Genomic DNA, 144179 nt, shown 5'->3' on the forward strand with positions numbered 1-144179 from the left:
CTCGGTTCCACCTGTGGCAGGAATCATCATGGGCAGGATGGAAAATTTGATGGACCAGCCAAAGATGTGTTGACTTCAGGCGGGAATTTCCGATCCCATGGCAGACGGGACTGGAAAATCCCAGCCTAGGTGTTACTCCGTCTAAGCCATGAGCATTCTCCCTATCCAACTCTTGGTCATGTGTCTGTTACATCATCATGTGGGCAGTACTGTTTCTCCAGTTCCAAATATTAACCCTTTCAACCCTGAACACCCTAATATTACATACTTAGTCACAATAATGGGATTAACAAATAAGACCTTAGTTATTGTGGAGTGAATTTCTCGGCCAAATTCAACCAAACTAGCATAAAAGATTGAGGAATTGCAGGCGTAAATCACATCCAGCACAAATTGAGCAATAGCAATCTTTCATGCTGATTTAATAAAATCACCCAGGAGCAAGATGGTCCTACCCACAAAAAACTAACTATGCCCCTAAATCAAATTAATAAGCCTGACAAGTTTGCACTGTGCCCATTTGTGGCCTTTCAAGGAGGCTCTTCAAAATTAAGTAGATTTGTTTCAGTGCAAAGGCATTAGTAGGCACCTTTTTAAAGTTTTTAAATATAAAACAAACTCAGAAACTGACTAAGGAAACTAGTAAATGGTTCTATATATTTTTTAAAGATCATTTTCAGTTATTTAAAATCAGGTTACTCGCAGGTGGTGGCTAGGCACTTAGTAAACCCATCAGCTGTATTAATAAAACTGCACCAAGTTACCACTTCTGAGTTTATCCGGGAATATCTTTCATTGCAAGGGAAAAAATAAACAATTTGGTTCTAAAATGCTGCCCGTTGGTTCTGGTTTATTGAAGATTTTATGTTTGTGTTTGTACAAATAAGTTTAAGCTGAAACGCCTGCACTTCAGAAAATCAACTGCTTTGCTGATTGCGGAAACTCTACCTTTGTGTATTTAAATTTCTGTAGTTTTACTGGATAGTGCAGCATTCAGTCATTACCATATTGTCATGCTCTCAATGCTCTGGCTAATGCAGATTAACATTTGTAAAACAAATAGGTTGTTTTGTATGAATAGGACCGATCTAGGCAGAAACGATGGTTGGCCAACATACATCAATCATGCAAAAATGGATCCTCAGTGTTTTGGTTGCGGCGTTATATCAATATAGTTTAGTTTACTTCCTCAAATGCTGATTAACAAAGCCAATGGTACTTCTGCCCTATCTGTGGAGAATTGGCAGAGAGACTACATCAGTACCAATTCACGCCAGCCTGAGGCACTGAAATGGCATATCAGGATGCATCATGGGATCACCCATGCTTGGCCAAGTTGCAGATATAAATTTTAAAAGTGTTTGCAGTAAAAAAAAATCCTGAATGAATATGACCTTCTGGCTAGGCCAGGAAGTTGATAACCAGCTCATGTTCATGATAAGCTAAGGAATGTGACTTTTGGGTCAGGATAAAAGAAGTTGATGAATGTTCTGTGAATTATACTATAATAAACTGAATTGTTTAACCTCAGGGTCAAGCTAAGATATGTTGATGACTAGGCACTGCAGTGAAACATCAGGATAGTTAACCAAAGTTCATGTTTTGGAGTGAACTGTGGACATAATTTGTGCTAAAGATCAGGTCATTCTGTGATTGTTGTACAAATTCCTCAGTAACTGCGGAAGTGATAAACTGGTCATTCGTGCTTATGTTGTGAACTCATTTGTAATTACGGATGTAACAAATTAGAGGTACAAGATAAGAAATTTGTGAGTTAACGAGTTGTCCCAATGATTGTATATATAACCAACAGAAAGCATGTAACTTTGAATTGTCTTTTAGGGCATTCTGAAAGAACCATTCCCCCATGTGCACACTTGTCGTAAATAAAACTGCTTCTCGTCTTCAGCTGCAACTGACTCAGTGTCAAGTGTCTTTTAGATACTCCACAAAAATTGGCGCTGCAACAGGGTCTCCACCAGCAACTGTGGAACTGATCGTTTGGACGCACCAAGCGGGTGGGTGCTTTTACTTTACCACCCATAGGGTGTAAGTCCAGCAATCGTGTCACATTGTTCGCGGGGACCCAAACCTGACAGCTGGTTGGTGGTGAGGAAGCAGGAGCTGCACAGTCAGCCGTGAGCCACCAGGAAGCAAGTCAGAACCGTCTCTAGGCGACAGGCCAGGAAGAGCCACACCAGGAGACAGGCAGGTCAGAACTGCCGAAGCACAAGCCAGAAGCAAGGTACCGTATAACATGTCCGGGGCAAATGAAAATGAGTGGGGACCAGAAGGGTCGATAACTAAATTTTTAACAGATACAAATAAGAATCTAATCGAGAAAATGAGAAAGAAAGGATGGGATCCAGATAAACCCCCACCCCTCCCCCCTGGCAAAACAGAATTGGTGGGTGGAATGCCCAGGATAAGGATAAGAAAAATAAAGGCATGATTATTGTTAATAGTAGCTTTTCAGGACTCAGTAAATGTGTAAAAGAATCAAATTCAGAAAAAAATAAAATAAAATAAAATATATAGGCACCAGCACCGAGACTTACATTTTCAGAGAGTATTGAAGAAATTGGCTGGGGAGGACTAGGAAAACAGGCTGTCGAATGTGACAGCCAGGACGATGACTGGGGCAAGGAACAGCCACTGGAATATAATGCCGCAGTTCCCTCAGCTACATCTGAGACAGAGACGAAAGGGCCAGTGGCCATGGCCCCCATTGTATACGAACAACGGCAGGACGATCAGAGGAACACCTAAACAATAGTAAAGAATGTTCCTTTTATCCTGGCCAAGAGACAAATGATGACTAGGGACCAAAAAACCCCCAGACAAAACCATGCAAATGCAAATTTCTGGAACAAGTTGGAAGAAATAATCGATATTCACTCACTCCAACCGGAAGATATACAAATCCTAGTAAGATCAAAAGTGCCCAGCCAGATTTGACTACAAGTGAATAATTTAGTTACCAGTGGGAGATGGATGAACACCCAGGGTTTATCACGACTAGGTAGATATAATTGATTCAAGGAAGGGTTGAGAAACGCCCGATCCAATTGGTCAGCGGTCGTAGACGTGACGTAAAACAAAGACGAAGGTGCCTATGAATACTCTGAAAGGAAATACACTGCCTATTGTGATTTCTCCGGCCTAAATAAACCAAACAGGGGCGATCCAATGTTTCTGAAAATGTTAAAAGAGCTGAACACCAGAAAGTCCTGGAGTTGGGAATACCGGTAGGGAGGGATTACAAGATGATAGTGGAGTGGACTACTGAGGTAGACACAAAGCATAAACAGGGAATGCCCACAGACAAGAAGGTGGTTGCAGTAACCTGCACAACAAATTGCTTGGTTTGAGGAGGAGCTCCAAAAATATGAGTTAAGAAGAACTGCTAAAATTAAAATTACATTTATGTCAAGTCTTGTTGAAGCAGGGTGTTGTTCACAAACGTCAAAGATTTTTTAAAAATTCTCCGCAAAACAATCCCCTGTTTACACTGGAATGCCCCGCTGTGTAGCCACACTTGATTGTGCTACCTGGTCTATAAAGGTTAGCGAGCCCATAGTGATGACCAGCGAGATCATTTTACATACCAGGGGTACATTGGTGGAACTGTTAAACACTGGTAAATTAAAGACAATCTCAGACAGCCAGAGAGTTACATGCAAAGCAGTATTGTTGCCAAGGGATAAGTCAGTAGACTTTACCATGCCATTACCCTCGAGCCGAGGCAAGATGTACTGCATAATTGTAATAGACCAGTTCACCCGATGGGTAGAAGCAGTCATGATAAGAGATTGTTCCGCTAATACTGTAGTGAGAATTTTCACTGAAGGAATTATACCCTGATGGGGAATACACCTGCAGAAAGACTCAGGTCAAGGAACACATTTTACAGGTAAAATAATGAAACAGGCTTGTACCCTGTTAGGAGTTAAGCAAAAGTTCCATATACCATACTACCCACAGAGCTCGGGTTTGGTAGAAAGAATGAATAGGTCCCTCAAAAGATCACTGTCCAAGGCATTGCCAGAACCGGCAAGGGCTGGGCCGATCTGCTACTCGGTATTCTGATGAGACTGCGGGCGACTCCTAATAGAGTGACTGGACTAATCCCATTTGAACTGATGACTGGATGAGCCATGAGGCTTCCTGAGGGCATACGGGTAGGGACGGATTACATCAAGATAGTGGAGTGGACTACTGAGGTAGACACAAAGCATAAACAGGGAATGCCCACAGACAAGAAGGTGGTTGCAGTAACCATCACAACAAATTGCTTGGTTTGAGGAGGAGCTCAAAACATATGAGTTAAGAAGAACTGCTAAAATTCAAATTACATTTGTAATTTGTACAGGCAGTGAGGACATAATGCCTAGCTCAGGAAAGGGTTAAACGAGTTGTATAAGCAATTGCATAACCTGAGACAGGAAGTTAGGGACCAGCAGATTATCAGGGATATGGAAATCGATGAGGCAGGAGAACAGGAAAGATTACCAGAAGTAGGGGATCAAGTGATGGTCAGGGCCCTGCTCACAAAAGCAGGCTTAGCACCCCTTTGGCAAGGACCTTACGAGGTCCTGATGACCGGGGATACATGGGCATGCGTGGACATGAAAGAGACAGGACAGTGGAAACACTGGACACAGGTTAAGAAGTGTGAAAGTGCAAAGAATAATAAGGACTAACCAGTGATGACCGATGTCCATTATGTTCCTTTCCTACAGGGATATGAAGACCATGATGATATTGCTAATATGTTTGACGACCATGATTAACTTCATCATAGAAGGAACCAAGACAGTCGACCAAGGGACCCAGCCAGGCGTGTTCTACAAGAGCTCGAGCAATGCCAACTGTGATCAGGTGCGCTTAAATATCACTGTTAACAAACCGATATGCCTAAGATGTAGGACACTTGGGAGTGGAACAATAGTGCACCGAGAAGTACTTTTGGAATCTCCTGGGTAAATGGGACGAAAACGTTGCATCAAGTGTCATGGATAAATGTTTTGATATTGTACGTGTACCAAGTGTAACAACTGATAGCACCATCTCAGATTCCCCGAGCATCAACCTAAAGGGCTGGGGAATGTGTCGCGGGAACGGTACAAAGGAGATATAGTGGGAGCATGGCAGATGGAAGGTGTGTCCGACGGACTTTCCTACAATCACAACCACCTACACAACCCCAGTAACGTCAACCCCTGGGACCAAGACTACAACCACCAGGGAGCCTTTAAAAAGTACCTCCAAGTCTGCCCTGGACCCCAGAGTGGAACTTGTTTGAGAACATACATCACGAGATAGTCTCAGTTGTATTTAATATTAGTCAGATGGAACTGCCGGAGTGGAGTAAGACACAGACCGAGGTCCTTCTATCACTGACTCCTCGATACGGTAGTCTCTAATGCCATCCAAGCATCCGAGGCGCTTGTGCAGTTGAATGCGCTCCGCCATAAATGGTGCAGGGACATCCATCACTAGCTCCCTGGACATAGCAGGGATAGATGACAAAGTTAATCACCTGCCGTCCACATTGCGGAAACTTATGTTAAAAGCCAATGAATTAGAAAGGCAGCAGGGACAGTGGGGAGAAAAGCCTGGTTGGAACCTTATTAGGATATGTACAGGTTCTAGAAGGCCATGCCCACACTATCAATCAGGTCTCAGCATCCCTGCAGCAGGCCACATGCAGGCAGGGACTGTGTGTGCATACCCTGTGGTACATGGTTGGCAGGAGAGATCTGGCATAATCTGGCCCAACTCCACAGTGGAGATGTGCCAGACTGGATCACGGATGACACATTACAGACCTGGATGCCCAAAGGTGGAAATTGCTCCTTATGTACCCTGAGAGGACTGATACAAGTGTACCCAACAGCCAAACACTGTCACCACACACTTGCGATTAGTAGGAATGGTCCTCCTCTATGAGGTAGAAAATATCAGGATCATAAAGGATGGCAATTGGCTAAAGAACTACCCTGTATACAAATATGCAACCCAGAGGAGAGCCCTCTTTACGGGAATCTCACTGGTTGGGTGTAAAGAGATAGGGAATAATGTTGCCTGCCCACATCCTGTTGGGATGGGGACTAGAGCTACATGAGGTTTTAATACCATCCTCAGCTGTCCCCTTAAAATTTCTAGCACCAATCACGAACCAAAGCAGGTGGCATACCGTGGAGAAGAGGAATACTGCGTGACCACCAAGGAGCCTCAATAACAGTACAGTAACATCCACTGTCCAGTGATCAACTCAAGTTTCTGCTTCCATCCCCGGGCGCCTACAACAATCGGACATTTAGCAATAACTCACATCCGGCTCCTTGCAAGGAACAGACGAAAATGACCGATGATTTAAAGGTGGACTTACTGAGATACCTGCTTCCCGAGGGGAAGCGAATCCCGAAGTTGCAAGAACATCTACTGGAGTTGCGGAAAGAGGCCCAGGCAGCAATGAAGCAGCATCACAAGATCCAACAGGAAGTCAAGCGACTGGGAGAGGATGTGAAAAATGAACTGGACGACGTAGCGTGTTGGCGGGCGATTTGGGACTGGGTATTAGGGTGGACATTCACCCTTGGATCAGAATTTTCTCTCATATACTTATGGTAATATAACTGCTAATTGCTATAGGACTTATGATTGAATGTGCTACCCAGTGCTGGCAACGCTGGCACCGAACCATTGCTAAAGTAGTAAGCAAAGCACTGCTCCATCCTGGGGAGAAACAGAATATACTAGATGTAATTTAGAAAAATACAACCATGCGCATCTAACTGCCTCCCTGACCAGCAATGATGGGGCGAGGAGCATGGGATAGTTTAGCATTAGTTGGCCATCTTGCCAAGGGCCAAAATGGGGCACTGAAGTGGCATATCAGGATGCATCATGGGATCACCCAGGCTTGGCCAAGTTGTGGATATAAGTTTTTAGAAGTGTTTGCAGTAAAAAAAATAGAATTAATATGATCTTTTGTCCAGGCCAGGAAGTTGATAACTCACCTATGGGCCAGTTCATGATAAGCTAACGAATGTGATCTTTGGGCCAGGATAAAATAAGTTGATGAATGGTCTATGAATTATACTGTAGTAAACTTAATTGCTTAATGTCAGGGTCAAGCTAAGAAATGTTGATGACTAGGCACTGCAGTGAAACATCAGGATAGATAAGCAAAGTTCATGTTTTGGAATGAACTGTGGACGTCATTTGTGTTAAAGGTCAGGTCATTCTGTGATTGTTTTACAAATTCCTCAGTAACTGCGGATGTGATGAACAGGTCATTTCCTGTTTATGTTGTAAACTCATTTGTAATTATGGATGTAACAAATTAGACGGACAAGATAAAAAACATTGTAAGTTAATGATGAGTTGTCCCAAAGATAGTACCTATAACCGACAGAAACTGTGTAACTTTCAATTGCCATTTAGAGCATTCTGAAAGACCACTTCCCCCGTGTGCACACTTGTACTGAATAGAACTGCTGCTTGTCTCTACCTACAACTGACTCGGTGTCGAGTATCTGTTAGATACTCCACAACAGTTGGCGCTGCGAGCAGGATCTCCACAAGCAGTTGAGAAACCAATCAGTTGGACGCATCAGGTGGGTGAGTACTTTTACTTTACCACCCAAAGTTAGGGTGAAAGTCCGTCAATCGTGTGACACAGTTCGCAGAGACCCGAGCCTGAGGTGGGGAAGCAGGAGCTGCGCAGACAGCCATGAGCTGCCAGTATGCAACACAGAACCACCCGTAGACGACAGGCCAGGTAGAGTTGCACTAAGAGACAGGCAGGTCAGAACTGCCAGAGCACAGGCCATACGCGAGATACCATTAGCCGCAAGCTGCCAGTAGATAGGCCAGATGCGTCCTGGTGACGGGCTAGGTAGAGCTGCACCAAGAGGCACGTAGGTCAGGACCATTCCTAGGTGTCAGGCCAGGTAGAACCACATCAGGAGACAGGCAGGTCAGAGCCGCTGAAGTGCAGGCCAGAGGCGAGGCACCGTGTGATTAGATAACAATGAGTGGGTCACTGCAGCTTATTGGTCAAGGAGGATAGGAAATCAGCCAGCTATCAAATGGAACTAGTCCAGATCTCAGTCTATTGGGGGCTAGTGATTCCAGAATCCTGTAACATAACAGCAATGAGTCAGAGTCAGAGTTTTTGTGGACCCGGTTTTTCCGAACCCACAAAAACAAAAACTGAGTATTTCTTGGGTCTTTTTGTTTCATGCAACCTCTGACCTTTTTCAGGTCTGTTGGCTAGGCCCTCAAGTTCTGTTACAACTAGAAAAAGCATGTGTCCAAGCTTTCCCCATTTGTAGCTGAATTTTATAATTGTGTCCCACAACCAGCATAGGCATCGATTTTCTTATTTAAGTGACCAAATGCCTCTTCCCCTTCCTGTCTCCTTCCAGGGCCTTACTGTTTTTGAGTTCATACCAGTCTGGAGGACCATGTTATGGAGAATAAAGCAGACCACCAGAATGACTGAAACCCTTGCAGTAAGATATTGGAGGGAGCTACCCAACTGGTCTGGGCACCAGAATCACATCTTGAGAAGCCTGATGACATGCTCAATGGTTGTCCTACAGAGCAGGTGGCATTGGTTGTATTGCCTCTGCCTCTGGGCCCCCATAGAAGGGTGAGTAGCCATGTCTTCAAGGGATATCCCTTGTCCCTAGGATCCATCCATGGACATTGGGGGTTGGAGTGAAGATCTGAGGCAGCCCGAATTGCTGGAGGATGAAGGAGCCATGGCAACTGCCAAGAAAACAATCACACTAATGCAGGGAGCTCTTATTGTGGTCACAGAACTACGTGGACATTGAAGGAGTAGAAGTCCTTCCTGTTGATATATATTACTGGGCAGTCATAGGATGCCTTGATGGCCACATGGGTGCAATTGATGACACCCTGCACCTGAGGGATTCAGCAATGGCGGTGAAACCCAATGCACTCTGTCCTTGTGAGGCTATCTGTCGTGAAATTAATGTACTGTCCAGCTCTGGCAAAGGGGGCATCAGTGACTTGCAAGATGCAGTCATCTGCAAAATGCAATAAGGTCCACAGCTGATCTATCTAAGGACCCAGAAGCAAAGTACTTCAAGGTCAAAGTGACTTTGATGGCTACTGGCAAAGCATGACAACCAGTGCTGCAAGGTACAAGGACTTCAGTGACAAGGGCGTCAATGTCTGTGACCATTTGCCTGGAGAGTCGCTGTCTCCTCTGGCACTGGGTCTCAGTCATCTCCAGGTTTGGCACTAGATCCTGAAAGTTCAGCCCAGAGTCTTGGGACATATTTATGTTAAAGATCCTGAATAAGTGTAAGTTGTTTTCATATTAAAGTTTTCTGACTTACAGATTTATGTTTTTACCACTGTCAGTCAAAAGTAGCAATTATGTATGCAAATTAAAAACAGTAAATCATAAGAGTCAAACACCAGTGAGAACCCAATTTGCTGGGGCAGGATTTTCCTGTCCCGCCCACGACCATGCCCGCCACTGGCAGGACCCCAGGAAATCCCGGGCCGTGTAACACTTGCTGAAAATTGCATGCCTTTGAGATGGACTTAACTGAAGGTTAAATAGCTTTCTACCATTGATGTGAGAAATGAACATTTGGGTGAGGTTACCGCGGCCTGTAGGTACTAGTGAAATCTAATCCCAACATAGATCAATGCCTTCAAAGGAGGAAGACAATGTCAGAAAAGTGGTGCTAGGGAGTAGTAGCACAAAATGGTCAGCAGCAACAGCATAGAATGTTACAAAATTTAATTAAGGATGGCTTTTCATTGCCAACCCCAAGGTAAAACTATTACTGTTGTTGAGAATGTATCAGTTTGTTACAACTGTTCTCCATGGTGATAAGCTTGGGTGTGAGACCATGATCACATGTAGCCCCCCCACCCCCAGTGAAGTAATTCATGTATTTGTTACCTTAATATCAACTACTCTAAATGCTCCTCTGGCAAGCCTTCAGGATGTCCTTTGCCCTCCACAAACTTCAACTCATCCAAAATTTTGCTACCTACATTTTACTTGCGCTAAGTCACCATTGCTCTGACTAATACCTGGTTCAAAACAAATATACAGTCATTTGAGACAAAAAAAACCCAACAGGAAAAATGTTCCAACCATGACTAGCAAGAGAAGTTCAAGATTGTATTAGATCAAAGTTGGCAAAAAAGGTAATAATCCTAAGGATTGGGAGCATTTTAGAATTCAGCAAAGGAGGGTCAAGAAATTGATAAAGGGAAAACAGAATATGAAAGTAAACTAGTGTGAACCATAAACACAAGTTGTAAAACCTTCTATAGGTATGTAAAAAGGAAAAGATTAGCAAAGACAATTGTGGGTCCATTACAGGCAGAGACAGGGAAATTTATAATGGGCAATAAGGAAACAGCAGAGAAGCTAAATAATTACTTTGATTCTGTCTTCATGGAGGAAGGTACAAAAAGCCTCCCAGAAATACTAAAGAACTAAGGGACTAGCAAGAATGAGGTACTGAAGGAAATGAGTATTAGTAAAAAAGTAGTACTGGAGAAATTAATGGGACTGAAAATTGATAAATCCTCTGGATCTGATGTTCTACAGAGTGTTGAAAGAGGTGGTTGTAGAGATAGTGGATGTATTGGTGGTCATCTTCCAAAATTCTATAGATTCTGGAAGGGTTCCTGCAGATTGGAAGGTAGAAAATGTAATCCCACTTGACAAAAATGGGTCTGGGATAGCGACTGTAGGTGCTTGAACCTTGTACAAAAGTTGATGCTTTCAGGAGAGGAGAGAGTGTAATAGCCAAAGCCTCCAAAAAAAGCAAAACTCTAATGTTGGAATAACTTTTTCCAAGAGAAATGACAGCGGTAGATTAATCATTTTCTGTTTCATATAAATAATTCATTATAACACAACCGTATTTAAGTAAATTTGAGTAACTTCCTTTCATTTTAGGAGAAGCTGTTAGGTAAGTTTGCATGAAAAAAATGATATGCTGTTTTTCTTCATCCAGTATATGCTGGCAAATTTGTTGTAATTCTATATAATTTATTTACCTTACAATTTTTCGCTTATCTTATATTCATGAAGAAACTCTATTTTGTGAAAAAATTACTGTAACCAATGTCATATAACCATAAGTTCTTCTTCAGCGTAACAAGGTACCTTAAGCCCAATGTTATTTGCTGCGATGGAAATGAAAATTGAACAATTTTTGTAACCAGCAAATGATTCACAACTCCAGGTTTATGTCCAAATAACAAAGTCTACTTCATTATTTTATAAGAAACACTCCAAATAGTTGTTAAATGGAATTGAAGGCAGGCATCAGATTTATCAGCTAGGGTCATAAAGCAGCCATATTTGGTAATGGAAAATTTATTTGATCAGTGTCGCTTAACAACATTATTTTACTCCCAGAAAAATGAGTGTCTGGTGGAACATGCCTTTCAACACTGATATCTTTTGTCTGTTTGAGGTGTGGTTAGGTGGACCAGCACCTTTCCTCTTATATTTTAATTCCAGAATCCAGCCTGAACCTATCCAGGTTAGGTTAAATGACCAAGGCTCACTACTCAGTATAACTCAGTATTCTTTTAACAGTCTATTGTACCATGGATAACATACAAAAGTCAGTAAATTGCCCCTTTCAATTCCAATCAATACCCACATACTCTGTTCTCCTTAATTTAACTCTCCTTAATTTCAAACAGTACTTACCCTAACAAGCACTCAGGAGTCTGTCCCATATGTGCAGGTGATCAGTCTTGCCCTTAGTTATCCTTTCAAATTGCTCCTCCTGTTCCTAAACACACTTCTTTTAGAACAAAGAACAATGATTGACACAACTCTCTATTTTGATTGTAACATTTTAAATGTTGTATCAATTGCACATTCTGGGTTTGTGAACAGCGCATATAAAAATGTTTTGATGGGGAACTTTCTGGATTTGAGGGTGATGACAGAAGGCTGCTTTAGTGTCTGGAAGCCAGTGTCCAGTGGCGTACCACAGGGATCTGTGCTGGGTCCCCTATTATTTATCATTTATATAAACGACATAGATGACTATGTCGGGGGTAGGATTAGTAAGTTTGCGGATGACACAAAGATTGGCCGGGTGGTTAACAGTGAGATTGAGTGTCTTGGGCTACAGGAAGATATAGACGGGATGGTCAAATGGGCAGATAAGTGGCAGATGGAATTTAACCCTGAAAAGTGTGAGGTGATACACTTTGGAAGGAGTAATTTGACAAGGAAGTATTCAATGAACGGCATGACACTAGGAAGTTCTGAGGAACAAAGGGACCTTGGTGTGTGTGTCCATAGATCTCTGAAGGCGAAGGGGCATGTTAGTGGGGTGGTGAAAAAGGCATATGGGACACTTGCCTTTATCATTCGAGGCATAGATAACAAAAGTAGGGAGGTCATGTTGGAGTTGTATAGAACCTTGGTGAGGCAACAGCTGGAGTACTGTGTGCAGTTCTGGTTGCCACATTATAGGAAGGATGTGATTGCATTGGAGGGGGTGCAGAGGAGATTCACCAGGATGTTGCCTGAGATGAAACATTTAAGTTATGAAGAGAGATTGGATAGACTTGGGTTGTTTTCCTTGGAGCAGAGAAGACTGAGGGGCGACCTGATTGAGGTGTACAAGATTATGAGGAGCATTGACAGGGTGGATAGGGAGCAGCTGTTCCCCGTAGTTGAAGGGTCAGTCATGAGGGGACACAATTTCAAGGTGAGGGGCAGGAGGTTTAGGGGGGGATGTGAGGAAAAACGTTTTCACCCAGAGGGTGGTGATGGTCTGGAATGCCCTGCCTGGGAGGGTGGTGGAGGCGGGTTGCCTCACATCCTTTAAAAAGTACCTGGATGAGCACTTGGCACATCATAACATTCAAGGCTATGGGTTAAGTTCTGGTAAATGGGATTAGGTAGGTAGGTCAGGTGTTTCTCATGTGTCGGTGCAGACTCAATGGGCCGAAGGGCCTCTTCTGCACTCTGTGATTCTGTTTATCAGATTGGTGATTGCGTTTTACCCTCTGAAACAGTTTTGAGATTAGCATTTCCAAGGATGTGGGAGGATGATCCAACCTCATTGGAACCATGGTCATTGCCATTTTGTAAATCCTGCTAACAGCAGGGGTTCATTGGTCAAGATAATCACTTAAATCTGGACAAACACATATCATTGTGTAATCTGATCACACCAGATATTTCCTGGTTAATATATTGATGAAGGGAATCCATTGTGTCTGTGTCTCTGAATAATTATGTAACAGTTCCCAGCTTGTTTTAAAGATTCAGTTAAAAGTCTCATTGGTTCTTGGGATATGAAACCTGGCCAATTTTGACAATTGTCAATTTACAAACTACCTTTGCAGCACAGTCAATTGACTCTATAATATCAGCTCCCTTTAAGTTAAATGTGTTCTTGATGAATGACTGGATACAAAGGTTATTACATGAAATAGATTTTTAACAATCTTAATCCCTTTTCTTAACACAGAAAACTGCCCATAATCTATTCCAAATTGGGAGTCTCATTCAGTGACAGGTTTTAAAGAGGTATTTGAATGGCTGTTTGTTAATTTTGATAGATTTGTAAGCACTTAAAAGGAGTGAGCTTTTCTCAGGGCCTTTTGAATGCCTGAGTATTCAATTGACAGTGTTATGAGCAGATAATAGTCTTATAGTTTTTGAAGTTTTGAATGGCTTTTTGTATATTATTGACTGTTTCATGAGCATTTCAAAGACTTCCCAGTGTCAATATAGGGCTCATGAGTTTAGTACATAGTGGACAAATAGAGAAGGGCTCAGTTTAAACACAAATATAGTTTCAGCTAATTTAATTTGAGCAACAATTTTTAATGGGAATCCTTATAGTTCTTTGTACATAAATCATCTGACGGCAAGGGACTTAATAATACTTCAAGACACTTGACCAAAGTAGGTATGGTAGTGTAGTGTTTATGCAACTGAACTTGTAATCCAGAAGCATCCATGAAATAATTATCCAGGAAATGCAAATTGACATCCACTATGAGAATTTGAATTTGGTTTTTAAAAAATCTGGAAATAAAAAACTAAGAGTGCACATGGAACTGTTGGACTTCTGCAAAAAAAAACACCTAACTTATTCATTCATGTCCTTCAGAGAAGGAAACCTGGCTATCTCTACTCAGTCTGGCCTATATGTGACTGCAGTTCCACAGCAATGTAGTTGGACTGAGGAAAAAGAGTAGGCCATTCAGCTGCTATTGAATCAGGTCAAGGTTGATCTGTATCTTACTAGGTCATTATGGAAGGTAGTTAAGAGTCAATCACATTGCTGTCGATCTGGAGTCACATGTAGGTCAGATCAGGTAAGGATGGCAGGTTTCCTTCCTTCCCTAAAGGACATTTGGGGAAGAGAATTCCAGATTTCCCTAAAGGCTGAGCTGCTCAAGCGTATTTTACAAGGCCATTTGCCTCCTCAACTGAAAATCAGCAGCCTTTCACTGCCATGATGCAGTTGCTGGGGTAGTATTGCTTAGGCGCATTAGGCCAAGCCAGGGCACCTTCAAGGCAGGCACCAAGGAAATGCATAAAAGTAGACAGTTCAGTTTATTATGTATTGTTGAAAATGTTGTTGGATAAAGTGATTATGGAATTTCTTTGGCCAAGAGGATGCTGTGATGGTCTGTAGCAGCCAGCATCTGGTGCATTGTGGTGACTAAAAGATGGCAGATGTGGCTGGCTGCACAGGGTGAAAGCATCATAGCTGGTGCCAGAATCGCCAACATGATCTTTTGTGCATGGTTGCACATTGACAACGGGCAGAATTTTCCACGTCAGACACTAAGCGTGGTGGCGGGTGGGAAAAGCAGCGCATCTCCCGCTGGCCAGAGTGGCGGGTTTCAGCACCAGATCTTCTGCTTTTCAGCTCATCATACATGCATAAACGTGATCTACGTCAGACCTCCTGGCAAGGTGGACTGTGATTCGTCCGCCCTGCCATGACCTCTTCAGATTGTCTTTCTGGGTGCCATATTTAAACTACACCTGAACACATCATTCGCTCTCTGCAAGCCAGAACTGGTCATGGCAAGTGATGGCTCCCAAGTGCTGGGGTACTCCTGGATGGGGAGGAGGCACACCAGGAAGTCCTTTACCCCCATGATGTGAGACGGAAGTCAACCAATCTCATCACTCCGGCTTGGGAAAAGGTTGCCAGTGCTGTCAGTGCCAATGCAGCCCATGGGAGAACCACCATCCAGCACAGGAGAAGGATGAATGATCTCATCTGTTCCACTGGGGTGTGAAGCTTCTCCTGACTCTCAACCCTCACAAGCCCATCAGGCATTCGCAGGGTTACAGTCCACAGGGATCTCAGGCACTTCCACACAAGGGGCATTGACAGTGGCACACCATTGACTCTTTCACATGTTTGACATCTTCATCTTGTCTCACATCCTGTGCGGCTTGCACCCTCAGACCTTACACAGGTCCACTCAGGACCCACAGAGGGCAGGCATCCTTATCATCTGCCTTGGCATCCGTCAAGCTCACAGTCTGTCCATTAGTCTTCATGCAGGAGATCATCCACAACAGGGAGAGATCCCAGACCGGAGGGGGGATGCTCGAGCTCAGGCTCCTCACAGAGTTTAAGGAGTAAGTGGCAGAGCTGGCTGGCGACGACCGGGACCATGCCTGCACCAAGGGTGAGACAGTCAGGACCCATCACCATTCAGCCGACAAAACTGGGTGTATTATTATGTTGGTCACTATGTAGACAATCATTAATAATCTCTTCTCTCTTTGACAGGCAGCCAGCCCATCAGCCCCAGCCCCCAAACCAACTCAGATGAGTATCCTGAGGGCACACTGGATGAAGATCAGTCACTGCGTTCACCTGCACCCTCCACCAGCGCAGAGACACACACCTCGGTGGGCCTTAGTTCTAGAGCAGGCTCGGGGTCACAATCTGGTGAGCACAGCAGATATTCAGGTCCACAGCAGGCAGAGGCACGGACTTCCAAGGTCACCGGCACTCAGAAGTCAGGATTCTGTTAAGTCCAAGTCAGATGATGAGCCTCTGGACATCCCTAACACAGATGTTGGAGCTGCAAAGGCAGAGAAGGGAACATGAGGCAGGGTTGTCAGATGCCATCACCATACTGCAATGCACGATGGAGGAGTCCGTCCATGTTCTGACTGATGCCGTTACTCCGACACGCCAGTGCACCGAGGTCAACACTGATAGGATGCGACCGCCATGGAGACTTTTGTCCAGGACATATGGCCTAATATACGACAGAACCTGCACTTCGCTGCTCTAGGCATAGGTGGGATTCATCAGTGGCTGAGCAAGAGGGGGCGGGGAACCTCAACCTCACTTCAGGTGCCCCTTCTCATCGGGGAGTCAGACAGAGGCCCTCAGCCATCAAAAGGGAAGAGGACCACCAGCTGGACACCCTAGGGTCTTCCACACAGGTAACTCTGAGAGTGTCCAGCCAATCCCAATCCCTTCTGCCTGTGTTGTCATCAGCTGCAGTTCTACAGGCTGAGGAGGGTGCTCCTGCCCCACATCAGGAGACCCAAAGCAGGCCAGTGCCATCCAGGCCTCAACTCTCCAAAAGGCACAAGCCAAGGGCATCCCAGACAACAGGGCACAGCAGTCAGCAGGCTGCCTCCAGTTTGGCTGTGATTGTTGGGGAAGTACCAAGGTGTAGTGGTAGGCTTAGAAAAATTAAGAAATACTAGGAGCACAAAGGTACTACGGTGTCACTATTTGTATGTTTGTTGCACATGTGTAAATATATTTCTACTCATCCCACTTCTCATGTTGTGTATGCCTCTTTCTGATGATGTGCTTTGACATCACTCAAGTGCCACTGATGCCCCTCCCCACCCCCTCCAGATGTTCCATTGTCTGCCTCAACTCAATGGTCTCTACAACCATCTCATTACAGTATCTGTCCGTTCTCTGCTCAATAGTGACCTGAGTGAAGCGTGAGCCTCTAAGAACTTTGTGGTTGGCCAGGGCAATAATGAGCCCTGTCTCAGAGGCTCATGTCATGGTGCCTCATGAGTTCAGAACCTGCAGGCTGCTTTAGTCCCCCAATGCTTCTGCACTGTAGAGTGATAAATGTGTATCCCAGAGGATTTAACGGCGGCGTGCATGTTCTTGGTGCTTCTTTCATTGGCCTCCATGTACCTTCCAACAGGCTTGAGTGTGCTTGACTTCAGAACAAAAACCAGCAGCTCTTATGCGCTCCTGCCTGCCTGCAGCGTTATCTCCGGTCCGCGTGTGTATCTGAACATCAGCCCAATATTAGCACCCACCTTCCCACCTCCATGATGCAGAGTAATGGACCTCGCAGCAACATGCTGAGCTTTGTGATTCCCGCTGAAAGGTTATAAGTGTGCGGCCTAGGATGTGTATGCAAAGGTCCCAGAAGGCTCACTTGGACATGGGAGGATGTAGCGCAGGGACAGAAGGTGTATCTATTGTTTCATGACATTAACCCTCTGCCAGCTCTCACATGGTCAATCAACATGGCAATGTGCTACTTACAATGCCATCAGGGTGCCTGGTTTCGGTGTATATATGTAAGAATATTGGAATGGGAATGTGGAGTCCTCAGATGGGATCAGGGCGAGGCTGCAATAGATGTGATGTGTGCTCTTTATTATCAGTGATTTGTGTCCTTAAGGCCCAGGTGGACTGTTTAGCATCTTCAGACCAAAAAAACGCCACGGCTCAGCAGCACGGTATATTGAGAGATTGAAAACGGAGACCTGGTCATGAGTGCCTCACATATATCAGACTATGCATCTCCTGAGCCTATCACAGCCCACTGAGAGATGAGTTAAACTGCTGCATTGCATCCATCACTGAGAGTTACAGATGACTGTGTCATGAGGGTGTATCTAACACTGGGGAGTGTGTAGAATAAGAGGCCTGAACACTTGCCTTACAGGAACGATTGCCTGTGCGGAGAAACCGCAGGGCGGTTGCATAATGTCCCTGAGACAAGAAGTAGATAACCAATGAGTGATGATTGTTGTCCTGAGGTGCCTTACATGAATGCAGGATTACTGCCACGACAGCAATGAGGAGCAGTGCTGCTCCTGCCTCTTGAAGGCTGCCACAGGCAGTGGAATGTCACCGGGATGTTTGCAGAGGCTGCACTGTCCAAACTCTGCTCACCAAACACCCTGTTGCAGTTATTATCCCATTATAGTAAGGCCACATGTTCCCGAGGCTGCATTACCTTCAAGGATGAGGCCGTTGTGATGCTAGTGTAACTACTCATTCAGAGATTGATATGATGCCTTCACATGATGAGGGTCGCAACAAAGGCGGTTACATGGACCCAGCATGGAGGGCACAGATCGAGAGGCTACTATTGGATATTCATCATCCTCCTCCTGGAACTTGGTAGCTATAAGCACCTCACGTGTACGCCTGTATGTCTGGTCTGTGTTATAGCCTCTTCCTCTGGAGCCTCCGCTTCCTCGCCCTCATCCAGATCAGCCCCCTTGGTGTCCTCCTCATCAGAGGAGATGTGCAGCTCGTCCGTCTCACTTTCTAACAAGACATCCCCCTTTTGTAGTGCCAAGTTGTGTAGAATGCAGCAAGCCACTATGATGCGTGAGACCCTCTTGGGTGAATACTGGAGTCCACCCCCTGACCGGTCCCGATATCTGCAATGCATCTTCAGGATCTCAATAGTCAGCTTAATCAATGAGCATGTTGCAGCATGAGCAGCATTGTACCTCTCCTCAGAGGCAATTGTGTCTGCAGAACTAGCATCATCACCATGTCCTTTGCGGGTAGGCTTTGTCGTTGTGGAGCCAACCTTGGCTATGCTCTGGGCCCTGGAATATGTGTGGTAGCCAGAAATGATGCAAGATGTACGAGTCGTGGGAGCTTCCAGGATATCTCACATATACCTGCACATGTGTTTCTGGTGATTGCAGAACAGCTGCACATTTAGTGAATGTAATGCCTTCCTGTTAATGAATTGTAGTGGCTTCTGCCAGGGAGCACTTAAAGCTACATAAGTGCAGCCAATAGCACCCTGCACCTGTGGGAATCTGGAGATAGCTGAAAATCCTGCCACTCTTGCAGCATGGCTGGCTTCATCTAGGGAAAACTGGACGTAATTGTGCACCTTGCTAAAAAAGTGTCCGTCACCTTTTGAATGCACTTGTGAGAAGATGCTTGAGAAATCCTGCAGAGGTCGTCAGTGCAACCCTGGAATGAGCCACTCGCAGAGAAGTTCAGAGCAGCAGTGACTTTGCCACTGGCAGGGGATGGCCTCCTAGTCCCTGCAGCAACTCCTCCTGGAGATTATGGCAGATGTGAGCCACCACATCCCTAGATGTGTGAAGGCATCTTCATGGCACAGTCAGTCTCTTGCTCATCTGGAGGAATGAGAGGTATCATCTGTACACCCTAGGTCTTGCCAGGCATCTACACACAATGCCTCCAGCAGCCTCCACTTCTGGATGTTGAGTGGGCCCCGCTGGCCCTTGATCATCAGAGTGAGGATCTTGCCTTTTCCCAGCCTGGTGGCGACGGGCCTTTCTTTCCCCTCTTCTTTGTTGCCTGTTTGCCAGAAGGAACGTAATGTTTCCTGTTCCATCCATTGTGTCCTCGTGCTCATCTCTGCGGAAGCTATGAATAAAAACATGAATGAACGTAAGGCTGCAATGGTCACCTTACATTTGCTAACTAGACAATCTATGTGGAGCCCATGGGTGCCTATCATCCCAGCCATTACATCCCTACAAAGGTGCTTTGCAGCACTACAACAGGCTTCCAGATCACCGCTAGCATATCTAGCATCCACCGCCCCTCAAAATGACACACATTTAACGGTGCATTGACACAGGGGCTTGGATGTCAGTGAGTTCTGGCAGAAGCCTCACTCAGGGCGCTGTCAGACTGCAAGCTTTGGATTACACAGGAGACCAATCTAGCAATCATGATATGAGAGTTTTGGGGTTCGTGGAGGGTAGGGGTTTTTTACAAAGTGAACATGCTCTTGCAAAATTACGAGGTCTTAGGGCCATTAGGCAGATGCATTTTGGCCCATGGCCCTTTTTCAATTGGTTCCTCCTGACCCTCGGGATTTTCCACAAGAAGGACAAAGGGTCTTTGCAAGCCAATCCTACAGTGGCTCCAATCGGGATTATACTCTCACATGAATGCACCACAAGAGTTAAGGCGCCACATTCCCTAAATTGGCTTTTGACTGTTCTTAACAAGTCTCAGCTGTGCCTTCCTCTCCACTTGGAAAAGCGGAAATTATTTGGGTACGCCTTCAATCAGCCCACAGTAGACGACTCCTCTCACAAGCCCTGAGAGACCTCCCCTGGCGATTTTAAAAATTGTTTGTTTTTCAAATGTATCATTGGATCAGCTTGAAAAATGCTGGTGCTGAGGTTTTACTACCAAATCGGCTTCGACCCTCACCTCCCCCACCCCTGTCGAGATCCCTCCCATTGTGCTGGAGGAGCATCATGTACAGGTTTCCCTCCCTCCAATCACTCTCCTTCCTTGACCCCATTGTGATTGTGTTTCTATCCCTGTCCTCCCCACTGAACTGTTTGATGTTGATGTCCTGATGCTCCATCCTGAGGCCTTTTGCACTGTGATATACAGAGACCGCCCCCATGTGCCATCGCGTGCCTACCCGTACATTACCTCTTCCCCATCTACAGGCTGCAAATGCCTCCCCTGACTGACTGTGCCCTCTGCAGCCCAGTATGAAGCCACTAACCCCCAGGTACGTGAGGGAATGACCCACGACCTTCACACCATGCTGGGCACGACCGATACAGGACATATTGACCCTCCCCATCGTTGAACTGGGATCAGGACAGGTGTGTCAAGCACAGCCCCTTAAATTGTGGCGCAGATCCATAGGAATGACCATGCTTTCTGGCCCCGACTGCCTCTTGTGCTACTGCCTAGAATTGACTCAGCTTTCTGGGCCCAACTGCATTCAAGATCCACACCTCCCCCACCCCAGTCATGTGTCAGTGTGCACCCTTCCCCAGTCTTCCCCCCCACCACCCCATCACGTATCTGTGTGCACCCTTCCTGTCTTTTGCACCTCTGCCCCTGCAGTCAAACCTTTGCCCTCCAGCCCCTTCCCACTGGTCTGGAATGGTAAGCCTTAGCCTGATGCCTCCCTGTTGGTCATGCCTGCACAGCCTGGCACAGAGTCAGAACAGCCATGAGCACAGCACTATGAAAAGTAGGCGAACAAATCGAGGTCACAAGTAAAGTGATGCTCACCAGATGCACTTCTCTTATATCTGTTCGTGAATCACGCTGGTCTAATGAGCCACTGGGGTGACCCTATGATCTGGAGTGGGAGCATGATTCTGGCCAGCTGCCTTTATAATGAACATTCATGATATTTAAGTGAATGCAAATGTGGTTTCCAACATGGCACGGTGCGCTGCCCAACATTTGGCCCTCCTCCAAATTTTCCTGTCCTGCCCACCATGACACCTGCTGCTGACGGGACCGGAATGTCCCACCCTATATGTTCATGGAATGGTAGCCCTTGCGATTGTGGCACACCTTCTCATTAATATGTGGGACCCACAGAGCATGTGTCTGCAAACAATTGCACCCTGCACCATGGGGAGTCACACCAGCCTGGCAAAGCCACATGCCCACTCCTCCTGTCTGGTAAGAGTGAAATCTATGAAATTCCCTTTCCTGGCATACAGAGATTCTGTCACGTCCCTAATGCACAGCAAACTGTGAAAAATTAACAATGTCACCTGTTACCACCTCGAAGGATTTGCTAGCATAGAAATTGAGGGTGACAGTGATGTTCATGGCCACTGGCAGCACTGTCCTTGTCCTGCTTTGTGATTTTAGGGCCGGTTGTAGGAGGGGTACAGTTCAGTGACACCTCACTGGTGAAACATAGCCACCTCAGACCCTGTTCCAGGTTGAGGTGGAGGTAGAAGTGCTCTCTGAAGGCACTTCCATTCAGAGCCTTTCTCCTCCTCCCTTTGCACATAGCTTCCCCCTTCTGCTACGTGTACTCCATGCCCTGTCATAATGCAGCCTGAGAGGCATTATTGCCCCTATTAGTGAAAACAGGCTTTCTCCTGAAGAGCTTTCCAATACCTCTGAATAAATTGTCTCACCATCTCACCACTCCTGTGTGGATTCAAAAGCTTTTCCAAACTCTTCCAACAACGTTCAACCCAGGACATCCATTCATTCTGCAGCAGCAAAAGAAAGTCTGAAGCATCTCACCTGTGAATCCCATGTTGATCCAATTAAATAAGCTGGTGGGGGTCTGTCATGAAACTGAATGCAGGTTCAACTGGAAGTGTTTAAGAGAGTGTGTTAACAGGACGTGAGTGGTCAAAAATGACAGGTTGTGCACCAGATCAGTGGTGGACACTGTTTGATATCAGAATTTGCCCACTCTGGATGTTTCTGTTTTTTTACCACAGCATACCAGTGGTATAGTCCTTACATCCATGTTGCGGCTTTCTGGAAGTGGGCAAAAGTGGTCCAGTCAACATCTTTGAAGTTCCTGGCTTCCAAATAGTGCTGATATCAGTGGTGCTATGGAGCCAAATTTCAAGACTAATAAATTGTGTACTCACATTTTTTAAGTTTCCATCTGCCACTTTGATTAATTCAATTTAATTAATTCTATTACTCATGATGGACATACTTTTGGCCAATGAGCAGCAGTTTTTTGCCAATTGTACAGCTGACCTAAATCCTTCCACAAATCTTTATTGTGCTTCCTCAGTCTATAGCTATCCTTCTGTTAGTGTCATTAACAAATTTGAAAAAGGTGCTGCTTCATGCTCTCGTCAGGACCTGGAAAAATTTATTAATTTTGCTTCCAATCTCCACCCCTCCATCATTTTCACATGGTCCATCTCTGACACTTCTCTTCCCTTCCTTGACCTCTCTGTCTCAATTTCTGATGATAGACTGTCCACCAATATCCATTACAAGCCTACCGACTCCCACAACTACCTCGACTACAGCTCCTCACACCCCGCTTCTCAGTTCCTTCGCCTCCGTCGCATCTGTTCTGATGACGCTACCTTCAAAAACAGCTCCTCTGACATGTCCTCCTTCTTCCTTAACCGAGGTTTTCCATCCACGGTCGTTGACAGGGCCCTCAACCGTGTCCGGCCCATATCCCGCGCATCCTCCCTCACGCCTTTTCCTCCTTCCCAGAAACATGATAGGGTCCCCCTTGTCCTCACTTATCACCCCACCAGCCTCCGCATTCAAAGGATCATCCTCCGCCATTTCCGCCAACTCCAGCATGATGCCACCACCAAACACATCTTCCCTTCACCCCCCCCGACGGCATTCCGTGGGGATCGTTCCCTCCGGGACACCCTGGTCCACTCCTCCATCACCCCCTACTCCTCAACCCCCACCTATGGCACCTCCCCATGCCCACGCAGAAGATGCAACACCTGCCCCTTCACTTCCTCTCTCCTCACCGTCCAAGGGCCCAAACACTCCTTTCAAGTGAAGCAGCATTTCACTTGCATTTCCCCTAACTTAGTCTACTGCATTCGTTGCTCCCAATGCGGTCTCCTCTACATTGGAGAGACCAAACGCAAACTGGGCGACCGTTTTGCGGAACACCTGCAGTCTGTCCGCAAGAAAGACCCAAACCTCCCTGTCGCTTGCCATTTTAACACTCCACCCTGTTCTCTTGCCCACATGTCTGTCCTTGGCTTGCTGCATTGTTCCAGTGAAGCCCAACACAAACTGGAGGAACAGCACCTCATCTTCCAACTAGGCACTTTACAGCCTTCCAGGCTGAATATTGAATTCAACAACTTTAGATCTTAAACTCCCCCTCCCCCCATCCCCACCCCGTTTCTCCCCCCTCCCCTTTTTTTTCAATAATTTATATAGATTCTTCTTTCCCCACCTATTTCCATTATTTTTAAATCTAAAACTAAACCTTGTTAGTCTTTCCACCCCACCCCCACTAGAGCTGTACTTTGAGTGTCCTGTCTTCCATTCTTAATTAGCACTTTTCTTAGACAAATATCACCACCTTCAACACCTCTTTGATCCTTTTGTCTGTGACATCTTTTGATTATCTGCTCCTATCACTGCTTGCTTATCTCCACAATCACCACACCCTCAACTTCTCTCTCCCCCCGCCCCCCCACCTTAAACCAGCTTATATTTCACCTCTCCTAACTATGCTTCAGTTCTGCCGAAGGGCCGTGAAGGCTCGAAACGTTAACTGATGTCTTCTCCACCGATGCTGCCAGACCTGCTGAGTTTTTCCAGGTAATTCTGTTTTTGTTTTGAAAAAGGTGCTTTTGGTTTCAATACCCAGGTAATTAATGATGAAAATACCTAACTCAGGCTGAATCTGTTAAGTGTGGGAAACAGAGTGGATTATTTGGGATAAAAACAGGCTACGAGGTGATAAGTGAACAAGACTGACAGTTGCAGGAGATTGTGAGTCATAATTTTTTGCAGACGCTGAATTTGAAAATGACCAGGAGCATATTTTATTAAGAACCTGCTTCAGATTTCACAAACTGATGCCCAGTTTAATTAGTCAATTTGGAACACTAATCACAGACTTCCAGCTATAGTTATCACCCTAAACTTGAATCAAATCAGCTTCCTTAATTTATAAATTATCCTAAACCTAAAAGACTACTCCTCCTTCTTTGTCTTCTCTATTCTTCCTGAATATCCTACATCTCAGCAGATTGAATTTGCTACCATTAGAGGATATTGATGGATCGAATGGCCAGTTCCTGTCCTCCCAATCACATCAATTTCCTACTGCAGTGCATACCATCTTACCCCATTGCCTCCATATGCAGGTATAAACACTTTATTTTAGGCTTTCAATTCTTCATTGTTTGCTTAGGCTGTTAGGTTTAGTTGGATTTATATTCTACTTACTTAGCACCCTCGCCTTTGAATCAGAGGGTTGTGGGTTCATGTCCCACTCCCGGAAAAACCAAGAACTGTGATTGTACTCGAAAGAGTTGCAATCTGTGACTGTTGATAACTCGAAAGAGTTTCACCATTCCCACCTTCTGCAGATCACTAATCACACTCTCCCTCTCTTCCCCTCCATATCTGGTTCAAACGAGCATCAATTTCTTGCTTTTGTTTTGATACTATCCTGTTAAAATGCAGCCTGCTTCTACACACAAACATGGATTGCCTCTAAAACAACAACAACCTGGGTTTATATAGCACTTTTAACATAATAAAACATCCCAAGGTGCTTCACATGGGTATTCTAAAACAAGATATGACACAAAGTCAGATAAGGAGATATTAGGACAAGTGACCAAAAGCTTGGTTAAAGAGATGGGTTTTGAGGAGCACCATAAAGAAGGAAAGAGAGTTACGCTGAATTTTTAGGTCTCACCGAGGGCAGGAATGGAGGCTGGTTGGTGATCAAAATATCTGTATGGCCAGTGTGCCAGTTTCCCGTCGCCATTTCCAGGGTCAAGTTGAGATTTTGGTAGGGCGCTTGGGCTGGGTCAGGAACAGACCAGATGCATGGAGGCAGCAAGACAAGGGGGAGACAGTCACAGCCATCCCATCAAATTAGGTGGCCACATAAAAGGGAGAATGGCTCAGAGGGTGACTCAGTCATTGGCACACATGTGCCATCAGCTCAGCGCAGGTTGCGGAGACAGTGATCAATAAACACTCAGGCAGTGCAGAGGGTTGTCACCTTGCTGGCAATGCAGCAACATTCTTCACCAAGGAGACCATTCGGCAAGAGTTCCATTACCCTTTCATTCTTTTCTGTTTGCCTATGCTCAATATTTCTGACGTGATTGATTCCAAGTTCCATCTTTCTGTAACATTGGCGTCAAATCCCCATTGTTTTCCTTCAAACATTGTTTTTTTGGGGAGGGGGCTACTGGTTTAGATTTATTTAATATTTAATTGCATCATCTAAAATCAATTCTGTTGCTCGATTGTATGGTCAGTTAAAAGTGCTACAACATATGATAATATGGAAAATGGTAAACATACTCATAAATAAAATAATTTGCCATTTGTTTTGAATTATACAAGCGCCAGAGAATTCTGAACTCTTGGCAAAAGGTTTTATTTATAGATTCCAGGGTGACACTGACCCCATTACTTACCACAGTGGATTCTAAGAATACATATTTTTGGCCAAGCTATATAACTTCCCACAGAATTTTAGCTGCTGAAAGACAAGATATTTCCTACAAGCCAAAAATCTACGAGAATATCTACAAAATAGAGACAGAGAAAAAAATCACCCCAAACAGAAATTGCTAGATGAGAAAAGTGTTGCCCATAGAATCACAATGGAATAAAATGTTATGTGACAGAGCTGTTTCTGCAGGTTCTTTGAATAAATCACTGAAACGTACCACTTAAAAATAAGATACCATCTCTTATTTGATTACTCTTACGTGCACCATGGGAAAGGTCTATCCCTGAATGTTGGTCATAGTGGTGCCAGTTTGATTAGTACATGAAGGAATGCTGTCGTGGTTGGCATTCACCCCACATTTCCCACTGTAACATTGCTAGAGACAGTTGGTGAGTACAGTACCATGCCCTAAGGGTGGAATCTTATCTCCTTTAAGAAAAATCGTGGGGTGGCACCATTTCTGGGAACCAAACCCGCACTTATTGCCAACACTCCCACCAGCACAATCTTCTTGAAAGCGATCTAGTAATTGGCTGCCTCCATGTCCACTATCCAATTAAGGATGGCAGCCAATTCATGAGTCTGCAGGCACAATTCAAAGGCCCCTGCAGCCTTGGGGCGATAGCAGTCCCATCGCCAGAAGTGAGCGTAGACCCTGCAGGATGAGGATTGCAAAGGACTCCATCCAGACGCACCTTCTAAAGAGGTTTGTTTACTTTTAAAAATTAATACTTAAGATATACCAAATATAGTTCCTGTCAGATAAAGTACTAATGCAATCACTGCAATTATTGCCCACTTCTTTTTTGCAGGGGACAATAAATTAACAGATTTCAATAAGCACTCATATCCAGATCCAATGTCCTTTTGAACAAACATGCATTTAGTTGCACAAAACAGCAAAAAAGCTGTAAACATTCAAAATTTGAAGAGTGCAAATACACTTAGGCCAGAATCTTCTGTTCGGCGTGCAGGGACAGGCCCCACATGCCGACGTGTAAAATGACACGCGGTGACATCAGGTGTGCATCCCAACGTCACCGTGCATCATTCCGACCTTCCGTTCGGCGGGCGCACAGCCAACTTCGCTGCGCGCCCGCCAAACTGTCAAAGGCCTTTTAAGGCCATTAACGAAGCAATTAAGCCTATTGAGAAAGCTGCCCAGCGGCCTTCACATTTTTCATGAAACCTCATCCACGGGCGGGATGGGGTTTCATGAAGGTTTCATTAATTAAATATAAATTTTTATGAAAATTCATAAACATGTCCCAGTCATGTGACACTGTCACATGAGGGGACATGTCTGAATTTTTTTTCTGTTTTTCACTGTTTCATAATTAAATTAATCTCCCTGAGGCAGTTCCGCGCCTCAGGGAGATTTCCGCGCTCTTTCGCGCGCATGCACTGACTTCCCCTCCAACCCCCGCCCGCACAGGTAGTGCTGAGCACTTCTGGGTGCACATCACGCTGGGTGGGCCTTAATCGGCCCACCCACATAAAATGGCAGCACACAGCCGATTGCGGGCGGTGATCAGCTCCGCGCCTGCCCACGCCCACTCCCGACCGGCCCACCCGATGGAGAGAAAATTCTCTCCTTAAGAATTTTGTGTTTGTTTATTTTTTGTACAATAAAGCTGTCAGGCCACCCGTGTGAAGGGGAAGCCTATCCATGGGAGGCCTACGTCCACAGCTGTAATGCACTGATCTTTATCCCTCAACTGAGGGGGAATTGAAAGAGGCCTGGGGAGCCCCTAGTCAGCCGAGGTAAGCCACCTCCAGGCAGATGCAAGGTCCCAGCCTTAGTGGGGAGGGGCCTATCTCCCACCAGGAAGATACCAGTGAAATTGCAAGCAATTATTTTTTAAACATTCCAGAACTTTCTTTCCAAAATTTAAAGGGCAGGACTTATAAATGGCAGCTCCCCTTGACAGGTGTTTCTGACAATTTTGAGAGTTGATTTTGATAAGTCTGTTGGCAGTTCCAATGAGTTTGACAGTAATGAGTTTATGTGTCTTTTATGCACATCTATGCCTGTTTTTAACAAATCTAAAAAGCACCTGACCTCCACAAAGGGCACCCAACCTCCCCCAAAGGTGTCCCAGGACCAGATCTAAAGGGGTAACTTACCTCTCCAAAGGCATAACCTGGTTATCCAAACAAATTCACCAAGTTCAGACCTGCTCTTATCTGGGCTAATCTGCACACTTTGGGTTTCAAACTCTTGGCCAACCAAAATCCCCCTTCAGGGGAGGCAGTTGATGATTTAAGTGGTCAGCTTCCTTTGTAAACTTCCCCACCCCCCCAATCCCACTCCCGCGAAAATGGGAATTGCCATGTTCAGGGGCAGGACTTTGGATTTATGGGCCACTAATTTCACTATAGAGAGTCTCCCCATCATGGTGAAAATCTGGGCCAGTGTCTACAAATAGGCAAAAATTTGGCAGATGGAATGTGATGTGAGAAAATGTGAGGTTGTCCACTGTCATGAAAGTATAATAATTTTCATAATATTTTTCTGGTTTATTTAAAGTAGGTTTATGAGGGCAAGTAGTTGGGTCTGTCTGTGTGTGATTTTAATTACATTTGGAATCAAGTAGACTGCAAGGTTTAACTAATCAAAATAAGCTAGGGAGTAAACATGGATGCTAGCTTAGCATGTAAGGTGCGAAGGGAATTGCATTTTTAGATAGATGAAGGAGATTTGAATTTCAAAGGGGTTTCAAATTGTGTTTGCAATTAACCAGATAAGCAAGGCTAAGGAAATGTGTTTATTATTCCCAAGGGTTACTGACAATATATAGTGACAACATGAAAGTTTTTGTTTTGTGGGAGCTAGAGTTTCAAAGACTTAGGAAACAATAGAATTTACATATTAAGAAGAGAGAAATATATATAAAGGAGAATGAGGCTATGTGTCAGGAGAAGGCATTGTGAGATCTAACAGAAGTGTGTGAAATAGCTTTAACAAAGCCTCCAGTATTTGTGCATAATTGTGCTGTCTATCGAAACTAAAGCTGAAGAAAGCCATTTGGAATTCCATTGTCCAGGGTATAGTGTTAATTTGCTGGATCTGTTTAAAATCTAAAATTTTTGGGCTGTTGCCTTAAAGGGGGTGTAACTGGGATTCAAGTTAATTAGGGATTTTAGGAGTTATTATAGTAGTTATTTGTAGACCAATGTATGGTCCTTGAAGTCTTTTCTTTTGTTAATAAATATTTTAATTTAATTTTTTTTAAAAATCTCAAAGTCTTGGTGGACTTATTACTTCTGATTCAGTGCACACATCTTGAAATAAATACAAATTACAAAACTGTTGTGATAGCGTGATCAAGCTTCCCTTATGGATTTGGTCCGCCTGGCACACATCATCTGCCATGTCATAACATCCACTTTGATAGGAAGAATGGAAAAGCAGAATATTATTTAAATGGAGAGAGACTGCAGAACGCTACCGACAGAGGGATCCGGTGTCCTCGTACATAAATCACAAAAAGTTAGCATGCAGTTACAGCAAGTAATTAGGAAAGCAAAAGGAATGTTAGCTATTATTACAATGGGATTTGAGTATAAAAGTAGGGAAGTCTTGTTAAAACTGTATGGGGTATTGGTAAGACCAGACCTGGAGTACTTCATACAGTCTTGGTCTCCTTATTTAAGGAGGGCACTTCTTGCCTTGGAAGCAGTTCAGAGAAGGTACACCATGCTGATTCCGGGAATGAAGGAGTTGTCTTATGAGGAAAAGTTGAGCAGGTTGGGTCTATACGTATTAGAATTTATAAGAATGAGAGGTGATTTTACTGAAACATGTAAGATTCTGAGGGGGTTAAACAGGGTAGATGCTAAGAAGATGTTTCTCCTCATGCGAGAATCTAGAACCAGGGAGCAGTTTCAGAATATAATAATCCCATTTAGGGTGGAGATGAGGGGGAATATTTCTCTCAAAGAGTCGCTAATCTTTGGAATTCTCTACCCCAGAAAGCAGCGGAGGCTGGGTAATCGAATATATTCAAGGCTGAGTTGGACAGATTTTTGATCTACTGAGGTCAAGGGTCTGGGGGGCAGGCAGGAAAGTGGAGTTGAGGCTACATTCAGATTAGCCATGATGTTATTGAATGGCAGAGCAGGCTTGATGGACCAAAATGGCTTACTCTTGCTCATATTTCTTGTGTCCTTATGCTTCACAGGTGCATTTAAAAAATATGAGATCAAGCTACATAAAGCGATATTAGGTCAGCTGACCATTGGCTTGGCCAACGAGACAGGTTTTTTAGGAGTGTTTTAAAGGAGAAAAGCAAGGTAGAGAGGCAGAGGTATGCAGGGAGAGAATTCCTTAGGTCCTAGGCTACTGCAGGTGTAGCCACTAATGGTGGAGCGATAAAAATTGGGGTTGGTCAAGAGGTCAGAATTAGATGAGCGCAGGTATATTGAAAGGTTAAATAAGTAAATAATCATAGTTTATTCAAGAACACGTTCACAGCCCAAAGGCTGAATTGCAGTCTGACTTACGACAAAAAATTCATATTTTTCATACTAAGTAATCAAGTTAAAAACATGGAAACATGTGACAATCAGGTAGTAACAAAAATAGACAAACAAATTCAACAGGTAACAGGGAGGTGGTGAAGGGGGTATTAGAAGAAGGAATATTGAATTAAAATCATATTAAAATTTCAAACCAATACACCATTCCTTCATTATAGGCACTGAAGTGCATTTTGATTTCATCATTTGGAAAGGTTGTGCTGCTGGAGGAGGTTACAGAGTTGAGGAGGGGCGAGGACATGGAGGGATCTGAAAACAAGGGCGAGAATTTTAAAATCAAGATATTGCTTGACCAGGAACCACTGTAGGTCAGTGAGCTGTTAGATGAACAGGACTTGACGTGAGTGAAGGCGTGAGCTGCAGAGTTTTGGATGACTCAAGTTTACAGAGGGCAGAATGTGGACCAACAGCCAGGTTTGTGTTGAAATAGTCAAGTCTAGAGGTAACGATGGCAGGAATGAGGGTTTCAGCAGCAGATAATCTGAGACAAGACCAAAGTTAGACAATGTTTTTGAGGTGGAAATAGGCAGTCTTAATGATGGTGAGAGTGTGTGTCAGAAGCTCATCTCAGTGTCAAATGTGACATCAAGGTTGAAAACAGTTTGGTTCAGTCTCAGACTGTTGCCAGGGAGAGAGATTAGAGGGAGAGAGATTAGCTAGGGAACAGAGTTTGGAGCAGGGACCAAAAACAATGGTTTCAGTCTTCCCAATATTTAATTGGGGGAAATTTCTGTTCATCCATTCTGATAATTTAACAACAGTGGAGTCGTCGAGTGAGGTGATAGTAAGGTATCGATGGATGTCTTCAGCGTAGATGTGAAAACTAATGTGCTCTCAGATGATGTCGTCAAGGGGCAGCATGTAGATAAGAAATAGGAAGGGGCCAAGGATAGATCTTTAGGGGACACCAGAGGCAACTATGTGGGAACAAGAAGAGAAGCCATTGCAAATTATTCTCTGGCTATGATTAGATAGATAAGAATGGAACCAGGTGTGACCAGTCCTGTCTAGCTGGATGACAGTGGAGAGGCGTTGGAGGAGGATGACATTGTCAACCGTGCCAAAGGCTGCAGAGAAGTTGAGAAGGATGATTACCTTTGTCAGAGTCACAGAGGATGTCTTTTATGATTTTGATAGGAGCTGTTTTGTTACTATAACCCGGGTAGAAACCTGACTAGAGGGGTTCAAACGTAGAGTTCCAGGAATGATGGAAACAGAATTGGGAGGTGACAACACATTCATGGACTTTAGCGAGAGAAAGGAGGTTGGAGGTGCAGCAGTTAATCTTTTGAAGATAATGACAGATTTAAAGCATAGAGGAACAACACCTGAAGAGAGAGAATCATTAACAATATTGGCTAACATGGGAACCAGGAAAAGGCAAGCAAGATGAAGCATATAGATTTGGTCAAAGAAAAATAATAATCTGAGTAAAAAGGACAAAGGCAAGAAATTATAAAAGATAACACTTCCTAAATTAAAGGAATAAAATGGCAGTGTTCAGTGATGACGGTTTGGGTGTTTTTAAACATTCTGCTGTGCATTAGTTTGCATTTCATAGAGGAACCTTCTTTTGTGCACTGTTTGTAGCACAGTCATAACCATATTAGTATTGCTCTCATTCATTATCTTGTGACAGATATTGAATTGAGGAAGATTCCTCTCCCTTCATGTGTTTCTTTTAAATTACTTATTAGATTTCACACTCTCAGACAGCAGAGATGAATAGCCTATTAAAAACTATTAACATGACTGTTAGGTTAATTGTTTTGTAGCTGTCTCACAGATTTCTTATTCCCTTGAAAAAGTCAAGAGTAACCACTTCATCCAAATTAGTAATGAGGATTTAAAATGGGACAGGAGCCAGTAGTTTTCCTCTGAGGGGTTATATTGGAGACAGGCAGTGGGGAGTAGAAAGCATCTGATATTAGACCATAAGACATAGGAGCAGAAATTAGGCCATTCAGCCCATCGAGTCTGCTCTGCCATTCAATCATGGCTGATAAGTTTCTCAACCCCATTCTCCCACCTTCTCCCCATAACCTTTGATCCCCTTACCAATCAAGAACCTATCTATCTCGGTCTTAAATACACTCAATGACCTGGCCTCCACAGCCTTCTGTGGCAATGAATTCCATAGATTCACCACTCTCTGGCTAAAGAAGTTTCTCCTCATCTCTGTTCTAAAAGGTCTTCCCTTTACTCTGAGGCTGTGCCCTCGGGTCCTAGTCTCTCCTACTAATGGAAACATCTTCCCCACGTCCATTCTATTCAGGCCTTTCAGTATTCTGTAAGTTTCAATCAGATCCCCCATCATCCTTCTAAACTCCGTCGAGTATAGACCCAGAGTCCTCAAACGTTCCTCATATGTTAAGCCTTTCATTCCTGGGATCGTTCTCGTGAACCTCCTCTGGACCCTCTCCAGGGCCAGAACATCCTTCCTGAGATACGGGGCCCAAAATTGCTCACAATATTCTAAATGTGGTCTGACCAGAGCCTTATAAAGCCTCAGCAGCACATCCCTGCTTTTATATTCTAGTCCTCTCGAAATAAATGCCAACATTGCATTTGCCTTCCTAACTACCGACTCAACCTGCAAGTTAACCTTAAGAGAATCCTGGACTAGGACTCCCAAGTCCCTTTGCACTCCAGATTTCTGAATTCTCTCCCCATTTAGAAAATAGTCTATGCCTCTATTCTTCCTACTAAAGTGCATGACCTCACACTTCCCCACGCTGTATTCCATCTGCCACTTCTTTGCCCATTCTCTTAACCTATCCAAATCCTTCTGCAGCCTCCCCACCTCCTCAATACTACCTGTCCCTCCACCTATCTTTGTATCATCTGCAAACTTAGCCAGGATGCCCTCAGTTCCTTCATCTAGATCATTAATGCATAAAGTGAAAAGTTGTGGTCCCAACACTGACCCCTGCGGTACTCCACTAGTTACCGGCCGCCACCCTGAGAAGGACCCCCTTATCCCTACTCTCTGCCTCCTGCCAGACAGCCAATCTTCTATCCATGCTAGTACCTTGCCTCTAACACCATGGGCTCTTATCTTACTGAGCAGCCTCCTGTGCGGCACCTTGTCAAAGGCCTTCTGGAAGTCCAAGTAGATAACATCCATTGGCTCTCCTTTGTCTAACCTACTCGTTACCTCCTCAAAGAATTCTAACAGATTTGTCAGGCATGACCTCTCCTTGATGAAACCATGCTGACTTTGCCCGATTTTACCTTGCACTTCCAAGTATTCTGAAAACTCATCCTTAATAATGGACTCTGAAATCTTACCAACGACCGAGGTCAGGCTAATTGGCCTGTAATTTCCCATCTTGTGCCTCACTTCCTTCTTAAACAGGGGGGTTACATTAGCGATTTTCCAGTCCTCTGGGACCCTCCCTGACTCCACTGATTCCTGAAAGATCACCACTAACGCCTCTACTATCTCTTCAGCCATCTCCTTCAGAACTCTAGGGTGTAATCCATCTGGTCCAGGTGATTTATCCACCTTCGGACCTTTCAGTTTTCCTAGCATCTTCTCCTTGGTAATGGCCACCATACTCACCTCTGCCCCCCGACTCTTGAACTTTGGGGATGTCACTCGTGTCTTCCACTGTGAAGACTGACGCAAAGTACCTATTCAGTTCCTCCGCCATTTCTTTGTTCCCCACTACTACTTCTCCAGCGTCATTTTCCAGTGGCCCAATGTCCACTTTTGCCTCTCTCTTACCCTTTATATATCTAAAAAAAACTCTTGCAATTTTTTTTATATTACTGGCTAGTTTACCTTCATATTTAATCTTCTCCCTCCTTATTTCTTTTTTAGTTGTCCTCTGTTGGTCTTTGTAGGCTTCCCAATCCCCTGGTTTCTCACTGCTCTTCGCTGCATTGTATGCTTTCTCTTTAGCTTTTATGCTGTCCCTGACTTCCCTGGTCAGCCATGGTTGCCTCGCCCTCCCTTTAGTATGCTTCTTCTTCCTAGGGATGAATTTTTGCTGTGTCTCCCAAATTATATTAGTGACATCATTGAGGCCATTTTAACTTGTCAATATTTTGAATGCCTGTGGATACCCATAAGAAATTGTGTGGACCATTTCTATCTCCGAGGGGAAGAGCAGAGCTATCCATGTTCTTTATCACATTGAAGTTTGTCAGCGTAAGAAGTAAAATGTAGTTACTGTGACTCAATGCATTATCCAATGCATTGTATTAAGACATACGAAGAAATCTGTCTTACCAAACAAGGAGTTAAGATCATAGATTCTTATTATGGTCACAGTACAGAAGGAGGTCATTTGGCCTGTTGTGTCCATGCTGGTTTTCTGCCAGAGCAACTTACCTTTTCCTCATAGCCATGCAATGTTTTTTTTACTTCTCAGATAATTATCCAATTCTCTTTTGAAAGCCATGATTGAATCTGCCTCCACCACACACTGAGACAGTGCATTCCAGATCCTAACCATATAGATTCTTTCCCTGACCCTTCTAGGATATCCTCTCTCTTCATCATTATAATGTTCTCTTTTCGCTATACTGCTACCACCCTCCTTTCTTTCCTTCCCTGTATTTCCTGAACACCTTATATTCAGGATTATTTAGGATCTAATCTTGCCCCTTTCTGAGTCAGGTCTCCGCTATCGCCACAACATCATATTTCCAGGTGGCTATCTGTGCCTGCAGCTCAACAACCTTATTTACCACAGTCCACACATTCACATATATGCACAGTGAACCTTATTTAGTCCTTATTACATTCCCTCTTACTCTGACCCCCCCACCACTCCCCACCCCCCCTACTACCTTACTGTTTCCTACTTTAGTGCCATCTGTCTTGTTTTTCCTCTCTAATAGTACCTCCTGGTTCCCATCCCCCTGTCAAGTTAGTTTAAACCTTCCCCAAAAGTATTAGTAAATTGCTCCGCAAAGACAATGATCCCGGCTTCATTCACTGCAACCCATCCGGCCCATACTTCTTTTTTTATTCATTCATGGGATGTGGCATCACTGGCCAGCATTTATTGCCCATCCCTAATTGCACTTGAGAAGGTGGTGGTGAGCTGCCTTCTTGAACCACTGCAGTCCATGTGGTGTAGGTACATCCACAGTGTTGTTAGGGAAAGAGTTCCAGGATTTTGACCCAGCAACAGCGAAGGAACGGCGATATATTTCCAAGTCAGGATGGTGAGTAGCTTGGAGGGGAACTTCCAGGTGGTGATGTTCCCATCTATCTGCTGCCCTTGTCCTTCTAGATAGTAGGGGTTGTGGGTTAGGATGGTGCTTCTAAGTAGCCTTGGTGAGTACCGGCAGTGCATCTTGTAGATGGTACACACTGCTGCCACTGTGCGTCAGTGGTGGAGGGAGTGAATGTTTGTGGATGGGGTGCCAATCAAGTAGGCTGCTTTGTCCTCGACAAAGGGAAGTTAACTAAAATCTCTTATACTAAACTTTTATTATCTAAAAGCCTTACAGAGTTTAATTTGCTAAAAAATTCAGACTTCTTTAATTTTACTATCCCCTATTATTTACTCTTAATTTTTATACCCTCAATCTGATTGCTGATTAGGAAATGAAGTTGAGATACAGATGGGCCATGATTTAATCAAATGGCAGGCTCGAGGGGCTGAAAGGCCTACTCCTGTTTTGATCATGAAAGTTCTGCATCTTTAATTGAACATCCTGTAATTTGATGGCTTCATCTTCAGTAGTTTGAGCAACAAGTCTACTCCCTCATCCCTTCTCTGGATACCTAGGGATGGGAAATAAATGTGGATTTACCATCATCATTCACATCCCAAAAATAAATTTTAAAATTCGTCGATCCACTATTGCTCATTTTTCACTGCCACTGTAAGTTAAAATAACTACCAATATCCTTTAAGCCCCTAAAAAACTCAGCACTATCCAAGACTTAGGGCAGAATTTTCCAGTCCTGCCAGCAGTGGGTTTCATGGCGGGTGGGAGCAGAAAATTTGGAGAGGCCAAAAATCGGAATCCCGCCTGTGGGGAATCAGTTCGGAATTTTCCCCTCACCACTTTCACGGTGAGCTGATGGCGGGTTGGGTTTCCCACTGGTCCATGTCGGGAATGTCATTTTCATGCATTATCAAGTCATGAATACTCATTAAAAACGCTACTCACCGGAATCACGCTCCCCCTCCCAAATACGTGCCATGCCAGTAGGAAATTAGACCATGACCAGATATGAGTGGCATGCAGCTGTCTGCCTCACTTCGTTCGTGACTTTGAGGTGAGCACAACATTCAAAGCCTCCCTGCAACAGCACTGCTCCAGTTTCTCAGCAATGCAGTGACAGGCCATACTGGTGGGGTGTGGGGTTGGTCTGCTCACAGTGAGTGCCTCCGTATGCCGGGAGCACAGCTCTCAGCGTGTGCTGTGGGTCTCAGGCAGGGCTGCGCTATGAAACAGAGCCCAACATTGCAGCCGGTGTTAGAGGGTCAGTGGTAATGGATGACAGAGATATGACAGTCAATGGAGTTTGGTGGGTTTGGAAGAGTTGGGGGGGGAAGGAAGCCAGGTACATGAGGGATATTGGGGTATGGTGGGTTGGGAAAATGATGGCGGGCAGATGGGAGACTGGGGAAGGGGGAGAGCTAAGGGCCGACATGGGGGACTGGAACACAGACACAGAAGGGGATGGATGGGAATCGAACTGTATGAATTGGCGGGGAGGGTGTTGGATGCGCACATACTCCGAAATAGCAGGGGAGGTTATGTTAGTGTGGCACAAGAGGGGTGGGGTGGGAAAGGGAGACTGTGTTATGGTCAGTCATAAAGGAATGGGAGAGCTCACTGAAAAGCAGCTATAGTCCCTGGTCTGGAGCCAAGAGGTCAGAGAGAGAAATTAAAAGGAATCCTTGGGCTTTGTGCACCTCATCGTCAGGGTGAGAGATTAAGGCAGTCCTGGGGCGTTATGTACATCGCAGTCAGGGTGAAAGATTAAAAGGTAGTCCTGGGGCTTTGTGGGCTATGCACGGCATGCACATCGTAGTCCCAGTCCAGAGAGGGGCAAGGCCTGTGTGCCTTGGAATAAGGCACAGCTTGATGTGCAGGGCATGTTCATTGTTTTACAGTCGATGGTGATGGGGTTGTCTGGCTCGGTACTGGGCTGCAAATTGGATGGTCGTGGTTAGGGGAGGCATCTGCAACCTGTAAGTGGGGAAAATGTAACAAAGGGGTGGGTACAATAAGCTCTCCTGGGGGGTTCTCCTCTATATATCACTGTGCACGCAACCTCAAGATGGGGATGGATGGGGTCCACATGGGGCATTGTGGTGTAAACAGTGATGGGTTCACGGGGAGGGCTGGAATATCCACCACAATGACAATGGGACCCAAAGTCACTGGGGGAGGCTGGAGAATTCCCAGAGGGAGGTCTACCTGCACATTGTGAGGTTCCAGGAAGATTGGAGGGACCCAAACACTGACAGTGGGAGGGTCAAAGCTGGTCTCAAAGTAGAAATGCAGCACCACCATCTTGAAACTCTGAAGTTATTGCATTTTAAAATCGAAACAGGAAAAGAATCTGCACAGGAAGGGCCTGAGGCAGTATGGGAGGAGCCCACGGCTAGACTAAGGGGCCCTTTCAGGGGGCACCCTCAAACTGCTTAGAGTCACAACATTGAAATGGAGTCAGAGCTGAGAGAAAAGAGGAAGATTTCCTTGAGCAGATGCAATTGGAGCCACTGCCTTTTGGTGCGCTTTAACAAGAGACTGCAGGAGTCATTGGCTTCACAATACACTTGCTCCATTTGAGCATTAACAGAGGGGTATGTGAGAATGGAAAATGTAGACACCCTTGAAGGAAGCACAGCTGCTGCATATCTACCAGATCATCAGTGAAAGCCTGTAATGTGCTTTCTCCAGTTGCCGTGGATAACAGGCCAAAGGGTATTCAGTCATTGCTGAAGTGCAAGTTGAGCTTAATCAGTATAATAGATCAGAGATTGCAGGCGTGAGATTGGTAAGGTGGCACATTTCATGAATGCATCCAAACCTCTTCCAACCTCTGTGGGATTGTGATGTCAAGTATCAGGGTTGGCATCTTGGTCACCTAGATCTGTGAGTTTGTGCCTTAGCTACAAGACTGTATCAGCGACAAGCTAGTAGTGCCGACGCAGCTCTAGGGCATGACGGTGGCTTTGGTTTGCGAGTGGGAGCTTTACTATATTGGCCCACTATTCATTAATCTGTTGCATCTATCAGTCCACAGGGAGAAGGGGGATTGAATAATGGAGCCTGCACTCAATGCTGCCTTCCTGATTCCGATTGAGGAACATAGAAACATAGAAACTAGGAGCAGGAGTAGGTCATTTGGTCCTTCGAGCCTGCTCTGCCATTCAATATGATCATGGATGATACTCTATCCCAACGCCATATTCCCGCTCTCTCTCCATTACCCCTTGATGCCTTTAGAGTCCAGAAATCTAACTATTTCCTTCTGAAGTATATTCAGTAACTTGGCCTCCACAGCCTTTTGTGGTAGAGAATTCCACAGATTCACCACCCAGAGTGAAAAAGTTTCTCCTAAACTCAATCCTAAATGGTCTACCCCATATCCTGAGACTGTGACCCCTTGTTCTAGACCCCCCAGCCAGAGGAAACATCATCCCTGCATCCAGTCTGTCTATCCCTGTCAGAATTTTATATCTTTCAATGAGGTCTCCTCTCATTCTTCTAAAGTCCAATGAGTACAGGCCTATTGGCCCAATCTCTTCTCATACGACAATCCTGCCATCCTAGGAATCAGTCTGGTGAACCTTCGCTGCACTCATGCTAAGGCAAGTATATTCTTTCTTAGGTAAGGAGACCAAAACTGCACACAATACTCCAGGGCCAGGATTTTCCCTTCGTTGGGCGGGCACAGTGGGTGAGCCCGGAGTGGCCACGAAATGGACCGCCACCCGCGATTGGGCTCCAACCGCGAATTCACACTGGCTGGCCAATTAACAGCCAGCCAGCGCGAAAGGTACGCTGAAATGCTCAGCTCTGCTGGAGTGGGAGCAGGAGGAGGGATAGTGCGGGGAAGTGCGTGCTGACTGCTCCCTGAGGGCACAGAGCTGCCTGAGGGAGCTGAAGACTGGGATAAAGGAAAGTAAAGCTATAATAAATTATATAAACATGTCCCCACATGTGACTCATTCACATGAAGAGGGGCACGTTTAAAATGAAGTGGAAATTTTTTTTTGTGTTTTTTACTTAACCACTGGAAACCTCATCCCGCCCGTGAATGGGGTTTTGTAAAAAATGCAAAGGCCGTCTGGCCTGCTCACCCACCAACCGAACGGTTGAACGGGCAGCAAAAAATACAAATTAATTAATACCTTAAGGGCCTTGATAGGCTTTTAATTGTCGGCAGGCGCACTACTGACTCTTGTGCGTGCCCGGCAACCGAAAGATCGCGAGAGTACGTGATGACGTCAGGATGCTCATCCAACGTTATCGTGCGAGATTTTACGCCCAATCGTGTCATGTGCTCGCCCGCTCAATGGACGTAAAATCCTGCCCCAGGTCTGGACTCACCAAGTCCTTGTTCAGCTGCAGTAAGACATCCTTGCTCAAGTCCACGCGCAATGAAGGTCTTAACTGCTTGCTGCACCTGCATGCTTACTTTCAGTGATTGGTGTACAAGGACACCCAGGTCCCTTTGTATATCAACATTTCCCAATCTATCACTATTTAAACTATACTCTGCCATTGTTTTTCCTACCAAAGTGGATAATTTCACACTTATCCATGTGATACTGCATCTGCCATTTTTTTTTTCACTCACTCAACCTGTCTAAATCGCCTTGAAGCCTCTTAACACCCTCCTCACTACTCACATTCCTACCAGGTTTCATGTCATCAGCAAACTTGGAAATATTACATTTGATTCCCTCATCCAAATCATTGATAGGTATTGTGAATAGCTGGGGTCCAAGCACTGATCCCTGCGATACCCCAATAGCCACCACCTGCCACTCCGATAAGACCCATTTATTCCTACTTTCTGTTCCCTGTCTACTAAGCAATTCTCAATCCATGCCAACATATTACTCCCAATCCTATGTGTTTTAATTTTACACACTGACCTCTTATGTGGGACTTTATCAAAAGCTTTCTGAAAAGCCAAATACACTACATCCACTGGTTCTCCCTTATCTATTCTACTAGTTATGTCCTCAAAAAACTCCAGTAGGTTTGTCAAACATGATTTCCCTTTCATAAATCCATGTTGACTAATCCCGTTGATATTTTCTAAGTGTCCTGTTATCACATCCTTTATAATAGACTCTAGCATTTTTCCCTCCTACTGATGTTAGACTAACCAGTCTGTAATTCGCTGTTTTCTCCCTCCCTCCTTTCAATTGCACACATGTGGCTTTGAGAGCTCCATGGCAGCAGCCCCTGATGTTCATTAACAGGAAAGGGTTCCACTCCCTGAACGTTCGACTGGTATGCGATCATCAGAAGCACATCATGCACGTTTGTGCCAGGTACCCTGGGAGTTGCCATGACTTATACATCCTGAGGCACTCCCAGGTGTCTCACATATTCGAAGGGCCTCAGCCATTATAGGGCTGGCTGCTTGGGGATAAGGGGTACCTGCTGAAATGATGGCTCCTGATGCACATGTGTCATCCTCAGAGTGCCTCAGAGGAGAGAAACAATGTGGTGAATAGCTCCACATGATCCATCATCGAGCAGACCATTGACATCCTGAAGATGCGCTTCCAATGTTTGGATTGCTCAGGTAGGGCTCTGCAGTACTCTCACAGTTTACTCTCCATAGAGGGTGTCCCGCATAATCGTGGTCTGTTGCACCCTTCACAACCTGGCACTCCAAGGGATTCAGGTGGCATTTAAATATGGTGCCCAGACCTCCGACCCCTTTATGTGACGGCAGGACAGAAGAATCAGTGCCCACCCCGTCGTGTGATTCAGAGCGCTACTCATCGATGCATAATTAATGAGCTTCCGAGCCGGAAATCGGGCACAATTTCCCACCCGGCCGCCCAGCAGGAAACACAGTGAAATTTGCCCACCATCTCCAGAACACAAAATTCTGCCCTTGAATTCTGCTTGCATTTCTGGACAGCTTCAGTACTGTTTCCTTTGCACTCCTGGTTTGACGGGTGAACTCTCTTTAACCTCTAGCTTTTAATATCTCCTTTCAATTGCATTCTTTCCCTACCTTAATCACTACTATTATAGTCAGTTCTCTTTGTAAATTTCCTTTCCTATATATTCTAAGCTGCATGTTCTCATCCATACACCCTCCCCTATGTTGAAATCAAGGTTAGTTATAATGTTCTAGTATAAGTTATTCTTTCCTGTTACCAAGAACTCCATATGACATTATACAATCCTCCCTAAAGCCAAGCTTACTTATATCTAATCGCTGAGTTATCCTATCCTGCCATTATTTCAGTCTCAGTGATGTTCTACACAATGGGCCTTCACCTTGGTTTCTCAGAAAAAAAGGTCAGATTGTCATTTGCTTCTTTGCCAACTACTTTGCTGTTTAAAAATGAATTAACTTTCCTTTTAAATTTAATCACTTCTAATTAAAGATTAGGTAAATTAATTTGTTCAAAGTTTTGAAAAAAGGAATAGCAATTTTGAATGTAACAAGAATTTAGACCACAGTGACTTATGCCACTCTAAGCCAGCTCAGGTAAAAAAAAAAGGGATGTTTGCTGATGATTGCATATTGTTCAATTCCATTCGTAATTCTTCAGATAGTGAAGCAGTCCATGGTCACACGCAGCAAGACTGGACAACAGCGAGTGGCTCACTTCATGACTCCCCAAGGCCTCTCCACCACCTACAAGGTATAAGCCAGGGGTGTGATGAAGTATTCTCTACTTGCTTGGATAAGGACAAATCCAACAGCTCTTTAAAAGTTCGGGACCATACTGGACAGAGCAGCCTGCTTGATTGGCACCTCATCTATCATCTTAAGCATTTGTTCTTCCCACCACCAGTGCAGCATGGCAGCAGCATGTATCATCCACAAGATGCTCTGCTATAACTCGCCTAGGCTCCTTTGATAGCACTTGCCAAACCCATAACCTCTAGCACCTAAAAGGTAAAGGACAGCAGAGCAAGAAAACACCACCAATTTCCCCTCAAATTCATACATCATCCTTACTTGGATAATACCACATTTCATTCATTGTTGTTAGGCCAAAAATCCTTGAATTTCCTATTTAATAACATCATGGCAGTGAACTCCCAACCGATCAGCATTATGGGAATGATTTCACTATAAAGACTGCAGCGGTTTATGAAAGGCAATTCGGGATAGGCAATAAACATTGGTCTTTCCAGCAACTCCCACATCTCAATGATTTCTAAAAGGGTGCAGGAGCAGACGCACCTGGGGGCATATGCGCACACTGTTGAAGGTGGCAGGGCAGGTTGAGAAAGCAGCTAATAAGGTATCCTAGATCAAATAAATAGAGGAATAGAGTACAGAAGCAAAAAGGCTATGGCGAAGCTTTATAAAACATTGGTTCAGCTCAACTGGAGTACTGTAAGCCAATTCTGGGCACCACACTTTAAGAAGGATGTGAAAACCTTAGAGAGGGTGCAGAACTGATCTACTTGAATGTTGGTGATGAGGGACTTCCATTACATGGATAGATTGGAGAAGCTGGGCTCCTTGGAGAAGGTTAAGGAGAATTTATCAAGGCTTTCAAAACCATGAGGGTTCTCCACAGAGTGGAGAGGGAGAAACTGTTTTCATTGGTGAAATGGTCAAGAACCAGAGGGCACCAATTTATGGTGAATGACAAAAGAACCAAAGGTGATATGAAGATAAACAGTTTTTACGCAGCGAGTGGTTAGGATCTGGAATGCACGACCTGAGAGGTAGACGGGTGGAGGTTGATTCAATTGTGCCTTTCAAAAAGGAATTTGATAATTACCTGAAGAAAACAAGTGCAGGTCTATGGGGAAATGGTGGAAGAGTGGGTCCAGCTGATTTGCTCTTGCAGAGAGCCAGCATGGACACTAGGGGCCAAATGACCTTCCTCTGTGCTGTAACCATTCTATGTTGCTCTAGAACTGCAGAACCGTTAATGGAGATTATTACTGCAAGTAAAATGTTATTAAAAATGTTTGAGGAAAACTTGTCATTGGATCCAAGTTGTTTGCCACAGAGAATCTTGAGGGAAGCTTGGGAAGAAATAATTGAGGCCATTATTACAATTTAAATATTTAGCGAAAATATTATTGCCAGACCTGATCAAATGCAGAGTCAAAGGACCTATCCAGATCGTTAAAAGGATGAGCAAAGTTCAGAAAAAGGCTGAACTAACTTTTAAAACTATTTTTGAAAATGTTGAAAGAGTACCTAAACTGCAACAGCAGGTGGAAGTGCGAAGTGAGCAGACGTCTGTGAATGAGGAAAAGTTACCTGACGTAACCCAAAAGCAACAAAACCTGCAAGAAAAAAATGAAGCTATTCCACATGAAAATGTTTGTATCAAAGCTAAGTTAAAAGAGTTCAATCAGAAGTATAGCCAGGCACAATGGCAAGCAGAAAAGATACTCAAAGAATTTATTGTCCTGAAAGCCTCTTGAACAATCAATACGTGCCCCTGGAAAAAACATGAGCAGTTAAAAAAGATGTTGAATACTACTTTAGAAAAAGCTGTGTTAGAACTATCAGTAGTGACAAAGCAATGCACTGAACCACATAGTGAGATGACAAGAGTTGAACAAGAAAACAAACAGCTGCAAGAAAAGCTAATTGTCCTTTGAGATCAAATGCAAAAGGAGTACATAACCTTTCAGCAGCGTTAAGAAATGGAGACTGCCTTGAACAACAGAATGGAACAACATCAGAACAAAGTCAAGGAGACTCTGTTGAATTACAAGAAAGCTCAAGAAGAAACAATTGAGTTTCGCAAAAAGAGAATCCTGTTGAATGAGCTTCAACACTCCAAGGATCACTCAGGTTGTACTTTGTTCCTCTGGAAAATTATGAAGAGACGCTAAGTGAATTGAATATCACTCTGAAAGAACTAAAAAACCAGTTAGCAGTGAAGACTCCGCAATGTTCAATATTCCATGAGGAAACCAAAAGGTACAAGAAAGAAACTGTACAGCTGAAGAAAACATTACATTTCCAAAGATATATATGAAGAAATGGAAAGCAAGTTTGTTAATGCTATGTGTGAAAAGGATGAGGGTGTAGGGAAAAAGCGATGAGGAAGTATGTGGAGGTCAAACTGCAAAATGAAAGACTGCAGGAGAAAAAGGAAACAATGAAGAAATGTTATGTACAGGAGCAACATGAAGTAGAAAACTTATACCTCCAATTCAACAGTCAGAAAAAGAGTTCTCTACCACTTTTGCAGCATACCCAATTGAAAGAGAAGATGAAAACAAAAACAAAAACAAAAATACCTGGAAAAACTCAACAGGTCTGGCAGCATTTACGGAGAGGAGCACAGTTAACGTTTTGAGTCCGAATGACCCTTCAACAGAACTAAGTAAAAATAGAAGAGAGGTGAAATGTAAGCTAGTTTAAGGGGGGTGGGGGGGGGACAAGTAGAGCTGGATAGAGGGCCAGTGATAGGTGGAGATAACCAAAAGATGTCACATACAAAAGGACAAAAAGGTGTTGTAGGTGGTGATATTATCTGAGGAATGTGCTAATTAAGGGTAGAAAGCAAGACAAGCAAGGTACAGATAGCCCTAGTGGGGGTGGGGTGAAGGAATCAAAAAAGGCTAATAGGTAGAGATAAAACAATGGATGGAAATACATTTAAAAATAATGGAAGTAGGTGGGAAAAGAAAAATCTATATAAATTATTGGAAAAAAAGGTGGGGGGGAAATCGGAAAGGGGGTGGGGATGGAGGAGAGAGTTCATGATCTAAAATTGTTGAACTCAATATTCAGTCCGGAAGGCTGTAAAGTGCCTAGTTGGAAGATGAGGTGCTGTTCCTCCAGTTTGCGTTGAGCTTCACTGGAACAATGCAGCAAGCCAAGGACGGACATGTGGGCATGACAGCAGGGTGGAGTGTTGAAATGGCAAGCGACAGGGAAGTCTGGGTAATGCTTGCGGACAGACCGAAGGTGTTCTGCAAAGCAGTCACCCAGTCTGCGTTTGGTCTCTCCAATGTAGAGGAAACCACATTGGGAGCAACGAATGCAGTAGACTAACTTGAGGGAAGTGCAAGTGAAATGCTGCTTCACTTGAAAGGAGTATTTGGGCCCTTGGACGGTGAGGAGAGGGGAAGTAAAGGGGCAGGTGCTGCACCTTCTGCGGTTGCAATGGAAGGTGCCGTGGGAGGGGGTTGAGGTGTAGGGGGTGATGGAGGAGTGGATGAAAGAGAAGATGAACATGGATATTGTTAGTTAGGCTGAAGAACCAGCTGAATGGAAAAGGAGGCATTGAATGGAAAAGCCATAGAGCTTTCCAAGCTGTGAGCAGATACTAAAGCCATGAGTAGCATGATTACAGAACTGAAACAAGTTAAGACTTTGTCGGAGGCAGACCTTGGCAACAGTGAAACCAAAATGAAGAACAAGGACAAAGCTCTGCTGCAGATGGAGAACGAAAAGACAGAAATAAGATTGGGAAATGTAAACCTGATGCTGAAGATCAAGGAACTAGAAGGAAAAGCACTGCATGCCAGAAACTTACTGAGAACCATTGAGTTGTTGAAAAATGACATGGCTGAAATGAAAATCAAGAACCTAGAATGTCAAGAAAAAGTTGGACAGTTCTAAGAGAAAGTAGAAGTTCTCACAAAGGAGCGTGAAGAGTCTCAGAAACAACTAGTAGAAGTAGAATTTTTTTTAAATGTGAGCTTGAAGGTTAGGACAGAAGAGTTAGGCTCTGCTAAAGAGAAACTGTTCAGTGCAGAGAACCACCTTCCACATGTGGAAGATGAGTTTGCTAATGAAAAATTAAAACTTGATTAACTTCAAATATCAGAAGTCTCTATCATGAAAAATGCCAGGAACAGGAAAAGGAATTGCTGATGAATCAAAACAGTTGGTTGAATGCAGAATTACCAACCAAAACTGATGAAATGTTGGAGCATCATCGTGAAAAAAGCAATGAAATTTTTGGACTTCAATCTAATCTGAAGAACATGAAAGATGAGATGTACAGCATGGAAGAGAAAATCTAGACTTTAAAAACAAATAAAGAAAATTCTAAGAAACAGATTGGGGATTTAACGAGTGAATTGAAAGAGCAGTCAGTGACCATAGAAGAAAGACTCCGAAAGGAACTGAATGTCATGTGAAGTTGTTAAGCTTGTATAAGAATTTCACAGATAACTCTGAAACAAAGATAACTGAACTCACCAGAATAGTTGCTGAGCTTGAATGAAAAGATTATTAGGCTTGAGAAAGAACTGGAAAATAAGAGAGTACACAAATAGTTGGCTAAAATTGTGAAGCAAGTGGAAATAAAGGTTCCATTTTTGAAACATCAACTTCTAGGAAGAACATGGCGGACCCCATGGAAAAAGAAAACCTGAGTCCACTCTATGAATGGCAGGAGTGAACATTCCCTCCAGAAGGAACGGGATAAGCCTATGGTATCTGATGAAGAAGATAGATAGTTAACAAAGAAAAACAACACTAAAGAGTGCAAGAAGCAAACCAGATGTTGAAACCCGAGTATTTGAACTACCAAGTACTACAATTTCATCTTCAAACCAATAAGGTCAGCTCGAAGCAACTGAGGCTACCACTCCTCCAAAAGGAGGAGAGATCTGGAAGAGTCGTAAAGCCTCCAGTCTGAGTTTGTAAAGTCTGAGACTTGGTGGGGGGCGGGGAGAAGGGGTAGCAGGGAAATATTATATTGTAAATATATTTGGGTAAGGACTTAGGGGAGGTGCGGTACAAGGGTGTTCAGATCAGTAAAGGTTAATGTGGGACTGGGGAAGCAGTACTACCTATATTATGATGTAGAGAGTCACATGATAGTAGACTGTGTGTACAGAGTCTGAGAGAAGTCAGTATGAAGATAGTGCCTAGGTGGGGCTATACCTTGGAGCTATGTATATAGTTGTGTGTTAGCAATAAAGGGCAGAATTTTACGACAGTGGGATTTTACGTTCCCGCTGTCGTCTATGGGAGTTATAACGGCCCACCGTATTTTAAAGCCCCGTCCCCACCGAAACAGGGCCGTAAAATTCTGCCCAAAGAGTTAATGTTCAACCATACAAACCTCCAGACCTCTTAGTGAGACACCAAACAACAATTAAACACACTTAGGATGTCTTGATTAATTAGGGGTCACAAAACAGTACAACCCTTCCTGCTCACCTTTATCCCCACAACCAATCCTCAAGAATAACCAACTGCTCAAGGTGCATATTTGGCTCCACAAAGATGTTTCACTGTGAAAGAAGGGCAGCTTATGAAAACTTGGAGAGGAAGGTGAAACTGGTATTGAGGAATTATTTGCCTAAATACCAGTGTAGCAACAAAGTTTAGCAAACGAGGCACTAATCTAAATGTTTGAGTTGCCTTGATTCTTAAATGTGAAGTACTTTGCTCCAATTTCCTCTACAGCTGCTTAAATTTGCTTCTCTTCTAACAGTTTACTTCTCATTCTCTGCTCCTCTTGCTTCTCCATCTTCTATGCTGCTTCTTTCCTTTGGAACTCCTGTTTTCAAGAACATCTTAAAGACTCTTTTCTTCAACCATTCTTTCATTGTCCAACACTTTTATTTTGTTCAGCGATTACTATCATCCACTGTCCTGTGAAATGCTTTGTGACATCTTTATGGGGTGGGTGGTGGGTTTGCTGCAGAAATATGAATTATTCATATAATCATAGTATGGTATAGCACGGAAGGGGGCTGTTCAGTCCCTCTTGTCTGTGTCCACCATTTGAAAGGGATATTCAATTAATTCCATTCTCCTGCTCTTTCCCCATAGCCCTGCAATTTTTTCATTTTCAATTAATAATACAATTCCTTTTAAAAAGCTGTCATTGAATCTTCTCCACTATCATTTTAGACAGTGCATTCCACATAACAACTCAGTACATAAAAAAATGTTTCCTCATGTTGCCTTTGGTTCTTTTGCCAATAGCTTAAATCTAGGTTCTCTGGTTACCAACTCTACTGCCAGTGGAAACAGTTTCTCTTTATTTACTCTATCAAAACCATCCATGATTTTTGAACACCAATATCAAATTTCCCCTGCTGTAAGGAGAACATTCTCCATTCTCACAATGTAACTGAAGTCTTGCATCTGTGGTACCATTCTAATAAATCTCCTCTGCACCTTTTCTAAAACCTTGACATTTTTCTAGGCCCAGAACTGGCCAAAATATTGCAGCTGGAACCTAACCCAGTGTTTTAGAAAAGTTCAGCATACTTTCCTTACTTTTGTATTCTATGGTACTATTTACACAACCAAGAAACCTCTATGCATTTTTAACAGTCTTCTCACCTTGTCCTGTGACCTTTAATAATTTATGTACACATACCCCGCCCAGGTCTCTGTTCCTGCACCCCAAATTAAAATTATACCATTCAGTTTATATTAGCTCTCTTCATTCTTCCAAACAAAATGAATCACTTCATGCTTCTTTCTGTTCAATTTAATCTGCCATTATCCACCTATTTCACCAGTTTGTGGCCCTGACTACCCATTTCTTCATTGCCCAGGACTGTCAATGCTTTCTGGCCCTAACTAATTTCCCCACGGCACCCCACCCCAAATGTGCTCTCTTCCCCAGTCATCCCCCCCAGTCACATGTCTGTGTTCTCTCTGCAACCACCGCCCTGCCATGTGGCTGTGCTCTCTTCTCCAGACATCCCTCCCCAGTCATTCCCCGCAGCCCCAGTCAAGCTTCTTGTCCTCCAACGCCTTCCCTTGCCTCTGTCTTGTCTCAGCAACCCCCACCCACAATCAAGCTTTTGCCCTCCAGCCCCTTCCACCACCGCCCCCCCCCCCCACCCCCCACCTTCCTGCTGGTCTCGCATGGTAAGCCTTGGCTTTGACAACCCCTTGAGTTCCCGCTGGTCTTGCCTGTGCATCCTGGTACAGAGTTGGGGCAGCCACGACACAGTGCAATGAAAGATATGCGTGAATATTCCTCAAGGTCATGAGTGAAGTGGTGGTCGACAGGTACACGTCACTTATGTCCAGTCGTGAATCACACCGGTCTACTTAGCCGCCAGCATGGTCATTTGACCTGGAGTGGAGGCATAATTCTGGTGAGCTGCCTTTTTAATGAGTATTCCTAACATTCAAATAAATGTCTATGGGCAGGATTTTCCAGTCTCGTCAGCGGCAGGCATCATGGCAGGCGGGACAAATGCTGAGAATGGCTAAAAGTCTGTTTCCCACCGGCGTAAAAATAGCTTGCGATTTTCCACTCCCAACTTTCATGACTGTTCTGGTAACCTGCCACACCCCTATGTCCTTTTGTCTATGACATCTTTGGCAGCCTCTTCTTGGCCTCCACCTATCACTGGCCCCCTATTGAGCTATCCTGTCCCACCCCCTTCTACCAGCTTATATTTCATCTCATTTCTATATGTCTTAGTTCTGATGAAGGGTCATACGGACTCAAAACGTCAACTGTGTCCCTCTCCGCAGATGCTGTCAGACCTGCTGAGTTTTTCCAGATATTTTTGTTTTTGTTCTAGATTTCCAGCATCTGCAGCGTTTTGCTTTTATCACATCCTTCCTATAATGTGGCAACCAGAACTGCACACAGTACTCCAGCTGTGGCCTCGCCAAGGTTCTATACAACTCCAACATGACCTCCCTACTTTTGAAACCTATGCCTCGATTGATAAAGGCAAGTGTCCCATATGTCTTTTTCACCACCCCACTAACATGCCCCTCCGCCTTCAGAGATCTATGGACACACACACCAAGGTCCCTTTGTTCCTCAGAACTTCCTAGTGTCATGCCGTTCATTGAATACTTCCTTGTCAAATTACTCCTTCCAAAGTGTATCACCTCACTAGATGAAGCCAGCCAGGCTGCCAGGGCTGTGGGATTTGCAGAAATTTCCGGATTCCCACAGGTGCAGGGTGCCATCAACTGCACTCATTTGGCTTTAAGAGCTCCCTGGCAGCAGCCACTACAATTCATCAACAGGAAAGGGTTTCACTCTATCAATGTTCAACTGGTCTGCAACCACCAGAAGCAGATTCTGCAAGTATGTGCGAGTCAATACGCTGGAAGCTCCCATGACTCGTACATCTTGAGTCACTCGCAGGTCCACAGATCTTCAAGGGCCCTCAGCACATCAGGGCCCTCAGGGTTGGCTCCTCGGTGACAAAGGACATGGCTGATGACGCCTGTTCACCAGACACAAAGTGCCCCTGACAAGAGGCATAACACTGCTCATTCTGTAACACCCTCATTGTTTGAGCACACCATTGGCATCATGTTTTGACAGGTCAGATGCTGCTCTCCAGTACTTTCTCCAGAGGGTATCCCACATCATCAAGGTTTGCAGCGCTCTGCACAACTTGGCGTTCCAAAGGAGGGATGTTTCGCCAGAATGAGAGACGGAGGAGCTGCACATCTCCTCCGATGATGAGGACGCCTAGAGGGCTGAGCTTGATGAGGGCAAGGGAGTGGAGGCTCCAGAGGAAGAGGCCATAGCAAGGCCTAGGAGAGGCAGGCGTGCACTTGACATGATTATAGCCACCAGGTTCCAGGAGGATGGTGATAATTAGCTGATATATTCCTTTGTGACCAGTGCCCTCCATGCTGGGTCCACCTTAGCACCTTCGTTGCCATTCTAATAGGGTCAATGCAGCACATGCATCTCCGAATAAGGATTTACACTCTTGCATCATGATGTCCTCATCTTGGAAGGTATAGCAGCCTCCAGAGCATGTGGCCTTTCTGTTATGGGATAACAACTGCAACATGGTGTTTTGTGAGCAGATTTGAGATGGTGCAGCTTCTTTACGCATCTCGACAACATTTCACTGCCTACAGCAGCCTTCAAGAGGCAGGAGCTACACTCTAATCCTCAGTGCTCTCATGGCAGTATGCCTGCAGTTTGGCAAGGTGCCTCAAGGAGGACAATTATCACACAGTGGTTATCACCTTCATGTGTGAGGTCAATTCTGAATCCACACTGCAGTTTGTCAACACAGGTAATCATTCATGCAAGGCAAGTGTTCAGACCTCATCAGCAGTCCCCAGCATTAGATATATCTTCAGGACACAGACATCTGTAACTTTCAGGAGTGGAGGCGAGGCTGCACCTCAGCTCACCTTTCAGTGAGCCACAAAAGCTTCAGGAACAGCACTGTCTGTTCTCTGTCAAGCACTCATGGCCATGGTATCTGTTTGGAGTCTCCCAGTTTCCCTTGCTGCCGAGCCGTGGCATTTGAAAATGCTGACGCTTCATCTAGGCCTTAAGGACCCAAATCATTAATAGTAAAGAACACACATCACATGTACTGGAGCTTTTCTCTGATCCCACTGGAGGCCTCCAACAGTCTGACATATGCACATGGAAACCAGGCACACCGATGCCTGGTAAGTAGCACATTGCCATGTCAATTGTCCATCTGAGAGCTGGCTCAGGGTTAATGTCACGAGAAGCTGGATACCCTTCTGGCCCAGCACTACATCTTCCCATGTCCAAGTCCTTCTTAATTTTCCATACCCTACTACTATGTCTTGGTGCACCCCCGACATCCACAGCAAAGGTGGAGGTAGCCTGCTGACTGCTACACTCTGTTGTTTGTGATTACCTTGGTGGTTGCCCTCTGGAGGATTGAGGACTGGACAGCTCCGGCCTGCTTTGGGTCTCCTGCTGTGGGGCAGGTGCACTCTTCTGGGCCTGTGGAGCTGCAGCTGATGGGGTCACAGGCAGATGGGATTGGGATCAGCTGGATACTCTGGGAGTCAACTGGTGGATGGTCCCAGGATTGGTCCAGCTGATGGTCCTCCTCCCTATGGGTGCCAGAGGGCACCTCCCCGACTCCTTGAGGAGAAGGGGCACCTAGAGTGAGGTCAAGGTGTCCTGTCCCCCTCTAGCCTAGCCACTGAAGGATCCCATCTATGCCTGCAGCAATGGAGTGCAGATCCTGGCACATATCAGGTACAATGTCCTGGACAAAGGTCTCCATTGCACTTGCCAATCCTACTAGTATTGACCTCGGTGCGCTGACATGTCAGTGCAACGACATCGGACAGAATGCGGATGGACTCCTCCATCATCCGTTTCAATGTGGTGATGGCATCTGACAACCCTGCCTGATGTTACTGTGTATGTCTTTGCAGCTGCAACATCTGTGTTAGGGCTGAGTACAGAGGCTCGTCATCTAACTGGGACTCAGCAGAATCCTGGCCTCTAGCAGACCTCAGGGTGCCGGTGACTTTGGATGTCCCTGTCACCGCCTGCTGTGGACCCAAATTTGTGCTGTGCTAACCAGATTGTGACCCCAAGTCTGCTCCACTGATGTGTGCGCCTCTGCGCTAGTGGAGGGGGCGGGTGAACGCTGTGACGGGTCTTCATCCAGTGTGTCCTCAGGATCCTCATCCGAGGTGGTGTGGGAGCTGGGGCTGATGGGCTGCCTGCCAGTGGGCCTCTTCCTTTTGCTGCTGGTGCCTGTCAAAGAGTGAAGAGATAATTAATGATTGGCTGCATAATTAACAGCTTCGACGGGTGAGTGATGAGCTGGTGATAGCTCCCCATTGGCTTGGGAGACGCCGGTCTCACCCTCGGTGCAGGCACAGTTCTGGTCCTCGCCGACTAGCTCTGCTGCATGCTCTTCACACAGTGTAAAGGCTCTGAGCTCAGGCATCGCCCCCCTGGTCTGGGATCTCACCCTTTTGTTGCAGGCGATCTTCTGCATTGACAAGTGGACAGACTGTGAGTAGGAAGGATGGCAATGCAGATGATAAGCATTCCAGCCTTCTTTAAGTGCTGAATGGACCTGTGTAAGGGTTGAGGACACGAGCTGCACGGGATGTGAGAAGAGATGAAGATGTCAAAGTGTGTGTGAGAGAGTCAGTGATCATGTTCCTTGTGATAGCAGTGTGAGAGATCCCTGTAGACCATAACTCTGCAAATGTCTGATCGGCTTATAGGAGTGAGAGTTAAGAGTGAGAAGGTCGATTTATCCTGGGGTGGAGCAGATGAGATCATTCATCCTGCACTGGATGGCTGTCCTCCTTTGAGGTGCATTGGCACTTACCACCCTGGCGATCTGCTTCCAAGCCAGTGTGGTAAGGTTGGTGAACCTCCTTCTGCCATCATGGGGGCAAAGAATGTCCCGTCATTCCTCAGCTGCATTGAGAAGTGCCCCCAGTGCATTGTCGCTGACCTTGGAGGCAGTAGCTTCTTCCTCCTCGGGCCATCGCTTACCATGACCAGTCCTGGGCTTCAGTGAATGATGTGCACGGGTGTGGTTTAGATATGGCGCCCGGAAAGATGGTCCAATGAGGTCACGGCAGAGCTGACGAATCCCATTCCGCCCTGCAACGATGTGCTCCACATGCATGCACATATGAGCTAAAAAGCGGATGATCTGGTGCGGAAACCCGCTACGCCAGCCAGTGGGAAACATGCCACATTTCCCATTCGCCACCGCACTTGGTATCCGGAGCAGAAAATTCCGCCCTATTTCTTTCTGAAGTCTGTTATTATGCTCCTCACTGTACACTACATTTCTGAGTTTTGTGTCACCTTGAGGCTGAGAAATTATGCCCTGTTTTTCCAAATCTTGGTCATTAATATAAATCAAAAAGAGCAATGGTCTTCCACTTTCCTCCAGTCTGAAAAACAATCTTTTATCACTATTCTGTGCTTTCTGTCCATCAGCCAATTTCATATCTACACAGCCATTTCCCTTTTAATTCCAGAGTCTTCGATTTTGCTAACAAGTATGTGGTATTTGATCAAATACTTTTTGAAGGTCCTTATACACAACATCAACTGTTGGCCTTACTTCATGAAAGAACTCAATCAAGTTGGGCAAATACGATTTGCCTTCATAAAACCTGTGCTGGCTTTCATTAACTCGTCTGTATTTTGCCATGTGCCAATAAATTTTGACTCTGATTAATGGACCTGATTTTAACTTTGTGCGAGTAGCTGGGTTTTGAACGAGCTATCTTATCCACTGTCTAAACGTTTCCCGACTGCTGAAGTTAGGCTAACAGGCTCTTCCCTTTTTGAACAGCGGTATAACTTTTGCAATCCTCCAGTCCTCTGGCATCAGACCCATATATAGAAAAGGTTGAAGAATTGTGGTCAGAGCCTCTGCAATTCCAGCCTCACTTCCCTCAGGAACTTGGGATGCATCTCAACCAGATTGGTGGCTTTTCTATGTTAACTTTGTTTCTCTCTCCACAGATGCTGTCAGACCTGCTGAGTTTTTCTTGCATTTTCTGTTTTTATTTCAAATTTCCAGCATCCGCAGTACTTTGCTTTTACCTCATTTATTGTTGTTGTGGACAAATTTCTTGTGTATGCTATCTCTGCGTCTGATATTCTGCCAGGCCGTTAGTTTGGAGGACATCATTGAACCTCTGAGTTTCCCTTACACAGCTGTTGCACCAGACACTTCTGGATGAGAAGAGTATTGCCCCAAATATTGTATACTCCCTTTGTTCCTTTATCTGGCTCCTTCTAGCATGGCGCCATGTACTTGGTCAATTAAATACCTTCTGTGCTCCATGTTACAGAAAATTAACTGATTAATTAGTTGAATTGTGCTCCTTTGGGTTAAAATGTATGCTTGTTGCTGGTCACGTTTATTGCTGTTTGTGTTCCATTGGATGCTCCATTGTATTACTGTTATAGTACACACTATGGGCAGAATTTTGCTGTCGGCGAGCAGGGGGCGGGGCCTGCTCGCCGACACGTAAAATGACGCGAGATGACGTTTGGGCGGTTCCCCCCGATGTCATCCCGCCCCATTTAAATTTTCAGGATGGCGGAGGCACAGCCAAATCAGCCATGCGCCCGCCGACCTGTCAATGGTCAATTGAGGCCATTGACAGGATCATTTAAACAATTAAAGGACCTGCCCATCCAACCTTAAGGTTTTTTTCTTCAAATCCATACACCATTGTCAAGAAGCCACACAGGAAATTTTCTACCAAACATTGGTCAATACTGTTACACTCCCAAACATTCAAGTAGTTGGATTGCGTCAGGTGCAAACCTGATTTTGCTTCCATCCAATGCTGAGATACCTTTCCTCTTTCCTCCTGTGACAGTGGGCTGGACATTAACAATAGAGCATAGAACAGTGCATTTTATTTGTATATCCCACTTTTTGGTGAGTTTCAGGCAGCGTTAATCCATTCTCTAACTATTTACTACTATAATTTAGTACTGATGGCACAATCTCACACAAGTCAAAATCCTGGCACTCCCTCCCTAACAGCACTGTGGGTGTACATACACCACAGGGACTGCAGTGGTTGAAGAAGGCAGCTCACCATCACCTTCTCAAGGGCAACTAGAGATGGGCAATAAATGCAGTCCTAGCCAGCAAAGCCCACATCCCGTGAATGAATGGAAAAAAAACAGGTTGCAAAAAATGTTTTGGATTGGGGGAGAGTGGATTTTAGTAAAATAAGACAGGATCTGGCCAAGATAGACTGGGAACAGTTACTTGTGGGGAAATCTACAGAGGAACAGTGGGGGGTGTTCAAAAAGGAAATGGAGAGGGTACAGGCTCAACATGTTCCCTCTAGGGTGATAGGAAGGAGTAACAAGCCCAGGGTTTGTGAACAGCGCATATAAAAATGTTTTGATGGGGAACTTTCTGGATTTGAGGGTGATGACAGAAGGCTGCTTTAGTGACTGGAAGCCAGTGTCCAGTGGCGTACCACAGGGACCTGTGCTGGGTCCCCTATTATTTGTCATTTATATAAACGACATAGATGGCTATGTCGGGGGTAGGATTAGTAAGTTTGCGGATGACACAAAGATTGGCCGGGTGGTTAACAGTGGGGTTGAGTGTCTTGGGCTACAGGAAGATATAGACGGGATGGTCAAATGGGCAGATAAGTGGCGGATGGAATTTAACCCTGAGAAGTGTGAGGTGATACACTTTGGAAGGAGTAATTTGACAAGGAAGTATTCAATGAACGGCATGGCATTAGGAAGTTCTGAGGAACAAAGGGACCTTGGCGTGTGTGTCCATAGATCTCTGAAGGCAGAGGGGCATGTTAGTCGGGTGGTGAAAAAGGCATATGGGACACTTGCCTTTATCAATTGAGGCATAGATTACGAAAGTAGGGAGGTCATGTTGGAGTTGTATAGAATCTTGGTGAGGCCACAGCAGGAGTACTGTGTGCAGTTCTGGTCGCCACATTATAGGAAGGATGTGATTGCACTGCAGGGGGTGCAGAGGAGATTCACCAGGATGTTGCCTGGGATGAAACAGTTAAGTTATCAAGAGAGGTTGGATAGACTTGGGTTGTTTTTGTTGGAGCAGAGAAGGCTGAGGGTTGACCTGATCGAGGTGTACAAGATTATGAGGGGCATGGACAGGGTGGATAGGGAGCAGCTGTTTCCCTTAGTTGAAGGGTCAGTCACAAGGGGGCATAAGTTCAAGGTGAAGGGCAGGAGGTTTAGGGGGGATGTGAGAAAAAAAGAGGGTGGTGATGGTCTGGAATGCCCTGCCTGGGAGGGTTGTGGAGGCTGGTCACCTCACATCCTTTAAAAAGTACCTGGATGAGCACTTGGCACATCATAACATTCAAGGCTATGGGCCAAGTGCTGGTAAATGGGATTAGGTAGGTAGATCAGGTGTTTCTCACGTGTCGGTGCAGACCCGATGGGCCGAAGGGCCTGTTCTGCACTGTGATTCTGTGATTTAAAAAAAGCAAACTTTCAAACTGAAGGAAGTATTAGGTAAATGAACATCAAAATTCAAACCTAAATCCACTGGGAACAATGAAAAATGACAGAAAAATATACACATCATAAGGTATCTGAGATTTGCAGAGTCTGAAGACATTAAAATGCCATTGTCGGACTGAAGAACAGAGCTCTGTGTTAGCATTTAGACACACTAAGACCAATTTAAGGTGAACTCTAAACTGTGCCTAAACCTATATTACTTCACGAGAAGCACAAAATATACCATGGCCTCAAAGGTAATTGGTTTATGATATAAAACTGCAGGCAAACAAGCGGAATTTTCAACATTATTGGCATGCTATCTATGTAAGTACATCTTTGGAGAGGAGAGCATTATAAAATTACTTTATTGTCAGTAGATGGCTGAAAGCGAGCATTAGCACATTGAGGTAATGTCAGTACATCTTAATATGGGAGAGTTATCAAACTGCTGTACTGTCAGAATATCATTGAAGAATATTAACACGTTACTGCACTGTCAGTGCAGTAGAACAATGATGTGTATGAACAGAGAATATACACAAGATGTATATACCATTTATGCAATTACTGTACTGATGTTAAATGGTTGAATTAGTGGCCAACCTTCCAGCATAAATTGCCAAAGTTACTATTTAACACAAACACATTCATCACCAGCACAGTATGTCCTGCCATTAGACATTTTCTGTCTTTATGCCTGGGAAGGATAACATATGTTACTTCTATCAAGAGACCACACTCAATTGATGCTATGATACTTTTTTAATATAGATTGCATCACCTTATTTGAATGTTTGCCAGACAGAAGAAAAAGTGTTCACTAAACACATTTGGATGAAGATTGTACCTGCTTAATTACCTGAAAAAGCTAGCCATAGTTGCAAATTTGGGGTGGGCTGAAAGGGGGCACCTAGCTGCCCCACTGATGACCAAGACTTGCCTGATGCAATTGTTGTGGGGAGGTGGGGGTGCTGTATATGCTGGGGCAGTACACCTTCCTGTTCCTCTGGGCAGTACTTTAATATGCATAGTGAGGTCCTACACCAATTGTAAGACTCTGATTGCAATTTTCAGGTATAAATGAGTGGTGGATCCTCATAATCTATTTGGGAAAATTTCTGTGAGGCCAGGAGGAACAGAACAGTTATATCCCTTGGCCTCGTCTTTACAAAAATACTTCAGGCTGTTGTCAGCCCATGCCTAACCATACCCCCAGTTCAACCTCTAATTTATCCCCAACTACAGTGCTAGACTGAAAGTGATTTAGGCCTCATGAAGCCAACTTTAGTGGAGCAACATGGCAGCTCCTCTAACTACTTGCCATTTTGACAGGAAATCTAAAGGCCTCCAGATCCTCTATGGGCATTCAATTTAGCCAGCTCACATGATGCATGCCATGTTCAACAGGAAATGACACTGAGACACTAGGTCATTATTTTCACAGATCTATCTGAACTGTGCTAATTCATAATGAATTTATGAATTTATAATGGTTTTCACTTGATTTTACCTAAAAGAGACTAAACTCGTTGCAGTCATATCCATACTATTCAGTAGGAGCAGTTTCAGCACGATTCAGTAGTAGCATTATTTTACTTTTAACACTCAATTCCAATAAATAGGAATATTAACTCAATGTAATATTGACAATACTACTGAAAAGGAGAGTTAGCAAACTTTAGTGCAAGCCAATAGGGGTATTAATAATTGTAGCATTTAGTGGTATGTCATGGGAAAATTCTCTCACTCTACCATAATTAATATTATTATACAATAAAATTAATACACTACAACAGAAGAAAACTCTGAATTGTGTAATTTGAAGGCAATTCAAGACAGTTTATTAAATATAAATGGTGATTGTATTATATATAAATGGTAGCTACTAAATATAAAAGCAAAATACTGCGGATGCTGGAAATCTAGAACAAAGACAAAAATACCTGGAAAAACTCAGCAGGTCTCTGACAGCATCTGCGGAGAGGGATACAGTTGACGTTTCGAGTCCATATGACCCTGCATCAGAACTAAGACCTATAGAAATGAGATGAAATATATGCTGGTAGAAGGGGGTAGGACAGGAGAGCTCGATAGAGGGCCACTAAAAAAGCTACTAAATATATTTTGGCCATATACTCTTCCTTACCTTAGTAAAGCTTCATATTTCAAATTACACAGATGCCATTAAAAATTTTATCATAAAATAAGCCCATATTTTGTCCTTTTGGAAATGAAGATGTAAATAGAGTGATCATATCTCTGCTCTTTACAGATTCATTCAATCAAACATGCCAAAGGTCCAAAACCATAGGTGATAAATTGTACTCCAGACATTACAAAGGGTGATTCACATTATCTTTTGTCTATGGACGAATTGTGAAGCTCCAAATTCTTCTCTTTTATTTGGTCTATATTTTCTGAATCGTCATGAGTCTGTTGTGGGTATTACGGTATTTCAGCTGGCTTGGCATATGTGTTTTAGAAAATTCGAGCAATAGTGCTGAAAAAGCGCTTGAATCCAGTTTGATTTTGGACTGCTGCCAACTTGTAATTCTAATCCTTTATCTAGTACAGTGTTGCACATTTTTTTTTGTGAAAATTATATGGTAATATAGTTTTGAGCTGATTAATCTTCCATTTCAAACATGTCCTGTAGAAGAAAAGCTCAATCATTAAAGGGGTCATTAGTGGGCAGCTAAATTTGCAAGTTACTCAAGTTACTGCCTAGGCTGCATGGAAACCTGACAGAGCTTTGCTCTTCTTTGCATAACACAAAGGGTTCTTTCCAAACTAATCAGGCAGTTGGGGCCTCATTTTAACATTTCATCCAAAGAGCAGCAACATTGACAACTGGTTTTGGGCAGTAGCCATCTAACACATCACATGGAACATGGGGTGGAATCATCTGGTCCTGTTGGCGTCGGGCGTCATTGGCGGGCATGGGGGACAACAATATGGCAAGAAAGCCAAAAATTGGTTTTACGCCATCATAAAGCCAGTTTGCGATTGTCCACTCCGCCGGTCAATGGCGGGCCGTATTTGCCGGCACCGCATATCAGGAACCTAATTTCAATACTTTAGCATCTCATTGTAAACCCTGCTGGCCGGAATCATCCCTTCACATCAAAGTTACGTCACATCAGCGTGACTTCAGAATGGCTTGCTTCATGATTGCCTTTGAAAGGCGTGCACCTGGTGACCTGAACTTCGAGGGGAATTCGGAGGTGGGTTCACACAACCTTGTACAGCGCTCGGTAAGCATTGCCCGTAGGACATCAAGGAAGAGGCGCTGCACATTTGGGGGTGAGCACAGGCAAGTCACTTTTTCCTGAATGGCTTTTGGTGCGGAGCTGGGCAAGGGCTCCAGTGCAGGTAAGGCCGGGGGTTGGGGTGCAAGGCAGCACAGACTGAAGGAAGTACTCAAGCACATGCCAGGAGGGAGAGGGGGTTGGCGGAGGGGAAGGTGAGGGAAGCTGCCATGCACTTGGAAAAGCTTGTCAAAAGTGAGCATTCTTCCACAGCTGAGACCATTCAGCTGCAGCTCCAGTGATGTGCTTGGAGTCGGGCCTCTGAAGCTTTTCTGCCCACTCAAGCAACGCAAAAGCATGAAAATGCCACCAAATGCTCCAGAGCTTTTCACCCCTCAAGCGCAGGCTGTAAATTGTGTGTTGCTAACAGTGCAGCCTTGCAGTGTGGGTTAGGAGAATGCCTGCGCCTGAGCCAAGAGCACAGCATGCTGTCCAGTGGCCGAAGTGGCTGCCAATCAGTCAAGTGAAGTGGAGTGGAATTGGGTGGGATTTCCGACAGCCAATGTGCGCACTACACACTGGCCATCTAAGTGTTGGCCAGCACTCTCCTGCTTGAAGGGGGCCTTCAGACTTAACTAAGAGAGGTTCTTAGGACACACATGCTAACTCACGTGTCGCTCTCTTTGATCCTGCAGGAGGACAACATCAGGATCATGGAGCCTGGTGATTTAGCAGCATGCCTCAAGGGAGCAGAGAAGAAGAAGAGAGCGGCATAGGCACCTGGCTCAGCAAACAGAGGAGCAGCTCCCTCAAGATGAAGGGAAGCAGGGCCTGCTGCACACACAGCTGAAAATCCACAGAGAGTCGTCGCTTGTAGGCATTTCATTTGACTCAGTGATGCCGAAGACTGCGCATGTCTAGGGAACTGGTTGGTCATATATGCCACCTGCTGCAGGATTTGGACCATGGGGACATGGAGGGCATCCACTGCCAGTGGCCGTGAAAGTGACCATAGCACTCAATTTCTACACCAGTGGCTCCTTCCAGGGATCCACAGGTGACCTGTGCAGGATCTTGCAAGCCTCCAGACACAAGTGTATCCAGGAGGTCACGGACACCATCTTCGCGAAGGCACAGAACTTTGTGCGTTTCTCCGAGATCAGGAAAGCCAGGAAGCAAGAACGCTGAGATTTGTGCAGATCCCTGGTTTTCCACAGGTGCAGGGTGCCCATCGGCTGCAGTCACGTTGTGCTCATACCTCCTTGGCAACAAGCAGTCAACTACATCAACCACACAAGGCCTTCCGCTTGCTGAATGTTCAGCTGGTGTGCGACTACCAAACAGGTCTGTGCTTGTTTCCCAAGGAGTGTCCACAACTCCTACATCCTTAGCAGGTTTCAGATCCCTGACATCTTCCAGGGTCCACAGAGGGTGCCAGGTTGGCTCCTTGGGAATGAGGGCTACCCACAGAGGACATGGCTGATGGCACCGGGGTGGTAGCCTCAGACTTCAACAGAGCAACGGTGTAATGAGGCTCATGCTGTGACCGGGACTTTGGTGGAGCAAGCGATAGCCATTTTGAAAATGAGGTTCCGATGCCTCGACAGGTCCAGTGGAGCACTGCATTACAGTTCACCAAGGGGGTCGTGCATCACCGTCACTTGCTGTGCGCCATACAACTTGGAGCTGCCACAAGGTGAGGACCTATATGAGGAGGAGATGGAAGAGCTGCACGTCTCCTCTGATGAGAAGGACGTTGAAGGGGATGACGGTGATGAGGTCCTCGAAGGCAAGGATGCCAGCAATGGGGCCTTTCACTGGTCAGATGAGGTAGGCGAGCTCAGGAAGCCCTCACAGCTGCAAGATTCGTGGAGGATGATGACGAGATGCAGTGAGGACAGTCCTGACGTCTTCACCTTGCATCTGTGAACATTTGACACCTGTGTGGCTGATGACAGCACACATACCAGTGCTCAGGCTCATGTCATGGAAATGCAGTGTAGGCCTAATAGTCGCTAGATTCCAGGAGGATAATAACGACATGCAGTGAGGACACTCCATAGATCTTCACATTGCCTCTATGTATGTCTGACTCCTGTCTGGCTGAGGGCAGCTCATTTGCACTCTGTGATCAGGGTCATATTATGGAGACACAGTAGTGAAACTTTAAATGCACCTGATCCTATGTCAGCCTTCAGCACTTGACACCTTCAGGAGCACAGCATCACCGGTCTTAGATGCTGAAGAGAAGGGAGCCAGACCCACCTTAAAGGTGTTGCGAGCATACGGAGAGAATGACAGAACTCTGTGACGTCTGCCCATGACATTCTGGCAGCAATGACAAGCACCATCGATGTGCAGGCATTACTAATGTGTTCAGTGAGTGCAAAGTAGGACCATCACTTTGGTCTGAAGGTTACACACTGCACAGGGAAGAGGCCCTGGACTGAGACAGCTGCCTTTATCTTACCAAGGTTTCACATCTGAGTGACACGAACACTGCTCATCATAACAAGGAGCAATAGACAAGGAGACATTCTTGGGAGTTTATTTACAATAGTGAATATTACGTACACGTGATTAACACCCATGCTCACCAGATTGTGACCCGGAGGCTAATCTAAAATGAAGTCCCACCGAGGTGTGTATCTGTTCTCTGGTGGAGGGTGTGGGTGAGCGCTGTGACAGGTCTCCAATTAGAGTGTCATCAAATTCCTCTTCCCAGGTGTCTTTGGGGCTCGAATCAAGGATCTGGTTTGTGTACCCCCTCGGCTGCTTCCCAGACGTGCCTGCGAAAGCAAGGAGGTAATTAATCCATGGCAGGGGACTGCGAAAAGGGGAATTTGCTCACAGCATGTTTGTAGGATGGATGTTGCTCTGCTGGATCCTCACTTGGTTGAGCACTGCCGACCTCACCGTCTGCACAGGAATGGTCCAGATTGTTGCTGGCCAGCTGGATGATTCTATTTTCAAGGTCTTTGAGGGCCTTGATGTCAGGCATTCCTCCACCAGTCTGTGACCTCTCCCTTTAGTTATGTGCCAGCTTATCCTGCATGAATACAGATGGAGACTGTAAGCAGGACGCCTGTCAGATGATAAGGATGCCTGGCATGTGTGGGTGGTGAATGGTGCCACGGACAGGATGAGGACACGATCCACAAGGCAGATGAATGTGTGCGTGTGAGAGTGAATGATGATGTCCTTTGAACTGGCAGTGAGCGAGATCCCTGTGGTGTGTGATGGGTTTGTGTATGTGAGAGCTGAGAGTGATAAGAAGAGTGATTTACCCTGGCAGAACAGAGCAGATCATTCATCCTTTTTCGGCACTGGGTGGCTGAGCTTTTCTGCAGGGCGTTGGCTCTGGTCACTGCTGCTACCACCTCCCATGCTGGATTGGTGTGCGTGCTTGTTGTTCTTTGCCCAGACTGGGGTAGAGGACTTCGCTGTGAGCCTCCACTGCATTCAGTAGGCACCCGAGGGAGACGTTGCTAAATTTGGGGATAGCATGTTTCCTCCCTTTGGCAGCCATGACTTTCTAGCAGCTTCCGATCCCTTAGAGAGTGCTAGCTCTATGTAGGGGCACCCTTTAAATATGGTACCCAGGTTATTGAAAGCCTGAAGTGATGGCGGGGCGGGCGAATCAGAGGCCTCTCCGCCAGCAATCTGGCATGTTTCCCGTGACTCCATCATTAATGAGGCAGGACGCACCGGGAATGGGATGATATGGTGCAAAAACCCACCATTACAGCCAGCAAGTAAACTGACTTTTGTCACGCCTGCTACTGCACTTGGTGAAAATCTGGGATGATTCCACCTATGGTGTCAGAAGTGCAGAGTTGGGATTTTGATAGCTGTTAAGAGAGCCAGCAACTGTGAAAAACAACAGAGAATAATTAAAACTTCAGACTGCAATCTTGTACAGGATATCATCTGCTGGATGAGTTATTATGGCTTTGAATATTACAGTACCTGCTCCAATCGAGACAAAGGAAGATTTGCGACTGAATTAGAAATTTTTCCAGTCTCAACAGCAAAATTATGAGATTGCCACAGAATAGAACAAGAAACCTTAACAAATCAAGAGTTGCAACTCTGTTATCAGTGCTGGGGGGAGGAGTGCTACATGCTGCATTGCACCCTAGATCTCATTGAAGAGCAGAAAAGCAACTCTTGTGAAATTTTGGAGGCCTTGAAGACCCACTTTGGACCCTCTACTAACATTATTAATGAACGTTATGTGTTTAACACTAGAGCTAAGCAAGAGAGAGAGAATATTAATCAGTATGTGACTGCACAGGGATGTCTAGGTGAATCTTGTGCATTTTGGCAACTAAACGATGATCTCATCAGACAGAAGGTTATTTTAGGAACAAAAGATCCTGCCATGAGAGCACATTTGCTGAGAGAAGAGAAACGTACCCCAAAAAATTATTTACGTGTGCATTATCTCTGAGGTGGCTAATCATCAACCAAGGTGTATTGCTGGGAGACCTGATGCAGTTTTGCACTATGCTGAGAGGCAGTGCAAGACTTCCAAGCACAAGACAATGATTGAAAGGAACAACAATTTACAGAAGGGCCAGCAGAAAGATCAAGTCCAGGGTACTGGGCATAAATACGTTGGAGGACACCACTAGAAAGAAAAGGAAGCCTGTCCAACATGGGGAAAGCAGTGCTCCAAATGCAAAAATCTGAAGCACTTTTGTATAAAGGGTTTAGCTGGAAAGCAAGCCCATAAAGATAGCTGCTGCAGTGATGTCGGACAATGACCTCATGAATCATTCTACACTCTAGAACAGATTGGGGTCATCAAGAATCGAGGTAAAAAATGGCCTTTTACTGTTGGAATGATGACTGCAGAAGCCAAGCATCAAGTGAATGTGAAGTGTCAGATAGACACTGATGCTACGTGCGACATCATGAGCTTTGCTGACTTGTGTGAAATTGCTCGAGACAGTGACCCAAAATTGAAGCCGTCAAATTTAAAGTTGAGGCTCTATGATGGCAGGATGTTCACCCCAACGGGACAAAACATGCTGAGAGTCTAATTCAATGGGAAAAGAGAATATCTACAGTTTCAGATAGTGAACACTAAGCAGAATCCCCTCATCCCAGGTAAAACAAGTCAAATGTTTGGACTGGTAACCCTCCGTGCGCTAGAAGAGATTTGCAGTGTTTCACATGACACCAAGCCAATGACTACTAAACAGATCCCGACAGACAAGTGTCTTGCTCAGATCAAGCAAACTATACGACGAGACTCAACTCTTCATGTGCTACAGTAAGCTATGATGAGAGAATGACCTTAAACCATCAAGGACACACCAGTTGCTATAACAGAGTATTGGGCATACAGAATTGAAGTGATCACCCAAGATGGTATCTTATACAAAGTGACTAGATTAATTATCTGTAAAGAGATGAGAAAAAAGATGCTGAAGCACATCCATACAAGCCACTAAGGAATTGAGTCCAGTCTGAGGTAGGCAGAAGTGCTCTATTGGCCAAGTGAGCAATGAGATGAAGGACCATATCAGCTAGTGTAGCACTTGTAATGAACATCAAGCTAAACAAGATGAAGAGATATTAATGGCTCATGACATCCCAGACATGGGATGGAGCTTGAAGTAGACCTCTTCACTCTCAGGAACTGATTGTCTCGTTACAGTCGATTAATACAGACTACTGGGAGTTAGACTAACTGATGTCAATGACTACCAGTGCATCGTAAAATGCCTGAAAGCACACTTCGGTCGTCATGGCATTGCTGACATTGAGAAGAGGGACAATGATCCTCAATCCACAAGTAAGGAATTCAGATACTTCATGAATTATTTGGAAATTCAGCACTACACATCATCTCCACACTATCCCCAGTCAAATGGAAAGGCTGAGGCAGCAGTGAAAATTGCCAAAGGGATCATCAAGAAATCGATTAGATCCAGCACAGATGTTTACAAGGCAATCTCAGAGTGGAGAAACACACCTACTGAAGGCAGTGAAAATAGTCTAGTCCAGCAACTAATGCCATGTTGCACCCAGACTACTTTTCCAACAGCTAAAAAACTACTGAAGCCAGAAGTAGGAACAGGCATGAGTGACAAAACCAAACAACAGAATGCCAAATTCAATTTTGTTAAAGCTACCAAATCGTTGCCAGAGCTGAGAGGTGGAGAGCTGGTCAGAATGCAAACATTCAACGCACCCAACAAAAATCAGCTCACTTGACAACTTGGGATCTGTGCAGAGAAGTTGTCTCTCCATTGTACACAGTAAAAGTGAACAACCAAATCTATCATCGCAACTGCAGACATTTATGTGCAACCAGAGAAGCTGCTCCTTCAAAACAGACAGCTGATGAGGAAGATTTGATTTCACCAGCTGAGCAAAGAACTGAATGACCATCAGCCCCAGAGATCAACTGTTCCCCAACAAATGCAATGGTTGCTAGGAAGGACACCCTTGTCCCCAGGGATGGGAGGAGGAGGCCACCGCACCTCACCAAGAGGGCATGGGAGGAGGTGGCAGCAATGGTGAGCAGCCAGGCATGGTGCGGTGCACCTGGGTGCAGTGCCGGAAATGCTTCAATGACTTGCTGGGCTCAGGAAGGTTGAGTGCCATGTTGGCATGGGTCAGTGTGCAGATGTGTTAAGGGCTGGCAGTCCCCCCATGGACCTCAGGGATGCTAGAGTCTGAGTGCCAACTGTCAATCTCACCCTAGCTGCCAAGGGGGTGAGCCCTGACTGCTTGGACTGAGTGCCTTGCGGTTCGAGGGCCACGACTTGGATGTGCCCTGCCTGGTGCTCCTCAGCTGCGGTTGGCCAGGATGCAATGGTGCTCCAGGTACAGAGTGGACTAATCAAGGCTCCTCTGTAGTTTCAGGAGAAGGCGGCCCACAACTATATTGAAAGGTCGCGGACCAGCAAAGGTCCTGCTAGCCTCCTAATCCTTTCCAGATATGAGCAAGACACCCTGGAGCTGGCAGGCACCCCGTGCAGCTGGGCATGGAGAGGCGGGGGTGCCAGACGAAGGTGAGAGTGCAGTGCACAGAGGTGAGACTTTCGGTTTGTGCAATCATTCTAATGTAGTCTCTTCAATGATGTCAGCCTTGAACCTGGAGTTCCCGTTAATCATTGAAAGGTGATGGCACCATGATGCAGATCTCCATGGTCTCACCAGGGTGCCTGGCATGCACAGTGACAGCGTGATGACTTCAACTAATGACATGTCCTTCTTCTCGCTTTTAGGTTTGCCAGCAGGCGCGCGTTCTGCTGACCCCGAAGGGCCACCCCCGACACCGGAGGACCACTGAGCTTCTGTTGCACCCGGTCTCTAAAGCAGACATCACCAGAGAAAGCAGCACCCCGGTGTGCATTATATCGGCGGCTGGTATATCAGTGCACATTGATGAGGGCACTTCACACTCGCTTGAGATGCACGTGGAGACAGAAAGTGCCCAGAAAGCCAGAGTCAGAGGACTGCTGGGGATCAGGATGATGCTCATTCGAAGGCTGATGATGAGCCTCTGGAGTTGTCCATTAGGCGGCAGATGCTGGATGTCCAACAGGATGTGTGGGAGGATTTGGCGAAGATCCATGAGGGTATGCATGTCATGTTCTCCATGATGGAGGACTCCGTCATGGCTAAGTGCACTGCCTCCTCCATTGAGAGAGTGGTGACTCTCATGGAGAGGCAGCTCCAGAAACAGAATCAGGAGCTCCTGGGGTTGTGCTCAGACCTGCGAGCCCTCATACAGGCAATGACCTCAGGTGGTCAGTGTCCGTGTGGGAGGTGGATGAGGCACCCAGTATCCCAGCTAGGTGCCCGTCCATCAATGGTGAGCAGGGAGATCCAGAGCACCTTCACGTGGTGCACAAGCTGCTTGTCATCTTTGCAGACTCCTCTCAGGACGCTCTGGATGATGGCAGCAGCTCCTCCACCCTTCGTGGCATCTGATGAGGCTGTGGCGACTGAGGAGATGCCAGCCGTGGCACTGGCCACTGCCTCCCAGGCGGGGCCAGCACAGGCTCCAAGAGGACGACCATCAAGTTCATCAAGGCCAAGACAGCAGAGGCAGCAGGCTGTCTCCGATGCTGGTGCCAGCAAGGGGGGAGCAGCAAGATGCAGTACTCGTAAACATAAGTTAAAGGCACCATGAGCACAAGAGGGAAAGGTCACGGGTGATTTTACGTTTATTTATGTTTACTTTGTGTACATTGGTCTAGAGTTGAAGACCAGAAACAGTTATGCAAATATTATTGAACTTTCAGAATGAGATAAATTGTGTTTTTGTCGTCATAGCCTGAGTATGCTTCACCTTTTTATTTCATTGATGCGTGGCATGCCAGTATTGTAATGCTGGATGTAGGTGGCTCTGAACATCATTGCACTGGCACTGAGTGTTCTTTATGTTCAAATGAAAGGCTCCTTCCAGACATCCGGGATGGAGGCGGCAGGCTAGCTGAAGGACCGTTGGATTAAGGCAGTGGCCCTGCCTCCCTGCAGGTTACCAAGGTCTGGCTCCATGCTCTCAGTGTTCTCCTCACTGTGCTCATCTTCGGATTCACTACTGGACTCATCATCTGTGGCCTGTGGAACTGCATCAAGGTCCTCTTTCTCCAATGGGTCCCCCCCTTGCCAGTACCAGGTTGTGGAGAGCACAGCATGCTACCACGATCAGTGACACCCGCTCTGGGGGTTATTGTAGTGCTCACCTGAACGGTCCAGGCATCGGAAGCGCATCTTCAGAAGACCCATGGTCTTCTCTAGCGTCACCCTTGTGGAGGCATGACTCATAATGTAACAATTCTCTGCCTCTGTTCTTGGGTGGCAGAGAAGCATCATGAGCCACCTCTTCAACAGGTAGCCCTGGTCACCCAGCAGCCATCCATCCAGTCGGGCTGGAACACTGAAGAGCCTTGGCACCTGGGAGTCTCTCAGGATGTACGAGTCATGGGAGCTGCCAGGGTACTTTGCACAGGCTTTCAGAATACGCATCCAGTGGTTACACACTATCTGTGCATTCGTGGAGTGGAATCCCTTCCTGTTGACGAAGGCGCCCGGCTGACCCACTGGCGCCTTGATGGCCACGTGTGCAGTCGACGGCACCCTGGACACAGGGGGAACCGAGCGATCGCTGCAAAGCCACTGGCTCGCTCAACCTGGCTGACCTCATCCATATGGTAAAGAATAAAGGTCAGGACCCGCCTGAGCAAAGCTTCTGTCACTAGCTTGGCACAACTGTGGGCAGCTGATTAGGATACTCCACACAGATTCCCCTGGAAAGAGTGGGAGGCATAGAAGTTGAGGGCCACTGTAACCTTCAGAGCCACTGGCATGGGGTATCCACCCAAGGAGTCAGAGCTGACCTCAGGCCCAATCATCGCGCCAATTGAGGTCACGCTCTCCCTTGAGTGGCGAAGCCTCCTTCGGCCCTGCACCTCGGATGTATTGAGGTAGCTGCATCACTGCCTATAAACCCTGGCAGCAGGATAGTGGCGTCTTCTGCGGCCCGTCTGCCTTGGACTTCCTGCTGGCCCTGCGCCTCTTGTGCCTGCACCTCTCCTCCCACAGGCCCCTCCCCTGGAAGCTGCATTGGGACATATGGCCTCCTCTCCCTTCTGCCCCCTCTTCCTCCTCAGAGGAGGTGCCTCCAGCAGAGATCACAATCTCCAATAGCAGGGTAATGGAAGGCTGTCTGATACCTGTAAGGGTCCACACAGTCTGAATCCTCTGGAGGCCTTGCAGACACCAAGCAAGGAGTCCTGAAGTGAAGCCTGGAAATACTAAGAATGAAGCCCTGAGCAGAGATGGGGCTCCTAAGTACCAATAAGCAGCCAGCAGCAAACTACTTCCTAAACTCCTCACCACCTCAACACTGGCAATGCTGTTGACCCTTTTTATCCCTTCCGTTGATGAGGTTTCAGAAAACGTCGGCTGGCTGACTGCCCGTTTTGCCTGTGCGACAAGCGCAAAATCGCGCAGGCAAGGAAAGGCCAATATTAATTGGACTGTTAAGGGCCTTAAGTGGCATTTTTATTATGGCGGGCGCGGCTCCACCTGCCGATCGAAATATGGTGCTAGTGCGCAATGACGTTAGGATACTCGCCCGATGTCATCACGCACTATTTTACGCCTGATCAAGCTGGACATAAAAATCCTGCTCACCGTGCATGCAATTTTTTCTTTTTATGAGAAGGATATAAGAAAGGTGAGTGTTTGGATAAATAACTTTGTACACTGTGGCTTATCATACTTATGTGGCTTCTGATGTCATGATATGTAAATAAAGGTTTTGGGCAGAAGCCATTTTACACACCACATGGAACACAGGGCTCCTGTACTGCAAAATTGTGTCAGTTCAGGTTCTGCAATTAACTTGCGGGGTGGGCTTAAACATACAGCCTTTAACTTATAGACAATAAGTCTACAAACTGATCCAAATGGCATTTGATATGAGGGTTAGTGCATCTTTTCAGTTTGCACTTCCTTCTCAGTTCTCCCATTCACCTTCACTAACAGCGTCCTAGAGATCAGAAAGTCTGGAAATCACAGGAGAGAACTCTCAGGTCCTGGGACTCTGTACTGTGACGTACCCATACACTGACATGTGTCCCAATCATATTCTATTCCCACCTAATAGCAACCATGCAGTATTATGTTGCTGAGTTCTAGAAAGCTTGGTACTGACAGTGTGATCACCTTGAGGACGTACTTTTACACTGATAATCCTGTACATCTGGCACCACATCTGTAATTAAGGAGGATTAGAATATTATGGCTGCTCTGCAATTTCCTCCATTACTTCCCTCAGTGTCCGCTGAAACATCTCATTCGGTCCTGGTGACTTATCAACTTTTAGTTCAGCCAAGTCTTTCTAATGCCTCGTATTTATGAATTTTTAGCCCAGTGACTAAACTACCTCATTTTTCATTTTAACTTTGACAGCATCTTCTTCCTTGGTAAAGATAAATGCTGACTAGTAATTTAGTACCTTAGTCATACACTCCACCACAATGCATACATCCCTTTTTTTGGTCTCAAATTGACACTACTGCTCCTTTTACCATCCTTTTACTATTTATATGCCTATAGAAGGCTTCTGTGTTCTCTTTAATGTTATCTGCCAGTCTTTTCTCATTCTCTCTTTTTTCTGCCCTTATTCTTTTTTCAGTTCACCTCTAATCTTTCTATATTCAGCCCAGTTCTCAGGCTGAGAAAGAGATAAAGCAACAGCACAGCACTAATGAAGACACCCTGTCACTTTATGTGACATTCACAGTCACCAGCTCAGATACTAGGGCTGTAACTATTTTGGAGGCTAACATAGAATTGGGATCAGCATGTAGTGAATCGCCAGGCATGAATGGGCTGCAACCAGACCAGGGGAAAGGATGGTCCATTTGCCAGCTCACAGGAGGCTGAGGTCACAGACGAGTTGTGCTGCAGAGACTCAGCTGAAAATCTTGATGGGGGTGCAGACAAGAGAGCAATGATGGGCATGTACACTGAGATGCTGTGTGCATTAACTGGTGTGCCAGACAGCCTCCTGCCACTGTCAAAGAGCATGAAAGAGTGCATCTCCAGACTGGCAGAGGGCATCCTGCAGACCTTGTTCTGACTGTGGCCTCTGTTCCATCTCAGTATTGTGCTGCAGACCCAAAGGCTCTGTAACTGCTGCTTCCATACTTGTTACAGTCCTTGGGTGGACAGATCACCTAATCCGCTCTCCCTGCTGTGTGGATGCAACAACACCCTCTGGCAAATCATCAGGAACTCACCACAACACTTCCAGAAACACTGCAGAGTACTTTCTGACACTTTGCAATAACAGAGATTCTTTAAAATGACCTTACCTGCAAAGTACAGGACCCAACTTGCTTGTTATTTGCAGTGTGATGAACAAATATATGGCATGGACTGATGTGATACAAATTTAGTATGCTGGCATTACAACCACTGGTTGGGCTGAGAGAGATAGCACAATGTTCCTTCACAGGCTTCCAGAGCACTCTGGGGATGTCGGAGTGGGAACCTTCTAAAAGGGGCTGCTATGTGGGCTATAATGGGAGCAGCTGGTGACACGGCATGCCCCAGAAATACAGCACTAGGCTTCTATAGCACCAGTGGAGCTGGAAATAGAGAAATGAAATTTGCATCCTTTAAATTTAAGCTGCCTATGGACTTCAGTGCAAAACTGAGGAGTGAGATGTTAAACAGGTTGAATAGCTCTCCTGCTTAGATGAATATTAAAAAAACCCATGGAGCTATTTGAAGAAGGGCAAGGAGTTCTCCTGACATCCTGGCCACAGTTACTCCCTCAGTCAATCAAATGATGCAGGTGCAAAAGAGATTGTCAATCTGTAAACCTCCGACACGAATGTCACCACCATTATTATGGTTATTTGCTGTTTGTGGACTTTGCTGCGTTTACATTGGCTGCTGCTTGCTTATATAAGCCACTTGAGTAATTTGGTTTTTGGTTTGTGTATATGATATTTGCATACATAATATTATACTTATAGCATAATGATACAGTAAATTAATCATGTTATTATATTTAACTAATAGTACATCAGGTAGCATGACTACATAATTAGTCAATATCACACCTTTTGGTAATTTTATATTTAGTTGACAATGATCAGCAGAGAGGATTGGTGACTCCCCATTTTGTCTCAGGGCAGTTTTACAGTCCCCTGCAGGCGTATTTATAAGTCAGGGACTGTGGTGAGGGAGGGCCCATAAAATTCTGTAGTTGCCTTTCCCACCACTTACCTGCCTAGCCCTGATCTGGCCACAATTTAATGGGCAGCAGGCAAAGCTTTGGACTGTTTGCGCAAATTGAGGCTGTAAGTGGCCAATTAATGTCCACTTAAGGGATACTTCCCACCTGGCCACAATTTATCAGCCAGCAATAGGTGGGAAGCACAGCAGGTGAGCCTACTTGGGCACTTGGGCTGGAAAGTGGGAGTGTCTCCTTCAAAGGCCTCCTTTTCCCATCGGAGCACCCCACCCCCCAGAGATCTACACCCCCTGCATCACCTGCCCCCTCACCCCCACCAGCCACAACAGGGGCAGGATATTGAGTTCGGCGAGCAGGGTCCGCTCGCCAACACGTAAAATGACGCGGGATGATGTCGGGCAGGACTCCCGACGTCACCCCGCGTCATTTCAATTTTCAGGTCAGCGGGTGTGCAGCCGAATCAGCTGTGCGTCCGCCGACCTGTCAACAGCCAATTGAAGCCATTTAAAAACTAATTGAAGTACTTAATGGACCTGCCCGTCCAACCTTAGTTGGCGGGCAGGCCAGGAGCCCTGGAGGGCTTCAGAAAAAGCATGAAACTTCATCCACGGGCGGGTTGAGGTTTCACGTAGGTTCTTAAAAATTTAATAAAAGTTTAATTATAAGTGATGGACATGTCCCAACTCATGTGACAGTGTCACATGAGAAGGCACGTCAGGGAAATTTTGTTTTTCTATATTTCAGATTTTTGAATTTGGCGCTGATGTCCCTGAGGCAGCATTTAGCTGCAGGGAGATAAATGCGCTCTTTCGTGCGCATGCGCGGAAGAACACACTCTCTGCTTAAGGAATACCCCCACGCCCGCACAGGGAGCACATAGCTCTTCCTGGCGGACATCACAATGTAAAATGGCGGCACGCCCCCAATTGGGGGCGCCAATCGGAGGCGTGCCTGCACGCGCCCGCTCCTGAACTTCCCCCCTGATGGGAGGAAAATTCTTCCCCAGGAGTCCTATGTCCCAACCTATGCACCCCTGCCTCACCAGACCTCTCCCCTCTGGTGCCTCCTGTCCTGTCCTTGCCAAGAAAACCCCCAACTTACTATGTCACCTGGCTCTTCTTCTTCAGGACTGGATGCAGTCCCAGCAGTGGTCATCACTCCCAGTGGCACTCTGGGACCAGAGAACTGCCAGCCAATCAGATGGGAGGTGGAAGGCCAGGCTCAAATCATTTAATGCTCCTCAGAACATTAAATGGCTGCGGGCAGCCCATGAGAGCAGGGGTGAGTGAAGTTTATGGCGAATTTTTCAATGGTAGGGCAGGAAACCCTGCCACCCATAAAATTCTGCCCTCAGCATGTTGTCACATCTCAGGTGGCATTCTGTGCCCCTTGTTTTGACCCCTTTCATTGTGGATACTATAGATACAATGTAGAGGAAAAGAACAGAACGTTTTGGAATTGCGATATTTAAGGTCAGGATCTTAAAAAGATCTCCAAGCAATGTGATCAAATTGTCTGGTTCTTTATCATTTTTGAATGAAGCTATCGTTACTTACCCTGACTGGCATATACCTGAAGTATTCACTCCATACTTTGTTGTGGGAGAGTAAGAAGCAGGGTCTACTTTCTTACTACTGGAGCAAGATTTGAGACAACTGTCAGAAATCCTTGATATGATAAGGGCAATCAGAGAGAGCATGGAATTGAGTTTGTTACAATTGCAAAACCACTTATACCCTTTGTAATTTCCACATCATTATCCAGAATAGCCAAATTCAGGAATATGAGAAAGCATGTAGGAGCATCCTCAGTCCATGACTGGTGGGTGATGGAAAGGGGTGACCTTTACGTGGGCCATTGTATATTTGTTGTAGGACCGAGTTCTCCCTCCCACATTATTCCCTACATGGACAATCGACATTCCAATTCCATATTTCCTACTTTCTCCCAATTGTTATCCATGCCCCATCATGCTGTCAAGTCTCCTTTTATATCTTCTGTTGAAGGTAATTGTGAATTCTCAACTCCTCCAGATTAGGAAGAGCCCTATAAAGGTGTCCGCCATTGAGAGTTAGGCCTTTCTTCAGGCTGAAGTTAATACCATTTGATGATCAATAAATTGGAACATACTCAGTACTCCCTTGCCAACAATGGATATTGCTAACTACGTAAAAGAATAAATTGCTATTTCAATTGATTAAAATATGTTACTGATATAAGAGGAAGTAATTGCTAATTCAGTAATATGGTTTAGGTTGGCCATGGAGAAGGACAAGGAGCAATCCAGAGCAGGGATAATTAACTGGGTGAAAGCCAACTTTGATGGGATGAGAATACATCTGAGTCAAGTGCGTTGTAATCAAATGTTGGCAAAAAAGACAGTGGCTGAACAATGGGCTACCTTCAAAGAGATAGTACTGCAAGCGATGTCAAGGTATATTCCCTTGAAGAGGAAAGGTAGGACAAATAAACCTAGAACATCCTGGATGACGAGGGGAATAGAGGTGAATATGAAAAGGAAGAATTACGCTTATGACAGATGTCAGGTAGAAAATACAATGGAGAATCAGGCTGACTATAGAAGGACCAGAGCGGAAGTGAAAAAGCTAATTAGAAAAGCAAGGATGGAACTTGAAAAGAGACTAGCATAAAAGGGAATCCCAAAGTCTTCTATAAGCATGCAAATAATAAAAGGGTGGTAAAAGAAATGGTAGGGCCAATTAGGGATAAAGGAGGAGACTTGCATGTGGAGGCAAGAGAAGTAGCGGAGGTATTAAATGAGTATTTTGCATCTGTCTTAACAAAGGAAGAGGATGCCCTCACCAGGTTGAGATGAGACAGGAGGTAACTGGTACACTTGGGGAATTTACAATCGAGAAGGAGAAGGTATTAGAAAGGCTATCTTCACTTAAAATTGATAATATACCAGGACTGGATGAGGTGCATCCGAGGATACTGAGGGAGGTGTGTGTGGAAATTTCAGAGGCACTGATGTTAATCTTCCAGTCTTCCTTAGATACAGGGGTGGTGCCGGAGGAGTGGAGAATTGCGAACGTTACACCCTTGTTCAAAAAGGGTTGCAAGGATAATGCCAACAACTACAGACCAGTCATTTTGCCTTCAATGGTAGGGAAACTTCTGGAAGCTATAGTTTGGTACAAATTCAATGGTCACTTAGACTGGTGTGGGATAATTAAAGAAAGCCAGCATGGATTCATTAAGGGAAAATCATGTTTAACTAACTTGCTGGAGTTTTTTGAGGAGGTAACAGAGAAGGGCAATGCTGTTGATGTGGTGTATATGGACTTTCAAAAGGCATTTGATGCAGTGCCATACAATAGACTTGAGCAAATTCTAGTTCATGAAATAAAAGGGTAAGTAGGCACTTGGATAAGAAATTGGCTGAGTGACAGGAAACAGAGAGCAGTGATAAATGGCTGTTTTTCAGATTGGAGGAAGATCTGTAGAGGAGTTCCCCAGGGGTCAGTGTTGGTACCCTTGCTCTTCTTGATATACATTAATGACCTAGGCTGTGGAGTGCAGGGCATAATTTCAAAATTTTCGGATGATACAAAGATTGGAAGGATTGTCAACTGTGATGAGCATAGTCTTGAATTTCAAAAAGACATAGACATATTGGTGGATTGGACAGACAAATGGTAGATGAAGTTCAATGCAGAAAAGTGTGAGGTGATTGATTTTGGCAGTCAGAATGTGGAGAGACAGTAAAAATAAAGGGGGAAACTCTAAAGGAGTGCAAGAACAAAGGAACCCTGGTGTATATGTACATAAGTCATTGAAGGTGGCAGGGCGTGTTGAGAGAACAGTTAATAAAGCATATGGTATCCTAGGTTTTATTAATAGGGGCACTGAGTACAAGGTAAGGAGGTCATGTTGAATTTGTATAAGACATTAGTTAGGCCTCATCTGGAGTACTGCATCCAACTCTGGGCACCACACTTGAGGAAAAATGTGAAGGCATTGGAGAAAGTACAGAGGAGATTCACAAGAATAATTCCAGGAATAACAAACTGAAGCTATGAGGATAGATTGGCGAGGTTGGGTCTGTTTTCCTTGGAGAAAAGAAGGCTGAGAGAAGACTTAATAGAGGTATTCAAGATCCTGAGGGATATGGACAGGGTTAATAGTGAGAAACTGTTCCCTCTCAAGAGTACATCAAGAACTAGAGGGCACAGATTTAAAATAATGGGCAAAAGGAATGATGTGAGGAAAAACTTTTTCACTCAGAGGGTGGTTGGAGTCTGGAATGAACTTGCTGAGAGGGTGGTGGAGGCAGGTTCGATCAAGGTATTCAAAAGGGAATTGGATTGCTATCTGAAAAGAAAGAATGTGCAAGATTACGGGGATAAGGCAGGGGAGTGGGATCGGGTGGAATGCTCTTTCAGCGAGCCAGTGCAGACTCTATGGGCCAAATGGCCTCCTTTTGCACTGTAAAGATTCTGTGATTCTATGTAATCGATGAAGCAGCCTGTGTGAATATTCAAACCATCAGCATACAATTGAATTAGTTACTTAAATCCTAACTCACAAAAGAATGGTGATAGTGTTGTAATTAGTGTACAGAAGCACTGAAATATCCTATTTATTCAAATAGGATAATTAACAAATGGGCTGGCAAACTAAAATAATTGGAACAAGCTGAGATTCACTTGGCTAGACAAATATAAAACTAAACAAAAACAAAAATTGCTGGAAAAACTCAGCAGGTCTGACAGCATCAGTGGAGAGGAAGACAGAGTTAACCTTTCGAGTCCGTATGACTCTTCGTCAGAACTAAAGAGAAATAGAAATGTGATGAAATATAAGCTGTTTAAGGGGGGTGGGACAGGTGGAGCTGGATAGAGGGCCAGTGATAGGTGGAGGCAAAGGAGAGATTGTCAAAGATGTTATAAACAAAAGGTTAAAGGGGTGTTGACGGTGGTGATATTAGCTAAAGGATGTGCTAATGGTGACATTAAGGGTAGAAAGCAGGATGTGCAAGTGATAGATGGCCCTAGTGGGGGTGGGGATCGAAATAGGCTAAAAGGTAGAGATAAAACAATGGATGGAAATACATTTTTTAAATAATAATAGAAATAGGTGGGAAAAGAAAAAAATATATATATATAAAAACATATATAATTATTAGAAAAAAGGGGATCAGAAAGAGGGTGAGGATGGAGGAGAGAGTTCATGATCTGAAGTTGTTGAACTCAATGTTAAGTCCGGAAGGCTGTAAAGTGCCTAATCGAAAGATGAGGTGCTGTTCCTCCAGTTTGCGTTGACATACATATGCCTAAGGAACAGCGCCAATCAGGCAGAATTTCAGACACATTTCCCCCTTTTTGATTGCATCAGGCCACACACTTGCAGCCAGGCAGCCTACTCCAGACCCCTGTCAGCTGTTCAGTGATACATGGGGGTGGGCTCAGGATAGGTTGATTTCCAGATTCCTTCCTTCCCTGTACAAATGGCTTAACTGAAATGGAAAATTTGCGACATGGTTAAGCATGAAGTCAAGTCTGCATTATGAGTGTCATATGCCTTTCATACCCCAGGTAAAGTTGGATTACTTCTGTCACAGTTGAATCTATTTTGTTATTTAAATTATAATTCCAATACTCATCTGTAGAACTAACAAAAGTTTCAAAATGTCACAAATATAAGACAGTCAGCCAGTCAATTATCTCTTGACTCCCAAAACCTTCCACCATCTACAAGGCACAAGTCAGGAGTGTGATGGAATACTCTCCACTTGCCTGGATGAGTGCAGCACCCAGAACACTCAAGAAGCTCAACAGCATCCACGACAAAGAAGCTCTTTTGATCATGAGCACCCCATCTATTTTCTTAAACATTCACCACCGGTGCCCTGTGCCAGCAATGTGTACCATCTACTAAATGTGCGATAGCAACTCAACAAGGTTTCTTGAACAACACCTTCCAAACCACTGACCACCCCCACCTAGAAGGACAAGGGCAGTAGATGCAGGGGAACTCGACAACCTGCAAGAACCCCTCCAAGCAGCACACCATCCTGACTTGGAACTAAGTTGCCATTCCGTTACTGTTGTTGGATCAGAAACCTGGAACTCCTTCCCTAACAGTGGTGTACCTACACCATATGGACTGCAGCGGTTCAAGGCGGCGGCTCATCACCACCTGCTCAAGGTCAATTAGGGGTGGACAATAAATGCTGGCCTAGCCAGAGAAACGCACACCCAAGAACAAATAACAAAATGAAAGACCATACACACTGAGAACAGTTGTGGAGTTAAAAATCACATAATTCCTAGACTCTCAAATTTCAAAATGTTTTATCAATTTTCTTATTTCCCTGACCACTTGTTAATTCCCACCTAGAACCTTGCCCACCCAGCCATTATGTACGTGCCTTGATGGAAAGTGTTGGTGTGTTGTTAGTCTGCAAAGGGATTGGAGTGGAGAATCAAAGATGATTTGATCCTGATCTACGCGTGATTCCGAAATCTATGCAAAATTATTTCCGATAGGACTCACTAGAAAATGACTGAAAATGGAAGCTCCCGATGATTTTTCCCATCCTAACGTAAAGAGACAGAGAGCAATTGCAGTGCCAATAGCACAGCTAGCACAAGACTGATTGCAATGATTTCAGCATGGAGTGAATACAGGTCCAGATAAACCTGCTTAACCTTATGCACATCAAAATAAAATGTTAAAAGATCTCTGATAGTGTCACAAACACAACAACAATTTGATGATAATTGATGATATTACTTCATAAGTAGAAGGAAGAGGATTTCACAAGGATAATGGCGGGAGTTAAAAACAAAGCAATTATTGGTGATAAAGCCAAGCTTAAAGATTTTCTTTTGGTAATTTCGAACTTGAAAATAAGGCTGGGAATTTCCGGCCCCGTCACGAGCAGGATCCACCGCGGGTGAGCACCCCAGCCAGAAGTCCATTGACTTGCGGCGGGACCAGAAGATCAAGGTGGTGGGTGGGTGTGGAAAATCCTGCCCTAAGTTTCCAATGATAAATAGTGTTGTGAGTAATGTCCTTGTGTTGATATAAAAATATGCTTAGTGAAGATAGTAGTAGGAAGAACATGTGTTGACGGAAGCGGTTCAACTGAAATAACTTTGCGTGGATTTAATGGCAGGATATTACAGGAACATCTTTTGCAGGAGATTTCACTGTTATGTCTATCATTTTGTAAAGTTACAGCGGACTTTATCTGCACGCTGTCCTCTTCATAATCTTCAAAAGTAGGTGACAAAATCAACAGGGGCTGTAGCCAATGTCTGCTGTCAGTAATTTTTTGACTTGCAAGCAAGAAAATAGGTGCCATAGAGGTCTTGGTCAGGATTTTGTCAAAAGTGTGTCATTCCTGATGTCGTAATCGGAACTGTCGGCTACTTATACTGTCTCTCTTCTTCTCGTTTCCCACGTGATTATGATTAAAATTCTCAGTGCTGGCAGCGTGCATGCAAAACACGTGTGATCCAGCAGCAGGGAAGCTTTGCATTAGTGAAACCTGCCATCAGTTGACACTGCAGCAGGTACAGGTGGGCTATAAAAGAGCCTCCTGGTCAAACAGGGAGACTCTGCACCATGGCACAACTTCCCTGTCCAACCACATTGCCATCAACTTGAGAGCATAAAGTTGGCATATGTGTTTTTCAAAATTAAATTTCGCATAATTATTTCACATAACAACAGACCTGTGGGAAAAGTTATAGCCCAAGGAATTAAAGGGACAGTAGCAACATGGATACAAAATTGGCTGAGTAATAGGAAACAGTGAGTAATGATTAATGGATATTTTTCAGGCTGGAGGAAGGTTTGTAATGGAGCTCTCCACGGGTCAGTATTGCGACCCTTGCTTTTCCTGATATATATATATATTAGTGATCTAGCTCTTGGTGTGCAGCGAACAACTTCAAGTTTGCAGATGATACAAAACTTGGAAGCATTGTAAACTGTGAGGAGGACAGTGTAGAACTTCAAAAGGACATAGGCAAGTTGGTGGAGTGGGCAGATAGGTGGAGGTGAAGGTTAATGCAGAGAAGTGTGAAGTGATTCATTTTGGTAGGAAGAACATGGAGAGACAATATAAAACAAAGGGCTTAAGGTGTGCAGGAGCAGAGGGACCTGAGTGTATATGTGCATAAGTCATTAAAGGTGGCAGGACAGGTGGAGAGAGCAGTTGATAAAGCATACAGTATCCTAGGCTTTATTAATAGGAGCATAGAGTATAAGAGCAAGGAGGTTATGCTGAACTTGTATAGGGCACTAGTTAGACCTCAGCTGGAGGTAGTGTACAGTTCTGGGCACCACACTTTAGGAAGAATGTGAATGTATTGGAGAGAGTGCAGGAGAGGTCTACAAAAATGATTCCAGGGATGAGAAACTTCAGTATGAAGATAGATTGAAGAAGTTAGGACTATTCTTCTTGGAGAGGAGAAGGCTAAGGGGAGATTTGATGGAGGTGTTCAAAATCATGAGGGGGCTGGACAGTGTAGTTAGGGAGAAACTGTTCCCATTAGTAGAAGGATCGAGAATGAGAGGGCACAGATTTAAAGTGATTTGCAAAAAGAAGCAAATGTGCTGTGAGAAAAAACTTCTTCACACTGAGTGGTTCGGTTCTGGAACACACAGCCTGGAAGTATGGTGGAGGCAGGATCAATCGAGGAATTCAAGAGGGCATTAGATGATTATTTAAATTGAAACAATGTGCAGGGTTACAAGGATAAGGCAGGAGACTGGCACTGAGTCATAATGCTCATTTGGAGAGCCAGTGCAGATGCAATAGGCCAAATGGCCTCCTTCTGCACCGTAACAATTCTGTAACATTGGTTTCACTTTATTCATGTGTGTATCATCATTATTTATTGAGACCTGCTTAATCAGAGCACTACACAAGCTGACACACCTCATGGTTGGCACACATTGATGGTTACAGGGTAGTTAGGGATATTTCTTTTACTGTAGTAGAATTGATGTTGTGCTTCTTCTGTTCACTCTTTATTGAATGTTCATGTTAATGTTCAGTGTTGTGTTCACCACTCTGTGTGAAATGGCTAAACTTGCAGGCTCAGCTGGTCCTCCCTTCTTTGCATTGTAAAGGACATTGTCCGCGATCACTCTCAGCGGGGATAATTTAAATGCTGTAGGTGAGCTCAAAGCCCTGTAAGGACTCTGCCAGCCAACACCCTAAGATGGACCCACATTTGGACAGCACTTACACAATGCTTCAGGACCCTCATTTTCTTATCTTGACTAACTGTTCCTACCAATCCCATTCCCCCACCCAACCCCCGACAACCTCTGTCATCCCCCGGATCCCGCTTTCACTCCTACATGCCCCCAACCCCACTGCACAACACCCCCTCACCACTGATTTACCTTTGCAGGTCCCGAGCCTCCAAGCAAACCATCATTCTCTTGCTTCCCTCCCTAGTGCCATAGAGAGAGAGAGAGAGAGACACACACACACACAAAACAGTTTGCGTTCAGTTGGTCAGTATGCTCTAAAGTTGAAAGGAGTTTACGGGAGAAGCTAGACAGGAGAGGGCTGCAGGAAGCGGGTTTACCCAAAGAACAGAAGAACAGGTCATCCCAAGACAGCCTTCTAGTCAAAGGGAATGAACAAGAATCTGGAAAAGGTCCTGTTAATTGAAGTTAAAAGTGAGGAGCAGAGAAAGACTCCAAGCTTAAAGGGAGAAGCTGCAGGATGCAGATTTAAAGCAATATAGGCTTGCAAGAAGCCAGGAGATCCAAGGGGACAACAGAAGGTCTGTAACTCTTTACTATGGGCATGTAAAGCAGTGGTGTTCGGTTGGCACAGCTGAGACAGTGAGAGAGAAAGAGAGTGGGTGGAAGGAAGCTTGAATGCACGTGGCAATCCAGGAGAGCTTGAAACCCTGGAAGTGGACCCTTGTGGAAGGCATCTGAGAGAAAGCGTCAGTTTGGGGGAAGATTCCAAAGTGAGTTCTTCGAAAGTGGAGATTGGAAACCCCATGTGGGAGGCAGAGTTCAGTGAGACCAGTTGTCTCACGGTATGACAAGCGTCTGGGAGGAGTTGAGAGATCCATAGCATCTGTTTGGGGTGGCATCTGTCACTCGGTTTCAGAGTGTGGTGTGTCTGACCACAGGTCACCTATTGGTTCGCTTGGACTGTGTACTTACTGTGAATATTAGAGTATAAGATAGCTTTTGTAACTTGTGTTATCCTTACTAATCTGTATATATCTGTAAAGGTATAGTTGTGCGTGAAGGAGTATTGTCATATAGTTCATCTTTTCCTGTTTAATAAATGTTTTATTCTTTTGTTAAAAGTTCATCAGATGACTCCTGTGACTCTGTTCAGCAGCCACTCTCCACGTATCTAAACAAAAAATAAAAGTTAGGATCTATCAAGCCAGATTCCACCCTGGGATCTGGCTTGTCCAGTAGTATCAGCTGGGATCATAAGACACACATGCACAAAGTTGACTGGTGCACGCCACCTTTAAACGATTGTGAACCAGGTGCCATAGATTCTCGTGCTACTGACTTTATCTTGAAGGTAGGACATAATTTTTAAAAGTTTATGCTAATGAGTGTTCGTGGCATGCAAATATATTACAAGAATGAGCCTGCCACAGGCTGACGTAATGTTCGACACACTGTAAACACGCCACTGACTTTATCTCTGCATCTCAACCCACCACAAGGAAATGAAAATTTCGCATCTCGCCTAATTGAGTCATCCTCGCACGTCTCCTTTCCCGTTCTTGTGGGCTCCATAAAATCATTCCCACTAAATTCATTTAGCTTAGGCTCAATAACTGTGTTTTGGTACAAATTCAATGCCAATGGCAGAATGTGTCAGAGAGCTTCTGGCTAAAGAAAGTAAAGCATTTATGATACATTCTGAAGTTAGATTATGCATGTTAGTTTATATCATCCTCATATTCTGACACTTTTCTAGTTTACCTAAGCTCCATTTAACTGGATAAAAACAAAAAGCTAAAAGCTACTGCGGATGCTGGAAATCCAAAACAAAAACAGAATTACCTGGAAAAACTCAGCAGGTCTGGCAGCATCGGTGGAGAAGAAATCAGTTAATGTTTCGAGTCCTCATGACCCTTCGGCAGAACTGAGTATAGTTAGGAGAAAGGTGAAATATAAGCTCATATATTATATTTATATTATATTATATTTATATATTATATTATATTTCACCTTTCTCCTAACTATACTCAGTTCTGCCGAAGGGTCATGAGGACTCGAAACGTTAACTGATTTCTTCTCCACCGATGCTGTCAGACCTGCTGAGTTTTTCCAGGTAATTCCATTTAACTGGATCCTGCTCTCCTGTTACCACCCCTACTTGCTTCTGCTCACCAGTACTAGGCATAATAGGTGTTCCTTCTTGACCATAACTGAGTAAATTCCCCAACATGGATATATCTGAAGCCTTATGTGAACAGTAGAGTATGATGGTTGCTTATGCAATGGACAGGCTTCCTGATCCTATCAGATGTCATTTATGTCATCTATGATAAATTAAAACTTAAATGAGTCACCACGTTGCCCATATGAATGATGAGTGCAGAGTTCCAAAACTAATGCATTAAGCACTACTGATATTGTACAGAATAAGCCCACGCCTTAGTGAGTTAAAAAGAGAATAATATGATAATTATAATGTGTGACACTTACCTTATCGGACTGGAAGGAATCTGCTTTTCTATCTGAAAACACATAGCTGTTGGCATTTGGAAAAGGAGTGTGCGCAACTCCAGTGCTCAGCCCACATATCACCTTGCTTGAGTTTATTAGAAAAATAGTGAAGCTTGGGGAAAAGTTAGATATTGTCAGCACTGATATCATTTCCTGGTACCACCAGGAAAGTTGCAGCCATGTTACATTATAATAGCACTGTAAATAAATCACGGAAGTGAGGTTACAATTCTAGTAAATATTTATTCATGCTCCCTTAAAAAAAATCCAAATCTGATTCAGGTTCACTCTGTCTATCGGGCAGACAATGCCTGTTTCTGCTGACATTATATCACTGTAGTACTAAATGAGGGATGTTGCTGATGTCACCTGTTATAACCTGAAAGGAACCAATAGCATAAAAGTTGAGGGTAATAGTGACCTTGACAACCACAGACAGTACTATCCATTTCTTCATCAGAAGCACAAGTTGTGGCTGCAGCAATTGACATAGATCAGTGCCAGCCTCCTTAGTGAAGCAAAGGCATCTCATATATTGCTCCTGAGTAAAGTTAATGCAGAAGTACTCCCTGAATATTCACGCTGGATATGGCCTTCTGTGCAATGCCTAGTGGTTATGATTCTGACTTCAAATCTCACAATGGCAAGATATGGGCTTGTACAGAGAAATAACCATGTAAGCTGTTTGATTGTCTGAGCTACATCCGACAGCCTTATAGCACATGATTCCCCTTAATAGCCCTAGAACAACTACCATAACCACAGCAAAATCTCTGTAGGACAGTGCCAAATGTGTCCGGGAACTAGATAAACCAAGTCCTGGTAACGGATTAAGTTTTCTGTACAGAGCAGAGCTTCTGCCTATCTCTATAAGGCCAATAATGTAAAAGGGATTTAGAGACGTTGGACCAGGGAAAGAACATCCAAAATCAAATTTCTGTGCTCAATGGGGCCTGCTGTAGACAAATTCTCCTGGGGCAGAATTTTCCGGTTGGTGTGAGGTGGCGAGCCTGACACGCCAACGCGTAAAATGATGCATGATGACGTTGGGCGTGCGTCCCAACATCATCGCGATATTTCGTTCAGCGGGCGCGCCAGAGTCGGCTACCGAAATGTAAACGGCCTGTTAAGGCCATTAAGAAATTAATTGAACCATTTGTGAACGCTGCCCATCCAACCTTAATGTTGGCGGGCAGGCAAAAAGCCCACGAGCAGGATGAGGTTTCCTGAAGCTTTTATTAAATAAGTAAATTTTCATAAATATAAAAAATGTCCCCACTCATGTGAGACATGAGGGGACATATTTAAATACATTTTAAAATAATTTCTTTAATTATTTAAATATCCATTCAATCTCCCTGAGGCAGCTCCAGATCAAGGGTGGCGATTGGTTCCACGCCCGCCTGCTCCCGCCCAGCCTGCCCACCATAGGAAAAATCCTGCCCCTGGTTTCAATGGGCATATTGGACTGGGACTAGATGAGAGGGCAGAAGTGTTTTTAAAATATCATAAGCGGCTCACTGACACAACATCAGCAGCACAGACTATAAGCAGGCACCTCCTTTCATTTACATTGGGATGTGCCCTCCTGCAGGGATTTTCAGGAACCATGGGGCAGGTTTTCTCATTAGTGACAGGAAATATGGGAGGTGGGTTCCATTCTGGGTTGCAAACCCGCCTGTCAGGAAACTGCCACTGTACATGACATTGCAGGAATCAGGGCCTTAATGAACTTAGGGACAGGTCAGACAGGAGATGGGGAGAGGGGCGGCTTGACTCCAAGATAAAAGGTCTGCCTCGGCAGTCATTGTTGTGGAAACCACTTAGAACTTTGCTTGAAGTACTGGAAAGTCCCCACTCTTACCTTTCTTGCCTGTTCAGAGAGGACTTCCAAATACTGTGCATGAATGGTGGAGTGCAGACCTTTGCTTTCTCTCTCACTTTTCTTTAGCGTTTGTGTGCCGAATGTAATGTACAAATAATGCAAGTTATAGCAAAGTAGCGAAATTGAAGAGTGCACCCATTTTGAAGTGGCCCTTACGTGCTTAAATTAGCCTTTTAATAGGCGTGGGTCAGTTCTGAGGCCCCCACTCAACCCTATCCTCATAAAAGGCACTGGCAGTGGGAACAGAAGCAGAAGTTCTGGATGCGTGGCAAGGCAAACATTTTTTTCTCCCACTTGCTTCCAATCCCGTCCGCTCTGGGATGAGAAAATTTGGCTCCATGTGTTTAGTTGGCCTAGCGCCTGTTGAAGTGAACTCATTTAGACAGTGAAATATCTGGAACACAGGAACAAGAGTTGGCCATTCTGCCACCTGAGCCTGTTTTCACCATTCAGTTAGATCATGGCTGATCTACATCTTAACTCCATTTATCCTCCTTGGTTCTGTAACTCTAAGTACTCTTGCCTGCTGATGCTGCTTGTAGCTACACCTACCAGATCTGCTGTCATATGGTATGTCACACCCATCAGTCTTGCACTATCCTCACACATCCACCGTAGCTCAACTGCAACCACTCTATGACATCCATCATTCAACTACACCTAGGTCGACTCCTCTTTCTACTGCCCTCCACTTTACCCTCCAGATGAGATCTCTGTATATTTTCAGCTATGATCAAATGGCCAAAATACTAACTTTTTCTTTCTGGCTATCACTTTTTGGAGTTCCTTTTGCTCTTACAATTTCAAGCACCTCTTCATTTGTTTTATAGCCTGTATAAGGAATTTTTAGCATACTTCTTAGCATCTACATTTCAAAGGGCTCTATTTTTTTCCACAGATCTTTACTTATTGTCCAGGTTTCTAAGGCATACAGGAATGTGGATAGAATGTAGCATCTTATGAGTTTTTCCTTGTTACAGGCTTGAGTTTTCTCGCTGTTAACACATCCTTCATCTTCATGAAATTACTTCTGTTATCTCTACCTTTCTTCTGACTTCGGCATCGCATCCACCAACTTCTGTCATCATTTGTCCTACCCCTTGCCTAACAAAGGTATAATTGCCTTAATAAACTTGTCTGGATTTAAGGCCACACACAAAGATAGTTCCTTGCCTTGGACACAGTTCAACCTTCAGCAGATAAAAAATATTTTTGTTTAATTCGGTGTTTCTTTTTTTCAGGAAGTCGACTTGATGAGGTATTTCATCAGCAAGAGTTTAATTTGATGTGCGCCATCAGTTGTTACAAAATACCGTTTTGTTCAGGCAAGAAGTTAACCAGTTTGCCCGGAAGAAAACATCTGTCTTGATGAGACACTTCATTAAATTTAATTTGTAACCCTAAATGAAAAGGATTTTCTACTGGTGTCAGTTCTGAAGGTCACTGAGCATTCTTATGAATCTTTTTACATATTTTTATCTAAAAGAACACGATGAACTTGACTGAGGCTCTGCATGGGGACCAAGAGTTTTCATTTAATTTGCAAAGTGAATTGTTAAGTAGCATTGTGCATTGCTTAATGGATCCTTTTGGTAAAAGTAATGCTTGCATTATATGTCAGATTCAACCACTGTAACTTAAATCAATAATTTCCCAACAATTTTAATTTTTCTTAATCTTGTGGATGAGATATTTAGTGAATAAAAATGAATTACTATAAAAGGTAGAGTTAAAATATTTACCTCAGTAACGGGAATGATTCAACTGAGGTACAGGGAAAGCTAACAGTCAGCATCAAAGTTGTGTTGGAGGTTATACTAACTTCAGCTAACTACATGCAAAACTGCATGTAGTCAGCTTGGTGTGCTGTGGGCAGGGTTTGCTTTGGTAGCCAATCACTTAAGAACACAAGTAGGAGGAGCAGGAGAAGACCGTATGGTCCATCGAGCATGCTCTGCCATTCAATATAATCATGGCTAATTTTGGGCTTCAGCTCCATTTTCCCGCCCACTCTCCATATCCCTTGATTCCCCGAGAAACCAAAAATTTGTCTAGCCCAGCCTTAAATGTATACAATGTTGGAACATCCACAACCCTCTGGGGTAGTGAATTCCAAAAATTAACAACCGTTTGAGTGAAGTAATTTCTCCTAATCTCAGTCCCAAATGAGTGGCCCCTTATCCTGAGACTGTGCCCCCATATTTAAGATTTCCCCACCAGCAGAAGCAATCTCTGTGTCTACCATATCAAGCCCCTTCAGAATCTTAAGATAAAAGCAAAATACTGCAGATGCTGGAAATCTGAAACAAAAACAAAAATAACTGGAAAAACTCAGCAGGTCTGACAGCATCTGCGGAGAGGAATATAGTTAACGTTTTGAATCCGTATGACTCTTCATTAGTTCTGATGAAGAGTCATAGACTTGAAACATTAACTGTATTCCTCGCCACAGATGCTGTCAGACCTGCTGAGTTTTTCCAGCTATTTTTGTTTTTGTTTCCCTTCAGGATCTTGTGTTTCAATGAGATTACCTCACTTCTTCTAAATTCCAAAGAATATAGGATCAATTTACTCAGCCTCCCATCATAGGACAACCTCCTCACCCAGGGACCAATTTAGTGAACCTCACTGTATCGCCTCCAATGCAAGTATATCATTCTTTGAATATGGAGACCAAAATTGCACACAGTATTCCAGATGTGGTCTCACCAAAGTCCTGTACAAATGTAGCAGAACTTCTTTATTCCTGTACTCCAATCCTCTTGCAATAAAGGTCCACATGCCATTTGTCTTCCTAATTGCTTGTTGTACTTGCATACTAACTTTTCGCATTCCTTGTACAAGCACACCCAAGTCTCTCTGAATCAACATATACAATTTTCATATCTTCTGTAAAATATTCTGCTTTTCTATTCTTGTGACCAAAGTGAATAACCTTACACTTATCCACATTATACTCTATCTGCCATCTTGTTGCCCATTCACTTAACCTGTCTATATCTCTTTGCAGCTTCTTGTGTTCTCCCCACAGCTTACCTTTCCACCTAGCTTTGTACCATTAACAAGTTTAGATACATTACTCTCTGTTTCTACATCTAATCATCAAGAAAGATTGTAAGTAGCTGAAGTCCCAACACTGATCCTCCACTAGTCATAACCTGCCAACTTGAAAGTGCCTTGTTTTTGCCCACTCTTTGCTTCCTGCCCATTAACCAATCCTCTATCCATGATAATATTGTACCCCAAACTCCAGGAGCCCTTATCTTGCTATTAACCTTTTGTGTGGCACCTTATTGAATGCCTTTTGGAAATCTAAGTGCACTACATCTTCCATTTCCTCTCTATCTTATTAGTTACATCCTCAAAAAATAAAACAGGATTTCACTTCTCTAAAACCTTGACATGTTCTAATCATACTATACTTTTCTAAGTGCATTGTTAAGATTTCCTTAATAATAGATTCCAGCATTTTCCTAATCACTGATGATAGGATAGCTGGCTTGTAGTTCCATGTTTCCCCACATCCTCATTTCTTGAAGAATGGTGTTAAATTTGCCAATTTCTAATCTAACGAATTCTAACCCTTCCTGAATCTAAGGGACTTTGGAAAATCATAGCTAGCGTACTCACTCTTCACAGCTCCCTCTTTTAGAACCTCAGGGTAGAGGCCATCAGGTCCTGGGATTTGTCAGATTTTAGTCCTTTAAATTTCTCCAATACTTTTTCTCTGCTGATATTAATTACCTTAATTTCTTCATTCTTTTAGCTCCTAGGTTATCCTCTATTCCTGGTATGTAACTTATATCTTCTGCTGTGAAGACTGACACAAAATATTTGTTCAATGCCTCTGCCATTTCCTCACTCACATGATAATTTATCATGTCTCTGCTGCTAAGGAACCAATGTTTACTTCAGCTTCTCTCTTCCATTTTATATACTTATAAAAGCTCTTATAATCTGTTTTTATGGCCCAAATCTTCCGGTCTCCGGATCATTGGAGATCAAGTGTATGACCCAAGATGCGTGTCAGGAACACGCAAAAGTCCTGACGCACTGACCTCCATGGGAATTGCGCAGGAAGTTTGAACTTCTGATGGGCAATTCCCCTGATCCCGGGATCATCTGCAGAAGTCTCCGACATTGAGCTAGAGTCAGAGGCTTTGGACAGTTCTGTGGGACTTATGTGATTAATTACCCAGGAAATATTAGTTCCTAGTCTAACTCCCAGATAACTACAGAACTGACCCTCAATCACTCATACGGAGCCCTGACTAACCCTCCCAACCTGAACTGACTATTCTTCTGGCCCACCTACCTATCTCACCCACCTACCCATCCATCACTTCACCCACCTGCCACACTACCCACCTGCCCACTTACTTCACCCACCGTACCCACTTACCACAGCCACCTACCCACCCTATCACTCTGCCCATTCACTAACAATCATCAATTCACCCATTCACAAAGGACATTTAAACTTGCCTTAGGGCAGCTTGTGCTGTAAAAAGGGGGCAGGGCTTGTCTTCCCCAGTACTACCGCACTGTGATGGAGTTCTTTGAGGGACTGTACGCTCCATATTTTTGAAGAAGCCGAGATTGGAATACCTGGCCAGAAATGGGAAGCATCGTTGGGGTGTTGAAAAGTTTCAGCAGGGCAGCAATCCTACAATGATTGCCATTTTGTGGAAGATGTCGACCTATATTTTTGGCTGGTTTATTTTCATATTCTCTTTTTTCCTTTTTTGGCGCATTGTGAAGATTGGAGAGAGACTCCGTCAGTGTTATGTAGGTCATTTGTTTGAAAGAGGAAATCTGACAATGGGAGAGCAGGATAAACCTCCTATTGTCCAAATTCCTCCTACAGTCCAAAGTGAAAGCCGAGAAGAAACTGAATTTTTTTGGTGGCCTTTTGCTGGTTGCTAAAGCACTCCCAATCCTCAGACTTTGCAATATTATAAGACTCTTCTTTTAATTTAAAACTATCCTGAGCTTCCTGCGTGAGACATGGATGGGCCTTTATTGCTGCTTTTTGTTTTTCAACGGGGTGTAGTTTTGTTGAACATTTTGAATTATTTCTTTATGTTTCTCACTGTTCGTTTATCACCATACCCTTTAGTCTATTTACCCAATCAACCTTAGCCAGTTTTCTCATTATACCTATGCAACTGACTAAGTGTAAGATTATTGTTTGTGACTGGAGTACATCATTTTTAAACTTAGCTTGGAATTCAATGCTATTATGATCACTATTTCCCAGCGGATCTTTCACTATGACATTACTAATTAACCCTGCCTTGTTACACAATACTAAATCCAAGATACCGTTCTCCCTAGTCAGTTCCACAACGTATTGCTCCATGAAACTGTCATGAAAACAGATACGACAGGATTTAGATAGCAAGACTGGCAAGAATAGACTGCAAAACTACAAAATTAGAAAACAAATATGACACTGATTTCCACACTGTAGAGGTAAGGCGCCATTCCTAGTGTGCCTTCTCTAGTAGCTGGCCTGTTATTTGGTTTGGTGCCCACCAGATCACCTGCTACCCCATGAGCATATGATTGTTTCTTTAGTTCCTTTGCTGACCTCCTAATCATGCAAGGGCCTTTAAACATGGCAATTCAAAGGTCACCTTTGTTCTATTGTGGATTCTGCAATACTGGCAAATTTTCAGTTTCTTTTTGACTTTCACTTTCTTTCTGACATTCACTTTGGACTGTAGGGGGGATTTGAACAATAGGAGGTTTCTCAGATTTCCTCTTTCAAGCAAATGATCTACATGAGACTGATACAGTCTTTCTCCAATCTTTACTAGATACACGAATTCACCTAGTCTCTTTACAACAATTCCAATCGCACACATCTCTTTATCACCTTGGTGGTTTTTCACCATGACCTTCTGACCAGCACTGAACTCTCCTAAGTTTCATGCTTCGTGATCATGACTCATCTTCACTTTGCCTTGCTTTTCTCTTATTTTGCTATTGACATCAGGCTTGAGCAAACTAAATCTTGTCCTTGGAGTGTGTTTAAATACCATCTTGTAAGGCGAGAAATCTTTTGTAAACTGCGGGGTTATTCTAAGAGAACAGAAATTTCTCTAACCTGAGAAACGTGGAGATTACTGCCTAGCTTGTCACCTAGCGAATACTTCTGCAAAGACCACAATCTGTACACTTGTTCTATGTTGGGTGATAAAGTGGCATTAAAGAATGTTTGACTACTTTCTTACTCAGAAATATTTCATGTTCCTCTGACATGAACTGTGGACCATTATCTGTCACCAACACCTCTGGCAACCCACAACTTGCAAACCAACTTCTCAAAACCTCAATAGTTTTGGCACTAGATTCAACACTTATCCACTTGCTATAGGTATCGACCAAAACAAGGTACTCTTTCCTTTCCAACTCAAAGAAATCAACATGTACTCATTCCCGCTGTTTGCTTATGTTTGACCATGGAATGAAAGGAACCTTGGTTGGATAATTTCTCAGTCTAAGACACACTTCACAAGTTTTCACCAACTCTTTAATATCTCTATCTACCTTTGGATACCAAAATTAGCTTCTTGCTACAGCTTTCATATGGACTATCCCTGTGCGCTCTTGATGAAGTTCCTCTAACAATCTCTCTCTAAACTTTGGTGGAATAATGACTCTTAAACCCCAAAGGAGACAGCCTTGATCTACACTCAGTTAATTTCTAATTTCTATGTGTGAAATACACCTGCAACTTCTCATCATCAAACTCTTTAGGTCAGCTATTCATGACATAATTAAGCACTTTACTAAGCAGCACTCCTCATGAGTTTCTTCACTGTTTTTTTCTGGCAGACACTGAAGTAATTCACAAGTAACTGAGCAGCTAGAAATGAATCAGTCTTCACCACCATGAAGCAACACTTGTGCTTTCTGGCTTTGATGCCATACTGTTGAAGTTTATCTAGGACTTTGTTCATCCTTACAATGTACTCTTTCTCTGTCTTACTGATAATTAGAATCTACGAAACAGCACTGCTTAAGTATCATTTCCAATCACCTTATTTACCAATTGCTTATAATCTCCACAAATCAAAAAGCAGACAGATTTGTTCGGAACTAATACATTCACTCATTCACTGCTCTTCACTTTCTTAATTGCCTTTATTCTTTCTAATCTATTTTACTTTACTTACTGAGTCATAGAGTCAGAGTTATACAGCACAGAAACAGGCCCTTCGTGTCCATCGTGTCCATGCCGGCAATCGAGCACCTGTCTATTCTAATCCCATTTTCCAGCACTTGGCCCATAGACCTGTACGCTATGGCATTTCAAGTGCTCATCTAAATACTTCTTCAATGTTATGAGAGTTCCTGCCTCTACCACCCGCTCAGGCAGTGTGTTCCAGAGTCCAACCACCCTCTGGGGGAAAAAATTTTCCTCAAATCCTCTCTAAACCTCCTGCCCCTTACTTTAAATCTATGCCCTCTGGATATTGACACCTCCACTAAGGGGAAAAGTTTCTTCCTATTTACCCTATCTATACCCCTCATAATTTTGTATACCTCTATCAGGTCCCCCCTCAGCCTTCTCTGTTCTACGGAAAACAACCCCAGTCTATGCACATTCAAGAATTTCCAGATCCCTGAACTAGCTTTAATCTACCACAACCTCGACCTGGTGCATGGCTGTGGCCTGGGGCTCTATTGCTTCCTCTAGTCCTGCCCACCATCTGTATATGTGCAACCTTTCCACAGGCAGAGCACTTTAACTGGAAATGGAGGCACCTAGATGGTTGGTGGCTATCATGGCAATGGTAAGATCTAAATTTCTGCTCTGAATTTGGCTGCCGTCACTGAAATCTGTTGGACCTCTCCTGCTGGCTCAGAAAAAGAACTTCCTTGCAATTTACATCCAACATTTTCTGCCATTTTCATGCTGCGGCCTCCTCACGGTCTCCTTCCATCTGAGCCTATCGCCTTTGCTGAAAAATTTGGCCTGGATTTTATTTCTCTTTAGGCCTCCTACAAACGTGACTCTAAGGTCGGCTTCTAAGTTTGCACCATACCCATTATGACAAGAATTTATTTTAATTTGAGAATGTAATCTGCAACAATCTTACTTGGTAACTGCTTCTTTTGACAAAATGCAATTCTCATTGCAATTTCATTCTTAGTCGTACCATAACATGAGTCCAGAATTTCATTAATTCCAGAATATTCCATAGTGTTGGAATCTAGAGGGCAACATTAGATAGACTGTACCACAAAAGCATCTAGCCCCATCATGGTGAGGAAAACATTTACTTTATTCTCATCTCCTATTTTATTTGCTTTCAGCCACATGTGTAACCTTCGTTCATAATTACATTAGTCCTCTTTATTAGGGTTGGATTCCCTCATTATCTCATATATGCCATTTTTTTCAACTATTTACCATGTTGACTCACTGTGTACCTGATTACAATGTGCACATGTAGCACTCTTTCAAATTGCTCGAATTTCCTCAAAACCAACTTTAGAAGTTCCAAAAATGTGTCACAATGTTCTTCAGTCCTTAATTTCTCAAATGGAATGCAAAAGAAAATTCCATCCCAGTCTCGTCAGCATCTTTCTGAGTAAGACTAGCATAAGCTCAACTGCAGGCAGCCATTATTGAATTGACTTTATTTACACCTCCCCAACAGAGAGGGCAATATAACAAAATGCTCAGGTCTTGCAATATACCACAGCTTACTCCATTACTTTGCAGGTCTTGTTGCACAGTGGGTAGCCTCCCTGCCTCTGAACCAGCAGCTTTGTGTTCAAGTCCCATCCCAAGACTTGATGGCCAAGGAAGGCTGAATATCATAAAGTGGCTGAACAGGTTTAGTATCAACCTGAAAATCCTTCCAACAAATGCCAATGGCAGGTTGTAAGAGTGAGAGAGATTCCTTGAGATCCATGTGATGGAATGAATGTTGGAGACTCTACAATCACTATCCATATCGCCAGGCCACAACATGCATGTAAAAATGCATATTGCCACAGCAAATTGAACTGTAAAGCACCACCACTCCATTATTTCCTAGAAGTTTTATGTTTGATTAACGGTGCACGCTGTTGAATCATTATTACTATGACACACTTTTCATTCAAATGTTGGCTTATTATTTTAAACAACTCATTTGTCATACATTTACATGTTTACAATTTACTTACAAGTACAAATCAGGAGAAACACACTTCCATAAAGATTCGCTGATGATATCTTTCCCAAGATTTCCATTGCCTTTCGCAACTTAACTTGCTTCGTACTCTGCTTTTTAATTCACTAACAAAGAGCTGGAACTGAATATAAATTTGCCTCATACACAATGGTATACCTTGTGCCAGGAGTGCTCCAAAAACACCTAAAGGGGCTGACCTCCTGTTAATGTGTGAAATCAGCACATTTTAGCATTGGTGTGACCTGTCTGCTGATTCTATCACACCCAACACTCCAAGAAGCCCACCTCACACTATTATTTCGTGGGATTGTTTCTACACTTAACCTATGTTAATAGATTTAAGCAGCCTTCACTTTGAAATTGCTTTTCATAGGTGCCATAAGTCATAGAACCCATTAGTTTCATGGCAACTGGCACGTAAATTGGTATGTCTAGCCTTTTACTGTCAGAGAACATAAATTTCCTGGCTGGTGAAAGGTCAGCCACAATAGCATTGCAGCCTGTTCAAAATTGCATACAAAGCATAAGGTCTAAAAAGATCCACTACAACATGTTAATGTGACACAATTAAAGACAAAATTGCCAATCAATATTAATGCTAACATAGCGAGTATGTTGCTGCACTAGTTACCCAGAGGCCTAACTAATGATCCAGAGACATGAATTCAAATTCCACTATGGTAGCTCGGGAATTTAAATCGTGATAATTAAATAAAAATCTGGAATTAAAAAATTAGTATCTGTAATGGTGACCATGTAGCTAGCAGGCTGCTGTAAAATCTCATCTGGTTCATGAATGCCCCTTAGGGAAGGGAATCTGTTGTCCTTACCTGATCTGACCTTTATGACCCTCCACACTCATAGCAATGTGGTTGATTCTTAACTGCTCTCTCCTAGCAGGCAACTCAGTTGTATCAAATGCTATAAAAAAGTATAAGAAGAATAAAACTGGAGGAACCACCTGGCAATGAGCTAAGCACTAGCCATAATAAAAGGCACAACCAGCCCAGTCAACCCTGCTCAGTGATATCAGGGGATTTGTGTCAAAATTGGGAGAGTGAAATTGAAGTCAGTAGGAATCAGGGGAAAACATTCCCCTGGCTGGAGTTGTATCCAGTGCAAATAAGATATGATTGAGGTCAATCATCTCAGTCCCAGGACATTGCTGCAAGAGTTCCTCAGGGTAATGTCCAAGGACCAACCATCTTTAGCTGCTTCACCAATTACCTACCCTCCATCAGAAAGTCAGAAATGGGCATGTTATCTGATTATTGCATATTGTTCAGTACCATTCAAAACTCCTGAGTTACTGAAGCAGTCCATGCTCAGTCAGCAAGACCTGGACAATATTCAGGCTTGGGCTTATAAGTGACAAGTATCAGTGTCAGGCAATGACCATTCCAACAACAATCTTGCCATCTCCCCTTGACATTCAATAGTATTGTCATCACTGAATTCCCCACCATAAACATTTTGTGGGTTAACATTGACCAGAAACTTAACTGGACCAGCTATATAGAACAGAGTGAATTCTGTGGCAAGTAACTCACAACTGACTCCCCAAAGCCTGTGCACCATCCACAAGGCATAAGTCAGGAAGGTGGTGGAATAATCTCCACTTGCCTAGATAAATACTGCTCCAACAACACTCAAGAAACTTGACATTGGAGACAGCACAATCTGATTGATTGGAACTCCATCCACCATCTCAAACATTTACTCCCTTCACCACTGGCACACAGTGGCAGCTTGGTGTACCATCTACAGGAACTCGCCAAGGCTGCTTCGACAGCACCTTCCAAACCCACAACTTCTACCAATGCACCTGGAAGGACAAGGGCAGCAGATAAATGGAAACAATATTGCCTGCAAGTTCCCCCACAAATCAATCGCCATCCTGACTTGGAACTATATTACCATTCCTTAACTGCTGCTGGGTCAAAATCCTCGAATAGCCTCCCCAACAGCACTGTGGGTCTACCTACACCAGATAGACTGCAACTGTTCAAGAAAGCTGCTTACCACCATGTTTTCAAGGGCAAAGGAATAAAAGAGACAGTAGCAACCTGGATACAAAATTGGTTGAGTGACAGGAAACAGAGAATAATGGTAATGCATGCTTTTGGGCTGGAGCATGGTACGCAGCAGGGTTCCCCAGAGTTCGGCACTAGAATCATTGCATTTTTTGAACTACATTAATGACCTTGATTTGGGGGTACAGAGCAGAATTTCAAAGTTTGCAGCAGACATGAAGCTTGGAACTGATATCAGTGGTCTTGTGAGATGACTACCTTTGATATCAAGGCAACATTTGACCTAATATGGCATCAAGTAGCTCTAGCATAATTGAAAGCAATGGGATTCAAGGGTGGGGGTGGTGTGATGGGGGGAAACTCTCCAGTGGTTAGAGTCATACCTAGCACGAAGGAAGCTGGTTGTGTTTGTTGGAGGTCAATTATCTCAGCGCAGGACATCACTGTAGGAGTTCCTTGGGGTAGTGTCCTAGCCCAACTATCTTCAGCTGCTTCATCAATGACCTTCCATCCATCATAATATTTCAAGTGGGGATTTTCACTGATGATTGCACAGCATTCGGCTCCATTCACAACTCCTCAGATAATTAAGCATTCTGTGCTCATATGCAGCAAGATCAGGCCAACATCTAAGTTTGGGCTGATCAGTAGCATATAATGTTCATGCCTTATAACTGCTAGGCAATGACCAGTAAGAGAGAATCTCACCACCTCCCCATGATATTCAATGACATTAGCATCATTGAGTCCCACACCATCAACATCCTGGAAGTTACCATTGACCAGAGACTTATCTGAACCAGCCATATAAATACTGTGTCTGCAAAAGCAGGTCAGAGGCTGGGAATTCTCTGAAGAGTGACTCACCTTCTGACACCACAAAGCCTGTCCACCACCTATGAAGCACAAGTCAGGAGTGTGATGGAATACTCCCCGCTTGCCTGGATGAGCACAGCTCCAACAACACTCAAGAAGCTTGACACCATCCAGGGCAAAGCAGCCCACTTGATTGGCACCCCATTGACACCTTGAACATTACCTGTGAAGCACCCTGACTGCAGCAACTCACCAAGGCTTCTTTGACAACACCTCCCAACCGTGACTTCTAGCACCTATAAGGACAACGGCAATAAGCTCATCAGAACCTGCAAGTTCCCTTCCAAGTCACTCACCATCCTAACTTGGAACTATATCATCGTTCCTTCATTGTCATTGGGTCAAAATCCTGGAACTCCCTCCCAAAGAGCTGTGTGTGTGTGTACCTATACTAGATGGGTTGCAGCGGTTCAAGATGGTGACAGCACCACCTTCTCAAGGAACTTGGGGATGGGCAATAAATTCTGATGTTCATACCCTGTAAATGATTAAAACAAAAACCACTGTGTTAGGTTTGGATATTTGTCAGTAGCAAAACTGACACACAGCCAGATGAGTGTGAGAAAGAGTAGGAATGGAGAATACAGAGTGAAAATGAGCAGTAATGTTAAGGTTTGTTCACTTTTCACAATGCCGTGGAGGTGAATGAGACCTCTGGGCCTGAAATTGAAGTGGCTCTTCTGCCAGAGCTAACATCTAGTCAGTCACTTTAAGTCCACTCGATGGGAGAATCCATTCTATCATCTCCCATGACAGCATTCAACTGTTTCTTAAATGATCCCAGAGTTTTCGCCTTGAAGCCCTCTATGACTTGAACTCCGTGACAATAGTCCTAAACTTGCCTTTTGTTAGTTGATTCAGCTTCAGTTTTATGGTTCTTTCCTGCATCCAGGGCATAAATCTCTCTCTCATGTCCTGGTGAACAGAATTGATCACAGTATTCAAAGTGTGGTCTGACAAGAGCATTGCACAGTAAAGCATAATTTATTTTCACATGTACTTTTACACAGGGACATTCTGCCATTCAATTAGATCGTGGCTGATCTGTAACTTAATCCCATCTACCCGCCTTGGGTCCATAACCTTTATTACCTTTGACTAATAAAAATCTATCAATACAGTTTTGAAATTTTCAATTGACTTTTTAAAATTCATTTATGGGATGTAGACATCGCTGGCTAAGCCAGCATTTATTGCCCATCCCTAACTGCCCTTGAGCTGCCTTCTTGAACTGCTGCAGTCCATGTGGTGTAGGTACACCCACAGTGCTGTTAGGGAGAGAGCTCCAGGAATTTGACCCAGCGACAATGAAGGAATGACGATACATTTCCAAATCAGGATGGTGAGTGGCTTGGAGGGAAATTTGCAGTGGTGGTGTTCCCTTGTGTCTGCTGCCCTTGTCCTTCTAGATGCTAGCGATCGTGGGTTTGGAAGGTGCTGTCTGAGGAGCTTTGGTGAGTTCCTGCAGTGCTTCTTGTAGGTGGTGCACACTGTTGCTACTGTGCATCGGTGGTGGAGGGAGAATGTTTGTGGATGGGGTGCCAATTAAGTGGGCTGCTTTGTCCTGGATGGTGTGAAGCTTCGAGTGTTGTTTGAGCTGCACTCATCCAGGCAAGTGGAGAGCATTCCATCACACTCCTGACTTGTGCCTTGTAGATGGTGGACAGGCTTTGGGAAGTCAGGGAGTTACTCACCGCAGGATTCCTAGCCTCTGACCTGCTTTTGTAGTCACAGTATTTATATGGCCAGTCCAATTAAGCTTCTAGTCAAACCCCCAAGATATTGATAGTGGGGGATGCAGCGATGGTAATGCCATTGAATGTCAAAGGGCGATGGTTAGATTCTCTCTTGTTAGAGATGGTCATTGCCTGCCACTTGTGTAGTGTGAATATTACTTGCCACTTATCAGCCCAAGCCTGGATATTGTCCAGGTCTTGCTGCATTTGGAAAGGATTGCTTCATTATCTGAGGAGTCGCGAATGGTGCTGAACATTGTACAATGTGCAATCATCAGCAAACATTCCCACTTCTGACCTTATGGTGGAAGGAAGGTCATTGATGAAGCAGCTGAAGATGGTTGGACCTAGGACACTACCCTGAGGAGCTCCTGCAATGTTGTCCTGCAACTGAGATAATTGACCTCCCATAACCACAACCATCTTCCTTTGTGCTAGGTGTGACTCCAACCAGTGGAGAATTTTCATCAATTTCCATTGACTCCAGTTTTGCTAGGGCTCCTTGATGCCAGATTCAGTCAAATGCTGCTTTGATGTGAAGTGCAGTCACTCTCACCTCACCCCACCTGATCCTTAACAGTTTCTTCTGGCGGGGGGAGGTGGGGGAAGAGAATTCCAGATTTCCACTATGCTTAGTGTGAGCAAGTGCTTTCTGACATCACCCTGAAAAGCCTAACTCTAATTTTAAGGTTATTTCCCCAGTTCTGGATTCTCCCATCAGAGGAAATAATTTCTTTCTAACCACTCTGTCAAATTCTTCAGTCATCATAAACACTTCAACAGATGAACCCTTAATTTTCCACATTCAAAGGAATACAAGCTAAATTTATGTAAACCTGTCCTCATAAATTAACCCTCTAAGCTCTAGTATCATTCTAGTGAATCTGTGTTATACCCCTCTCAGGCTAGTATATTCCTGCTGAAGTTAGGTGCACTCCAGACAGAGTCCAAAAATGGCTCTGTAAGCTATAAATAACTCCCTATAAATTCTAGCCCTCCTGTGTAACATACTCTTTCTGTTGCTGATGGTTTGTCTGTGTTACACACCATTACTGATAGATTGTGCATGCAATCATGCCTCGATCTCTTTCAACTTCACCCTTAGCTGCTGTGACATAATTCATGGGTGGGTTATGTTGTTCATTCTTTTCCTCTTACATGCACTGTCTTATGTTGTGGATTTTACTGTAGAAATAATGGTGAGGCTGTCAGGGCTCACTGTTACTCAAGTGTAAATTGAACAGCAGCTTCCAGCAATTCCACATGTGCAGTTAAACGTGGAAATCTGGATGTTGCTAATCAATTTTTTCCTTGCTCCTCTAGAAGCTTCACTGTAACAGTATCTTGCCAAGAGACTAGCAATCAAATTCATGGAATGGTGTGAAGTTGTGGTACTTTCTACGAATTACCCATTCAATTTACCAGAAGAAGTTAGGGCTTGTCCAATCCAGTGTAAGTAAATTTTTAACAATGTGATGTCTTAATTACTGTCAAACAAGTTCTCTAGCACAGAAAATTAAATTTTATAAGTGTGCATTCCTTCACAGTTTAATTATTCCAGCTTAACCTTGCAGTTCATATCCTGCATACCTCAGTTACAATTCTTCAATCTGATTTGTTAAAAAGCAACAGATATGTTTGCCCTATTCACACAAGTCCCAGATCCTCTGGAGAGGATGCTGTGCTGAAATGGCTTTCAAATTATAGGATGGTCCAGTACAAGGCCCCACAGAAAATCTGTGGCCAACTTAAGTGCAATAGACAGTTGGCGATGTTCTTTCATTACTGACTGCAAGATCTGCCCCATCACATTTCACTTGCACTTTTCTGCTCATTTATCCCTGATTTCCTGCTCCCAATAAAAAAGAGATATTGAACAAATATTTTATGTCTGTTTTCACAGTAGAAGACTATCAGAAAGAAAAGTTAATCTCAGGCCTAAAAAGTGAGGAAATTAAGATAGTTAATAGCAACAAAGAAAAAGTATTGGAAAAACTTAAAGGGCTAAAATCCAACAGATCCCCTGGAACTTATGGCCAACACCCTAGGGTACTAAAAGATATAGCCGCTGAAATAATGGATGCGTTCGCTATGATTTTTCAAAATTCCTTAGATTCAGGGACAGTCCCATGAGATTGGAAATTGGCAAATGTAACACTGCCTTTCAAGAAAGGAGGGAGAGTGAAAACAGGAAAATACAGGTCAGTTAGCCTAACATCAGTTGGGAAAATGCTGGTATCTACTAGTAGGGAAGTCTTAACAATGCACTTAGAAAAGTATTGTATGTTACGACCACAGCAAATGTTATTGCTGAGCAAGCCAGGTCCCAGAGGGAAACTTATGTCACTGATCATAAACTTTTTATTTTGTATTTTGAAAACAAGGAGGAAGAGCTACCGCCCCCAAAAGCACAGAACTCCAGTAACACCTTTAGGATTTTAAAAATTAAAATAAAGAAAATTAAGATTAAAGTTACACAGTTAAAACAGTCTTACAGAACCACCTACAAAAAAGCCCACTTGGTCAAATCACACAAGTAAACTTCTTGGCAACGACCCCCTTATATATTTTTAACCATAAAAAACCAGTTGTATTACCCAAAGCAAAGAATTATTGTCACTTTAATAAAGATATACCACACGACTCCTCAAACGCTTCCATTCAGATGTGGAAATCCAAAAAGGTTCAGAAACTAGCTGCTTTCAGAAAACAAAGAGTTTTCTGATTTGAAACTGGGTGACTTTCAAATTCAAAACTTTCACACCTTCTTAACACACAGATCTGGTCTTCAGGACATTTCCTCACATGACCACCCCCACTCAGGTACCCATCTTTCCTTAAATATCTTTTTTTCCTTTCAGCTCAAATTACATTGTCCTTAAAACCTCTTTAAACCCAACTTCTCCAAATATAAAAATCTGTTATTTCTCCTATTGCCTCTACTTTTGGGTCAATAACATTTAATATACCTTCCCCTGTTTACCTATGAAACCTTTGTAAGCTGTAAAAGTTCCTTGTCACTTCTTCCCTTTGAAATTCAACAGCTGAAAGGCCAAGTCCCCACTTATAATGCAAATTTTAACTCCAACTATTTACATGCAAGTCAAAAACACCATAAACGTTCTCACAGACAAGCTGTTTGTATTAACCTCCCCCAGTCTAATGAATCATGGACATGCACACACACATACCTTCCTTTACAGAATACTACCATAATCCCAAAAACATTTTAAAAAATCTATCATCACAAGTATGATTAGAACAAGTCAACCTGGTTTACAAAAGGGGACTCCCGTTTCACAAATTTATTTGAGTTTTTTTGAAGATGTATCTATTAGGGTAGATATAGAAGAACCAATAGACGTAATATAGCTGGATTTCCAAAAGGAATTTGATAAGGTGTTGTAAAAAGGGTTAATAGGCAAGATAAGGGCCCATGAAGTTGGGGGTAACACATTAGCATGGATAGAGGATTTGAAAATGGACAGGAGGCGAAGGCTGGGCATAAGCAAGGCATTTTCAAGTTGAGGGCCTGTGACCAGTGAGGTGCCACAAGGATCAGTACTGGGCCCTCAGCTATTTACAATCTATATTAATGACTTAGATGAAGAGAGAGAGAGTAATATATCTAAGTTTGCTGGCTATACAAAGCCAGGTAGAAAGCTAAACTGTGAGGAGGACACAGAGAGGCTGCAATGAAATGTAGACCAGTTATGTGAGTTGGCAACAAGATGGCAGATGGAGTAGAATGTGAGGAAGTGTGAAGTTGTTCGCTTTTGTCGTAAGAATAGAAAAGCAGAATTTTTTTAAAAGATGAGGACATTGTAAATGTTGATACTCTGAGAGACTTAAGTGTGCTCATACAAGGAATATAGAAATTTACATGCAGATAGAGCAAGTAATTAGGAAGGCAAATGGCATGTTGGCTTTTACTCTAATGGAACTAGAGCATAGGAATAAAGAAGACTTGCTAAGATTGCACAGGGCTTTGGTGAGACCACATCTGGAGTACTGTGTGCAGAAAGATATTTAAAGAAAGATATACTTGCATTGGGACCAGTACAGCGAAGGCTCACAAAATTGGTCCCTTGAATGAGGTGGGTTGTCCTATGATGAGAGACTGACTAAATTGGTGTTAGTTCAATAAGGCATGAAAAGAAATCAAAAACTGGACATATCAAAACATTATTGTTTTTTGCTAGTTTTTTGAAAATGGACTTCCTGCTGAATCAAAAAAATGGCTGTTAGAAGTCACATGACCACAGAATTGGCCCTCTGTTTTGGAAGCTAACAGGAGTTACATGAATAAAAGAATCCTCCTCTCATCATCTGGAATCTCACATCCATTTGTAACGACATTATAATCAAGAAACCAGGGAGCTCACAGATCGAAACTCGTTATGCCTGCAAAGCTGTTAACAGACTCATCTCATACCTGGCACTGTCCAGGTCCATTTCAAAAGGGGACCATTGAGGGGACAATGGACGTCATTTGCATTTTTATAAGCTTACCCCTCTAGCAGAGTCAGACAATGCCTAGACAATGGTTTCCCAACACAAGGCCTTGAATACATATGGTAACTCTTTCAAAAGCTAATAGCTGGGACATCATCAGTCCTGAAATAAAAGCCAGCTCCAGGCATCCCTTTTGAAATCATTGTGGAGAAAGAAGGTCACATGTCTCGAGTGACCATTTTGAAACTTCTATATTCCTTTGAGAACTGAGAAATCCTCAGTCTGCTGTTTAACATCCAATTTGTGAACACCAAGAAGCAGGACTCCAGGCTGAACAACAGCCTGCTCCTTGAAGTCTGTCTCTGTTGGACAATTTCCTACCATCGCCTGCAGAACTGACCCAGTCTCTGAGCATCAACTTCATCTTTCTTTATCAGCTGTACAGAGAACGCTACAACTCCGGTCTTCAAGCCAGCTGAATTCGAGTTCCTAAGTGAAAGAACTCCTCATTGACTCTTGACTCTGGATTGTGATAATCATGTGAGTTAATATTCATTTCTGCAGTTCTTTTACTGTTACTACCCATAGTTGTAAAACTTTCCTTTTTCCTATCCACTTTACTGAGTAGGGTAGAGTGGAATGTTGAGAACACTCCTCCCCCAGGTTTGAATGTGAGTAAACGAACCTTCTGAATTAATCATAACGCAAGTTTGCTGTGAGTTATTAGTAAATTGGATCACATAAACTGAGGGTTTGGGGAAAAAGTCTACTTTAAAAACAATTCAAAACAACTTCTGCTTATGGACAGTTGGTGAGAGGAAAGAAGTTCAATTTGTCTTTCTCTCCTGTCCATAACAATTGGGCATATATTTCCTGAAGCTTAGAAGAATGAGAAGTGATCTCATTGAAACATACAAGATTCTGCAGAGGCTTAATAGGGTAGATAATGAGAGATTGTTTCCATTGGTTGTTGAATCTAAAACACAGGGACACAGTCTCAGGATAAGGAGCCGATCATTTAGTACTGAGATGAGAAGAAATTACTTCACTCAAGGTGTTGTTAATCTTTGGAATTCTCTACCCTAGAGAATTGTTGGTGCTCCGTCATTGAATACATTTAAAGGCTGGGCTAGACAGATATTTTGTCTTACAGGGACTCAAGGGATATGGAGAGTGGGCAGGAAAGTGGAGCTGAAGTCCAAGATCAGCCACGATTGTATTAAATGGCAGATTATGACAGGCCGTATGGTCTACTCCTGCTCCTATTTCTTGTGTTCTTGCGGAATGGTTGGCTACCAAAGCAAACCCTGTCCACAGCACACCAAGTTGACTACATGCAGTTCTGCATGTAGTTAGGCGAAATTAGTATAAACTGCAAGACAGCTTTGATGCTGACTTAATGGAGCACATGAAGAATCTAGATTGAGGCTAAAGTTTCAAGGTATGCAAATAGAAAATTGATGGGGTGTATATTGGGCAGCCAATCTGCTACTGAAGGCAATTGAAGGACAGGCCTGAAGGCTCTCAGAACCATTCAAATCAGCCAGTTACTTTACGTAGATTAGCACCTGCATTGAAACATCAGATTATGCAATGCCATATCGATGTGTTAAATATTTGTTATTATTTCCAACCATCATTTTTAGCCAAATGTGTATTATGGTTTTAAAAACATAAAACATTTCAACTGTGCAGCAGGTTGATTCACATCCAAAATCAAAATGACAAAGGACTCACTTCTAAGGTTTTGCTTCATTGTTATTACCTATATTTGCCTCTGTCATTTTCCCCTACAATTAGCTAGCTACCTCCTTTTTGCTTGTCTACCACAATGCACGATGTAAGGTCATTGAACATTAACCCTATGTTCCTCTTGCCCCAGATGCTGCCTGACCTCCTGAGTATGTCCTGCATTCTCTGTTTTTATTTCTCTATCACGCCAGCAAGGAAAATTGGAACTTCTTTTTAAATTGATAAACAGAATGGATAAGTCCTTCTCAGGGGACAATAAAGCCACTATAATGGTGATGCCACTGTTGTTTTCTATATGCATCGGTTATTTGAACAATTGCTCAGAAGGACTTTGTTCTATGTGAACTTGCTTCTAGAATTAGTGTAGTACTTTTAATTATTGAAACACGAAGTACATACAGCAAATCTAAGCACTCCTTATATAAAATCCATTAGGTGGGCACATTCTCATAGGCTTATGGATGTTTACAGCACAGAAGGAGGCCATTTGGCCCATCATGTCCGCGCTGGTCAACAAAGATCTGACTACACTAATCCCATTTTCCAGCTCTTGGCCCATAACCCTGGAGGTTGTGGCAACGCAAGTGAATATCTAAACACTTATTAAATGTTACACGAGTTTCTGACTCAACCACCCTTTCAGGCAGTGAGTTCCAGACTCCCACCACCCTCTGGGTGAAATAATTTCTCCTCAACTCTCCTCAGCCTTCTACCTGTTACCTTAAGTCTATGCCTCCTAGTTATTGACCCCTCTACTGATGGCGAAAGTGCCTTCCTATCCACCCTATCTATGCCCCTCATAATCTTATATACCTCTGTCAGGTCCTCTCCTCTCTCAACTTTCGCTGCTCCAAGGAAAACAACCCCAGCCTATCCAATCTTTCCTCATAGCTCAGACCCTCCAGCCCAGGCAGCATCCTGGTAAATCTCCTCTGCGCACTCTCCAGTGCAATCACATCCTTCCTATAAATGTGGTGACCAGGACTGCACGCAGTACTCCAGTTGTGGCCTAACCAGCATTTTATACAGTTCCAGCATAACCTCCCTGCTCTTGTATTCTATGCTACAGCTAATAAAGGCAAGTATCCCATATGCCTTCTTAACCACCTTATCTACCTGCCCTGCTACCTTCCGGCATATGCACACCAAGGTCCCTCTGATCTTCAGTACTTTGCAGGGTCCTACCATTCATAGTATAATCCCTTGCCTTGTTAGCCCTCCCCAAGTGCATTACCTCACACTTTTCCGGGTTGAACTCCATTTGCCACTGCTCTGCCCACCTGACCAGTCCATTGATATCCTACTGCAGTTTACGGCTATCCTCCTCACTATTTACCACCCTACCAATTTTCGTGTCATCTACGAACTTCTTGATCATACCCGCTACATCTAAGTCCAAATCATTTATGTATCACAAACAGCAGGAGCCCCAGCACCGAGCCCTGTGGAACACCACTGGAAACAGACTTCCAGTCACAGAAGCATCCCTCTACCATCACCCTCTGCTTCCTGCCTCTCAGCCAATTTTGGATCCAATGTGCCACTTTGCCTTGGATCCCATGCGCTGTTACTTTCTTGACCAGTCTGCCATGAGGAACCTTATCAAAAGCCTTGCTAAAGTCCATGCAGGCTATATCAAATGCATTATCCTCTTCAACACTCCTGGTTACCTCCTCAAAATATTCAATCAAATTTGTCAAACATGACCTTCCCTCAACAAATCATGCTGACTATCCCTGATTAATCCATGTCTTTCCAAGTGCAGATATATTCTGTGCCTCAGAATTCTTTCTAGTAACTTCCCCACCACCGAGGTTAGACTGACTAGCCTGTAATTTCCTGGTTTATCCCTTCCTCCCTTTTTTAATAATGGGACAACGCTAGCAGTCATCCAGTCCCTGGCACATCACCTGTAGCCAGAGAGGATTTGAAAATTACTGCCAGGGCCCCTGATATCCCTTCCCTTGCCTCCCTGAAAAGCTGGGATACATCTGATCTGGGCCTGTGGATTTATCCACTTTAAGGCTGCTAAACTCACTAGTACCCCCTCTCTTTCTATGTTAATTTCCTCTAATTTTTCACAGTCCTCCACCCTGATGTCTATGCCTGCATCATCCTTTTCCATTGTGAAGACCAACGTAAAGTATTCGTCGAGGACTGCACCCACGTCTTCCAGGTCCACACACAGATTCCTTTTGAAACATTAAGATTTGTCGTAATGGGGTTTCAACTTCATGTCAAAATGAAGTCACAACTCTACAGCCAAACCTAGAAATACAAATGTCAGTGAATACAACAGTTAACAGCCTCCCCAGTGGCACTGCTGAGTACAGAAGAGCTGCTGGCCTGATTGGTTGACAGCTCTTGACAGGTGGGACTTCAGCCCTCAGGGTCCTTAATCCTGGGGGAAGGACCGACGCTGACCTGTTAAGTGCCTGAGCGGCACAATTTGGGGGGGCCTTCCTGAAAAGAGGTAACACAGGGAACTTGTCAGCTGTCAAGTTGACAACCGAGGCACCCGTGATCTCCACAAGATACTGCCCTGGTTCCAAAATTTGGTAAACATCGCCCCTGCTGTTGTTTGAAAGATGCATGTGCATAAAAGTTCAAGGCTGCCCTCTTTTTAATGGCTACTTAACAAATTCAGTGCTGAACAGAGAATATAATGGCACCAGGTAATTAGCATAGTTTTGAAGCATTAATGAGCTGATTGTACAGAAAGCGTGATTGGTCTCTGCTTTTAAAACATCGGTTGCAGAAAGGGGTTGTCTGTCTATGAGGCATGAAACCAGACTGAGGGTTGCTCACCTGATGATATACCCCAAATATCCAAGAGGCAGCTGTACTACTAGCTTACATAACTACTAGTCAGCCCCATATGGTAGCGGGGTGTATAAAATAGTGAATACCAGCAGGGTGTTACATTGAGAGGAAGTTGCCTTCAAATGCTGCCCCTATTGGAAGTATGTGATGGAAGATATGGAGGAAAAATTGGATAAGACCCAAAAGCAGGCGCAGGGGTCGCGATGTGCGATTGCCCCATGCCTGTTCCTTCCAATGCAGGCAGCACGCAAACTTCATCCATAGGATGACAGCATTCATCCTGCCATTCCACTAGTGCCCTTCCTTTTGCCTGTGGCTCAGCCAGCCCAGACTGCTGCCGCCCTTGCCAAGGAGCTGCAGTCCAAAGTCTAGCCTCCTAGGGCCAGAGCTGCTTGAGGTCATCCTACAAGGTTATTTGCAGTTTCCTCCATTGAAGGTCAGCAGCCGCCCATTAGCTATGCTGCAGCCACTGGGGTAGCACTCTGTAGGAGCACTAGGACAGGTAAAGGCGCACTGAACATAAGCAATAAGGGAACGAACAAGGATGATTAGTTGTTTTTTGTACGGAATATTGGATGGTTTATTTGATAAAGTTGATTTGGAATGCTTGTTTTGTCATGGCATTTATTTTAGCATTGTGGTCAAGAGATGTCATGGATAATAACAGATGTAGGTAAAAGAGTCTGACTTTTGAAGATTGGGACTTGGGGTAATGTTCACTGGTAGCACAGCCTATCGATCACAGACAGCCCGGCTGGAAAGGGATGTGCTGGTCGTCTCCACCCTTCCTTTTTCTTCTCCTCCTCAGCTGTTTGCTGTATGTCTGGTGACAAGGGCTGTGCCATCATGATGCTGAGGTTATGCAGGATGTAGCAGACTACAATGAATCGTGACACACACTCTGGAGGGTATTGCAGAAGCATTGCTTAAGCACCCCAATGGTCAGCTTGATGGCATTCCCTGTGACAGCATTTTGGTTATACACATGCCATTCAATTGCGATTGAGTTGCACACCACAGACATGAACCAGATGGTCAGCAGATAGTCCTCATCATCCAGCAGCCACACTCTGGTTTGACATGATGGCTAATGGGGCAGTGGGCTGGTGCAGAATAAAGACATCAGGACAGCTGCCAGGATACTGGGCATTCGCCTGCGTGATATGCTGAGCATGATCAGACACCAACTGCACATTCAAGGAGTGGAACCCTTCGTGGTTATTGTACTTCTTTACATTTAGATGGGGTGCCTGCAAAGCAACATGTGTACAGTAAGTGGCACTCTGCACTGTGGGGAAGTCACTATCCCAAAGACACATGCATGTTCTGCTTGCTTCTCTTTGGAAAAGGAGTAGGAAATGTATTTGACCCTCCTAACATACAGAGCATCAGTAGCATCCCTTATATAGCAGTGGATGGCAAACTGCAAGATGTAAGTGATGTCGCTTGCTCCAACCAGGTAGGGTTCTGATACAAAGAAGTTCATAGCCAGTCACCTTCACAGCCACTGGCAGTGCTGTCCTTGCTCTATTGTAAGGCTTCGGGTCTGGCTGAAACATGTGGCAGATTTCAGTAAGCACCTCTTTCATAAAATTGAGATGTTGCACACACTATTCCTCTGAGGTTGAGGTAGAAGCATTGCTCCTTTAAGACCCTGGGTGGAAATGGCCACCTGCCAAGAGGCTTTCTTCCCCTCCTCCTTCTCCCTCTTTGAGCAGCATGTCTTTCTTTGTGTTGCCTCTGTTCAATCTCCTGTCTCATTGCAGGCTGACAGGATGGCAAATACAGCACTCATGACTGGGAGCAGAACTCTTGAAGTGACAACCAAGACCGTCATCACATGCAACACCATTCCCTGCCGACTTCACCATTCTTAGGTAGCAGCATAAACCAACAGAACACTTCTAACTCAGAAACAACCATCAGAAATCAAACAGTAATCGCCCAGAAAGTTGTTGATGATCACTTTAAAACGTGCGTTTAGCTGTGTATAGTTAAGAGAGAGTGTTAGCTGGGACAGGTTGAAAATGGCAATGCTGGCATCACACTAGCATTACACACTGACGTCATTACCTACCTATTCTGCACTCATTCATAAAGCCGGGGCTAACACCCTTGCCCAAATGTTGTCCAACATGGCCAACACCAGAAGTAAGTCTGCAAGTGGCATAGACGCCATTTTGCACCCAAACTGTTGTCAGTAGTGTCGAAAAAACAGGCTCTATGGGGATAAATATTTCAGCCTTTGTCTTTTGACACACTCTGAACTGTATCTTGTTACGAGTTCTTTTATAATGTGTACATTTTGCTTTATTTCTAATTCTGTTTATTCCTATTTGAGTTTAGCTGACATATTTGAAGAAATATATCACGCAACTTGTACTTTTTCCGACTGACAGTCTAATGTTTTGAATGTATTCTTACATAATTGCGCATTGCCTTGATCATTTAAACAATAGAGAACTTTATAAATATTGACCTTTTATTTACTTTCTGTTTTTATCTGATTTCAACTCACATTGCATTTGTGTGTGATTGATTTGATTTTTCTCATAGATTAGTTCTATTCAGATTCAGATCTTGTTTAGTTGCTAATAGACTGGTTAATGCTACAGAGATGATTTTCTCTTTGAATTATTGTACTTGTGTAATAACATATGCCAGAATCTTGCAGTATTTAATGATAATTGCTGCTATTTACATTCTGTACTGAAATTAACACAACCCTGAAGGAATAATCTAACCAAGATAAACTTAATTTTTGGCAGGTAACCTGTTATGATATTGTTAAAAATTATGAACATTTGTTTTGCCGATTATACAAGGTCTAATCTGGTTAGCCTTCAAAAATGAACATGGGAATCGCAATGTGCAATTAACTTGTAATGCAGGCAATGCGCCAATTTGGTGCTGCCTGTTCATTTGTATGATTGCTGCAAGCAGTCAATGTTAACTGTAATAAAAACAAAAAGCTACTGCGGATGCTGGAAATCCAAAACAAAAACAGAATTACCTGGAAAAACTCAGCAGGTCTGGCAGCATCAGCGGAAAAGAAAAGAGTTGACGTTTCGAGTCCTCATGACCCTTCAGCAGAACTGAGTGAAGTTAGGAGAGGGGTGAAATATAAGCTGGTTACAGGTTGTAGGGACAAGCAAGCAGTGATAGGAGCAGATAATCAAAAGATGTCACAGACAAAAGGAACAAAGAGGTGTTAAAGGTGGTGATATTATCTAAGAAAATGTGCTAACTAAGAATGGATGGCAGGACACTCAAGGTGCAGCTCTAGTGGAGGTGGGGTGGAAAGACTGACAGGGTATTACAGTTATTGATTTAAAAATAACGGAAATAGGTGGGAAAAGAAAAATCTATATAAATTATTGGAAAAAACAAAAGGGAGGGGGAAGAAACGGGAAGGAGGTGGGGATGGGGGAGGGAGTTTAAGATCTAAAGTTGTTGAATTCAATATTCAGTCCGGAAGGCTGTAAAGTGCCTAGTCGGAAGATGAGGTGCTGTTCCTCCAGTTTGCGTTGGGCTTCACTGGAACAATGCAGCAAGCCAAGGACAGACATGTGGGCAAGAGAGCAGGGTGGAGTGTTAAAATGGCAAGCGACAGGGAGGTTTGGGTCTTTCTTGCGGACAGACTGCAGGTGTTCTGCAAAGCGGTCGCCCAGTTTGCGTTTGGTCTCTCCAATGTAGAGGAGACCGCATTGGGAGCAACAAATGCAGTAGACTAAGGTAGGGGAAATGCAAGTGAAATGCTGCTTCACTTGAAAGGAGTGTTTGGGCCCTTGGACGGTGAGGAGAGAGGAAGTGAAGGGGCAGGTGTTGCATCTTCTGCGTGGGCATGGGGAGGTGCCATAGGTGGGGTTGAGGAGTAGGGGGTGATGGAGGAGTGGACCAGGGTGTCCCGGAGGGAACAATCCCTACGGAATGCTGCCGGGGGGGTGAAGGGAAGATGTGTTTGGTGGTGGCATCATGCTGGAGTTGGCAGAAATGGCAGAGGATGATCCTTTGAATGCGGAGGCTGGTGGGGTGATAAGTGAGGACAAGGGGGACCCTATTATGTTTCTGGGAGGGAGGGCGGCTGCGCGGGAGATGGGCCGGACACGGTTGAGGGCCCTGTCAACGACCGTGGGTGGAAAACCTCGGTTAAGGAAGAAGGAGGACATGTCAGAGGAACTGTTTTTGAAGGTAGCATCATCAGAACAGATGTGACGGAGGCGAAGGAACTGAGAGAATGGGATGGAGTCCTTACAGGAAGCGGGGTGTGAGGAGCTGTAGTCGAGGCAGCTGTGGGAGTCGGTAGGCTTGTAATGGATATTGGTGGACAGTCTATCATCAGAAATTGAGACAGAGAGGTCAAGGAAGGGAAGGGAAGTGTCAGAGATGGACCATGTGACAATGATGGAGGGGTGGAGATTGGAAGCAAAATTAATACATTTTTCCAGGTCCCGACAAGAGCATGAAGCCGCACCGAAGTAATCATCGACGTACCGGAGAAAGAGTTGTGGGAGGGGGCCGGAGTAGGACTGGAACAAGGAATGTTCCACATACCCCATAAAGAGACAGGCATAGCTGGGGCCCATGTGGGTACCCATAGCCACACCTTTTATTTGGAGGAAGTGAGAGGAGTTAAAGGAGAAATTGTTCAGTGTGAGAACAAGTTCAGCCAGACGGAGGAGAGTAGTGGTGGATGGGGATTGTTCGGGTCTCTGTTCAAGAAAGAAGCTAAGGGCCCTCAGACCATCCTGGTGGGGGATGGAGGTGTAGAGGGATTGGACGTCCATAGTGAAGAGGAAGCGGTTGGGGCCAGGGAACTGGAAATTGTTGATGTGACGTAAGGTGTCAGAGGAATCACGGATGTAAGTGGGAAGGGACTGGACAAGGGGAGAGAGAAGGGAGTCAAGATAACGAGAAATGAGTTCCGTGGGGCAGGAACAGGCTGACACGATCGGTCTGCCGGGACAGTTCTGTTTGTGGATTTTGGGTAGGAGGTAGAAGCGGGCCGTCTGAGGTTGGGCGACTATCAGATTGGAAGCTGTGGGAGGAAGATCTCCAGAGGAGATGAGGTCTGTGACAGTCCTGGAAACAATGGCTTGATGTTCAGCGGTGGGGTCATGGTCCAGGGAGAGGTAGGAGGAAGTGTCTGCGAGTTGTAATGTTCACTGCTTGCACAGATCAGCAAGGGGCCCAAAATCGTAACTTGATAGTACCACTTAAATCTAGCCTGCAACTATGAAAGGGGAGGTGCATTGTGGTTGGAGCAGGTGCTGGTAGTCATGTAGGAAGGGAATCTGAGCTAGCAAACAGTGAAGAATGGCACAACATGGAGAATCGTGAGCTCCAAAATAGAAGGGATGTCCAGTATCTCCAGGAAACCAGGGGCACCTCCAAAAAAATTCTCAAAAGACAGTGGGAAAAAATAGCCATGTAAGTCAATATCAGGAATCCTGCCCCTGGATGAAGTCTGCAAGAAGTTCAATGGCCTCACACAAGTGGTCAAGGTCAGTTGAATGCAACTTCAAAGGCCATATCCTGCAAGTTGCACCAGTAGCCACAGACAGTGCTGAATTCACCCCAATTACTCACCTACCAACAATCACTATCAATAAAGCCTCATATCTGACATTCATATGCTTCAGCTCACTGTCATACAATTAGCTGCAAGTCTCACACCCACATTGTTATCTATTCAACAATGTCACATCACTTAAGCAGATTATAGCATACTCACCAACACACACCCAGGACAAGGCAGCGCACAACTGGAGGCAGCAGGAGTTAACAAGAGGGGGTGGGTGTGCCTCCATGTCCTAATCCCCATGGAAGAGATGGTGTTGGCCTTTATTGAAATGCCAATTACTGAGGCTGCAGCCAGTGGTGGGGCTGAAGCTACCGAAGATGACGGTATTCCCATACCTCCTTCTCACATCCCACTTCATCCTCACCCCACATGGTCTTCTGATTTACAAGCTGTGGATGGTGTTAGCATGCACATGTTACATTTCTGCCTTCCCACAACACAAACTTAGACTTGTGTCTGTTTCTTTTCAGATATACAAGAGCTGCAGCCTGACCAGGCAGTAGAGGGCCATTAAGAAGAGAGACACGGTGAAGAGTCAGCACCATCACTTGATTTTGCAAACAGTGGCACTACATATATCTTAAAAGTTAGAGGCGGAACATGCACAAGTGCACTGCAGCCAGGGTGGGGGGCAAGGTTAGTACAGATGCCAGCTCACCAGGAGGGTGAGATCACACACAAGTTCCATGGCAGAGGACTCAGATGGGGACTTTTAAGGGATGGCATACAGAAAAATGCTGATGGATATGCAGAACGAAATGCTTGGTGCATGGAGAATGTTGTCAGAAAGTCAGTAGTCAATGTCAGAGCATGGAAATGTTCAATACCAACTTGGCATATGGCTTTGTGCACAACTAAGAACTCATTCTTCCTAGCATGAAAGTAGTGACTGTTTGCACACTTGAGGACTCAACCATGATGCAACATCTGATGACAATGTTGCAGCTTCCAATGCAGCACATGCAGCAGCCACCTAACATCTGGGGGCTCGAGTGGAGGGTCAGACTGCTATCATGCAAGCTCAGATTGCTGCAACCATTGCAATAAGTTACATTGTTCAAGGGTAACACAGCGGTCCAGCAATCTGTCCTCCCACAGATTGTAAGGATTGCTGAGGCGCGGCGCCAGGGGACTGGCATTGACTCCACAGAGTATGAACCTGCTGTCCTGTCTGAGGAAGAGTGCAGTTGTCCTCCCACTCTTCCACTTCACCAATGCCCTTGCTGTTGTCTAGCCCAGCCAGACTGCACCACCCACAATGAGATGATGCAGCATTGATATTGAAATCTTGGTCCTCATTTGCAAAACTCTCCTTGGCCTTGTGCTCTATCTTTGGAATCTCCTCCAGCCCTCCATTCTAGTTTGCAGTTCCTTTTCTTCTGAACTCAGTCCATTGTGTATTCCTCCAGCACTAATGTCCTATCATTACCGGCAGTCTCAGTAATGACTGATGATTCTGCCACTGATATATAGCACTCTGAAAACAGTGCACTAGTATTCCCATCCTATCAGTTTACTATATCTCTTCCCAGCTTCACAAGTTCCAGCCTGACCTTCCAAGGTTCTGACAAAATCTTTAGTCATCTGTCTTAACTCTTCTCCTGATTGTTTTTTGGTATGTATTCTCTTTCCTTTTTGTGAAATGTCCTGGGAGTTTTTTCTACATTAAAGGTGCTATGTAAGAACAAGATCTTGTTGCTCATGTACTGTACCTAAAGTGCTTTCTACGCACAATACTACCACATTTTCTCAATATGTGCAGTCACTCTGCACATGAGAATCAACTTCAGTGGCATCAGAGGGCTGAGTGATTGCAGTCATTCAAACACTGAAATGGTTCAGATGGTTAAACATCAAGGTTTCAATCCAAAGGCCTAAATTATATATGGCTATATCATTTTTAAAAATATTAGAAATCATAACTGCCAATGTAATTGTCCAACTCCGACTAAAGAAGAAAGCACTCACTTTTTTTACAGTACCTTTCTTGACCTCAGGATGTACCAAAGCAGTTCACCACTAATGACATTTTTAAATTATGATCACTGTTGTAACATAGGCAAATGTGACCACAAATTTGTAAAGCACAGTCCCACAGCAATATGAAAAATTATTTAGTTATCAGTTTTAATGATGTTGGTTGAGGGATAAAAGTTGGCTTGGACTTTAGGACATCCATTTTTCAGATGTGGCACCAAATCTAGGCTTCTCAGATGGATGGAAAGGATAAGGAACTATTTAGAAGAATTTGCAGAGTAGTTCTACCTGGTGTCTTGACTAATATTTATCCCTCAACTGACATTATTTGAAGCAGGTATCTGGTCATTATCGCACATTGCTATTTGTGGGACTTCACTGTGCGCAAATTGGCTGATACATGACCGACATTTCAGTGGCTACACTTCAAAAAGTACTTAATTGGTTGTGGACCACATTGGGACATCCTGAGGTCATGGGAGGTACTTCATCTTACCATCCTCCTATTCCAGACCACTACAGTGCCCTCTTAGACACAGTTCTGAAATAAAAACAATCACAAAGCAATGCCTTACCAACTTTATCCAATAAAACATTCAATACTTCTCACAATACTCAACTCGTCACCCCTGTGCATTCTCTTAGTTCCTTTGCCTCACTTAATGTTCCTACACAAAGCCTCTCCAGTGGTTGCAGCACAGTTGGTGAAAGACTGCTGACTTTCAAGGGGGGAGACTGCAGATAGCCTTGCAGGGTGAACTCAACCAGCTGTGGGACTAGAAGACCCTGCTTTGGATTACAACACACTGACAAGGGTGGCAGCAGTCTGGGCTGGCTGGCTGACAGGCAACAGTAGAGGCACAGATGGAGTGGCAATGGTTGGAGCATGAATGCTGTCATCATGAGAGAGAACAGCAGGTTGGTGCTGCATGGCACCACCGGCACTCTCCTGGAATGGCACCTTAGCATTCTTCATAATCTATTGGATGACTGATTGGACTACAGTAAGAACTGCCTGTTTGAGTACTGGTACCTGTAGCCATGACAACAGCAATCTGAGCCTACATGACACCAAGTTGGGCTTGCAGGCTGATAAACTGGGATTGCTTGGCCTCAGTTTGATCTTCCACTGCAGCACTTAGGCCTTAGGTGGGTTTCTGCCTGTGCTGCATTGGAAGCTGAGACATTGGCCATCAGACGTGCTGTCCAACCCGCAATCATTCTCATGGAGTTGGCCACTACTTCCACACTGGAAAGGATGGACTCCAAATTCTTGGTAAAGCTCAATGTCGAGTTGAACCAGACTTCATGTTCCTTGAGTGATCACAGGCTTTGTGGCAGGCTTGCCTATGCACCAAACATTTCCATGTGCACAGCCATCAATCTTTTTCTGTATACCACCCGAATGAAGTCCCCATTGAGTCATCTGCAGCACAGCCCTTGTGTGACTTCACCTTCTGGAGTACCTGCACCCCCGCAACCCCTTTCCTCTGGTCTGGCTGTAGGTCATTTATGTTTGGTGACTCACCACATGCAGATCCTAACTCTGATGTCCATCCAGTGCCACGGTCTAAGCTGGTGACTGCGAGTGCCAAGCTGAGTGACGGTGTATCTCCCTCCTCAGTCTCTTGTTCCTCTACACCTTCAGCCTCAGACGCCACTGACTGGTCAGGTAGCAGTTCTTGAGTATTGGTAAGAAAAAGACACAAGGAGGGTTAGGATGAGAGAAGTGGGAAATGTAAAAGGTGCATGGTACACCCTCTGCATGTTGTAATTCATAACAGACAGCGGTATGAGGGTGAAGCGGGATGTGAGAAGGTGCAATAGGCAGGACCACACCATCATCCTGGATGGTTTCAGCCATGACAATGGTCATGGTCTCAGTGATGCCACACCCATTATCTCCAGCACCGTCTCCTCCACCGGGGCCAAACATATGCAGTGGTGCCTGCCCCCATCCCACCAGTTAGCTGCATGAGCTACCTTGGCCTACAAGAGAGAGGGAAGTGCATCAGTGAGTTTGGGTTATGTGCCTGTCATATTTGAATAGCTGGCAGTGTGTGCAAGCTTTGATATGTGAGTCTATGACTTCCAGTAGTGATAAGTGTGTGACAGTGAGATATAAATCACAGCTGATATAGGTTGCCGATTGGTGGGTGAGGGGCATTCACATTCATCACAAAGTACAGAAAACATGAGTTGTCACAAAGCAGACAAGAATGGAGAACATGGAAAAGTGGTGTCATTAATAAATTTTTTGTGAATAAGTAAATGAAGCTTCCTAGTAAAAATTTTCACAAACACCCTTGTGTTGAGCCTGTTGAACTAAAATAATTTTATTTTCCTTTGCCTAGCCAGAGGTAAAAGCAGGTTGCTCAGATCCCTACTCCAACTGCTGAGACGCTCACTGCCAATGAACTCTGGTTGATGGAGCCAGCAAGGGCCTGCCAAAGCCTGCACCTGTGCAGGGGCAGTCTCTGTCATCAGGAGAGGAGGCAGCATGTCTGGGTACTGACAGAGGTGGGGGGGGGGGGTGAGATTGGGAGAACTTCGACTGGGGTTCCTACTCACATCAGCCCTTTCGCATTAATTGTCTCCTGGCCCAATGACAGATCAGTGATGTGCAGTACAGCCACAGATAAGCTGTCATTCTGTTTAAGACACAGACATACTGGCATTGTCAGGACCTACAGGAGCTTATAAGAATGCCATGATTGAAGTTCCACAGTGGAGATCACTCTAACCATGGAAGACATGGGATGACGGATAACATCAATCCACAAATACTTGAGATGCACTCCTCTATTCTCTATGCTGTAATGGACAGTATGGGTAGCAGGACTGCCACTACCTCGCACTTTTGCTGCTGACTCTTTTCATTGATAGCCCCCCAGGCTTCAGCATCTGTGTCCAGCTGAACAGAGCTTGGAAAGGACTATGCCCTCCAATGTGGACTCTCCACCCTGCCAACACTCTCTGCTTACGCCTTACATATGAATTGTGTTTCACCAGGTGAAATCCCACCTAACTCTTTACCATGACTTACCAAAGTTCTCATATCTTCACAGGTGCCTGGTAAACACGTGCCCTGTGACACAGCAACCTCAACAGGAATCAGCCTCTTTGAAGAATGTAGTCTGCAAGGGACACAGATGCTTTTCTTCATGTCATGGCAATGGGGAAGAGACAGATATAATTTATTCACGGGACTGTAAAACTGTTGCACTTGAGCATGATTAAGGTGAGCATATTTTATTTGGTGCTGAAACCAAGTCACAAAATTTGGTTTTATATGAGTGTGGGTAAACGATAGTTAATGCTGTCACCATGCAACCAAGTCCGAGTCTCACCATGCTGGTCATGATCACTAATATGTTACTTATTTCCTTACCCTCATCTTCTGCAATGTCAACTGTATGATCTGTACTGGACCATCTCTGATCCTATCCTTCCTCTCCATTGTATTTTTGGCTCTCTTCCAAAGGAGGCACAACACCCATGAGGGACTGTAACACCTGTGTGCAGCTGATGGATGCAGTGTACTTGGTGAGGATGACTATCAGCAGATATATCATGAGTGGAACTGACATTCCAGGGTGTGAGCTGAGAATCAACTGAGTTGACTGAAGCGGTATCACATTGTGCAAGGATTGGGGTGAATGGCAGTGGTGAATGGACAAATAGAGAGGTAAGGAAGTGAATAAAAATGGAATGATGGGTGTTGTTGAAACTTAAGTGGGTTTAAGGAGTGACGTGAATAGAGTATACTTGGCAAGGCAGAGTAGGATGTGGGGGCACTACAAACGTAGGTGTACCTGCAATTATACTCACCTTTCCTGACCTGGTCAGACCATTAAAACACTTGCTTCAGAATCTAGCTATATGCTTCTTGCTGAATGTCTCAGCCATTTCTAACCATATGATCTTGATCATAACAGCAGGCTTCTTCTTGCCATTGCTTGGTAATACTACCTCCTTTTTGATGCTTAAAGCAGGGGCACAACCTTATGATGTTGCTTATTTCCATAGCCTCATCCTCTGCTGTTTTGAGTTCATATGTGAATTTTTTTCTCTTTCTTAAAATTATTCCAACTCCTCCAAATTCCATCTTTGCATTGCCTCTTTAAATAGTTGAGGTGAAGTCACATCACATGGGTGTGCATCACACTTGTACAAGCACAATTGAGAATTGAAACTCAGGAGTTAAATGATAACGAGAAATCCCTGTGAAATGAGTCCCATGATCTTTCATGTTTCGCACATGCTACCACCTCCTTCCCCCAGTTCATATCCAGCCTCTGCGTTATTATTAATGCCCCAGGTTGGAGGATGGCAAACTTTCTTTGGCAAAGAAAAAGGCTGCACAAAATCACTCCCATCTACAGAAATTGGTACTGAAACTCTCCCCATTCTGCAGGCTCACAAACCGTTCTGAATCTCAACCGATCCTGGGGATAGCTTCCCCTTCTAATTATATCTGAGCACAATTGGAGTGTAAAAGTGGGAAACTCAGGCTTGCAGCACCACTGGTCTTTGTTATAATCTGTGTAAATGAGCTTACTCAGGACTTGCCAAGTGGATCAACAATGGGCAAAAATATCCTGCTTCCCCAACTATCAAATACTATTATATTATCTTTTTTTGTCTAAATCAAAACTCTTTCAAATCATTTTACCCATCTTAACGCTTTATCCTGCTTTATGTAATCAAAGGAAAGAAACCATTTGTCTGCACGTTGAAGCTGCATCGCTGATCTTCCAATTGTAAACTTATTTCTATCTGGCCCCTGGCAAACTGTTCACTTTCAGTTACAAACCCTGGATAATTCTTTGAATGAAAAGTTGCTGCTGATTTACCCATATTGAACTAAGAGTTTACTGGAAGAGACTCAGGCAAGAACAATATTTTCTGTTAATTGTTTACTTACAGTTTCCATCTGTTTAGTGGGTTGTCCCTGTAACTGCTCCACTCCTCATTTACACTTACTAGTCTTTTGGTCTATTTTTGCCCTAGCTGTAACTGATTTCCAAGTCTGAAATTGCTAGACTTAGTATCAGGATCATTCTTGCAATTTCGGGTCTGTAACCTTGTACCACATTGTATTGCAGTTACTGTCGATCATTGGACTGTTTTGGTCTGTTTTATTTTCACAGGACACCTATGTGAACCTTCTACTGAAAGTTATCTCCCCACTTTTGCTTCTGTACAAATTATTTTCCCACTGTGTCTGTGAAAAATTGTTACCTCACTGCTCCTGCAGTATGACAACAAATCCCCAATGTTCCTTTGCTTTGCAAATAAAATTGAAATGTTCTTTTACAAATGATGTTAAATATTTTAAAAAGCAAATGAAGCTACAACATTTGTCATTAGTGACAATGGACAAGAATAGCTGTTGATTAGCAACTCTAGGATAGAACAGACACTCTTTTTTAGGGCCAAAACAATGTACACTTATTAGGTGCTGATAGCTTATTTTGGATTCAGCTAATCTGCTTCTGCATATATTATGAATGTCTTCATTTGCCTAAAGGAACTGTTAAAATGGCTTAGCACTTACAAGTCCCTGACTAATGAACACTGCCCGTGTAGATGGTAATTAATACAATGGCATGGAAAGATTAAAAGATTGATATAGAAATTTATGCCCTATTTAATTTGCATCTTTGCTAAGGACACAAGTAAGTTAGCAAGTAGATGTAGTGCTAGCACGTCGGCACCACACAGTCAAAATGTTTCGCCTCATGTCTCCAATAACATCAGCTTCAATGGAAATATAAAAAGTTACTACTGAATGCAGAGAGGGGCATTTTTTTAACTTTGGCAAGCTTAGTTGCTGGAGTACTCACAATGTACGGGTTAGTGAAGCAATTTCATTTCCCCAGACCTTTACGCTACCTTCCAATGATATAGGGGAAAATCGAGAACCCCGGCAAAATGCTGCAAGCTGCAATCTTAAAACACAAATGTAAACATAATCCCAAACATGAACAGTAATGCAGATTTAGATCTGATTCTGTTGAATCTGTTGGATGATACAAATGGAGTGATTTTTACAGCACTGGGAGCTGCAGCTGACAATATGAAACAGGTTCATTGTCATTTAACAATATCAGCGCACTCTTAAGGTTTATTGCTCTGGGAACAGATCAGCATACGTTTTGAAAGCAGCACTTTCTTTATAAAGAATGCCTAGCAAAGTTATTTTTTTAGGGAAGGAGATGGAATGTGTCATTTTATTGTGATGAAATGAAGCAAACCCAAATCGCACAAGGGAAAAGAACGAGAAATCATTTGCATCTCTGGGAGTGTCCTACAGTCACTACATCACAACATCCAGCTGTTACTTAAACAGTTCCAGATGTAAAGGTTATGATAGCGTAATGTTTATGATTCTGGATGAGCAGGCCAGATGTTGTGGCTTCCTATCACACCGTAAAGCTGTGAAATTGAATTCAATATTCTGGCAATTGTGGCATAGCATTAGTAAAAGTAATTATGAAAGCTGCTGAACAGTTGTAAAAATCCAACTGGTGCATTAATATTCTTCATGAAAGAGAACACAGCCTCGTGACTCTGGCAGGACTACATGTGATTCTAATTTCGCCCTCTTGATGCCCTCTGAAGTTGCTTAATAAGTTGTAAAAGCTAATGCTATTGACGGTCCCAGTCCCACCTTCTCAAGGCAACTAAGGATGGCGATAACAATAATTGGGAATAATAATGTGTTTTGACGTAGATAAAGTTTGAGGTGCTTCACAGATGTCTAATAAAAAATTTGCTCCAAAGGAGGATATACTAGGAGGGAAAAACCAAAAGCTTAGTCAAAGAGGTAGATTTGAAATTAAGTCTTCGAGGAGGAGAGGAGGAAAGGTGAGGGGGGTTGGGTGGAAATGCAGGGAGTGGTTTAGGGAAGGAATAGCAGAATGTGGGGCCTAGGCAGCTAAAGACACAGTTGCCAATAAATGGGTGAGGCACAAGAGGTTAGAGTCAGAGGAACAGAGATCAGACAGGGATTGTAGGGCTGGAGAAGGTTACAGGGATAGGGAATGGCAAGGCCATGTTGCTTTTGAGCACAAGGATGTGAATGGTAAATTTGGTGCAATGGGGAACAGAGACACAATTTGGTCTACAAGAACAGGGGTGATGGGTGAGCTGACTGGTTGTAGGAAAGGATATTGAAATACAGTTTTGGATGAGCTGAAGTTAATGGAGTATGGAGAATGGAAGATCCTGCCTCACCAAACTCTTAGGCTTCTTTGAGGAAGTGCTAACCCAAGTTATCCGGGGTAAGCTCTATGATATTGTGTACCTTAGCTTCCACAAGATTTCACAGGACAGACTATTAATTAAGCCCAAATCAGTTGGAATTCAGATTAACCATAGGATTGGATCAGAGATTGGATAGAGCGCAGCATACAATGTGCACTTGTTAGAGGAGCTGTACCAGTGTAGGGGGCGTACTGAGTTGGATACCTCAATGCTTAATGCTGAGGCTGCTATTGTGTCTAGTTTGCATAAGCAATCTAAATTCATCAACAAGGGCGCCCACTCCATCAAAGTGCAGCTGGAGTGCAACCATGAAAAGCTCTTTATGCAGTCATGTACAAGATTCACATTCAGCTACTATGATGCTTTCATCATGTAGCAGCCCACCCTCCCCGATTTCTTTACAATTTGGGGCAACGTTACAGGCTGGCTGCTCAGAGAAAACGTACCCACTTTAAAATGTGGCCGATAAAACTTCTCAGAAATGTAAGGAAATGGATTGATACAATGAATGCCATATGAGCACCATGTGTGTCATTAACAAGCCACTGATATGCTAAAGATGCACTTCAGGTTCTTGGACGAGTCTGAAGGCGCCCTTCAGTAAGACCAGCCAGGGGCTCAATAGGCCAGAAGTGGGAGCGCTTTGAGTGAAGTCCCCCCTTTATATGTCTTCTTTAACCATCATCTCTCTCATGGCACAGCTGCACTTCACTGCTTCCAATGTACTGCTGAGATCAGTGTAAGCCAATATATTATTTACCCTTTTTAATGTACAATCACTTTTTAACTATGTAACTGTTTCTTTATTCCTTTTATATTAATCAGCAGAGACTGGGTGTAGTATAACTCTGTGTGTGGAGTCTGTCTCATGGTGGTAACATGGAACTTCAGGGTATAAAAGAACCCAGACGAAAGATATGTAAAGATCTGTACTGAAATGAATTGTGGACTCAAAACACAAAGCATGATGGTTAATTTAGTCAAATGAAAGCCTTGGTAGAATCAACAAGTTTTGCAAAATCACTTAACCTGTAGGAGGACTCGTACCAGGGTAGGTAAGCAGACTGAGCTTCATTAAAGAGCAATAAATGTGCCACCTTCTCCAAGTTGTGGAATTGAGAATGGTGTTGGAGATAACAAAGTGGAGTCAAGCTGGCTATGGTACCTCAAATGTGACCTTCAAAGGGGGCCTAGCGAAGGAACATCTGGAGAAAGCATGGAGATAAACAGTGATGTAATTAAAAAACAATTAAATGGACTAAAAGCAGGCTTTATCTTAAATGGCACAGGGCAATAGGAAAAAAAGGTATAAAGAAAGAGCCCACAGAATATTCTTTACTGCAGGGTTAGAGCAATTTGGTCAGTTGCTCAGAAAACGCACGTGGAGTCATCGTCATTGGATTAACAGACTCTAGCTCGCTGGGAAGCTAAGCAACCGGTATTATTGTGAGTATGTACTCTTGCTTAATAAAGATGTATCATGGTGATACTTCATCCAAGTTGTGTGCTGATGATATCCAAGACAAGGGCTTTTGGACCAGGCAGAGGGTCTTACATCAGTGAGGCAATGAATGACCGAAGTTATATTATCATTCATCCTATTTAAGGTAGTATTCAGCAGTGAAGGCCTGCATGCACTTATTTGATTGCCTCGTTCGATGCTTCACATAGTTGACCACTCTTTCCATGGATGGAGATATCATTGCAAAGGCCTGCGACATCATGCCACTTGAGCTTGAGATGGATTTCTCCAATCATGTGTCTGGAAAGCCTGGCAGTACTTTGCACATTCTTTGCTGCTGCTCCAGAAGTATCCTGTTTGTTCATGGTTCCCCCATAGCTCAGTATCTGCATCCAGCTGAGCAGAGCTTGGAGTGTCATGCGTCCTCTGAAGTGGACACCCCACCATATGCCCTTGCTCACTTGTGAAATATGAATTACCACGTGAAATCCCAACTCTCTCTCTACCATTCCTACCAAAGTGTGAGATCTGAACTGGTGCAGTGTTTGCATGAGTCTGTGATGGTGCACCAGTTGCAGTGTCCTCTCCTGAGGAGTCATTATCATCATAGATGACATCAACCAGCTCCTGATAGATTTTTCAAGGACCTGTGGGGTGAATGAGTACTGTGAAGATGAGAATGCTTGAAGTTATCATTATTCTCATGAATATATTTCAGTAGTTGTTGGCATCAAGTCAACACAACTGCTTGTGTTGGCTGCGTGATATTTAATTCAGTCACCAGATGCTAGTATTCTTGACTCTGAGTCCCAAGGTTCCAGGTTCAAGTCTCACTTCACAGTTTGAACACAAAAAAAAATCAACGCTGACACTCCAATGCAGTTCCAAGGGAGAGCTGCACTGTCGGAGATGCCAACTTCAGGATGAGATATTAAACCGAGGCCCCATCTGCCTACTTGGGTGGATGTAAAAGATCCCATGGCATTAATTTGAAGAAGAGCAGGGCAGTTATCTCCAGTTTCCTGCCCAATATTCATCCCTCAAACAACATCAGAAAAAACGATTATCTGGTTGTTATCACATTGCTGGTTGTGGGAGTTTGCTGTGTGCAAATTGGCTGCTGTGTTTCCTACACTACAACAGTGACTACACTTTTTAAAAAAGTACTTGATTGGCTGTAAAGCACAGTGAGACATACGATGGTTGTGAAAAGTGCTATATAAATGCAAGTACTTTTTTTCTTTTCATGTTTCTGCTGTTGACCTCCTGGGCAACCCCCAACCATAATTCTTTGTGTCACCTGCAGTCTTCTACACCCTGTCAGTAGTAAGATCATAAGAATTAGAACCAGGACTAGGCTATCGGCCCATCAATCCTCCTCTGCAACTCAATAAGATCATGGCTGATCTGACTATGGCCTTAGATCCACTTTCTTCCCAGCCCTGATAATCCTTAGCTCCCTTGTTGATCAAAAATCTCTCTAACTCAGCCATAAATGTATTCAATAACCCAGATACCCTCCACTGCTCTCTATAGAAAAGAAATCCAAAGATCAACGATTCTCTAAGGAAAGAAATTCCTCCTCAGCTCTGCCTTAAATGGTGACCCCTTATTTTTAAACTGTTCCCTCTAGTTCTAGATTCCCCCACAAGAGGAAACATCCTCCCAGCATCTATTCTGTCAAGTCCCATCAAAATCTTATGCTTCAAAGGGAGCACCTCTCATTCTTCTAAACTCCAATGGGTATAGGCCCAACTGCTCAACCCTTAGCAAAGGAATCAGTCTAGTGAACCACTTTCAATACAAGTATATCCCTTCTTAAATAAGACAACAAAATCTGTACACTGTACACCCTGCGGTCTCACCAATGTCCTTTACAGTTGGAAAAACTGCACTACTTTTATACTCCATCCCCCTCCCAATAAAGGCCAGTTTGAAAAGGGTGCAGAGAGCGGCGGGGACTTCAGTTTAACTTCGTGAGAGAGAAGTTAAAACAGGGAGACTTTGGACAGGGAGGTTAAAACAAGTAGGAGTAAGGGTAAAATAAAAGCAAGGGTCCATATTCTATTAAGTTATGTCCGGGGAGCTCGGTCCCGTGATTTGCACATCCTGCACTATTTGGGAAATCCTAGATGCTCCTGGCAGTCTGGATGACCACGTGTGAAGGAGGTGCCTCCGACTGGAGCAACTTGAGCTTCGGGCTTTAGAGCTCGAGCGGCACCTGGGGGCACTACGGTGCATTCACGAGGCTGAGAGGTTCGTGGATAGCACATTACAGGACATGGTCACCCCACAGCTTAAGGAAGAGTAAGCAGAGATGGAATGGGTGACCGCCAGACAGAAGAAGAGGACCAGGCGGGTACTGAGGGAATCCCCCGAGTGCATCTCACTTGCAAACCGTTTTTCAGCCTTGGAAAATGGAGAGAGTGACAGTTCCTCTGTGGAGGCCAACCAGAGACAAGGCCATTGCATTGTAGGTGGTCCAGCTGCTCAGGGGGAGGGGGGGATGAAGAAGTGTGAAAGGGCAATAGTGGTAGAGAATTCGTTAGTGAGGGGAGTAGACATGACTCCAGGGTGGTATGTTGCCTCCCGGGTGCCAGGGTCAAGAACAGCTGCAGGGTATTCTGAAGGGGGAGGGTGAACAGCCAGAGGTTGTGGTCCATGTTGAGGCCAATGACATAGGAAGAAAGAGAAATGAGGTCCTATAAGCAGACTTTAGAGAATTAGGTGGGAAATTGAAAAACAGGACTTCAAAGGCAGTAATCTCTGGATTACTCCCGGTGCCACGCAGCAGTGAGTATAGGAACAGAAGGATAGAGCACATGAATGCGTGGCTGGAGAGATGGTGCAGGAGGGAGGGCTTTAGATTCCTGGGGCATTAGGACCATTTATGGGGGAGGTGGCACCCATACAAGTTGGATGGGTTACATCTGAACAGGAACGGGACCAACATCCTCGCAGGGAGGTTTGCTAATGCTGTTGGGGCAAACTTAAAACTAAATTGGCAGGGGATGGGATCCTGAAAAGTAGTTCAGAGGGAAGAGAAGCTGAGATGGAATTAGAAATTAAAACGCTAGGAAGTGAGCCTGGAAGGCAAAGGAAACATAGGCTAGATAGGAAAGGAATGAATTTAGCAAAGCTAAATGGAATATATTTTAATGCAACGAGCCTGAGGAATAAGACAGACGGCCTGAGGGCACAGATAGACACCTGGGAATATGATATCATAGTTATGACCAAGACTTGGCTAAAAGGATTAGCAGCTCAAAAATCCTAGTTATAGGTTATTCAAGTGAGATAGAGAGGGGGATAGAAGAGGTGCGGGGCGGGGGGGAGCGGTCACAATATTGATCAAGAAATCAATTATAGCATTGAGGAGGGATGATATCTTGGAAGGGTCATCAAATGAGGCCAAATGGGTAGAAGTAAAAAACACAAAAGGGTCAAACACGCTGTTGGGTGTGTACTACAGACCCCCAAACACTCAGGGAGAGATAGAGGATCAAATATCTAATCAAATTTCAGAGAAGTGTAAGAATAATGAGGCAATAATAGTAGGGAATTTTAACTACCCAAATATTAACTAGGATAGTTTTAGTGTGCAAGGTAGGGAGGAAGCAAAATTCTTAAGTTGCATCCAGGAGAACATTTTTAGCCAATACTTAGGAAGCCCAACAAGCGAGGGGGGAGTTCTGGGCCTAATATCCGGAAATGAGCCCAGGCAGGTGGAGGGCTCAGTGTGGCAGAGTCCCTACAGGAGTATAAAAAGTGCAGGGGAGAACTTAAAAACAAAATTAGGAATGCTAAGAGAGTGCATGAGAAAGCATTGGTGGGTAGAATAAAGTAAAACCCAAAGGGTTTTTTTAAATATATAAAGAGCAAGAGAATAACTAGGAAAAGAGTAGGGCCAATTAGGGACCATAGAGGTAATCTGTGTGGTCCCAGAAGGCATGGTTACAGTCCTCAATGAATACTTTGCGTTGGTCTTCACAATGGAAAAGGACGATGCAGGTATAGATATCAGGGTGGAGGACTGTGAAATATTATAGGAAATTAACATAGAGAGAGGAGGTACTAATGGGTTTAGCAGCCTTAGAAGTGGACAAATGCGCAGGCCTGGATGAGATGTATCCCAGGCTGTTGAGGGAGGCAAGGGAAGAGATATCAGGAGCGCTGGCAGTAATTTTCAAATCCTCTCTGGTCACAGGTGAGGTACCAGAGGACTGAAGGACTGCTAACGTTGTCTCATTATTAAAAAATGGAGGAAGGGATTGACCAGGAAATTTCAGGCCAGTCAGTCTAACCTCGGTGGTGGGGAAGTTACTAGAAATAATTCTGAGGGACAGAACATATCTGCACTTGGAGAGACACAGATTAATCAGGGATAGTCAGCATGATTTGTGAAGGGAAGGTCATGTTTGACAAATTTGACTGAATTTTTTGAGGAGGTAACCAGGAGTGTCGATGAGGATAATGCATTTGATGTGATCTAAGTGGACTTTAGCAAGGCTTTTGATAAGGTCAAAGTTCTGATGAAGAGTCATTCGGACTCGAAACGTTAACTGTGTTCCTATCCGCAGATGCTGTCAGACCTGCTGAGATTTTCCAGGAATTTTTGTTTTTGTTTCAGATTTCCAGCATCCGCAGTATTTTGCTTTTATTTTGATAAGGTCCCTCATGGCAGACTGGTCAAGAAAGTAAGAGCCCATGGGATCCAAGGCAAAGTGGCACATTGGATCCAAAATTGGCTGAGAAGCAGGAAGCAGAGGGTGATGGTAGAGGGATGTTTCTGTGACCGGAAGTCTGTTTCCAGTGGGGTTCCGCAGGGCTCGGTGCTGGGGCCCTTGCTGTTTGTGGTGTACATAAATGATTTGGACTTAATTGCAGGGGGTATGATCAAGAAGTTTGTGGATGACACAAAAATTGGTAGGGTGGTAGATAGTGTAGGGTAATAAGTAGTGAGGAGGATAGTCATAAACTACAGGAGGATATCAATGGACTGGTCAGGTGGGCAGAGCAGTGGCAAATGGAATTCAACCCGGGAAAGTGTGATGTAATGCACTTGGGATGGGCTAACAAAGCAAGGGATTACACTGGGTCTCTGGATTTGTAGTCCAGTGACAACACCACTATGCCATAACCTCCCCATGCCCCCATGGGGTGGCCTGCAGAGCAGCCAGCTGATCAGCACCATCAGGGAGCAGCATGATTTCATCTCATGTTCTCAGCCAGCTGTGTGTATTTCCAGATTTTGATATTTTATTTCAGTTGTTTTGTTTAAAAGATATATCTGTGGTCAATTAAACAAGCAAACAACAAAGAGGGAGACACAGACAAAGGGGCATATTCAGGTGAGGCTGTGGACTAGCTGTTGTGTGGTAACAGATTGCCCAAAATGAACGAGATTTAAACACTACAATGGCCTTGATACCAAATTGCACTTCGTCACTCTGCCCTGTCAGAGGCTGCAGCTTCCACGGCGGAGGGCGGGGGGAAGCGCTGTTCTTTTTTTAAACACACATTTTATGAAAATTTCATCCACCAGCAGACAGTCAGAACAAACCATCTAGATTTAAATCCTCTCCAAAAATAAAGTTATACAAGCAATGAGTTCTTCCTGCATTCAAAACATTGCAACAGGGCTCTATTAAAAAAACAGTAACCAGGCCACTATGGTACAATTCCACCATAGAAGGCTTGGCTTTCCCAGACCAATGCACATGGGAGTGTGATTATTGAATTTACTTTAAAAAGAACCCCCCATCCCGCTGAATACCAGTGAGATATATAAAAAAAACATTTTTCACTGCAATCACATTTTCAGAAGTCCGGTGCCTTCCAGCCACATCCTCGAAACGTTCTACAGCCGATTAATTGGAGATGGAGTCCTGAGATAACAAACCTAAAAGGGAGCTTCCATCCTCAGACAGTTTTCTGTTGTTGCTGCTTCCCCGTCCAGCTCAGCCACCTCAGCCCTGTGCTCCTTTAGGGGGGGGGGGGGGCACCTGCGCGGGAGGGCGCGCGCGCGCTGTGAAAACAAAGGAGAAGCTCCTCACCGTTCCACTGCTCGGTGCTCCTCCAATCAGAGACTGGCTCTTTCCCGAATTTGCTGCTGATAGGCTCACTGATAAGCCTATCAGCAGTAAACGCGGGAGAGGAGCGGCCTGTGATTGGAGGAGTAGCTCCTTGCCGCTCTTTCATGGAGCTTAACCTGTAGTTTGCCCTGGGAGTCCGAGGGCCTGACGCGGAAGCTTTGGTGGCCGGGTTGTGGCCCGTAGGCATGACTCATTTAAATAATAGCCTGCGTTCCTACTCTTCCTGCTAAAGTGGACAACCTCGCATTTTCCCACATTATATTCCATCTGCCAATTTTTTGCTGACTCACTTAGCCTATTTATATCCCTGTACAGACTCTTTGGGTGGAATTTTCCACTCCAGAGACAAATTCAATGATGGGCGGATAAGGTGGCGTGGCTCCCTCTGACCGCCATGGCAGGTTGCCATGCCAGATTGCCTGCTTCTTAGCTCATCATGCAGCACACCGTATCTTGTGGCGAGGTGGGATGAGATTCGTCCACCCCACCATTACCTCATTAGCCCTATTTCTGGGCACCTTATTTAAACAACATCTATGCACACATTCACCCTCTGCAGCCTAGGACTTGTGGTGAATGACAAGTGCTGTGCCTCGAAGTTCAACGACAAAGCACTAGCGGCACTCCCCCAGGCATTGGAGGACTGGCAAGTGGTGCTTTACCCCCGTTCTGGGAGCCGGGGTCAACAAACTTCACCACCAAGGCTTGGGAGGAGGTCACCAGGGTGGTCAATGCCAGTGCTCTCCAGAAGAGGTCTGCTATCCAGTGCAAGAAGAGGATGAATAATCTCATCCACTCTGCCAGGGTAAGTCAAATTTCTCCTCAGTCTTTACTCACACTCTCTTTGCAGTGTAACAGTCCAAAGGGATCTCACACCCTACCAGCACAAGGGACATCATCACTGATTCTCTCTCATGCACTTTTACATCTTCATCTCTTGTCACATTCTGCACAAGTCACGTCTTCAGCCCTTACATAGATCCACTCAGCATACGCAGACGTCAGGCAAGTTTATCATTTGGTCTCTGTCCTGCTAACAGTCTTTCCATCTGGCTTTATGCAGGAAAGATCAGCCACAACAAGGAGAGATCCCATTCTGGAGGGGGCATGCTGGAGGTCAGGCCACTCACCCCCTTTGAAGAGCAGGCGACAGCGCTGTTTGATGAGGACAGAGACTGTTTCTGTGCCAAAGGCAAGATCGATGCCCTCCAACAAGCAAGTGAGGCCCCGTCCACTACTCTTTGCCCATCCGCTGAAACTGTGAGTGCTATTTAATGTAGGTGACTATCAAGTCAATCACTAATTATCCCTTCTCTCCATTACAGCCACCAGCAAGAAAAGGAGGAGGCACACCACCAGCCAGCCCTTCAGCCCCAGCCCCCAGGCCATCTCAGATGAGGATGCTTAGGTCCCACTAGATGTAGAGCCATCACTGCGTTCACCTGCACCCTCCACCAGCGTAGAGACACACCTCGGCAGGACCTAGTTTTAGGGTAGGCTTGGAGTCACAATCTGGTGAAGACAGCACAGATTCAGGTCCACAGCAGGGAGAGGCAATGACAGCCAAGGTCACCGACACTCAAGGGACTGCTGGAGGCCAGGCTCCTGCTGAGTCCGAGTCAGATGATGAGACTCTAGAATCGGCCCTCAGAGAGATGTTGGAGCTTCAAAGACAGGAGGGGCACAACAGGCAGAGTTGTCAGAGGCCATCACCAGATTAGAATAGAGGATGGAGGAGTCTGTCCACTTGCCTTCTGATGTTGTGGTACCAACATCCCAGTATATCGATGTCACCATTGGAAGGGTGGTCACCACAGTGGAGACCTTGGTCCAGCAGTGCAGGATATACTCTTTGGCCTGTACATCATCACTTCAGCCATGAGAGCTTTCCAACAGTGGCTGGGCGAGAGGGGGATGGGGCACCTTGATCTATAGGAACCCCCTCTCCTCAGGGAGCAGGAGGAGCCCTCAGGCATCCACAGGGCAGAGAAGTGTCAGTCGGACATCCCCAGGACTCTCCTGGACCGTCCAGCTGCTCCAAACCCCCTCTGCCTGTGACCCCATCAACTCAAGCTCCTCAGGCTGAGGAGGGTGCACCTGGCCCACAGCAGGAGATCCAAAGCAGGCCCAGGCCCTCCAGGCCTCAGCCCTGCATGCCTACCAAGGACATCACAGACAACAGGCCGTAGCAGTCAGCAGGCTGCCTCCACCTCTGCTGTAGATGTCAGGGAAGCACCTAGACATAGCGATAGGATAAGAAAAGTTTAAAAATTTTGACAGCACAGAGGCGGCACGAGTGTTCATTCAGTGTATATACTTTGCACTTCTGTAAATATATTGTGTTTCTCTGAAATTCTCATTTAGTGGATCTGATGCAATGCTCTGAGGTCATACAAGTGTAACAGATGATCTTCCTCCTCACATATCACCGATTGTGTCTCTAGTCTAAGGTGTCTCGCACCACCTCATTACAGTGCGTCACATGTATGTCCACAGCATTGACATGAGCAAAGCCTCTGGCTCGAACAACATGGTGGTTGGGTAATGCATATCTTAGACTTGCACCAGAGGATCATATCATGTGGCCTCGGGAGTATAAATTTTGCAGTCTGGTTTATTCTCCTGATGCTTCTGCACTGAAGACTGGTCAGTGTGGATTTTATAGATTGTAACGATGACCTGCATTGGAGTCAATCTAACTCGGTGCATTTTTCAATGGCCTCCATGTAATGTCTGTCAGGATTGAGAGTGGGCTACATTTCAATAGTCAGAGATCTTAGGTGCTGATGGCAGCCTATAGTGTAACATTGTGACCATGTGAACAGCTAGACTTCACCCCTATAGTGGTTCCCATTCTCCACCTGCATGATGCAGAGCTATGGACCAAGCTAGCACTTGGTGACTCCTGAAATGCCTGCTAGCGGGCGATGACTATGCGAGATCAGAGGTGCATGTCAAGGCCCCAGATGCTGGCCTATTAAATGGGAGGATATTGCTCTGGCCCTGAATGTCTGGCTAGCGTGGCTTGACATAATCCCTGAGCCAGCTCTCCAATGGGCAATTGACATGGTAACCTATTTGTGACATTGTCATCAGAGTGCCAGTTTTCCCTGTGTATATCTGAAATTGCTGGAATGAAAATGTGGAGGCCTCAAATGGGATTAGAGCAAAGCTCCACGACATCTGATCGGTGATCTTTATTATGAACAAGGTCACTAATTAATGCCTAAATGTAGTGTTGGCATTTTCGGGGCCACAGATGCCAAGGCAATGCTGGACAGGAACTTGGGAAGCTCTAAACGAAGGCTGGGTCGTTGATGCTTGTCAATGATCAGACGATGGTGTTGCTGAAGCTCTCTCTGTGCGCACAAAGGTGACCTGACTCATAGTCTGGCATCCATGACTGAGAGTGACAGATCACTGTCCTGAAGAAGGATCTCATGCTGGGGACACAGTATGATGATGAGGCCAGAATATTATTCTTGCACGAGGGATGACCCATGAAGAAATGACGCAGTCCTGATTCAGATCAGACCTCAGATGTTAATGCAGGAACCAGTAATTGATGATTGTCCTCCTTGAGGCACTTTGCAGCACTCCAGCCATACTGCCATGAATGTGTTGAGGTTTACAGTGTTGCTCCTGCCTCTTGAAGGCTGCCATAGGCAGTGAAGCATTGGTGTGATGCTTAAAAAGACTGCACCATGTCTAACTACTTCACTGTGGGTGCTGGTGTGGCCACGTGCTACAGAGGTAGCCTTCCAAGGATGAGGCCACCATCTCATTCGGAGATTAATGTAATTCATTGAGATACTGAGGATGTGAAAGAAGGTGTTAATGTCGAGCCTGCATGGGGTGGGGGGGAGGTCGGATATGGGGGGGGGGGGCGGGGTTGGTGGGGTCAGATATCGGGGATTGGGTCGGGCATCTGGGGGTGGTAAGGGTCAGACATCAGCGGGGGTGAAGTGATCGGACATCAGGGAGTGAGGGGGTTGGACATCAGGGTTGGAAGAGTCGGACATCAGGCAGTGGGGTGATCGGACATCAGGCGGTGGTGGGGGGTTAGAGATCGGGAGTGGTGATGGTGGTCGGACATCGGTGATTGTGTTGGAGGTTGGTCGGGAGGTCCGGTTGGGTCGGGAGGGGGGTACAGCCTGCGGCAGGGGGCAGGGTGGTCTGGCCTACAGGGAATGGGTGAACAGAGTCTGGTTGAGTCAGGGGGAATCCCATGGGGAATCCGAGAGGGGGCGGAAACACAGTGTAGGGGGGTAGTCAGGGGGCGGGGGAATATCCCTGGAGGGTTGGGGCTGTGGAGGGAGTTCCCTGGGGGGGTCGGAGGTGTGGGGGGACTCCCATTGGAGGGGAGGGTGGTGGCCTGTGTCTTTACAATAGTTACTCAGAAGTTAGAAGAGGTTTTAACTCTTCTAACTTTTTCCGGGTAACTATTTGTGTAACACAGCCGGAACCATCCAAAGTTTGCGATTCCCAGAGCAGGGCAATTGCCCAGAGGAAGTTTGCACTTCTGGGCAATTGCCGTGCAAATGCTGACCTTTGAAGTTCCAGAGGGGTTCCCCAGCTCATCTTTGGGGTACTCCCCAAATCCGATGCTGGGGAGCTCAGAAATTACAGCCCTGTCTGTTTTTATGTTTCTAGTTAGTTTTCTCTCATACTCCAACTTCTCCCTCTTTGATTTTTTAAATAATCTTTTCTAAAGTTTTCCCCTAGACCATCACTCATCTTTGCAGCATTGTACATCTTTCAATTTGATGCCATCCTTAACTTTCTTAGTTAGCCACATATGGTGTATCCTTCTCATAGTCCTCCTTTCTCAATGGAATATATCTTTGTTGAGAGTTATGAAATATTTCCTCAAATGTCTCCCACTGCTTCTCTACCATCTTACCTATTCTCTACCATTTTAACCTATTTCCTCATTCCACTTTAACTAACTCTGTCTTCATACTGTAATGATTTCGGTAGAGACCAGTAATGTGTTTAGTTTGTTTTGAATCCATAAGTCTAAACCCGAGTTATTATGCATGTATGTGAATGGACGGAGTGTGGCAAGTAAGGTTGGTGAGTTACCGGCGCAGATTGCCATGTGGAAATATGATGTTGTGGCTATCACAGGGATCTGGCTCAAAGAAAGGCAGGACTGGGTGTTAAATATTCCTGGATATAAGGTATTGAAGAAAGGTAGGAAAGGCAGAAAAGGGGGAAGGGTGGTGGCATTGATTAAGGGAAGCATTGCAGTGCTGGAGAAAGAAGATGTCCAAGAGGGGCCAAGAACAGAGCTATTTGGCTAGAGTTAAGGAACAAAAAAGGTGCAGTTACATTGCTCGGTGTAATCTATAGGCCACCAATTAGTGGGAAAAACATAAAGGAACAAATTTGCAAGGAAATTAGAAAGGTGTGAAATTGATAATGGGGGACTTCAATCCCTGTCTATATTCGGGTAATTACAATGCTGTAAAGGGCAGAAAGGGGCAAGAGTTTCTAGAGTGTGATCATAGAAATTTTCTACAGCATTGTATTACCAATCTAATGCGAAAGGAGGCACTGCTAGACCTGGTTCTTGGAAATGAGGTGCGCCAAGTGGATCAAGTGTCAGTAGGGGAATATTTAAGGGACAGTGATCATTGTATCATGAGGTTCTGGCTATGGAAAAGAACAAAGAACAATCAGAGTAAGAATAGTTAACTGGAGGAGCCAACTTCAGTGGAGTAAGAACAGACCTGGGCTGAATAAATTGGAGTCAAATGTTGGCAGGAAAAGCGGTAGCCGAACAATGGGCTACCTTCAAAGAAGAGAAAGCTTAGGTACAGTCAAGGTATATTCCTTGAAAGAGAAAAGTAGGGCAAACAAACCCAGAGCTCCCTGGATGACAAAGAGATGGAAATTAAGATAAAGAAGAAAACATGTGCTTATGACAGATGTTAGGTAGAAAAAACAATTGAGAACTAGGCTGAATAGAAAAGGTTCAGAGGGGAGGTGAAAGAAACAAATAAAAGAAGCAAAGAGGGAGTATGAAAAGAGACTGGTAGCTAACATAGAAGGGAAGCCCAAAGTTGTCTTTAGGCTTATAAATAGTAAAAGAGTGGTAAAAAGGAGTGGGCCGATTAAGGACCAAAAAGGGGATTTACGCATGGAGGCAGGGGAAATAGTTGAGGTATTAAATGAATACTTTTGTATCTGTCTTTACCAAGGAAGAAGATGCTATCCAGACATAGGTGAAAGAAAAGGAAATTCAGACACTAGAAGGGTTCAAAATTGATGAGGAGGAGGTATTGGAGATGCTGTCTGTACTTAAAGTTGATAAAGCATCGGAACTGGATGAGATGCATCCAAGGATACTGAGGGAATTGACATTTGAAATTATAGAGGCATTGGCCATAATTTTTCAGTCTTCCTTCAATTCAGCGGTGGTGCCAGAGGACTGGAGAGTTGCAAAAGTTTTTCATAAAAGGGTATAAAGATAAACATAGCAGTTATAGACCAGTCAGTTTAACTTCGGTGGTGGGGAAACTTCTAGAAACAAACATTTGGGACAAATATGGGTTAATTAAGGAAAACCAGCATGGGTTCCTTAATGGAAAATCATGTTTAACTTGCTGGAATTTTCTGAAGAGGTAACAGAGAGGGTTAATGGGGGCAATGCTATTGATGTGGTGTATATGGACTTTTTCTTTCATTTACAGGATGTGGGCATTGCTGGCTAGGCCAGCATTTATTGCCCATCCCTAATTGCCCTTGAGAAGGTGGTGGTGAGCTGCCTTCTTAAATGGCTGCAGTCCCAAAGACATTTGATCCAGTGCCTCACAACAGACTTTTGAAAAAAGTTATAGCCCATGGAATAAAAGGGACAGTTGGAACATGGATATGGCTGAGTGATAGGAAACAGTCGTGGTTAATGGATAATAAAAGCAAAATACTGCAGTTGCTGGAAATCCTAAGAAGATTGATGGTGTGTTAGTGTTAATAGTGATTAGTGAAGTGGTTAATGGATGTTTTTCAGGCTGGAGGAAAGTTTGTGGTGGAATTCCCCAGGGGTCAGTTTTGGACAGCTGCTTTTCCTGATATATATTAATGACCTAGATCTTGGTGTACAGGGCACAATTTCAAAATTTGCAGCTGATATGAAGCTTAGAAGCATTGTGAACTGTGAGGAGGATAGCGTAGAACTTCAAAAGAATTATAGAGAAGTTGGTTGAATGGGTGGAAAGGTGCCAGATGAAATTCGATGTAGAGAAATGTGAAGTGATTCATTTTTGTAGGAAGAAAATGGAGAGACATGTAAAATAAAGGGTACAACTCTAAAGGGGATGCAGGAACAGAGGGATCTGGGTGTATATGTACATAAACCATTGACAGTGGCAGGGCAGGTTGAAAGAGTGGTTAATAAAGCATACAGTATCCCAGGCTTTATTAATAGAGTCCAAGAGTACAAGAACAAAGAGGTTATGTTAAACTTATACGGGACATTAGTTTGGCCTCAGCTGATGTATTGCATCCATTTCTGGGCGTTGCACTTTAGGAAAGATGTAAAGGCATTGGAGAAAGTGCAGAAAAGATTCACCAGAATGGTTCTAGGGATGAGGAAATTCAGTTATGAAGATAGATTGGAGAAGTGGGGACTATTTTCCTTAAAGAAAAGATTGAGAGGAGATTTGATAAAGTTATTCAAAATCATGAGGAGTCTGAACAGAATAGATAGGGAGAAACTACTCCCACTTGTGAAAGGATTGAGAATGAAAGGGCACAGATTTAAAGTAATTGGAAAAGATGCAAAAGAGATATGATAAAAACTTTTTTGCACAGCGAGTGGTTAAGGTCTGTAATGCAGTGCCTGAGAATGTGATGGAGGTATTCAAAAGGGAATTAGACTGTTATCTGAAAATGAAGAATGTACAGGGTTATGGGGAAAAGGCAGGATAATGGCACTAAGTGAATTGCTGATTCAGAGAGCCAGTGCAGACATGATGGGCTAAATGGCCTCCTTCTGTGCTGTAACAATTCTGTGATTCCTTGGGTAACTCAAGAACCATAAAATTATTTTTATGATGCTTCTTATGCCAGTCTTTCTGATGGGTATTAAAATACAGCTGATTTCATAATATTTTCAATGGGTGAAAATGAGAAATGCTGGCCTTTAACCTGGGAAGCTAAGAAATTATATTTAAAAATGTTATAAGTACTTTAGCTGCATACACACTGGCTCTTGTGGAAGCAATGGATAAGAGATTCTATTTCTCAAATATTTTAGGGGAAATTCTTTACAAGGGGAGAACTGAAAACAATTAGCCCATTGAATGTTATATAGATAATTGTTCCTTGTGGGATAATGTTCACTCAACAAAAAGTGTAACTGAGAAAAGATTAAGGATAAAGATAAAGACCTTGCTAGCATGAAATTGAGAAAAGATTAAGGATAAAGATAAAGACCTTGCTAGCATGAAACAGATGTTCAAGAAAAAAGGAAATCTCCAAGGTCAAATGAATTGATGCAAGCCAACCTGATTCTTTCACAAAAAGAAATGCTTGTGCCAAAAGATAATTGGGACTCCTAGAGGAGGGGCATCTTGTAATGTAATGTTTTACAGAGAATATGGAAAATCTTTTTTTCTATTTGTTTTGAAAAAAATGGAATCTGTTAATTGTATCTATTAAGGCTAACCAGGGAGGTCAGGGTGGTAAAGGGGCTGGGTAACTTTGAGGAAAGAGATGAGGAAACATTTTTTCTCAGAGGGTTGTGCGACTTTGCAACTCTCTGCCTCAGAAGGTGATGGAGGTGGGGGTCATTGAATATTTTTAAGGCAGAGGTAGATAGATTCTTGTTAAGCAAGGGAATCAAAGCTAATTGGGGTTAGATGGGAATGTGACAATCAAAACACAAGAAGTTCAGCCATGATCTGATTGAATGGTGGAGCAGGCTCAAGGGGCTGAATGATCTACTCCTGTTCCTATTTCTCATGTTCTTATGTAAATGCTTAAGCACATATAGACACTGCAATTTAATGGTTGGTTCCCCTTTCAGCCTTTCCTACATTACATGGGATCACCACAATATTGCTTGATCACCTACATAATCAACCATCATTTTTGGATTTAGCAGGTGCTTTTTTTTACAGCTCTTCCTGATGCTAACTGTCCCTATTTATCCAAGCTGGGGATCAGCACCAATATACACTGGCTGCCTGGGTTCTTTTGTAGCTAGTAAGGGGAGCTTGGAGGGGAACTTGAACCCAGGGCCTTCTGGCTCAGAGGCATGAGAACTACCCACTGAGCCACTCCAACTCACTTAGCTGCTTTATTTTAATTCTGTTTCAAGTAACTGTTTATTATGCTCAGTAAATGCATGTCATATTCCTAACCTTAAGAAGCAAATTTTATTCAATATGGACTCTTTGAAATTGACTTTTCCTTTAAAATGTGGACAATGTGTTGCAAAGAATGCTGCCGAAGGTCAGGTGACCTGTCTTGTGTATTCAAAACCTGACTCACTGTCTAACAGACAAAAGAGAATATCCCAGATGAAAAGGTGTCAACTATACATCCTGAGACCATCAAGAGACATTGCTGAATTAAATGGGTCTTTTTGAAACAAAGGGGGTTGTCTTAACCCCCTCAGGATGAATGTCTTCAAACAAAAAAAGCAAGATGTTGTTAATCAACAACAAAAACAAAAATTGCTGGAAAAACTCAGCAGGTCTGACAGCATCTGTGGAGAGAAAGACAGAGTTAATGTTTCAAGCCCAGATGGCTCTTCAGAACTTGTGCTTAATCAATTCAAGACCACCACTATATTTGGAAAAGGAACTGCAATTGTGAACAGTCAGAAGGTAAGGCAGCCTGCTTGTCCCTTTATAATCTTTATAGGCTGACTGCGGAAAGACGCAGCAGCAGAAAGGGCAATAACATCTATGCTTTAAGAATTGGATGCTGTAACATCATAAGATCTCAAAGCCTGTGCATTTTCAGGTTCACCAATACAGCAAACTGACCCTCTGTACTGAAACTACATGCAAGAACTTCGAGGCTTGTCGAAACACCATCCCTTTGAGATAATCCTAAAATGACTTTGGCATACGAATTCAGCTGTTGAGTTCACCAAAACTACCCTCGAGGAATAAAGACGTCTTTTTCATCAGGTCTGCAAAGTGTATTTTACATGTTAGGAAATAAAGATAGTTTAAGTAAGTTATATTTGTATTTGTGGGTGTTAGGAATGAGTTTTAGCTTGAATGTTTAAGTTTGATTTGCATTTCTGTGTTTGTGTGTTAAAGGAAGTCAAATTGAGTTTTAGTTTCACTTTAAAAGGTGCCTGCATTTCTAATGAAAGTTTTATAACAGTTGCAACTAAGTTAAACAAACAAGAGTAGAGAAACTGGGCTGTTGCCTAGCAATAGAGATCCAGAGACACAGATCCCTCCCACAGACTCACGGAAGAAACAAGAAACAGCAGGTTGATTTGGAAGCTGTTTGAGTTTAGTTGGTTTTAAAGTAGCTACCATGAGAGACTGGAACAAAGGGGACAGATAGAAAGTCCCAAGCTAAAGAAAAGACCCCAAAATCCAGGAGATTGGAATAGGAGAAAGTCCCAAGCCGACCTTCTATTCAAAGATAAGGACAGCAATCTGGAAAAGTTCCTGTTAAGTGAAGTTAAGAGTGAGGGGCAGAGAGAAAGGCTCCAAGCTTCAGATTTAAAGAGACAAAAGCTGCAGAAAGCCGATTTAAAGCGAGAACAGATTGCAAGAGGCCAGAAGGTCCAAAGAGATGGCTGAAGGTCTGTAACTATTTCCTATGGGCATGTGAAGCAGTGGTGTACTGTTAACAGCTGAGTCAGTGAGAGAAAGTGCGTGGAAGATAGCTTGAATGCATGTGGTGACCCAGGGAAGAGGAACATCAGAAAGAGAGTACGAACCCCTGGGGGTGAACCCTTGCGGAAGGCACCTGAGACAAAATGTTGGTTTGGGAGAAGATTCCAAAGCGAGTTCTTGAAGATTGGAAACCCTCATGTGAAAGGGTGAGACCAGTTATCTCACAGTGTGACAATTGTCTTGGGGGGTTGGAGAGCTGAGACGAGATCCATAGCATCTGGTTGAGGTGGCATCTGTCACTTGATTTCAGAGTGTGATGTGTCTGACCACAGGTCGCCTATTGGTTTACATGTACTGTGAACTTACTGTGAATATTAGAGTATAAGATAGCTTTTGTAACTTGTGTTATCCTTACAAATCTGTATATATCTGTAAAGGTATAGTTCTGGGTGAAGGAGTATTGTAATATAGTTCATCTTTTCTTGTTAAGAAAATGTTTTATTCTTTTGTTAAAAGTTCATCAGCTGACTCCTGTGACTCTGTTCAATAGCTACTCTCCACGTATCTAAACAAACAAATTAAAAATTGGGATCTATCAAGTTGGGTTCCATCCTTGGATCAGGCTTATCCACAACTGGGATTATAACAAAGTGGGGGCTCTTGCGGGATTTTAAACACAGACAGCGGGTGTTTGCACGCGGAACAATAATTGGTCCAGGATTATCATTTATAAGGTGGAAATCCTTGACATTGGGATCTGTGAATCCTTTAAAACGAGTACATGGAGGTAAAGAGGTACTGGATATAGGAATCGGAGTTGCTGTGAGGTGCGTTATACGGTTTGGAATTCAAAATGGCTTTGAAAGTTGCTAAGGCTTTCTAACAGATGGAAAATGTCCATCAAA

Source organism: Cetorhinus maximus, chromosome 7 (assembly GCF_964194155.1).
Source record: "Cetorhinus maximus chromosome 7, sCetMax3.hap1.1, whole genome shotgun sequence".
NCBI classification, from domain to species: Eukaryota; Metazoa; Chordata; class Chondrichthyes; order Lamniformes; family Cetorhinidae; genus Cetorhinus; species Cetorhinus maximus.